Source organism: Lynx canadensis, chromosome D4 (genome assembly GCF_007474595.2).
Source record: "Lynx canadensis isolate LIC74 chromosome D4, mLynCan4.pri.v2, whole genome shotgun sequence".
NCBI classification, from domain to species: domain Eukaryota; kingdom Metazoa; phylum Chordata; class Mammalia; order Carnivora; family Felidae; genus Lynx; species Lynx canadensis.
In genome coordinates, this window is record NC_044315.2 from 28,307,443 (window position 1) to 28,451,621 (window position 144,179).

General features: G+C 41.5%; 3 protein-coding genes and 2 pseudogenes across 8 annotated transcripts; 2 read left to right on the forward strand and 3 right to left on the reverse strand.

Annotated features, from left to right (window-relative positions):
- Positions 1-16,752: 16,752 nt before the first annotated feature.
- Positions 16,753-20,106, forward strand: LOC115499763 (cathepsin L1-like). Of its 2 annotated transcripts, none has more exons than XM_030293924.1 (7): positions 16,753-16,882; positions 17,414-17,529; positions 17,628-17,762; positions 17,958-18,182; positions 18,626-18,788; positions 19,435-19,552; positions 20,007-20,106. In XM_030293924.1, exons 1-7 carry the CDS (start codon positions 16,753-16,755, stop codon positions 20,104-20,106), a joined length of 987 nt encoding a protein of 328 aa, XP_030149784.1. The 2 variants fall into 2 exon arrangements, with proteins under 2 accessions (XP_030149784.1, XP_030149783.1); XM_030293923.1 differs by having other exon boundaries at positions 16,753-16,878; positions 17,407-17,529; positions 17,628-17,774.
- A 6,040-nt stretch (positions 20,107-26,146) lies between these two features.
- Positions 26,147-30,441, forward strand: LOC115499070 (annotated as a pseudogene).
- Positions 30,442-34,700: 4,259 nt separating this feature from the next.
- On the reverse strand, positions 34,701-90,960 carry LOC115499503 (cathepsin L1-like). 5 transcript variants are annotated; one of them, XM_030293514.1, is made up of 8 exons: positions 90,835-90,960; positions 90,418-90,540; positions 90,167-90,315; positions 82,787-82,793; positions 37,149-37,373; positions 36,279-36,441; positions 35,278-35,395; positions 34,701-34,800 (listed from the first exon to the last, which is right to left on the reverse strand). In XM_030293514.1, the coding sequence occupies exons 1-8, from the start codon at positions 90,958-90,960 to the stop codon at positions 34,701-34,703; spliced, it is 1,011 nt and encodes a 336-aa protein (XP_030149374.1). The 5 variants fall into 5 exon arrangements, with proteins under 5 accessions (XP_030149374.1, XP_030149371.1, XP_030149372.1 ...); XM_030293511.1 differs by lacking the exons at positions 82,787-82,793; positions 90,167-90,315 and adding an exon at positions 37,572-37,706 and having other exon boundaries at positions 37,149-37,400; XM_030293512.1 differs by lacking the exon at positions 82,787-82,793 and having other exon boundaries at positions 37,149-37,377; positions 90,173-90,315.
- Positions 90,961-94,942: 3,982 nt separating this feature from the next.
- Positions 94,943-123,913, reverse strand: LOC115499071 (annotated as a pseudogene).
- Positions 123,914-126,297: 2,384 nt separating this feature from the next.
- LOC115499722 (cathepsin L1) lies at positions 126,298-129,569 on the reverse strand. The gene is made up of 6 exons (XM_032595570.1): positions 129,456-129,569; positions 129,132-129,278; positions 128,500-128,724; positions 127,877-128,039; positions 127,084-127,201; positions 126,298-126,595 (listed from the first exon to the last, which is right to left on the reverse strand). The coding sequence occupies exons 1-6, from the start codon at positions 129,537-129,539 to the stop codon at positions 126,496-126,498; spliced, it is 837 nt and encodes a 278-aa protein (XP_032451461.1). The 5' UTR covers positions 129,540-129,569; the 3' UTR covers positions 126,298-126,495.
- Between the last annotated feature and the right edge of the window lie 14,610 nt (positions 129,570-144,179).

Below are 144,179 nucleotides of genomic sequence, written 5' to 3' on the forward strand. Positions count from 1 at the left end.
GGCCATCACCCAAAGCAGAGTGTCTGTGACTATATTCAGTTGTCCACTGGCTTCAAGAGGCCACAAGAAAGTAGACTGGGAATTTGGATGCATATTTTTTTCCATTTTGCTTATTTTATTTGTCTTTTAACTTAAAAGAAAGAGAGGAAGGAAGGAAGGAAGGAAGGAAGGAAGGAAGGAAGGGAAAAAAAAGTAACAAAGAAACTCTGGAAGGACAAGGGTCAAGGTCTCTCTGAGAATCCTTCACAACAGCCACTGTCAGTTTGTTCATGAAGGTCTAATGGAAAGAGACAAGGCAGGGCAACCTTGCATTGCTGCCACTCCCCAGGGACATGACATAAGGAATGTGTGACATTGTTGCTCATGAGCCAGGTGACAGGTTTGGTTGATTGTTCCACTTGGTAATGAAACATTCACATACTCTTTACTTTTATGGCAAACCATTGCATTTCCATTAGATTATGGATACGTCCAGGACATAGAGACTAAAATTTTAAGGTAATTCTTCACTCATGTCTCCTGGCAAGTCCAGTTTGCCTGGACCGTTGTAGACTGACTATACTGGAAGCCTACAAAGTCATTTTCACTTGTTTTTCATTTTTCTGACAACACGCAAGAAAAGGGGGGGAGGAACACCGGCTTCCCAGATGGATCACTGATGAGCAAAGTTCACCAAGGCAAAGCCTGGACTCAGCATTGAATTTTGCCCAAAAATCTGCCCACAGGTGACCTATTTCAGTGCATCATGCACATTTGGGGGCTCAACAAGCAGGGAAATGCAGGGCAGAAAGCTTTGATGATGGAAGCCGGTTTGACTGAGAGACTCGAAGGGCACCTTAGTCCTTCACTCTCCATCCAACCTCGAGCACAGAGCACACCTGAGGCAGCGTGTTGGAATGGCCCCAGGTGAGTGTTTGTGGCCTCGTGTTGCTAATCCTCTGTCCATCTCTGCTGGTCCTATGACCTCAGGTGCTCTGCCCTCCCCGGACCTTAAATCTCTGTCACATGTTCTATTCTTTTTCTGTGTTGTCTGATAATTCTATAATCTTAAGTGATATATCTAAAAGCATGACCCCAACGAGGGTGTTTTGATGGTTTAAGGGCCCTAATAAATTCCAGAAAATCATTAAGAATAATAGTAGTAGCTACATGCTGGGGATTGTATGCTGACCACCATATAATGTATCCTCTATCATCCTTACAATATCAATCAGAGGTAGGCATTTTTAATCCCCTTTCACAGATGAGAAAATGGAGGCTCTTTAAGGTGAAGGGTCTTGCCAAGGTTATACATGACTAGTAAGAAGCAGAATCAAGATTTGAATCCAGAATTATTTAATTCCAAAACCAGTGGCCTGAATGACTACATATTTATTTGATTATTGTCTGCCTTTGCCTGTGAATCAATCATCACGTTCATGTAGGTCCTAAATAAGTATTTGTTGAATGAATGAACACTATCTCCCATCCACACCTAAGGAATGGAGGTATAATGGTGGAATGGCAGATTGTTATGACAGCTGAGCAAACAAAGAGAGGACCTACCCCTACTTCCCCTCTTTGCTCCAGCTAAACTGAGTTCTCACCAGGCCCCTACTCGTGAAGTATGAAGTATGGGGTTGCACTATACCCAAAGGAACTACTCGAGTTTTCTAACTTAAACAAACAGCTCTGGGGAACATGTATGAGAAAGGATAGTAAGAGAGTGAGGCAGTGGGGAGAAGAACATAAACTTTTACTAAGATGAATTTCTTGACATGGACTCCTCAAGAAGAGGTTCTACATTTAATGATGGAGCTTGGGGAGTCAGAAAGGGTCTAGCAGTTTCACATGGTTGTGAAACATGGACCAAAATGTGGCCCATAGTGACTGAGTGGAAATGCCAGACCTGCCCTGGTTTAATGTAGAAGAAGGGATACACGGGTGTAGAAAAATTGGAATGTTAGATAGGATTTGTCACTTAAGACATTCTTACCCACACTGGGAAGATGCAGAAGACATATTTTAGACAACTCTTGTGAGAAATGAATTTGTTATGAGCCCAGTGGCAGCACTCAACAGCCCAAGGCAGGGTTGGTGCCATCACTGTGATGGACAGCAAAGTCAGAGTAGCAATCAGAATTGTCTGCCTCACGCACACCTGTGACGTTGGCTAGTTGATCACAGTGTTCCTAGAGGTCAAACAAATATGAAGCTGCTAAATTCTTACTAAGCAGAAAAGTTCCAGATTAAGTGAACAAAAGTCTAACCTGAATCATAAATGAGAATCACATCCCTTAATCAATTCCCAGACTTGATCCAGTTTACAGACCCTGGACCATTGAATGAAGGGGAGTCCAGGACCCCTTGAGGAAGGACCCTGGTACACTAGCAAACATTTTTTCTTGTTAATCCCTCTCCAGCCTTTCCTCAAGGAACCTCTGGCTTTGACCAGAGTAAATACATTGGAAATAATCAGACATTTCAGGGACTACTACAGACTCACTCTGAATCAGCACTAATTCCAAGAGACCCAAAATGTCGCTATGGCCCACCAGTCAAAGTACAGGCTTATGGAAATAAGGTGATCACTGAAGTTTTAGTACAGATCCATCTCCCAGTTGTCCTAGTGGGTCTCCAAACCCATCCTGCAGTTATCTCCTCAGTTCTGGAATACATAATTAGGATAGATATTACTGAGCCCTGTGTTTTGCAGAATCCACATATTGGCTCCCTGACGTGTGAAGTGAGGGATATTAATGATGGAAAAGTCAAGTACAAGCCACTAGAACTTCCTCTACCTAGGAAAGTAAAACCAGAAGCAATACCACATCCCTGGAGAGGTTACAGAGGTTAGTGCCTCCATCAAGGCCTTGAAAGTCATAGGAGTGGTGATTGTCATTGCATCCCCATTCATCTCTCCTATGTGGCCTGTGCAGAAGACAGTTGGATCCTGGAGAATGACAGTGGATAATTGTAAGCTTAAGCAGTAGGTCACATCAATGACAGTGTTGGACCAGATGTGGATGCATGGCTTGAACAAATAGTGTGTGGCTTTGATTTGGTCAAATGCCCTTTTCTCCATCTCTGCCATAAGTCTAATCAGAAGCAGCTTGCTTTCAGCTGGCAAGGCCATCAATATACCTTCCAGGTTCTATGTCAGGGATATATGAACACCCCAGCCCTCTGTCATAATTTAGTTCACAAGGGTCATGATTGTCCCTCCTTCCAGAAGATATCACAGTGGTCTATTACATGACATTATGCTGATTGGACCTAATGAGCAAGAGAGCAATGACTCTAGAATTGTTGGTAAGACATTTTTTGTGTTAGAGGGTAAAAAAATAAATCAGACAAAAATTCAATGGTCTTCTATTTCTGTGAAATGCCTAGGCACCCAATGGTATGGGGCTGGTAGAGAGACCTCTTCTAAGGAGAAGGATATGTTATAGCATCTCCCCGCCGCTAACCAAAAATGAAGTACAAGGCTTCCTTTGGGTTTTGGCATCTTTGAATTAGGAAACAACATATTCCTCCTGTGGATGTCATGTCATGTCTATTTACTGAGTAACCAAACACACTGCTGGTTTTGAGTGAGGTTCAGAAACAAGAGAAAGCTCTGCACCAGGTACAATAGCTATGTGGCTGTTCTGCTGCTTGGGTCACGTTCAATGGTGTTTGAGGTCAGTGGCAGATAGGGGTGCTGTTTGGAGTCTTTGGCAGGCTCCTGTAGGTGAATCACAGCACAGACAGTGAGGATTTTGGAGGAAATCCATATTCTCCTTTTGAGAAAGAGGTCTTGGCCTGCTCCTGAGCCTTAGTAGAGACTGAATATTTAACCACGGGTCATCAGTTTACAGCATGACCTGGGCTGCCCAGCAAGCATGGATGTTATCTGATGAACAAAGCCATAAAGTTGGACATGCACATCAACACCCTTCATCAGATGGAAGTGATATATACACCATTAAGCCCAAGTCGGCCCTAAAAACATGAGTAATTTACCCTAGGGAGCAGCCCAAATTCCATGGCCCCAACCCTGCCTTCTTTTGCCCAGCCTGCACCTATGGCCTCCCTAGGAGTTCTCTACAGTCTATTGACAGAGAAAGATAAGATTCAGGCCAGGTTTACAGGTGGTTCTGCACAACGGGTAGCATTCACTTGGAAGTACACAGCTGCAGCACTACAGTGGTTCCAAGGAAATTTTTGGGGAAAGTATGTGAACAAACCTTTCTTAATGGGTAGAAAGATATTTGTGTCCTGTGTGAATGCTCACCAAAGGGTGAGCTCAGCAGAGGAGGATTTTAACAATCAAGTGGGTAGGGTGAGCTGTTCTGTGAATAGCAGTCAGCCTCTTTCCACAGTCACCCCACCATTGCCCAAAGGACTCACAGACAAAGTGGCAGGGATGGAGATTATGCATAGGCTCAGCAACATGGTCTGCTTTCACAAAGGCAACCTGGCAATGGCCACTGCTGAGTGCCCAATCTGCTGGAAGCAAAGACGAACACTGAGTCTCTGATATGACACCATTCTCCAGGGTGATCAGCTAGCTACCTGGTGGCAGGTTGATTACATTGGACCCCTTCCATCATGAAAGGGGCAGCCTTTTGTTCTTCATTGAACAGACAGTCTGGATACAAATTTGCCTTCCCCACATGCAATCCTTTTGCTGAAAGGATTCAATACAATTATGGTATCCCACACAGCATTACCATATTCCAGGACCTCACTTGACAGCCAGTGAACTGCAGCAATGGTCCCATGCCCATGGAATTCCCTGGTCTTCTCATGTTTCCTAACATCCAAAATGGCTGGCTTGATAGAATGGTGCGATGGCCTTTTGAGGACTCAGTTACAGCACCAGCTGCATGGCAATATCTTGCAGGACTGAGGCTCTTGCAAGGCTTTCTAGCAGGCTGCATGTGGTCTGAATCAGCATCCAATATGGTGCTATTTCCCCAATAGCCAGACCTCCAAGGTCTAAGATTCAAAGAGTGGATATGGGAGTGGCAGCTCTCACTATTACCCTTAGTGATCCAATAGTAAAACTTATGCTTCCTGTTCTTACCACCTTATTTTCCTCTGCTCTAGATGCCCTAGTTCCAGAGGGAGAAATGCTTCCACCAGAATATACACAATGATTCCACTGAACTGGAAGTTAAGACTGTTGCTTAGCCACTTAGGTTCATCACACCTTTGAGTCAACAGGTAAAAGAGGGAGCTATGGTACTGGCTGAGGTAAATAATTCTCACTACCAAGGAGAAATTGGACTGCTACTATACAATGGAGGTAAGGGAGACTGTGTCTGGAATACAGGAGATATCTTAGGTTGACCTGCGATTAAGGCCAATAGAAAATTACAGCAACCCAATCCAGCAGGCTAGTTTGGTCTAAGACCCTTCAAGGATGAAGGTTTGGGTCACTACACCAGGTAAAGTATCATAACCAGCTGAGGTGCTTGCTGAGGGCCAAGGGAATGTAGAATGGTTCATCTCCAGTACCAGGGAAAGGGACAGAGCCTGTGGAAGAAAGTAGTTATAAATACTAGATATGTAGTACTATGTGGCCACTTCCAGAATGAGGGTTGTCATTATCATGAACGTTTCCTTCTATTTTGTCATGAATACACATGTGTATGTATGTGCATAAAATATCTTTGTCTTTTTCCCCCTCTCTTATTCCTTTATTGAATTACATAAGATGTGCTGACTTTGTATCATAGTATTTAGTTATTGTTGATTTTACATCATAGTATTTTAGTTTTGGGGTATCAAGGACAAGAGTAAATAAGGAAACTTATTTCCTCTGTGGAGAAAGGCATTAGTTCATTTTTGGTCGTACAGTTTATTTGGATCATTTTAGGCAGAATTATGACCTTGTCATTGTCTTTATCTGGAGATGAAGTATGGTTTGAGAAGATGTGTGAGTATGCCAAGTGGACAAGGGCTTGAATTGTGAGAGTTAAATTTATGTGTCAACTTGACTAGTTCAGAGAATACTTGAACATCTGTTCAAACATTCTCAGTGTGTTTGTGAGAGTGATTTGGAATGAGAATAACATTGGATTGGTATACTAAGTAATGCAGACTGTCCTCCCTAATGTGGGCAACCCTCTTCCAATCAGTTGAAGGCCTAAACAGGTTTAAAAAAGAAACAACTGACCCTCTCCTGAGTAATGGGGAACTCCTCCTGCTGCCTGACTTCTAGCTGGGACATTGGTCTTTCCTGACCTTGGACTTGAAGTGAAAAACTGGCTCTCTTGGGCCTGGAGCCTGCCAGCATTTGGACTGGAACTTGAACCATTGGCTCTCTGGGTCTAACACCTGGTACTCAGGTCGTCCCAGTTGGACTGAACTACATCTTGGGATCTTTTGTGTCTCTGGCTTGTTGGCTGCAGATGTTGAGAACTGTAGCTTCCTAAGCATGTGGACCAATTCCTTATCATAAATCTCATTCTCTATATATACATCCTGTTGCTTCTGTTTCTCTGGAGAACCTTGACTAATAAAGACCACCTGAAGTCTGTCCATGAACCCAAGAGATCAATGGACATCAGATTGAGAAGCCTTGCCCTAGAGGACTTTCGGTCTCAGGATTTGTCTACAAGGCATAGTATACACAGGGCAAATCCAGAGCCCAGAACTGCAGAGCTGCAGAGACAGCCTCTCTGCAGCAGGAACAACCACAGTCCACACTGGTCTGACAAGCTAGTCAAAGTAGCCATGAGAGTCACAACCAAGGTTGTGTTAAGAGAAAGTAGACACTCTGCTGCACTCCTCTATCGGATGACACTGCTGAACACCCAGTACTCATCTGCAGACAGGATCAAGGAGCCATTTTCGGCACGGGTGCCTGTGGATGACCCTGGACAGAACACAGGCAACAACAGCAGCCCTTTTGTTTGGCTCTGAATGAGCTCCTGACATCTGCGCACTATGTGCACGAAGGAAGACTTCTTATCTTCACCAAGGAACATATGCAGATGGCCAATGAACACATGAGACAGTGTTCACTACTATCAGGCGTTGGAGAAATGCCAGTTTAAGCCAGGATGATCATCTTTACACACCTATTAGATTGGGTAAAATACAATAGAGGTAAAACCTAATACTGGTAAGAATGGGGAGAAACTGGACCACTTAGTCATTGCTGGTGGGAATGTAAAGTGGTACAGCCACTCTAGAATATAGTTTAGCATTTGCTGGTTTTCTCAGTTTTATTGACATGTAACTGAGATATAACATTGTATTAAAGTATACAACAAAGATTTGATATGTGTATAAATTGCAAAATGATCCACAATAACTTTAATTAACATCCATCACCCCCAAAGTAATAATTATTTTTCCTTGTGATGAGAACTTTTTTTTAACTTCATTTATTTAGAGAGAGACAGAGAGAGAGCTGGGGAAGGGCAGAGAGAGAGGAGACAGAATCTCAAGCAGGCTTCAAGCTGCCAGCACAGAGCCCCATGCAGGGCTCGAATTCACAAACTTGAGATCATAACCCGTGCCGAAATCAAGAGTCAGAGGGTTAACCAACTGAGCCACCCAGGCACCCCTGTGATGAGATCTTTAAATTTTACTCTCTCAGCAACTTTCAAATATACAGCACTGTTCACCATAGTCACCACACTGGACATTTCATGCCAAGAACTTATTTATCTAATAATTGGAAGCTTATACCTTTTGTCTTCCTGCCCCCATGTCCCCTACACCCAAACAGAGTCTTATAAAAGGAAACATTCTATTACCTTATGACCCAGCAATTGTACTCTTCCCCCCCTCCGACTTAATCACCCCCTCCTCCTTGAGAGTGTTTCAGGTGTCACTGACCAAACCTATCTCCAGGACCAAGCCCAATATCTCTTCCTTCATCTACAAGCCACAGAGATGTATTTATTTTAATTATTTTTAATATAATTTATTGTCAAATTGACTAACATACAGTGTGTCACAGATATGTATTTAAAATGAGCACCTGCTGCAGGCTCATTAGAGCCAGTGGAACAATTCCAAGACTGTCTATGCTATTCGACAAAATCCTTTCTCTTTTCTGAGGATGCCATCCTTAGAAATAGATAAGTCTGTAAAGGTCAAGAGTGATTATAAGAAGTCTGAGTGAAGCCAACAGCCACGAGTCAGAGTGGATGGATGGAAGGAACGCACACTGGGCGTGATTACATCATTCATGGAGGTTCGTCCCACACCTACTAAGCTTTTGAATCCAGCTGTGCTTGAAGAGAAACTACCCTGTTTCCCATGCAAAGGCAATATACTATTTTCAAGCCTATTGAGTTAGGTTTCTGTCATTTGAAACTGGAAGTGTGATGTCTAATAGAGAAACCGGTACTTGGAAATAGGGTCTTACAAATAAAAGTCTGTACAATGTGGATTGGCTGAGCTGTGATAGGGTGGATACAGTGAGGGTACGTCTCTCCTTACTAAGTAAGCTGAGAAGCTGGAAATGTCAGTTACAAGGTGGTTGACCTGTCACCTATTGTCCCTGGGGGTATGGACAACACCTAACCAGGCTGGAATATTAGGAAACTTGGCAGAAAAATGTGAGAATGTAGGGTGTAGTGGTTACTCCTTGTTCCCTGCACGAAGCTCCAGCAAGAAACACACTTCCTTTACAGAGAAACTTCTATGCACGCCTGCCATCAGGAAACAGAAAGAAGAAAAGAAAGCATTGTTAAGAGAGACTCTTTCTATGCACAATAATTGAAGGTGTTTTAGATTCTATGCATTGTTTTACCTGCAGGGTTAGAGGCAATAAATTCTCTGCCCTAGGCTAATGTTGGAAAGAAGGAACAGAAGGTAAGATATCAGGAGGAACCGACAACTTTTTTTTTCCCTCAGGCTTCTTTTTTTCTTTTTGTAATATCCTTTACTTTTTGACCCCCTTCCCATTTCTCCCACTCCACAGTCCCTGTGTCTGCCAACCACTAATCTACTTTCTGTATCTATTAGCTTACTTTGTTTTTTTTGTTTATTTGTTTTGCTTGATTTTTGTTTTTTTTTTTTTTGCTTTTTGTTTTGATTCCACATTTGACAGAGATTATATAGTATTTACCTTTCTTTGTCTGACTTATCGCACTTAGGATAATGACCCTCAAGGTCCATCCATATTGTCACAAATGGCAAAATTCCATTCTTTTTTATGGCTGAGCAGTATGTCAGTGTATATATATGCCACATCTTCTTTGTGCATTCATTCATTCATTGACTCTTAGGTTGTTTCTATATCTTGACTCTTTTATATATAATAGTCTTTTAAATAATACTGCAATGGATATGTAGTACATATATCATTTCCAGTTAGTATTTTCATTTTCTATGAATGAATACCCAGAAGTGGGAATTCTGGATATTATAGTAGTTCTGCATTTAATTTGGGGGAACCTCCATACTGTTTTCCACATGAGCTGCACCAGTTTACATTCCCACAGTGTATACAAAGGAGTCCTTTTCTCTACATCCTCACTATGCTTTTTATTTCTTGTCTTTTTGATAATAGTAACACTAACAGGTGTGAGGTAACATCTCAATGTGATTTTTATTTGCATTTCCTGGTGATTAACAATGATGAGCATCTTTTCATGTACTTTTTGGCCATCCATGTGTCTTCTTTGGAAAATATCTATTCACATTCTCTGTATATGTGTGAGTTTATTTCTGGACTTTCTATTCTATTCCATCCATCCATGTGTTTGTTTTCGTTTAATTAAGAAGGACATGGGTTTTCTCTGTATTATTTCTTACAATTGCATGTGACTACAATTATCTCAAAAGAAAACATTTAATAAAAAGAAAAAGCTTATCTGTATGTTGACAAGCTAAATGGGGGCTGCCATGTTGAACAAAGGCTATTTCTTAGCCACCAGCATCCATTTCCTCTTGTCTTGGTAGGAACAGCGTGCTCTCGTTTGTGGTTTCTTCTTCCCCATCACATGCAGTCTTGTGGGGGAGGGGGCTATATTAAGATGCCTTTCCCTCCCTTAGACACAGGATGAAATATTGACAGACATTGTCTTCCAGGTTTTTCAATCTGGAAGCAGAGTGGATGCAAGGATGGAGGAAACAATGTGAATTCTTTTATTATAGCAACTGAGCCCTGACCACATTGCTGACTAGTTCCTGCTGCTTAGATGCCAGATTTGCCCTGGATTCCAGGTGTTTTGGTCCTGACATATGTTTCTTAGCATTGCTATGAACTCTGTCAATATCCCAATATCTTCTCCAAAATTCTATTTAAAAAAAAAAAGAATAGGGCGCCTGGGTGGCGCAGTCGGTTAAGCGTCCGACTTCAGCCAGGTCACGATCTCGCGGTCCGTGAGTTCGAGCCCCGCGTCGGGCTCTGGGCTGATGGCTCAGAGCCTGGAGCCTGTTTCCGATTCTGTGTCCCCCTCTCTCTGCCCCTCGCCCGTTCATGCTCTGTCTCTCTCTGTCCCAAAAATAAATAAATAAAAAAATATATATATATAATTGGTTTGGATTACCTGTCTTTTGCTCTTCAAAGATATCTTAAAATAGCTGAGCTGTCAATTACCCTAGTTTCACATCATGTCAGTTTTCTTACTCTTTGCATATGGACTAACTTAGAGTTCACCAACTCCAAATTTTCATCATTGGGACGTGCAACAAGGATTCAAAGACTCTTTCAGGCAGAAGTCACTGTGAAAGGAAATGCAGTGATGTATTTAAACCATGTAACAATGCCTAACATATCACAAGCTGTTGACAACTACCACAAAGGTGATGATGACGATGATGGTGATGATGTTGGCTTCCTGGACTATAGAATGTCTGAAGCAAAAGTTGCAAGTAACTTGCTCTTGTTGTTGATAAAGTGAAACCAAGTAGACTGATGATCTTAATAAGTAGCTGATATACTTGTAATAATCTGGCCATCTGAATGCAGATAATAATAATACTAACCATGTTATAAGCATTTTTTTCTATTAAATAATTTAAAACATTTTCTGCACTTGCTTGAACATTAGTTTATTCATGATATTCTTTCTTAATATATAGTGTGGAAGGAAAATTCGCCTGCCTTGGGTGAATTATCACAGATTAAAGTTGGAAAAAGAAACAGAAAAATATGTAAACATAAATGTGAATATTTCAGCTCCATTTATTCATTTTTAATGTGACCAAAATGAGAGCAACTTTATGCATGGATGTACTTTGCAAATAAAAAAAAAAAGTCAAAATCTAAAGGAACTGAAAGTCATCATTTGGTTCTGCTGCCCATATTTTTAGTGCAGCATGCAACCTTTCTTATTAATCAAGCACCTGCTGACCCAATCATTGAGATACTGGGTTCAATGGTGTAATAGACATGAACATGACTTTGAGGAGCTCAGCCTAGCCAGGATTACCAAAAACTTATAAACACTGTAACAGGCACCCTGAAAGCTTTGAAGTCCAGAAGCTGTGGAAACACAAAGAAAAAATCCATTTACTGGCTTTTCATAGGAGACTGGAGGGAAGAGCAGGATTCCACCAGACATTTAAAGAGGTGGAATGGAAAGGAAAAACATTCCAGGGGGAAGACACAGCTTGGCAAAGACACTGAGGCACAGGAGAGCTCCTCAGAGTAACATCAGGTCATCAGAGTAGCACGCTGATGGACTGCACTGTTTATGGCATTGCGGCAGGGATGAGATACGAGCCTGGAAATGCCATTTAGGGTCAGCAATTAAAGAATGGCAGAAAACAAAGATTATGATGAGGGTGATGGTACTCCTTCAGAATGGGATAAAAGGACAATGAGCCCAGGGATAACACTGTGAAGGACTAAGTAGTCCAACAGTCACAATTAATCAGAAACCATTTGCTATGACTTTATACCATGTGAATCAAATATTTCCTGCTTGTATTGCATAAAGGTTGGGGGCACTTGGCCTGTTACAGTGACATCAAAAGTGCACACTGTGACCTTCTCTTCTACTTCCTGTTAAATTTCCCTGAAGCGATGTATTTCTTCTATGAATGGATCATTCTGGTGCTACCTGGAAGATGCAAAATATTTGGAAACTATAATGAATGTGATATAAAATATAAAAGTGTGAATTTTTAAAGGACTCATAGTCTCCATAATTTGGAGTACTGAACCAGAAAACTACCCTGAATAAATGTTGACTGAAGTAATATTTTTTAAAGAAAGATTTCCCCCAGAGCATAAACATATTGCAAATCTTTGAACACAAGCACTATTGTGCAGTTTTTATTTTGTATGAAATGACAGGAGCATATACTTCAGTAGAAATGAGGTCCTCACATAAAGAAACAGGCTTTACGAACAGAAAAGTCAAATACAGAAGTAAAACCAGCTTTTCTCCTGAAGCAAAGTCAGTTTCCACATCTCCCCCTCTTCTGCTCCTTCCCAACAGTTGCACACGTCTTTGCTTCCCTAGGAGATGTTCTAATGGTCTACTTTAGAAACACAGACTAAGAATCTGGAGGAAACTTTTATTGTTTTACAAATAAATGTGAAATCAGTAACTAATTGTTCTCTTGCTGCTTTAAAAGATTAAAAATGCCCCGAATATGTCCATCAACTAATGAATGGATAAAGAAGATGTCATACACACACACACACACACACACACACACACACAATGGAATACTACTCGGCAATGAAAAGAAATGAAATCTTGCCATTTGCAACAACGTGGATAGAACTGGAGGGTATTATGCTAAGTGAAATAAGTCAGTCAGAGAAAGACAGATATCATAGGTTTTCACTCATATGTGGAAGTTGAGAAACTTAACAGAAGACCATGGGGGAAGGGAAAGGAAAAAAATAGTTACAGAGAGCGAGGCAAACCATAATAGACTTTTAAATACAGAGAACAAACTGACAGTGGTACGGGGTGGGGGGCGGGAGGGCAGGGAAAATGGATGATAGGCACTGAGGAGGGCACTTGTTGGGATGAGCACTGGGTGTTTTATGTAAGTGATGGATCACAGGAATCTACTCCTGAAGCCAAGAGCACCCTGTATACACCTTATGTTAGCTAACTTGACAATGGAAATTGTCAGATGAGTCAGGAAATGAGTCAGGAAAAAAAAAATAAAGATTCAACATGTTATTTAAGTCCTGTGTCAGCTGAGTATTTTTAGAATAATTCACAGAGGAAGAGAATAAGGGCCTCATGGATGGACAAGCTTCCCAGGATCTCACCCTGAGTTCAGACCACTCTGTCCTCTGAGAGCTACCCTGTGGCTTCAGGTGAACCCAGGCTGCAGGCACTGGTGACCCAGAGAAGCTGGAGGTCAGGTTTTCCTTTCCCAGCTGCTTTTCCAAGGGAGGCTTACTGTCACTGCTTATTTCCACCACATTAACAAGCGCAGATAGTGGTCTTACTTGGGGCACAGCTCTAGGTCAATAGAAAGATTTGGCTACTTTCTACAAATTTTTTTTTTCAGGGAAAAGTCAGGAATTTGCTCAGTATCCTGACAAAACATCCATGTTTTACAATTTAACTTTGTGGGTTTTTTTTTTGCTTTGATCTCAAATTTTATCCTAAAAAAGTTTCTATTGAGGTAGAATTTTACATAAAATGAAATTAATAGATCTTAAGTGTATAGCTAAGTCTTGACAAATATACGCACCCATGGAACTATCCCCCAGATCAGGGTATAGAATTTCCCAACATTCTGGGGTACCTGGGTGGCTTAGTTGGTTAAAATCCAACTCTTGGTTTCAGCTCAGGTCATGATCTCACAGTTTATGCATCAAGCCCCACATCTGACAAGTGCAAAGTCTGCTGTGGATTCTCTCTCTCCCTCTCTTTGCTCCTCCCCTGCTCTCTCTTTCTCTCTCTCTCAAAATAAATAATAAAAGAAACTTAAAGAAAAAGAATTTCGCACATTTTAATGAGTTCTCTTTTGCCCCTTTCCAGTCAATAATTCCCCTGAAAGTAACTACTGTTATGAGATCTATCACCACAGATTAGTTTCACCTTTTGAACTTCATATAATACACGTAGATATGTACTTTTGAACATGTGCCTTCTTTTGCTTGACATACTGTTTTTAAGAATCATATACTGTTCAGGGGACGCCTGGGTGGCTCAGTCGGTTAAGCGGCCGACTTCGGCTCAGGTCATGATCTCACAGTCCATGAGTTCGAGCCCCGCATCAGGCTCTGTGCTGAAAGCTCAGAGCCTGGAGCCTGCTTCAGATTCTGTGTCTCCCTCTCTCTGGCCCTCCCCCATTCATGCTCTGTCTCTCTCTGTCTCAAAAATAAACATTTAAAAAAATTTTTTAAAAAGAATCATATATTGTTCTTTTTTAAATGTTGAGTAAGAATGTACTACAGTGTGTTTATTCATTCTCCTCTGGTTTCCAGTTAGAACTTCTTGTGAGTAAAGCTGATGTGAACATTCTCGCTTGGGTAGATCCTAACACTATAATTGCTGAGTTAATGGTCACGTGTGTAGTTACTGTTATAAGCAAGTGGTGAGCCACTGTCCAGAGTGGTTTACCATCTACATTCCCACTAGCAATGTACGAGAGTTTCAACAGTTCCACACCCTCACCCACATTTACTATTGCACCCTTGTCAATATTATCCATCCTGAGGAGTATGAAATATCATCTTGTTGTAATCTCAACAGCTTGTAGAAAAACTTGAGCCACCTTAGCACACTCAGATGACTGCCTAAATTCTAATAGGAAAGAAAAAAAGCTATCTGTAATTTAAAATGTGGTATCAGGGGCGCCTGGGTGGCGCAGTCGGTAAAGGGTCCGACTTCAGCCAGGTCGCGATTTCGCGGTCCGTGAGTTCGAGCCCCGCGTCGGGGTCTGGGCTGATGGCTCAGAGCCTGGAGCCTGTTTCCGATTCTGTGTCTCCCTCTCTCTCTGCCCCTCCCCCGTTCATGCTCTGTCTCTCTCTGTCCCAAAAATAAATAAACGTTGAAAAAAAAATTAAAAAAAAAAATAAAATGTGATATCATCTCTAGCATAATGGGTCAAAAGAGAGACAATAGATTGTATTTTAGGTTCCGTGGGTATAGTTAGGATATGTATGCCTCATTTATCAGTTTGGGAGTATAATTCAAGAATGTTAACCAGATGTAGCTTGGCTTTTTAATGTATAGGTTTACTTAACCACTATAATTTATGATTCATTTCACTAAACTGGTGACCTGGTTCACAGGAAGAAAAGAAGTCAGTAGGGATTGCCTATGTATCAAATTCTCAAATAAATACTTTCTGAATGAAGCAAGACCTTTGGAAGGATTTTCTGTGACCTCACAAGGAAGCAGTATTAAATTAGCCCTACTCTATGCTCGTGCCTCACATGTATTATCTCATTTAATCTTCACAAGAATTCTCTAAGGAAAACCAAATTATTGCCCTATGTCTTCACTGAGGAAACTGAGGTTAATAAATATCTTTTTGCTTGAAATAAATGTCTTTCTGAAACTTTTAAAATTAAATCTGAAGAAAAATATGTTGGATACTGAGAAACATACTAATCCATAAGACAGACAGTAGGCAGGAAAAGGGTGTTTCTACATTCTGCCTGTCCTCCTTTTATTAAACCATATTATTCTGGAAATAACACTTTTCTGTCAGTTTTGAGAAAGGCTTGAGAGGGAAGAAGAATCTCTACCTGGGGGAGGCAGGACAGGAGCATTACAAAATGCCACACCTTCTCCGGACATCCCTCCCTTCTGCCCCTTTCCCTGAAAAGACTTGAGCCTTGCCCAGCGCATACCCTATTTGGGGAACTGCCTGCCCTCTCCAGACTCTTCCATAACCCAGGGCCATCCCATCCTGACACAGTCATAACACCTCCCCCTGTGGGCTCTGCACCCTTCACCTGCTGCACCTTCGATCGGAATAAACAGGAACCACTAGACTAGATTATCCTGTTCTCATTCCTCCAGGAGATTTTAACCAAAAATTCTAGGACTAAAGGACAGGCAGGGTCCTTAAAAGCCAGTTGGGGTTCCCTGTAAGTTCTTTTCATGAACCATCCTCCAATGCATAAATTCATGGTAATTATTTGATGTGGGTCCCCAGGGAGGCGCTGGACCCCCCCCCCCTCCACAGGGCTGTCCCTGGTTCTTCAGCTCACCTCCCCCTGGGGCCACTAAAGCAGGCACAGATTCCCCTGGGATAATTAGGGACCCAGGCATCACATGCCCAGAGCTCCAGGGCATAGAGGCCCCGCCCACAGGATGGATCAGCCAATTGCAGGGCACGCAGGTGATGGGGGCAGGGCTGGTAGGGCCAATCTCAGACCTTAAATGGGCAGCCTCCCAACCATTGCCAGGCCTTCTGGGCATCCCCTGACCTGAAGGTGTGACTGAGCTGCACAACTGCACCTACCACAGGTGAGATCCCCAGAACTGGCATGAAGGGTGGGCCACCTCGGAAAACACTGGGGACAGCTGCCTTGGGGGTCGGGGGTTTGGGGCTTCCAGGAGGCACTCTTCGAGGACCTGACCCCTCCAGACATGGCAGCTTCCCCCCCCCCCCCCCCCACAGGACTCAGGGCTCCTCACTCCCTGCACTGCCATTTACATGCTTTGGAACCAGTAGGCAGGTCACGGGGCAGGGAGTGGGATCACTGCACGTCCCACATCCTCAGCCTTCCTCCACGCCCGTGTAAACACTCAGGAGGATAAATTCAATCGTTTTGCTCTACTTCAGTGGCTCTAACATCTCAGAAGGAAGAATGGCTTTTTAGGTGGTTTGATCTAATCAGACACTCATTTTTTTTCCTTTCCTAGGTTTTCAAACATGCATCCTTCCTTCTTCCTGGCTACCCTTTGCCTGGGAATAGCATCAGCTGCTCCACAACTCAATCAGAGCTTAGATGAACAATGGTCCCAGTGGAAGGCAACACACGGGAAACTATATAGCATGGTTGGTAACATTTAAACTTTCCAGAGGGACCCTTGCAGAGAACATTCCATGCTGGTGGGAGTTCATAGCAGGGAGTAGCTTCTTGAGGCTATTCTTACCTAGGCAGTAAGCAGGGCACTGGGACTGTGCACAACATGGGCATATGTCCTGCTGTGTGGTTGCTGGAGAACAGTTCCCAGAAGACTCAGGCCATCCCTGGTTGTGTGGGATATCCTCCTCTCTGTAAGCACATCCACTAGGTGTAGGTCATTAGGTTTTTTAATTTTTTTTCACATTTATTTATTTTTGAGACAAAGAGAAAGACAGAAATTGAGCTGAGGAGGAACAGAGAGAGAGGAAGACGCAGAAACCTAAACAGGCTCCAGGCTCTGAGCTGTCAGCACAGAGCCTGACACTGGGCTCAAACCCCAGACCACGAGATCATGTCCTGAGCCCAAGTTGGATGCTTAACTGACTGAGGAACCCACACGTCCCAGGGCAGTAGATTTTAAATAGGACAAAGATGGTAAGTTATATGTTTATCTCCAGGATGAAGAAGGACAGAGGAGAGCAGTGTGGGAGAGGAATATGCAAATGATTGAACAGCACAATCGGGAACACAGCCAAGGGAAACACAGCTTCACAATGGCAATGAATGGTTTTGGTGACATGGTGAGTGTGACACGGATTGCTGAATGTTTCATGCTTCCTCTAAGTACTTTTTCAAAACATCTCATGCTTGCCAACATTCTGTTTCCTTTTCCTTGAAGACCAGTGAAGAATTCAAGCAGGTGTTGAATGACCTTAAAATCCAGAAACACAAAAAGGGGAAAGTGTTCCAAGCACCTCTCTTTGCTGAGATCCCTTCATCTGTGGACTGGAGAGAGAAAGGCTATGTGACTCCCGTGAAGAATCAGGTGGGACAGTATTCAGCAGGTCCCTCTCAAGAGTAAAGCCAAAAGGAATCAGTGTTGTTGCTTTGGAAATTGAGGCATAATATGCAGTTTGTTATGTTTTAGAAGAGTTTTAAGATTTATGGGCTGTTGTCAAAGTCTTGCAATTTATTTTGTAGGCTCAGAGCATTTGCATTTTGTTTTCAGGGTGACTGTCATTCTTGTTGGGCTTTTAGTGCAACTGGTGCCCTTGAAGGACAGATGTTCCGGAAAACTGGCAAACTTGTTTCATTGAGTGAGCAGAACCTGGTGGACTGCTCTTGGTCTCAAGGCAATAAGGGCTGCCATGGTGGCCTAATGGATAAAGCCTTCCAGTATGTTAAGGACAATGGGGGACTGGACTCAGAGGAATCCTATCCATATCATGCACGGGTAAGTGGAGTTCCTTATCTTTTATCAAAGTTGAGCATTTCAGTAGAAACAGATCCTGTATTTAGAATTCTTGTATGTGATTGTAGACTCTATACCTGCAAATGGTCAGAACTGCCATTAAAATGTATTAGCCTAGCACAGCTCTCTGATCACCTCATTACCATATAGCTGTTCCTACAACTATGTTAAACGGTGTCACGAACACCATCTTATATACAGTACAGGTCTCCAGAGTGAAAACTTTATAAATGAGTAGACCCAAAGAGTGTCTCATTGGATAGACACTGCTAATTTTTCAACTTCAAAACAATCAATCCCATTTTGTGTCCTGAGATACTTTATAACAAACTTGACTTGGAAATCATTCAGCTAAACAGTCTTCACTCCTGTTCCCCTGGAGGTGGATGGTAGTGATCAAGCCTCTCCCCCTTTACCTTTGAAAGAATGAATCCTGCAAATACAAGCCTGAGAATTCTGTTGCCAACGTGACCGCCTTCTGGAGTGTCGTAAACAAGGAGGATGGCCTAATGACCACAGTGGCAACTGTGGGGCCTGTCTCTGCTGCTGTAGATGCAAGCCTGAATTCCTTCCAGTTCTATAAAAAAGGTCAGCATGTGTCTACATAGAAAAGTAGGCAGGACAAATGGGGAACCACCATCATATAAGGCAAGATAGACCCTTTGCTGTGTACAGATCAGGAGGGTATGGACTTCACGTAGTTGTTCCTTCAGCACATGTGATTTTGTGCCTGTTGTTCAGCATGTTGACATGACTTCACCCAAATTCCCCTGCTTTCAAGCACTTCATAAATATATTCAAATGGCTACATAATTTGATTGGTATAGTTTAACTTACTTTAGTTCTTCCCACCTGTTAGACCTGGAAGATTTCCAAAGAGTTTTACTAGTGAAATGGACACTGGAAAGAACCCCTTGGCTCAAGTGATTTTGTGTTTTTCTGCTGCTTCCCAATGCTGACATGGTAGAATAGAATGACAAAGTTTCAACGAGTGTTCTTCTATGCCTCTTGACTGTTCTTTACAAAAGAGATTGTGATGATGTGTGTGTGATGATGTGCATGAGAGCCTAAATCCCCAGCCTTGCTAAACAAAAAGAACTGATTTCTAAATCTTATTGGATTTATATTCCACCTGAATTTTGAGATGCCTCCTTTACTGCCGTGACTCGGTTATTGTTAGATGTTATCATGTTGCTTTGATGTCCCACCTTGGAATTGAAATTTACTTTTCCAGGCATTTATTATGATCCAAAGTGCAGCAATAAACACCTGAATCACGGTGTTCTGGTGGTTGGCTATGGCTTTGAAGGAGAAGAATCGGATAACAAAAAATACTGGATTGTCAAGAACAGGTATAAAAAGCCAAAAATATTTACCTTTGGAATTGAGAAGGAAATCCTTTTTGCAATCAGTGTTTGGATATAGATCATCAAACCCTTGAGCCCACTTCTGAGACCCCAGAAGTGTTTGCCCCACTTAGCGGGAACAGAGACATATTCATTTGATGACATTAAGCTACTGTTTCAAACTTGCAAGGGTCCTGCTATAGTTTGAGTAGTACTGCATCTGAAACACATCTGACCCAAGACTTTACTTTTCCTGTCTCTCATTTTGCAGTTTTGTGAAAGTTTTGGGGATAGATTTCTCTGCTGGGTTGGAACTCAACCATGAACAAGGATGACCTCTCTTGATTCATCCTGAATCTGTCCTGGCCTCTGGGGCACTGCTGAGTATCAGGTGTTATTGTCCATAAGAGAAATGTGTTTCTTCCTCTGTAATAAATGAAAAAACCCATTTTTTTTTCAGCTGGGGTGCAAAGTGGGGCAAACACGGCTACATACTCATGGCCAAGGACCGGGACAACCACTGTGGAATTGCCACCATGGCCAGCTTTCCTATCGTGTGAGATGATGGTATAAAGAAGACCTTGACTGGCAACAAATTATCCAGAAAATAGGTTTTATTTTCAAGCCTGCCACACCCTGCTGTGTGGGATGAAACACTTGAATCATTTAAAAACCAAGTTGTGATTTGATTGTGTGACATTTTACACTGTGAATATTACCACTTCACTCATTACTGCTGTAAATACTTTTGTATGAGTGACTAGTCTAGTAACCTTTGAATTTTCAAGTTTCTTTTAAAAATGTATGAAATTTTACTTTTTAAAAGTGAAACAACTGCAGGGGTGCCTGGGTGGCTCCGTTGGAGAGTGTCCAACTCTTGATTTCAACCGAGGTCATGATCTCATGGTTTGAGGGATTGAGCCCCTCATTGGGCTCTGTGAGCTGACAGTTTAGGATTTTAACTTCTTTAGAAAAACCCACAAACGTGGCCTAACTACCATTAATGTTTTCTTCCACCATAAAATGTTGGAACAAAAAAGAAGGACTTGAATAGTGTGTGATCTCTAACTAAGCTTTAGTGATAATGATTGAAATATATGCGCTGCTGGAATGGAGATTTCTTCACTCTTCTGAGTCCTTTGCTCCTAAAAGAACCAAGTGTTGTAGGTACACACACACTTGTCCAAATTCCACTTTCTAATTTCTGAATCATTTGCTTCCCTTGCAATTTGTTTTGATAGAAATTATAAAGGTCTATGGAATGTAGGAAACACTGGTAATTTACTTTATAATACATGCAAGACTTAGAGAGGAGTCAAAATTTGTTTTCTGCTTTATTTATTTCATGTCTATAAGCTTCTCTTAGAAATAGGATTTTTAAGTTTATTTATTTATTTTGAAAAACAGAAAGGACAAGCAATGGAAAACTCAGAGAAAGAGGGAGAGAGACAATCCCAAGCAGGCCTCACACTGTCAGTGCACAGCCTGACGTGAGACTCAATCTCATGAACTTGAAACCATGACCCGAGCCAAAATCAAGAGTCTATTTCTCAACCGACTGGGCCACCCAAGTGCTCCTCAAAATAGTTTTATGAAAGATCATTTGTGATTTTCCAATTTTTAAATAAATATGAATGGCTTGTAAATTACAGAAGCTTCTAATATCTGCTGAATTGTTCACACATCAGTCAGATCTACCCGCTTTCTGTCCCATCGGTACCTGCACATTTCTCAGAGTCTTGGGCTGAACTCCCAGGATGGTGTGGACAGCAGTCTGAGCGAGCCTGTCATGGTGAAGCAAGATGACTTTTACAAGGAGTCCTTTCTAGGGGATGTTCAGAGACTGACTATGGCAGACTGCATGTTCCAAATGGACCCAGCCTTGTCTTCCATCCCACACGCCCCTCTGCTCAGTGGCTTTTCCTCTCCCCATCATGAGGTGGGGTCTCAGCCCTTGCCTGGATCCCTGGGCATCCCTGGTGACAGGCTCCAAATACAGTACAGCAGCAGAGTCTCCCTGGGGACCAAGGCCAGATCATAAGAGCCTGGAGCTCCATGTGGGCATCCTGGCACACTTGTTATTAGGATGTTGCGCAAAGGTCTTTGTTTTCTTAGACTCTTTTCAGGAGTAAACTTTGGATCATGGGGACCTCTTCATCCATACCCTCTCCAGAAACATCCTTGCATCCATGGTAGAGACTTATTCTAATCCTGGAAAGTTGTCGCTGAGTCCTTTCATAAAGAGGCTTCTTGGATTGAGTCACGATTAGAATAAATATATTAATGGTGATCCCACTGGCCATTAGCAGACAGCAGATCTTTCAGATTAGAAAATGTTCTATATTTAGAACATTTCTTAGAGAGTTCTCCTTCCTAGCAGCTGCCTTCTTGGCATTCAGGGGAGGATCAAAATGAAAAGAAAACACATGGGAATGCAAGCTGGTGCAGCCACTCTGGAAAACAGTATGGAGGTTCCTCAAAAAACTGAAAAGAGAACTATGCTATGACCCAGCAATTGCGCTAGTAAGCATTTATCCACGGGATACACGTGTGCTGTTTCAAAGGGACACATGCACCCCCATGTTTATAGCAGTGCTGTTGACAATAGCCAAAGTATGGAAAGAGCCCAAATGTCCATCCATGGATGAATGGATAAAGAGGTGGTATATATATACAATGGAGTATTACTTGGTAATCAAAAAGAATGAAAATTTGCCATTTGCAACTATGTGGATGGAACTGGAGGGTATTATGCTAAGTGAAATTAGTCAGTCAGAGAAAGACAAAAATCATATGACTTCACTTATATGAGGACTTAAGAGACAAAAAGATGAACATAAGGGAAGGGAAACAAAAATAATATAAAAACAGGGAGGGGGACAAAACAGAAGAGACTCATAAATATGGAGACAAACTGAGGGTTACTGGAGGGGTTGTGGTAGGGGAGATGGGCTAAATGGGTAAGGGGCACTAAGGAATCTACTCCTGAAATCATTGTTGCACTATATGCTATTTGGATGTAAATTTTAAAAAAGAAGAAAGAAATAAGAAAAAGAAAAGAAAACACAAACCAGTATAAGGCTAGCCTTAGGGAGTCTCTTAATAAAAGAACAAAAATCAGAACAAGAATCAAAAACCAAATCTGACATCAATCCCCCTTCTTATATCCCCTTCATCCCAAGCCTCTGTCCCTGACCCTCCAGGAGATCTTTTGGATCTCTGGGCTCCTGGTCTAGAAACTTTCCCTTCAAAACCGAGCCCCAGCTCCTCAGCCAGTTCCCTTAAATACAAAAACTCCAACTCTCCCAGAAAAATCCTGAACGTCCAGCTCCTTATTTTAACTATTGTTTCTTTACAAGATTTATAGAGAGTACCTCGGCCTGGCCTCCTGGCCTGGGAAATACAGTTTGCTCCTGTAAGTGCTGAGTGTTGAGAAGTACATCTAGCAGGAGTGGCCAGGAAGGGCAGTAAAGCTCATGCTGTGGTCCGTACAATTGCTCAGAGTCTCCAGGGCTTCGTGATCAAGCTCTGCCAGTTCCAGGCATTCCTGAGCAATGTCCTCGAGGAGTGTTTCCTGCACCCCTGTCACAAAGAATTCATGTCCCCTGGACAGCAACAGACCTTTTCAATTATGAAGTCCCTTTATCTCTACACTCAGAAGATCCTACCAAAATGACAGAGAAATTTTAAAAATTAATACCTTTTTACAACCCAACTCACAGACACCTTCACTGGCTGCTAAAGGGAGTCCTTCCAGCCCATGAGTATACGGCTGTTACCAGGCAGCCAAACAGCCCCCCTCACAGGGGACACAGAGGGCCTCAGCCTCTCTCTGGCCCTCCTGGGAATGACCAGGAGAAGGCTCAATTGTTCAAGGGTTAATAGGAGCAACGGAAGAGGCCTGTTCCCCCAAAGTGAATTGGTCTACGGATGAAATATACACTCAAGAAGAAGAGCGTTTGTTAAGCATTTTATACAAACTTTAAAAAGTACACTGTATTCAATCCGGTAGCCCCAGAACATAAAATTCTTCTAATTTCTGCTTCTGTGGGAAACTTCCCCCCTGATGTTAAAAAACAGGGGCACCTGGATGGTCCAATCGGTTAAGCATCTAACTTGGGCTCATGACATGATCTCACCTTTTTTGCGTTCAGATCCCCCATTGGGCTCTATGCTGACAGCTCTGAGCTTGGAGCCTGCATCAGATTCTGTGCTTGTCTCCCTCTTCCCTGCTCGCACTCTCTCTCTCTCTCCCTCAAAAATATACAAATAAACATTTAAAATATGGTTAAAAAAAAACACCTGATAAGTCCACGATAGTGTGGTTGGTGGGAGAGGGCAAACACCAAACAAAATAATGGAGACAGCTACCTACATCTTTGAAAATAGCTCACAAGAAAGCCAACAGGAATAAAAGAAAGGAACAGAAAACAAGTCTTGCCTTACAACTTGAATCTTTGGAAAGGTGAAAGCATGATGGAGAATGACTCCAGCCCACTCTGACGTGTCCCCGTTTGCCTCCAGACAACTGCAGATGTTGCAAATAATACAGGACATTGGGGGAGAAATTGTCCTGCACTTAAGAAAAAGGAAAGTCTAAGAAACAATTTCCCCTAATCCCCGTAACCCTGAAAAAATTCATTTTTCTCCAGAGGGACAATTCCCCCTTTAAATGATGGGTCAGCCAGTACTCAGTCAATGCCAGGAACTTCCAGATAACTTTAAACAGAGACTCAGGAACTAGATTTCTTGAGTCGTAATGGTGTGACTTTCTCTCCCATCTGCTCAGAAGATTGATCTCTACCTGTCACCTGACTCTGTTCAGGCTCTCAGAGTCTCGGGGCGACCCATCTTACTGTCCGTGTCCCAGCCTAGCCCAGATTCTTCAGACCCTGTTCACACTCCCAGGCCCTGCTGCTTCCCAGATGTTAACTGGCAAACCTTCTTGGTAAAGATTTGTTATCTACATTTAATGCCAATATAAACTGCAATAAGAAAAGGCATTTTGTGTGTGTGTGGGGGGGGGGGGGGTGCCTGAGTGGCTCAATCGGTTGAGTTCCGAGTTTGGCTCACGTCATGATCTCGCGGTCTGTGAGTTCAAGCCCTGCGTCTGGCTCTGTGCTGACAGCTGGGAGCCTGGAGCCTGCTGCGGATTCTGTGTCTCCCTCTCTCTCTGCCCCTCCCCCACTCATGCTCTGTCTCTCTCTCTCTGTCAAAAATAAACATTAAAAAAAATAAAGGCATTTTTGTTTCCTCACCTTCAGGTCAAGCTCCAAGTGTCCTGCTGTCTTTACTGCAAGTTCATCCTGAGATAAATTCCTCTGAAGAGGATGGCTCTTTAAAAGATGCCCCGGGGGGGGCGCCTGGGTGGCGCAGTCGGTTAAGCGTCCGACTTCAGCCAGGTCACGATCTCGCGGTCCGTGAGTTCGAGCCCCGAGTCGGGGTCTGGGCTGATGGCTCAGAGCCTGGAGCCTGTTTCCGATTCTGTGTCTCACTCTCTCTCTGCCCCTCCCCCGTTCATGCTCTGTCTCTCTCTGTCCCAAAAGTAAATAAACGTTGAAAAAAAAAAATTAAAAGATGCCCGAGTCAGTCTTTGGGCTACACACACAGTTGAAGTTGAGTTGTTAGGAAGTGGGAGCCTGGGTGCATTTCTTGGGAGACGAACCCACCCTCGCCCTCGTGGCCCAACACCCTCCCTCTAGAGACTCAGAGCAAGTGATACCCCTGTAATAGAGTCTCTCTTGAACCACAGCATCCTTGTCTTTACCACCCGACCCTGTACCACCCCAATCTTGCCCATAAAGAAAGAAGGCAAATGCGACTCAGAGGGAAACCAAATCCATCAGTTTGTACAGGATCTAGAAGCCATAATCTCTTTCATAATTTCTCAGCACCCTGTGCCCTGCAATCCAGCTGATAATCTTCATCATTCCTGCTGATGCAACCTGGTTTACAGAAATGACCTGTGAGCAGCTTCCTTTTCAATTCCTCTGCACCCTGACTCCTGGTTTCTTGTGCCTTCACGGTTAAGGGAGACCATTCACCTGGTCTTGCATACCCCAAGGATATTTGGTGTATGCAATATTTTCCAAGTCCTTAAAGTCCAGCTAGACACTGTAACTTCTACCCAAGGCTCCCTGCTGGCACCTTTTACTCTGTAATCAAAGCAAGCCGGGAGCTCTTATGGACTTCCTCATTCTCTTAGGGGCACTAGCTGAACAAGGCAGACAGCTTATACAGCCCTACATCTAGACTCCAAGAGGTATGAACAACAGTTATCTCTTTAGTATGACATGACCTGTTTAGGACATGCCTCAGGGCATTCAAAATCTCACTCCAAATATTCTTGAATCAATTATGTTCATCCCTCTCTCCAAAATGAAAACACGGTTACATAAATCTTGAGGGGCAGCTGGCTACTGCCTCCAAAGGGTCCCTAATTTGCAATGTTTGATAAACCTTTGTATGCTCTTCTCGCAGATATCAATGGACTTTAGAGGCATTAACTTCCTTTGAAGCCTTAAAACTGGCTCTGTCCACACCCCAGCTCTTAGCTTACGTAACTTTGACAAGCCCTTTCATTTATACTGAATGAAAGGCATGGTGTTGCTGCATGCTTTCTGGGACAGCCTTTTGCCAATCAGATATAGCCAGGAGCACATTTCTCATGCCCATCAGACGCTGTGGCATCAGGTATGTCCCCATGCTTTTCTGCGGTGGCCACAGCTGCCGCCTGATGGACAAAGCCAGCACTCTGACGTTAAGCTCCCCTATTCACCTGTGTGTCCCCACGTGGTGCCTGCTGTCTTACAAGTTCATAAATCATAGCACCTCTCTACAACATGACAGACCCGTTACAAACAAGCGCTTTTAACTAACCCTCTGTCATCTTATTTCCGTTGCTAAAAGGCTTATAATTGCTGACATATTACAACTATTCACCCTCCTTCTAAAACCATCATTGTTCACTGTTCAGCGCATACTAAGACAGCTGATGTTGCATCTTTAGAAAATGATAGGGTTGGCAGAGCTGTAAGTATGCACCCCAAACAGGCCCCCTTGTTCTTTCTCCACCCAGTTGTGAACACTGCCTTTATCCCTAACTGACAGTATTCATTACCCGGCAAATGCCCCACAGTCTACAAAGGACAGTCAGATACAAAAAGGTGTCAAACAACTATCAGATGGATTATACAGTGGGCCAAATGGACTTCCTAGAGCACCCTTTCTTTTGACCCTGTGGCTTATCCTTACCACCCCCCAAATTGGACACAAAGATAATGAAGGACCAAAAAGACAGTTGGATTTGCCCAGGCATCCACAACATTCCTGACCAAATGATTTCCCAGTGAATGATTTGTAAATCCCGGGAAATCTCTGGAAGAAATCAGCACACCCCAGGAAGGCTTCCTAGGCCCACCTGCCCTCTGTGGTTGTATAGATGGATTTGATAGATTTGCCCCCAAGCCCTGTGCTATTCTCACTGTTTGGTCACTGTCTGCATGCTCAGCAGATGGGCTGATGCTCTCTGACTAGATGTGGCACTGCCACAGCAGGCAATAAAGAAACTAACACCTCCATTTCTCCTTATGGAGAAATGTCATTCCTTATGGTTTGAATCAGACAAGAAATTCTTTTTACAGAAGGTGTAATCCACCTGCTTGCAAAATCTCTGGGGGTACACATTAAAATTTCATACCATATATTATCTTCAATTATCAAGGCAAATGGAACATTAAAATCTAGACATAAGATGGATTGTAAGATAAACATCAAGAAATTAACCATGAAAGGCCAAACACTTTGCTCCTGAGCCTTATTAGGATCCAGAATACTTCAAACAGGGGACACGGACTGACCCCTTTTGAAAGAGTGTTTGGTTGTCAAAGCCTACTGGCATCTCTAAATCTTCCATCCATGGCTGGACAATGTGATGCTATGACTAACTCGAGATGAGGACTCTCTAGTACACCTAAAGCACCTTGCCAACAGAAAAAGAGGCACGGCCTCCACCAACTGGTGAGGCTGGCCACATCTGTCCACCAGAAGACCAGGTGGACCTCAAGATCTTTGGAAGAAGACATGTGCAGTCACCTCACTGGGAAGGACCTTATGAAGTGCTGCTCACCAGCTACACCACCATCTGAACAGAAGAAAAACCCTCCTGAATTCTTGGAAGCCATGTCAAAATCAATTTTATTTCAGAACGAGTTTTAATATCAGAAGTACACTGATGCAACATTAGAACTTAGGATTTCTCTGTTAAAAAGGACAAAACATTTTCTTAAGAGTGTTAGTTTGGGGCACCTGGGTGGCTCAGTCAGTTAAGCATACGACTTTGGCTCAGGTCACGATCTCATGGTTCGTGGGTTTGGGCCCCACGTCGGGTTCTGTGCTGACAGCTTAGAGCCTGGAGCCTGCCTCACATTCTGTGTCTCCCTCTCTCCCTGTCCCTTCCCTGCTCATGCTCTGCGTGTCTCTCCCTCTCTCTCAAAAATAAATAAACATTAAAAAAATGTTTTAAAAAGAGTCTCAGTTTGCTTCTTACAAAAAATTATAAACAAAGATTTTTCTTCTCTTTAATGGCCAATGGTCTAAAAATACAAATTTTCTATGCTTTGTCTTTATCAGATTATTCAAGAAAACTGAGTCTTAATATTAAAAGAGCTAAAGTTTGTTCACTATTGTATAACCTGCAGCATTTGCCTTTAAAATCTTTTATCCTTGGCCCTCCTATCTCAAGGCGTCATCATGAGAGTGACATCTTCCTTACACTCTGCATGGAATCATTGATATGCATCCCCATGATGCCCAGGGAAGACAAGGTGACCCGGAAGTCCAAGTACTTCTTTTTTTTTTTTTTTTTGGGTGGTTTTATTTTTTTTATTTTTTTTTTATATATATGAAATTTATTGACAAATTGGTTTCCATACAACACCCAGTGCTCATCCCAAAAGGTGCCCTCCTCAATACCCATCACCCACCCTCCCCTCCCTCCCACCCCCCATCAACCCTCAGTTTGTTCTCAGTTTTTAACAGTCTCTTATGCTTTGGCTCTCTCCCACTCTAACCTCTTTTTTTTTTTTTTCCTTCCCCTCCCCCATGGGTTTCTGTTAAGTTTCTCAGGATCCACATAAGAGTGAAACCATATGGTATCTGTCTTTCTCTGTATGGCTTATTTCACTTAGCATTACACTCTCCAGTTCCATCCACGTTGCTACAAAAGGCCATATTTCATTTTTTCTCATTGCCACGTAGTATTCCATTGTGTATATAAACCACAATTTCTTTATCCATTCATCAGTTGATGGACATTTAGGCTCTTTCCATAATTTGGCTATTGTTGAGAGTGCTGCTATGAACATTGGGGTACAAGTGCCCCTATGCATCAGTACTCTTGTATCCCTTGGATAAATTCCTAGCAGTGCTATTGCTGGGTCATAGGGTAGGTCTATTTTTAATTTTCTGAGGAACCTCCACACTGCTTTCCAGAGCGGCTGCACCAATTTGCATTCCCACCAACAGTGCAAGAGGGTTCCCGTTTCTCCACATCCTCTCCAGCATCTATAGTCTCCTGATTTGTTCATTTTGGCCACTCTGACTGGCGTGAGGTGATACCTGAGTGTGGTTTTGATTTGTATTTCCCTGATAAAGAGCGACGCTGAACATCTTTTCACGTGCCTGTTGGCCATCTGGATGTCTTCTTTAGAGAAGTGTCTATTCATGTTTTCTGCCCATTTCTTCACTGGGTTATTTGTTTTTCGGGTGTGGAGTTTGGTGAGCTCTTTATAGATTTTAGATACTAGCCCTTTGTCCGGTATGTCATTTGCTCCAAGTACTTCTTTAAGATCATCCATCTTTTGGACGATCATCCTTCATTGTGGGAGCAGACAACGTGGGTTCCAGGAAGACGCAGTAGGCCCGCATGTGTTTGCATGGGAACGCTGTGGTGCTGCTGTGGCATGATCCCCATGATGTATGAGGTCATCTGCGGGCATCTGGAGAACAACCAGCTCTGGAGAAACTGTTGCCTCATATCTGGGTGAATGTGGGCTTTGTGCTCACCAAGGAGGACCTCAGCGAGATCAGGGACATGCTTCTGGCTAAGGTGCCAGCTGCCGCCATGGTGGTGCCATAGCCCCATGTGAAGTCACTAGCCCAGAACACTTGTCTGGGACCAAAGAAGACCTTCTTCTCCCAGGCTTTAGCCATCACCACTAAAATGTCCAGGGGCACCACTGAAATCCTGAGTGATGTGCAGCTGATTAAGACTGGAGACAAAGCGTGGGCCAGCGAGGCCACACAGCTGAATGTGCTGAGAAACTCCCCCTTCTCCTTTGGGATGATCACCAGCAGGTGTTTGACAATGGCAGCATCTACAACCGTGAAGTGCTTGACATCACAGAGGAAACTACATTCTCACTTCCTGGAGGGCGTCCGCAGTGTTGCCAGTGTCTCTCTGCAGATAGGTCACCTGATTGTTGCCTCACTGCCCCATCCTACCATCAATGGACACAAGCAGGTTCTGGCTTTGTCTGCATGGACTGGTTACAGCTTCCCACTTGCTGAAGCCATCACCACCACTGCTGTACCTGCTGCTGCCCTCAGCCCTGGCCATAGTTGAAGCAAAGAAAGAGTCAGATGAGTTGCATGAGGATATGGGACTTGTCTCTTGATTAATCACCGAAAAGCAACCAATTCAGCCCATTTTATTTGTGGAACAAGGGAATAAAGGCTCACTTCTCTTCAAAAAGGAATCTTTTATTGTCACTTGGGTTGAATAGTTAAATATTGTTGCATAATGATCTGTGATCCTATTTAATCAAATGTTCAAATATTTTGATTTTTTGTAACACACACTTTCCAAAATCAAATTCTAAAATGAAGTATTTTGACCACAATGCAATTAAAATATTCCAGAGGATCCATGGAACGTTTTCAAGAGATTTGGTCTGTTTATAAAAGGAAGATATTACACAAATTAGGCTTATTTCTTATGTTAAATTACATAGGAAGCAATGTCAAATAACGGATACTAACACCCCTAGATTATATTTATGTAGAAATATGTTAGGAAAATAAGTGTTTTAGAAATTGTATGCAACTCCTAGAAATCTGATATGTCCTGAGATGTTTCTGTCGTGTGTCACAGAAACCACCAATTTTTTGTCAGCAGCCTTGTCATGATCTCTCATTAGATCTTTAACCTTGGACATTTTAAGTCTTTTATCATTTATAGACAGTTAGACTTTTACTCAAATGCTTTTATGAAAGCTTCTGCAAATGTGTTTCATCTGCAATGAGACCGATGGAAGGAACTCTTGCGTACAGATTTCTGATAACCTCAAGATCATAAAGCTGAACTGGGTAAGAATTTCCAGAATGAATGGAAGATATGGATTCAAGCAGAAGAAGAATTAATAACATGAGACTGGATGAACAGAGGATGATTATCATTTTTATATATATTTTTGAAGCATTTCTGATCTTTAAATGTTTTTTCCAGTATTAAAAAAACTGTTTTAGGCTAACTTGAAAAAAGCAGCCGTTTGATAAAACATGCCTTTGTGAAAAGACTGGGACACTTATCTTTTTCTCCCTACCTGATCTGTCCAGAATTCAAAAACTTTCAGTGAGTATTCTCATATGTTCATGACAATATGTTAATTTGCATAAGGTGAAAAAGGATCTGCTCTCCTTGTAACAGGACACATTTGGAAACTCTGGTTACATCACCAAGGCTTTGACAGAAATGTCATATTCAAGCGGGGACTTGCACAAACACAGATATGACCAGACTGCTTGAAGGAACTCAGGCAGACTTTATGGAGCCAATAAAGCCCATTGGAAAAACAGCCTGATACTTATATCTGAGTCTTTAAGCAAAGCAGGCAGTTTTTATACATTGTGACAAAGAGACAACAAATTCATGATGAATTAACAGGATGAAGAAAACAGATGTTTGGGACTGTTAATTAGTAAAAAATCCTAAGAAACTTTTTCTCATAAGCTATGCTTTACAGCAGTTTCATCATCAGGCCAAGTTAAAAAAAAAAAAAAAAAAGCAATGATTACACTTTGCAAACAAATTGGTCTTAATTTGGCTGTCCTTGGTAAAAATGAGGGTGATTATAGAAAGAAACATCATGTTTCAATAACACACCATTGTGGATATTACAGTCTAATAGAGTTCACTATGAACTGGACGAGATCCTAATTTCTTCTAGTTTCCTCTGAAGCCTGGCCACAATCTCCAAACTACTATTTTCCACTTTTTTTCTATCCTTTTGACTTGGAATCACTGGATACCCAAAACTCCCCTTTTCCTGAAGCCCTGCAAATGGAATATGAACAACTTGATGTAACCTTCTGAGAAATCACTGCAAAACTCATATGTAGACAATCTTCATGCCGGTTCCTCTATGAGCCTCTCAGAAAGTCTGTCAGCCTGCCACTACCTACCTACCTTATCTGCCTAAAGATGCTTTAAGCCCAGCATCTAGAGATTCTTTCAACTGGCTATCCTTGGAACTCAGAAACTGGTTTATAACTGGATCCTTTTATTAAGAAACATTATCTTTCTTGTACTGCCATAGAATTTCTTCTTCTTTATTACCTGATTGTTTGAAGCAGAGGCCTCCCTCTAGGAAGATACCTGCATTGCCTCTTCCCAAAATGAATTTGACTGAACTGACTCATTGTCAGAACAAAGAGACTGGATTAAGGAGATAAAACTATCAGCTCAACTTTGAATGCGTGAATCTTCCAAGAAAGTTGCAGAGGAAGGAACCACCTAAAAATGTGGACCAAAAATCTGGGCTTTCTTGGCTGAGTGACAAAACCAAGCTTTGTAGTTGCCAGAGCCAATCAGAAGACCCTGGAATCAGCTATTTTGAAACGTGTGCTGCTCTCAAAGACTGACAGGACTACAAGAAAAATGGAGATGTATGAACATTAACACTGTCAATTAACACTCCAGACTTTGAAAAGTACAGGTTTCAACCTCACCTTGTCTATAAACCATATTGTTTTTTTTTTTCTTTTTGAGAGACTGAGAGAGGGCCCAAGTGAATGAAGGGCAGAGATGGACAGAGAACGAGAGAGGGAGAGAGAGAGACAGGAGGCTAACTTGAAAGGGGCTCGAACTCACGTGATATGTGACTCAGCCTCATCAACTGTGAGGTCATGACCTGAGCTGAAGTCAGATGCTTAAGGACTGAGCCACCCAAGTGCCCTTCTCCTTTATTTCATGTGTCAACAAAGCATATAAAGGGCTCCCACCTAAATGGTCAGAACCATATGGACTTGGATACCTGGCTTTTCTGTCACTGTGCTTAGTGACAGCATTTGTTCATAAAATTGTGTCACACCCACATGCCTGTTGAGGAATCATAGAAAATCGGATGATACATCAGAATTCCAGGTTCTCTTCAGCATTAAAGATCTTATTCCCAAGTTTCAGAGATGGTGAATTAGAAAAGGCAATCCTAAATCTGTCTATGATAATGGAACAAGGAGGGTTCAATACCACTATGCATGCTTTGAAAACACTCCAGTCAGAAGGTAACAGCTTAGCCTCTGGGGGTCTCCAAAGTCATCATGTTCTAGATACCGTGACTGCCCAGCAGGGGGAGCTCGTGCAATCATCAGTGGAAAATGTTGCTTTTTATCTAACCCAAATGAGGCACATAATATCTAACTTAAATCTACTTTAAAAAAGGAATTAATATTTTCCACCAAATAAATGAAACACATTTATTTGAGCAGATCTATTTCCAGGATTGTGGGACTCATTTCATGAGGTGTGGGGAAATGCGTTCTCTTCTATTTATTCATCCTCTTGCCTTCTTTTTTCCAAATGTTTTGAGCATAAATGACACACGATGTTACCGTAGTTTCAGGTGTACAACATAGTAACTTGCCAACTGTATACATTATGTTGTGCTCACCACAAGTGTAGCTACCCCCACCCTACATTGCTATTAAAATACCGTTGACTATATTCCCTATGCTGTGCCCTTGATTCCTGTGACTGATTCATTCCATACTGGAAGCCTGTACCCCACACCCTCGTTCACCCATTCATTCATCCTCATGGTGATCTATGCTTTTCTTATTCTTTGTAGATTTCTTACTGCTCAATCCAAACTGGACTTCTCTCTCCACAGTCATCTGCTCAGCTATTTATTATATAAACTTCCAGAGGAGTTTCAGAGGAAGAAACTCTGAGCCCCAGGGAGGCCACCCCAAAATGTGCCACCATGGCATATTGACTATCTTGAGTTGAAGCTACTTGGGATGCAACCAGTGCAAGAACACCCAGGCTGTCACATGCCCCTCCTGAAAGCAGGAAATGAGTGGCCCATATGAAAGGTCCCCTCCATGTGCTACGAGGTAGAGACATCCTTATCAGCAGAGATGGGGCTTCCAAGCTGAGAAAGCTTGTAGAAACCAACCTTGTTACTTTTTTACTCATCTACAACCTCAGCCCAGATTCCACTTAGAATTCCTGCAATTTAAAACTCCCACACACCTTTTTTCTTTTTCCTGTCAATTCCTCACAAATTATTGTCTTTGTCTAAAATATATAAGACTGCCAAAAACAAAAAACAAAAAAAACCCTGCCCAACTTGATCATTTTTGGGGCGGGGGGGGGGCGGGGGGGGTTGGTGTTCAAACTCATTACTGGGCCTCCCTGCCTAGTAATAAAATTTTGAGGCTTTTTTTCTCCCATTGACCCATTTCATCTCAATTAAATTCTTAAACCACTTGGAAATCAGGAAGGAAATTAGGAGGAATACTGGAGGAAATAAACCTTTGCATTTTTTACTATAAAGTAGTTTATGTATTAAAAACAGAATCACACCTCAGCATATGACAGTAAATTTTATTTTAAAAGGTAAAACTTTCATGCAACCTTTTAAAACATGAAATTCAAAAGTTATTAAGCAAGTTAACCAAACACCACTGATTAGAGCAGGGATTAAAGAAGTAGTTTCGTCACTAGTGTGAACGGTCACAGAAACCAATCACAACTTGGATCTTCGGTGATTCAAGTGTTTTATCCCGCACAATAAGATGTGATCGACTTTAAAATAAAATCCATTTTCTGTATATTCTGTTGCCAATCAAGGCTTTCTTTATCACCATGATCTTACACGATAGGAAAGCTAGCCATGGTGGCGATTCCACAGTGGTTGTCCCGGTCTTTGGCCATTTTTATGTAGCCGTCCATGCCCCAGTCAGCGCCCCAGCTGAAAAAAGACAGGGTTTTCCAATTGTTACAAATGGTAAAACACGTTTATCTTTATGAATAATAACACTCGATACTGAGCAGTGCAGCAGAGACCAGGACAGATTCAGGAAGAATCGGGAGAGGCCGTTCTTGTTCATGGTTGAGTTCTAACCCAGCACAGAATTCTATCTCCAGACCTTTCACAAAACTGCAATGTGAGCAGGAAAATTTTGGGACCCAGATGTGTTATAGAAATTTTTTAAAATTCCAATTTAGAAATACAGTGGTACCAAAACTATATCAGGACCCTAGCAAGCTTGAGACAGTATCTTAATGTCGTCATCATATGACTATGTCTGTGCTCCCCCCTTGATGGGGTAAACGCTGCTGGGATTTCAGAAGTGTGCTCAAGGGTTGGGGGACCTGCGTCCAAACACTGGTTCCAAAAAACATTCCCTTTTCAAATTCAAAAGTACGTATTCCTCGATTTTCATACCTGTTCTTGACAAACCAATATTTTTGGTTATCGGATTCTTTTCCTTGAAAGCCATAGCCAACCACCAGAACACCGTGATTCAGGTCTTCACTGCTGCACTTTGGATCATAATAAATGCCTGGGGAGTAATATTCAGTGCTGAGGTGAGGATTCCCACGTGACATGTGATAGTAACCCAGCCTATCAACCACAGTAGGGGAGGCATTTCAAAATTCAGTTGTGATATTGATATGAATTCAGATGAGATTTAAAAGTCATATATTTTTGTTTAGCAGGAAGGGGTGGGGATTTAGGCCCTCATCTCACACCAGGAGAAATACTAACTGTCACAATCCCTTTTGAAAATAATAGTCAAGGGGCATTAAAAAAATCACCCGCCAAAACCTTATTATTCTACTTGTAGGATGTCAACCTAGGGAAACAGCAGAGAACATAAAATTACTTGAGCCAAGAGCTACTTTCCACTGTTAATTTCAGTAGCAAAATTCTTTAAAAGTTATCAAGGTCTAATATTTAGAAAAAAGTATGGGGCGCCTGGGTGGCTTGGTCGGTTAAGTGTCCGACTTCGGCTCAGGTCATGATCTCACGGTCCGTGAGTTCAAGCCCCACGTCGGGCTCTGTGCTGACAGCTCAGAGCCTGGAGCCTGTTTCAGATTCTGTGTCCCCCTCCCCTGTTCATGCTCTGTCTCTCTCTGTCTCAAAAATAAATAAACGTTAAAAAAAAATTTAATATTTAGAAAAAAGTAAAGTAAGCCATACCAATCAAATTATGTAGCCATTTAAATATATTTATGATATACTTATCCTCATGGGGATATGTCAAGTCATGGCATATGGAAAGAGCAGGCATAAATATTACATGTACAAAATGAGCGACTATGTTATGTCCACACACCCCTAAATTCTACATTGAGTTGTACATACCAAAGTGTCACTCTTGCTGTTTCTTAGGGTGGTTTTCCAATTTTTCTACCTAAATTTCTACTTCGACAAATGCTTACCTTCTTTATAGAAGCGGAAGGTATCCAGGCTAGCATCTATAGCAGCCGAGATGGGCCCCATATTTGCCACTGCCATCATAAGGGCCTCCTCCTGCTGAGGGATGTTCTCGAAGGCGGTGACATTGGCAGCAGAATGCTCAGGCCTGTATTTGCAGGGTCCATCCTTTGAATGGTAAGGGAAAAGAAACTTGATTACAACCATCCACTTCCTGGGGAACACGACTTCAAGGCAGCTTACAGGTAAAAGATTTCCAAGTCAAGTTTTTTGTGAAGCAACCCAGGAGGTGAAAGGGCATTTATTGTTTTGAAATTGAAAAACTAACTGGTGTGAGGGGCCCTGGGTGGCTCAGTCGGTTAAGTATCCAACTCTTGATTTCGGCTCAGGTCATGATCTCACAGTTGTGAGATGAAGTCCCGTGCTCTGCATGGAGCATGGAGCCTGCTTGGGATTCTCTCCCTCTCCCTCTCTCTCTCTCTGTACCCCTTCCCCTTTCATGCTCTGTCTTTCTCGCTCTCAAAATTAATTAATAAATAAACTTAAAAAAAAAAAAGCAAAGCTAATTGGTCTGGATTCAGTGAAACACTCGTGGTCTACCTGTCCATAAGAAGTTTTTCACCTTGGAGAAATCTGTACCCTATATAGAAAGGTATGCATATCTCCATGTGATGTAGAAATAAAAACAGCTATGTGGTAACCATCTAAGCAGAGAACTATGCCAGGCTAATACCGTTTAATGACAGTCCTGACAGGCTGCAGATAGAGAGTCTACAATTGGAAATGTGAATGTTAAACATGGTGTCTGTTTTCTTCAAAAGCATTCAGCTCTAAGGGCAGAGCTGGAATGGTGACAAGTGAGGAGCTCCACTCACTCTTGCAACATATGGATAGGATTCCTCTGTGTCCAGGCCTCCATTGTTCTTAACATACTGGAAGGCATTGCTCATTAGACCACCATTGCAGCCTTCATTGCCTTGAGGCCAAGAGCAGTCCAGGAGGTTCTGCACACTCAAGGAAACACGTTTGCCAGTTTTCCGGAACATCTGTCCTTCAAGGGCACCAGTTGCACTAAAAGCCCAGCCAGAAGCACACCGACCCTGGAAACAAATTATAAAGGTCTCAGTCTACAAAACCAATAGCAAGACTGACAACAGTCTATTGATCTGAAGACTCTTTTAAAATATAGCAAAAATGGTATATGGTTTCCACAGCAGGAAACCATAGCAAGGGGGACACTTTCTTTTTGGCTTTCATCTTGGAGAGAGACCTGATGATTAGTCATCCTTGATACTCACAGGACTTATAGCAGGTGTCTGTCTCCTGTCCACAGGTACATAGATATCAGCAAAGAAAGGTATTTTAAACATTTTCCCTTTCTCATCCTTCTCGATTTTAAGGCCATTCATCATGTGTCTGAATTCTTCATTGGTCTTCAAGGAAAAGAAAGTAGAATGTTGACAAGCATAAGATTTTTTTGGCAAAGTACTGAGGAGAGAGAGAACAAAACATTCAGCAATCCGTGCCACACTCACCATGTCACCAAAGCCATTCATTGCCATCGTGAAGCTGTGTTTCCCTTGGCTTTGTTCTCGATTGTGCTGTTCAATCATTTTCATATTCTTCTCCCACACTGCTTTCCTCCAGCCCTCATTCTAGAGGCAAACATATGACTTATCATCTTTATTTCTATTTAAAACCTACTGACCTGCACCTGACCACCTGACCACCTGACCTGTGGATGTGCTCACAGAGGGGAGGAGAAATCACAGCCAGGGATGGCTTGATGCTTCTGGGAGCTGTTCTCCAGCAACCACACAGCAAGACATATGCCCACACTGCGCACAGTCACGGTGCCCTGCTTACTGCCTTAGGAAGAGCAGCCTCAAGATGCTACTCTGTGCTACGAACTACCACCAGCACGGACATTCTCTTTGGGTCCCCTGGATAGTTTGGATGTTACCAACCATTCCATATTGCTTCCCATGTGTTGCCTTCCAGTGAATCCATTGTGCATCTAAACTTTGATCAAGCTCTATAGTAGCTGAGGCTATTCCCAAGCAAAGGGCGATCAGGAAGACAAAAGGATACATGTTTCAAAACCTAGGAAGGAAAAAGAAATAAGTATCTGATTAGACTTATCTGTCTAAAAATCCATCCTCCTTTCTTCTAGATGTTAAAATCACTATGATGGAGTAAAATCATTGAATTTATTCTCCCAAGTACTTACCCAAAGATTATACCAGCCCCACCAGGTTGCTCACCTGATCATGTAGCTGTGCAGATGCCGTCAGAAGGTGTAGTCCCAGGGATCTCTGATGTTGGGCAGTGGCTTTAAGGCCACCCATCTAAAGCCCTGGGGTTTGGCCTCACTGGCCCTGCCCACACCAGCCGGGCACACTGTGATCTTGTTTGTTTTGCTTTTGTTTTCCAAGCTGATGGCTTCTATTCTGAAGTTTTCTTGATGATTATATCTTGTTTTTAGCAGAACAAAAACTTCTAGACAATCATGTGGACTCATGTCCCCCCTCAAATCATCCTTAATTGGTTTGACTAAAACAATGAGCTCACAGTGGTCCAGCTGACAAAAACAAGTATACGCATATTCAGCAAGGAAAAAGATGTCCACCTCCAGTTAATTGATGTCATTATAAGATGGGGAGGACATGTGTCATAAAGGCACATTGGAATACAGTTAGTGATCAGATGCTATCAACTGTGGGTCTAACATTGTGATAACTATATTTTTTAGACGTTTTTCTCACAACTCAGGTCAGATAAGTGTATTTTCATTTTATAGATAAAGAAGAGAGACAAGAGAAATTTTGTCACCCATTCAAAAGAATAAAGCCAAAGTCAGCTCACTGACGAGTTTTAACTGTAAAAGTATGTTGAAGGTGGCCATTCTGAATGGAGGCAAAAGACAGCAGCACAGGCATCCACAGAGATACTGCCACTTCAGTTCCAGACCACTGCAATAAGGCAATATCACAATGAAGTGAGTCAAATGAACTTTTTGGTTTCCCAGTGCATATAAAAGTCATGTTGACACTACACTATATAGTCTATTAAATGTGCAATAGTATTTATGATCTTTTTTTTTTTTCAACGTTTATTTATTTTTGGGACAGAGAGAGACAGAGCATGAACGGGGGAGGGGCAGAGAGAGAGGGAGACACAGAATCGGAAACAGGCTCCAGGCTCCGAGCCATCAGCCCAGAGCCTGACGCGGGGCTCGAACTCCCGGACCGCGAGATCGTGACCTGGCTGAAGTCGGACGCTTAACCGACTGCGCCACCCAGGCGCCCCTTTATGATCTTTAAAAAAATGTACAGATGTTAATTAAAAAATACTTCATTGCTACAAAGTGCTACCCATCATCTGAGCTTTCAGCAAGTGTGACCTTTCTGCTGGTGGAGGGTCTTGTTTCAATGTTGATGGCTGCTGACTGGTCAGGGTGGTGGATGCTAAAGGTTGGGGTGGCAGAGGCAGTTTCTTAAAATAAGATGACAATGAAGTTTGCTGCAATTGACTCTTTTCTCACGAATGACTCCTCTGCCACACGCAATGCTGTTTGTTAGCACTTTACCCACTGTAAAACTTCTTTCAATTTTAGAGTCAGTCCTCTCAAACCCTATCTCTGCTTTATCAACTCAAGATATGTAATATCCTAAATCTTGTGTTGCCATTTCAACAATCTTTACAGCATCTTCACCAGGAGGTCAAGATGCTTTTCCATCTCAAGAAACCATGTTCTTTGTTCATCTATAAGAAGCAACTCCTCATCCGTTCAAGTTCTACCATGAGACTGAAGCCTTTGAGTCCCATTTCCAGGCTCCACTTCTAATCCTAGTTCCCTTGCTCATTCCACTCCGCCTGCAGTGTCTTCCTCCCACTGGAGCCTTGAGCCCCTCAAAGTCATCCATGAGTGTTGGAATCCTCTTCTTCCAAACTCCTGCTCATGTTGGTATTTTCACCTCTTCCCAGGAATCATGATGATGTATACCTACATCTGTTTTGAGCTCAAATATTTCCACATTTACATATGAAAGAATAAAATGCAGACCATCCTGCATTTAGCAGAATTTGCTCTGAGCACACATCCCTCAGCACTCGTAGACAGAATATTTCCCCATATATTTTCTCCAATATTGTGTTTTTCATGGAAATGTCAATTGGGAGTACCAAGAATTTCAAATTTATTGACTACAAAATGTAAATTTTGAGAAATATTCTAGGCAGTCTGATGAAAAATTAAAACAAAGTCAATATTGAGAAAAAACATATTCCTTAGAAATAATAGCAGTGATAAGCTATGAGATAAGATAGCTAAGGAAGTGCGAAATTATGTGAATATATAACAGAAATAATTGCTGTGTTTATATTATTTTTAATGCTTGGGTAACCATTATAAGTGTTTCATTTTCCTTTAAAGCATATATATATATATATATATACACACACACACACACACATATATATTAAAATATATAAAATAATTCTATTTTTATAAGTATTTTGTATGAAATATTATATTTTCTATGTATACCATAATAATTGAAACTAGTGTTAGTGAATATTTCAAAATTTATATTATTGGAATTATTTTCATGTCTTTTTCCACTCCCAAAACTATACCAATTTGAACTAAAGTTGATTTGGACAAAATAATTCAACAGGTGACAGCATTATTTTTTTTCTTTTTTCCTTTTAATACCCTTCACCCATTTCTCCCACACCCCACTCCTCACTTCTAGCAACCACCGGTCTGTTCTTTGTACCTATGAGCTTGCTGAAGTCCATGTGCCCAAAGTACAATGAAAACCAGTGAATGGTCCCACCTTCCCTGTGCTTTGGGGGATGCTAGAAAATGGAAAGAACTCCTGGACTCCCCCTCAGACAGACCCAAGCATTTACCCTGGGAAGCTGATCAGGAAGAAATGAGAAACCAAGAAGAAAGGGGTTCTCTGATCACAGGCTAGAGATCCCAAAAGTTCTTCCATCCCCTGCCTATGGAAGGACGGTCACTCAGGCACCATTCCACCAATGTCCTCAAATCTTTGATATGTGGCCTCTGAGAATGGAGTGGGGGAGTCCCAAGCTCTTCCCAGCTCCCTGTTTTGGGATTTCACTTGAAGGGACCCAGGGTCTCAGCTTGAGGAAAGAGGCATATGGATGGTGTATGGGTCTTCCCCTGAGTGTTCACCACATTCATCAAAGCAACACACACCATGACCGAAGCAAAACCTTCGGTCTCTCACTTCTGTTTCCAGCAAAACCTTCTCCTCATGGCTGTGCAGTCTTTAGACCAAGTGCTGTACACTCACTAAATCAAGGTATTCCTAAGAAATTTTGAAGATTTCAGTTGGAATCTTTGAGGTGCACATTTCAGATAACATCTCTAATAAAGCATTAATAGCCCATTGGTTAAAATCAGAATGTTTCTAGAAAAAGAAAATTGATGTTTCCTTTTGGAAGACTGAAAATGTCAAGTACATATTAAAATTCTGCTGCTTCTATTACTGCTACCAAGCCACAGTTAGCTGAGGAACAATCCTGGGTCCTGAATTATACTCACCCTGAACTCTGCATTGGGTTGTACTAGCCACCCTGCCCAAGGCTGCAGTAAGAAAGGAGAGCATGGCATCCTCTGATGGCACATTCTAGCCCCTACATCCCCACCATTGTTGCCTTACTCTAATGCAAGACTTCAGTGGACTGTCTGATGTTGAGTCACTTTGAATCCCTGGGTTAAGCCTGATGTTGTCCTGGTGCATCTTTGATTTAGATATTTTGGGGTTTGATTTGAAAGTATGAGCTCTAGGTGTTTATTCCTTGTTGGTTCAGTGATGAGGCAAGCTGACTCTCAGGTCTGGTCAGGAGCCTCTGTATGTGAATGAAGCCTTGTGGTTAGCGGCGGGGGGGGGGGGGGGGCGGGAGTCCAGCTTAGATTGGATGGAAGGTCACCCAGAGAGTGCTAGATGGCCTCTCAGGGTACCTTCAGTGTTCAGCATCATGGTAAGGAACCCACATCTCAAGCATCAACTTGACTAGATAGTTTGCTGGTGTTTAAATGACCTTTCCTCTTGGCCCTGAGACTGAGTTAACTCCCATTGTTTGCATCCCCATAGCATCCTGCACTGCCATTGAGATAGGAAAGACAGGAGTTTGTAAAAGCAAATGAGAAGGCACATGTAGACACTTAGAAAGAAGGCCATGAAAGGCTCCTGGACACAATTTCAATGTCTTACACAGCACCAATCCATTCTCAGACCCCAGTGGGGTATCCAAAAATTCAACTCAATTAAAGACACCCTATGCAGAGATAGCATTAGACCCCCCAGGTTAGTGCTCAGTTCTACAAGACTGCCCTTCCTGCCCACTTCAGATGCCAGTCACAAGCCCTGACTCTTGTCTGGGCTTCTGACCCACTGACTATGAGTCAAAGATTCCCAAGATGCCCTCTTTGGGTTCAATTAATTTGCTAGGGCAGCTTCCAGTTTTAGTTACTGACTAGACCACAGTTTTTTAATAAAGAATATAACTCTGAAATAGGCATATGGAAGGGTTGCACAGGGCAAGCTATGGGAAAGGGCACACAGCTCCCCTGCCCTCTCTAGTCCTGCCAGCTTTCCCCAAATCTCCACATGCTAATCAACCTGGAAAACTCTTTTAGGGGCTTTAAGGAGGTTTCATTACATAAATACAATTGACTAAATCATTGGCCATTGGCAAGTGATTCAACATCCAGCCCTTCACCTCTCCCCTTCTGGTCAGAGGGCGAGGCTGAAAGTTCCAACCCTCTAAACAGATGGCTGACTCTATTGGCAACTAGCCTCCATCCTTAGGCTCCTTCCAAAAGTCACCTTATTAACATAACAAAAGACACATTGATCACTCTCAACACATAGGAAATCCTATGTTTTAGGGGGTTGTAAGCCAGAAATCCTATGTTTTAGGGGGTTGTAAGCCAGAAATTGTGGACAAGGACCAAACAAATATTAGAAATATATTTTGGTCATTGAATGAGCAAATACATATTTCTTATAAATCACAATATCACAGGTCAGAAAAGAAGTGGACATATGCTCAGGAGAGACCCATGCCAAGAAGGAGACAGTAGCCAAGGGACCCAACACTGCCCAGGGATAGGGTCAGAAGAACTGGACAGTGTGCTCCTGATAGAGTGGATGGAGTCATATCTGGCAGCCTGAGGTGGTAGCAGGAGATGAAAGACAGTCACTGTAGACAGGCATCCTAGACTCCAGGATCTACATGAAGACAGAGATAGGGCAGTGGCTGGAGGAAAGTTTTGGGATTTATAAAGTAATTTTGGTTATTTCTTAAGACCAGAGAGTTCTACCTGTTATCAAAAGCCAGTGAAGCCAGGGGGAAGGATTGCTTCTCCTCCAGCCATGGGCCAGAGGCCACAGGGCCATGGAGCAGGTGCCACCCTGTGCAGAGACTTCAGGATCATAGCTCAGAGGAAGGACAGAACTCCGGTCAAGGAGAAATCAGTGGGAAGGAACCCTGGTTTCATACACAGAAAATGTGGTCTTTCTGATGGTTGAATGGAGCTGTTTCAGAAGCATTAATGGTGAAGACTAAAGATTTTAATTAAAAACCTTCCAGTTATGGGGCGCCTGGGTGGCGCAGTCGGTTAAGCATCGACTTCAGCCAGGTCACGATCTCGCGGTCCGTGAGTTCAAGCCCCGCGTCAGGCTCTGGGCTGATGGCTCAGAGCCTGGAGCCTGTTTCCGATTCTGTGTCTCCCTCTCTCTCTGCCCCTCCCCCGTTCATGCTCTGTCTCTCTCTGTCCCAAAAATAAATAAACGTTGAAAAAAAAATTTATAAAAAAAAAAAAAAAAACCTTCCAGTTTTCTGGGGCACCTGGGTGGCTCAGTCGGTTAGGCATCTGACTTCAGCTCAGGTAATGATCTCACGGTTCGTGAGTTCGAGCCCCGTATCGGGCTCTGTTCTGACAGACCAGAGCCTGGAGCCTACTTTGGATTCTGTGTCTCCCTCTCTCTCTTCCCCTCCCCTGCTCACGCTCTGTCTCTCTCTGTTTCTCAATAATAAATAAACGTTAAAAAATTTTTTTAAAAAACACCTTCCACTTTTCTAAAGAGTCTTTCAAGCTCATGCTTTAGAGCTGTGGTTCCCACAGTAGCATGTCTTAGAATCACCTGGAATCCTGACTCTGGAGGCCCAGAGTTTCTGATTCTGTAGGCCTGGCCAGATGGGGGCGGGGGGGGGACAAGTATTTGTGCCCCTGACAAGATTCCTGGGAATACTGATGCTGCTGGTCCACTTTAAGAATCTGCTCTGGGCCTGGTTCTTCAGAAATCTGAAAATAAAGCCAATTTTTTGAATACATCCAAGTCAGATAAAAATGTAATTAGTTCCACCAAAAAAAAACCTATTAGAAAGAATGCAACATTGTGAAAATAACAGATTATTAAAGGGAACATGCCACTTAAAGAAAGGTAAGATTAGGTTTTACAATGAACTTTTTAGGGTATTGCTAGCAGAGAGTAGACTGGCCCCTTATTCCATGACATTATTGAGAAGGGCATTGTTCTGTTTCCTATTTACATAATCACCAGTGTGTCTTCAAAATTTTAAAGGTATTTTGTTACCTCCATCATTTTGTAATTCTCTGGAATTTTCTGCTCAGCAGGAAATCAGAACAGAGATCTAATTAAACAGCTGAGGTAGCTGTGCTAGCAAACAAGACACAGGAACTTGAATGACTCAGAAGCAGTGAGGCCAGCAGTTTGTATTTAACCCTTGCACATGGAGCACTACACTCCTTGGGTATGGTGGGCTAAGAAGCGTGAGCTTGGAGCCTCAACTTGTCACAGATGTCATAGCCATGGGCTCTGGTCTGTGAAGCTGAATCCATTTTCATTTTCTGATTTGAAAACTTGACTGAAGTCTGCTCGTTCACCTCTCCTTTCAAAGCTCCCTCACATCTGCCATATAAGGGTACAGAGCCTTCCCGAATGTTTGTCCAGAATTCTCCCCCATCCCTGAAGGCTTTGCTGTGTAGTCAGAAGCCCAGATGAAGGTGGGGAAAGAACTCCTCTCCACCCCAACCCCAACTCAGCTCCTGACAGCCAAGGCCAGAAGTTTGCTACTCATTTTTCCAGACTCATAAGTTTTGATTTACTTGCCTTTTAGAGCACAAGGAGGTAGGGAGGGAAAGGAACCTTCAAGAGGTATTGGGGAAAATGAGTTTTGAAATAGAGTGTCAGTTGCAGCTCTGTCCCTCCATTGACAATATTCGCTGCTCCTTCCTCAGCATCCCCACCTGTCCTGTCTCTCTGAATTCTCACTCATACCTGCACTGCTGCCATGGCGAAGGGAGAGGCTTTCTGAAGAAAACGTTCCAAACTGTAGACATGGGCTCAGTGTGGGGGGGTATGAAGATGGAGGTGAGGGGCAGGCAAGGACTAAGGTGTTCAAGGTACAGCATGTGGAACAGGGAAGAGCCCTGGGCCAGGCTGCCTGGGCTTGACTCCACCTCTGAGGCCTCTTGATGTTGGGTGAGTTATCTAAACATTCAGACTCTGAGTGTTTCATCTACACAATGGAGATGATAAAGATATTTCCCTGGAGGGCTGGTGAGTACGTACAATGAGATACGGCACAAAATCAGAGCTTAATGACCTTGGTTGTTATAACAGTTAAGGATCATGGCTTACAACTATGAAGAGAGGCTATGGTTTTAGCATCTTAGGTGATTTCTTGGCAGGATGCAGACGAATGTGTTCAGAAACCAGGGAGAAGTCCAAGAATGGCCTTTGCAAAATGGCTCAGGTAGAACCATTTGTTAACATGGCAGCTCATTCCCTCCAGATGCATGAGCTTCAGCTCAAAATCCTGAGAACTGCACTTCCTTCAGTGGTTCAAGTAGATCTGAAGCCTACGCCTCTGGCAAAGGGTTCTGTCCAGAGACAATAACACACCATGTTCCTCTTTCCTCTTCTGCAGACCTCAGAGGATGAGCCTTTGAAAAAAAAATGTCCTGTAGCCAGGATGCAATATCAGTCAATGGGCTATGCCCTCTGTGTAGTACAACCTGGTGGCTCTTTCCACTGGACAAGGAAAGGCTCTCATCATGCTTGACCCGGGGGTACCCAATATGGCAGAATGAACACTTGGGACTCCATTGAACTCTATGCTTTAGTTCCAGTCCCCTAGAATGATTTCCTGGTCATTCCTAATACTTGAATTGGGGCCAGAGAGTCTACTTTGGGGAGCCAACACCATCATCAAAAAACATTAAAGACTTTGCAGAAGGTAGGGCATTTAGGGGTTCTATAAGGTCATTCTCAGCAACCCAGGCCCTGTCCTTAAAGAGTTTGTTATCCAAAAATGCATTTGACCTCTTTGGTTTATGGGAATACAGTGATTTAAGAATCCTACTGCTGCCAATTTTTAGACAGAAACAGATTTTTTAGAGCAGGACCATCCAATAGAACTTCCTGTGATGATGGGTATGTTTTGTAGTCTGTGGTGTAAGACAGTAGCTACTACCTCATGTGACTAACGAACACCTGCAATGTAGTTAATGTCAAAGAAGATTCAAAATGGAGTCTTCTTAGCTAGGCTAGAAGACTAGCTTTCAAATGGAACAGGAGCCATAAGGAAACTGACTGTCTTCTGACTCAAATTCTCAGAATTGTTGCTGACCTCAGCTAAAAGACAAAGCACCTGCTGCCTGTGAGAATGGACATAAATGGACTTTTTGCCTAGTTCTAACCCTACCAACCAATCCCATATGCAGTAATGTAAACAAAGACAATAAATCTGTCAGGATAAAAATACAGGATAAAAAATAAAAAACTTAACTCTGGGAGCTTCAATTAGTAGGGAATTCTGAAAAAAATTGGGGCTGGTGGTAAATTGGCAAAAAGTAACAGGGCTATTTATAACAGCCTTCTTGGCTCTAAATTTCCCATCTCTGGTCATCTCTGTCTACCTCTTGGTACAGGGAAGGCACTTTTTACATGACCGATATATTTACTGCCTTTAGGGGAACAGAGGGGGAAGTGAGTGCCCTTCCTTGCATAGGCTGTCTGTTAAATAACTTTATTTAAAATAATCAATATGCCAAAGTGGCCCATCTTGGGGCAGCCTGCCTTGACCCCTACAGTTCCCCCTCTGAAACTTCCCTAGAAGTTTTACACATGCAAAGTTGAGCTGGTGTCATTCCTTCTTTAAATCTTTTTTAACGTTTACTTATTTTTGAGAGGGGGAGAGGCAGAGAGAGAGGGAGACAGAGAATTGGAAGCAGGTACGAGCTCCAAACTGTCAGCACAGACTCCTGAGGCAGGTCTTGAACCCATGGACAGTGAGATCATGCCCTGAGCCAAAGTTGGATGCTTAACAGACTGAGCCACCCAGGTGCCCCTCATTCCTTTTCATTGACCCAGCCTCTTAAGTCAGTTATGATAGAAGGTCAATTTAGTTCAATATTTTAGGCAGTGAGGCAGGTATTTTCAAAGTTAGGGCTATGGTTTAAGCAATCAGGTACTAAATCAGAGGCATCACTATAGAAACAAAAGAAAAACAGTGGTTAATTACTGGATCAAAGTATAAACCAGTTTCTGAGTTCTTAGACCCAGCCAGTCAAAAAGTCTACATGTCAGGGAGGAAACACCATCAGATACGGTGAGGACAGGCAGTGGCAGTCTGACAGATTTTACTTGGTAGCAGTTCAAATGTCTGGCCCACAGAGCGACAGGCATGGAATGTGTCTATACATGAGCTGTTGTGATTTCTCTGAAGTTTATATCTAGTTATTTGTATTAGTTTTCTGGGCTTCAAGAAAAAGGGCAGCTTTGGTTTCAAATGATTCCAAGTTAGAAAACAGGGAGAATAATCAAAAAGTAGTTTGAGAGCTGCTTCCAGAAACTGGAGGTAGCAGGATTGGGGCACCTGGGTGGCTCAGTCAGCCAAGTATCTGACTCTTGATTTTGGCTCAGGGCATGATCTCAGGGTTTCTTGAGTTCCAGCCCTGCTTGGACCCTGTGCTAACAGTGCAGAAGTTGTTTAGGATTCGCCCTCTTTCTCTGCCCCTTCCCAGCTTGCTCTCTCTCTGTCTCTCTCAAAATAAATAAATAAACTTAAAAAGCGAGAGAGAGAGAAATCAGGATCAACTCTAGTTTGGAATCTAATATTTACCCAGGTGTGTTATTGGAACTTAATTTTTCTTTCTATAATCACCCTCATTTTTTTTAACCAAAGATAGCCAAATTGAGACTAATTTGTTTGCAAAGTGAGTCTAGTTTCAGTAAACTTGGCCTGATCGTTTATATAAGTATGGCAAAAGAGCAATGGATCCTCTAGGTTCCTTTAAATCTGCTTTGTTGGAATTTTTTTATAAGGAATTTCTAGATTAGACTTTCAAAAGCCTCTTGAAGCAGAAGCCAAGCCAAATACTTTCTATCAGAGTTCACCTGCAATACCTATAGATTTGGATAAATGCCTCTCTTCTCCAGGTGCCCAAAATATCCTGCAATTCCTGCACTTGCCAGGAAGTGACCTTCTATAAGGTCAATAACAAGGACAAATAAGCCTAATTAGGGTAATGTCTTCTTTTATAAGGACATCAAAATCTTCTGGCATGTTCCATAGGCCCTCTGGACCTGATAAGGCTTCTGGGAAATCTGTAAGCAAGGTACTGGGCTGACATCTTCAAGGGGCTTTATAGGCTCCATAAAGTCAACCGTACTTATTTAAAGAAGTCTGGTTATACCTGAGTGGGTGCATGTCTCGCAAATACAGATTTTAGTAAAAGCCTTGGTGATATAACCAGTGTTTTCAATGGTGTCCTGTTACAAAGAGAAAACATTCTTATCGAACTTATGCAAGTAAATACATTGCCATGAAAATATAAGAAGACTCACTTTGACTCTCTGAGTCCTGGAGGGAGAAAAAGAAACATTTTAATTTGTTCACAAAGTATATTTTGTCAAACTGCTGTCAGCCTAAAAGAAAAAGTTTTCTTAAATTTGGAAAAACAAGACATTTTTAAAATCAGCAATGTTTCAAACATTAATGTCATAAAAATTATAATTTTCCTCCATTCATTCAGTCCCATGTTATTAATTCTTGTTCTGCTTGAATCCAGTTTTTCCATTAGTTATGGAAATTCTTACCCAGTTCAGTTTTATGATCTTAAGGTTATCAGAAGCCTGTATTTGTCAAAAATTCTTTTCATGAATTTCTCTGAAGATGAAGAATATTTGCAGGAAGCTTTTGTAAAAGCATCTGAGTAAAAGTATAACTGTTTATAAATGACAAGAGACTTAAAAATGGCCCTGGCTAAAGATCTGATGAGAGATCACTACAACGGAGTTGACAAGAAAATTTGGCTATTTGTGTAATACACAACACTTTTAGGTAAAAACATACCAAGACATACCAGATTCCAAGGAGTTTTACACAATTTCTAGAACACTCATTTTAATAAGTTGTATCTACACAAATGTAATTTGAGTGTTAGTATCACTTATTTGACAATGTTTCTCATATAATTTAGCATAACAAATAAGCCTAATTAGGGTAATATCTTCTTTTATAAGGACACCCAAATCTTCTGGAATGTTCTATAGGCCCTCTGGACTATTTCAGTTAAATCGTGGTTAAAAGACTTTATTTTTAGAATTTGACTTTAGGAAGTATGTCAAAAAATATCAAAAGGTTTGACATTTCATTAAATTGGATCACAGATCATTATGAAACAATATTTATTTAACTTGTGACAATAAAAGATTTTTTTTTTTTTTTTAGCGTTTATTTATTTTTGAGACAGAGAGAGACAAAGCATGAACGGGAGAGGCTCAGAGAGAGGGAGACACAGAATCTGAAAACAGGCTCCAGGCTCTGAGCTGTCAGCACAGAGCCCGACGCGGGGCTCAAACTCACGGACCGCGAGATCATGACCTGGGCCAAAGTCGGCCGCTTAACCAACTGAGCCACCCAGGCGCCCCCCCACTTTTTTTTTTATTTTTTTTGAGAATCTTTGTTTTTCTAAGCTGATTAAAGGTAAAAACAGCAACTTTGTTCACAATTTCTAATAAAAACCTGAGCCCATAATCTAAGAAAACTTTTTTTCTTTTAACAGAGAGAAAAAACAAATTCTAATTTTGCTTCAGGGTTTTTGTTGTTAAAACACATTTTGAATAAATTTATTCTAATCTTAGCTACTACTGATCACTCATAAAATCATTTTCCAAAGGTTTTTTTTCCATAAAATTTTACAACTTTTTAAAAATTTTTGTAAACATTTATTAATTATTGAGAGACAAAGAGATACAGCACGAGCAGAGGAGGGGCAGAGAGAGGGGAAGACAGAATCTGAAGCAGGCTCTAGGCTGTCAACAGAGAGTTCGATGTGGGGCTCGAAGTCACAAACCGGGAGATCATGACCAGAGCCGAAGTCAGGCGCTTAACCAACTGAGCCACCCAGGCACCCCAACTTTCTTTTTTACCTTTAAATTTTGTCCTTAGCTTTCCCTCTGTAAATAATTAGCTTCACTTTAGGGCAAAATTGTTTTCTTTTCCCTCAACAAAAATGTGGTTTTATTCCTTAAAGCTTTTTCTTACCAAAAACACATCTTCATTTCTTTGCATACTGCTGTTTCCCTTGTTACTTTTAGTAGTCCTAATTACATTTATTAGAATTCTTAACTCTTAGAAAATTCAGTTTCTGGTGAAAACTAAATAGTAAGCAATTGTGAACTGTTACACTGAAATTCCTTAAATTGGCAAATACATTTTATAATACATTTTCTAATTTAGAAAGATGTTTCTTCATAGTACTACCTTTTCATAAAGCACAAAACATGTTTTGCTGACAGACCCAAGTTTATCATTAATTTCTCAGTAATAAGACAAAAGTATATAATCCTATGTTCAATGCTTAATGGTTTGTTATTTTATCTTATTTGGAAATAATCTAGATATTCAATAAATTCAACCTAACTCGTTACTTAGCCAAATGTGGTTTAGGTTACCAAAAGGATTTGAGGAAACTATTTGTAAAATTTACCTAAACACTTCTTTTTTTATTCACATCTTTTCAACTTACTTATTCTTAACAATTGTTTAGACTACCCTAAAACTTCATGAGACATTAGACAAAGTCAATCATTGTTCTAAGTAGGTTTGTTTCTGATAAATTTGGCAACAGAGATAGCATGAACTTATTTGAACTCTCAGTGAACACAGGCAGAATAAAAGTTTTAATTTTAATGGCCATAACTTTGAAGACATGTCTACGTTATTTATACCAACAACCTTAAGTTAGCCTTAATATCAAATAATTTTTCAGATCACACAAACTTGGAAAACATTTGGATTAGTTTCTAGCTTTCTGAGTTTTTAGATTGCCCAGTCTTTACAGTGCTTGCCTTTAAACCAACTAAATAGAGCTCTTTTACAAATTAATTTCAGCAATACCATCTGGAGGTAGAGCAAATATCTCACATTTACAACACACATATGGACACAGATATGTACACATAGATATAACCAAATATATTATAGTATTTTTACTAATATTTATGGAAAGGACATTATAGGCCCAGTTTCCAAATACCTCCCCCTGTTTTTTTTCTCCTCTGATGAGAAACTTTTTCCTAAAATTTGCATTTTATTTATTTTTTATTTTTTTAAATGTTTATTTATTTTTAAGAAAGAGAGAGAGCAAGCAGAGGAGGGGCAGAGAGAGAGGCAGACACAAAATCCAAAGCAGTCTCCTTGGGCTCTCAAAGCAGGACTCCAACTCACTCAAGAGCTATGAGATCATGATCTGAGCTCCACCAACTGAGCCATCCAGGCACCCCCTAAAATTTGCATTTTACAGAATGGCTCTTGGGTTCTAGAGAAGAAGTAGAAAATTTGCATCACAAAGGCATAGAGAAAGTTTTTTTGTCCCCAAGATGGACTTCTTAGGACATAGTGGCTTCTTCTCAGAGGTGTTAGAGCCTGGGCCCAAGAGCCCGCAGGGGCTGAGGGCAGGTTGCCCCAAATGAGCCATTTCTGCCTGTGAATTATTTTGAGCTGAAGGCAACTGAGACCCTGTGGGTTCAAGAGAAACTTTTGCCTCTCCCTTAACTACATAGAGGAATCTAAATTGTAGGATCTTTCCAGAATAAAGGTTATTACCAGAAACAAATTTTATCTAAGTAACCCATCTATATGGCAGGGCACACATTTCTTTACCAAATACTTACTCTTTGTTTTCTTGTGAAGTGCATTCCTTCCCTTTGAAGTCCCAGTCCCCTACCTCCTTCTTATGCCTTATTTTGTCTGTCTTTGGAATTTTCGTATCTGTGTGTATCCCCATACTTACGCTATTCTACTTGATTTTCTTCTGTTGAACTGTTCCATGTCAATTTGACTCATAGTCCAATTAGAAGGACCTTTGAGGAAAAAGGAATTCTTGCTCCCAGACAAGCCCTTTTGAAGTTTGTATTATAAAAAGGCCTCTTCCCCCCCTCCCCCGCTTTTTCCCCTTCAGGCTCAGGTGATTATGGGCTGCATTTTGAAGGTAATAAGAGTTATAACTTTAAGGGACAGAGAAAGAATGTAATTTTTTTTTCCTTTCTATAAGGTTTCAGGGTAATTGTGATTTCAATTTTACCTTTTTTTTTCTTAAGTACAGGACAATTTGGTTCCAATATCCTGAACTTTTGTAATATCCAGAAACATTCTGAGAAGTAGAGGACAGGTCTGGGGATTGATGAAGAAGGTGGGGTTTGACTTGTTTCTAGAGTGTGTCAGTGAGGGAGCCCTTGCTCTGTCCTATGGTCCCAAGAATTTTGAGGCTGCCACTTCAAAGTATGTGCAGAAAAAAAAAATTCCCGAGGTGAGTGAAGGAAGCCTAAGGCAAGAACCAGTACAATGCTGCCTCACTGGGTCTCTGTTTGGGTCGTGGCTTTGGGGGCCTGGCTGACAGAGGTAGGTGCCACTTGGCTCTGGTTGGTATGAGAGTGTGGACTCTGCCCATTCTTCATAAACAGGCAACATCTTTTACAGCTAAAACTTACTTGCTTAAGATAATATTCCTGGGGCACCTGGATGGCTCAGTCACTTAAGTGGCTGACTTCAACTCAGATCATGATCTCACTGGTTCGTGAGTTCGAGGCAGGTGTCAGGCTCTGTGCTGACGGCTCGGAGCCCAGAGCCTGTTTCAGAATCTGTGTCTCCTTCTCTCTGCCCCTCCCCGACTCACACTCTGTCTCTCTCAAAAGTAAACATTTAAAAAAAATTTTTTTAAAGATAATATTCCCCAGCTAGTTTTTCCCAGGAAAAATTGTTTGTTAAAAAAACAGATCACATTTTCAAAATTCAGAAGTTCAGGCCTGAATCTCTGAGAGTCATTTGTTTGCTGAGCTACCACCTATGTAGATTCTGGTCACTCACTTACATTTGCTTTTAGATGGAATAATTCTATTTGAAAGTCCCATTTGTATGCCCTAATATCAGGGCCTTGTGTTTACCCCAAGCTTTAGGACATTCTTCGTCTCTCAACAGGATTACCATGTTCTGGACTTCATGTGGCTATTAATACAGTCCAAACACTCCAGTCAGTAGAGTCAAAGAATTTCCAGATCAAGTTTGTAAACTCTGGTAAGCTGGAAGAGGAGCACAAGCTTGTTTGCAAGTGGGACCCTCTCTCACCAAATTCTGGGGGTGTCATTATTGACACCATTATCCTGTGATGGATAATGTGGTGTGGTGTGGTGTGGTGCCAGCTTGGCCATCCCCAGAAGTCCTCATCACCTCCAAGGAGAAAGAGCTCATGATTCCATGTGACCGAGTGGCAGTCAATGAACAGGATCCAGGGAACTGCCTTTACTGCCCCAAACTGAAACTTCAGACAGGTTTCTTCTTTCTTTCATTTGTTTCCTAAATGAAATTCTCAAAAGTGCAGTTTCCTGTACCTCTCCGAGGGTTGCATTTTGTCATCCCACACAAACCATCTGACGTCTTGAGGGCAAAAGTCACAGGATGTGAATTGTGAGGTTGATAAAGTTAAAATTATGTACATGCTCCCAAGCTTGGAGATGTTTCATAGTGGCTCCATTGTACGCTTAAAAAGTCCTTCTGGAGAGCCCATGAAGGAAGATATTTATGTTACCACTAATAAATAAATAAACAAATAAATAATAAATAAATAAATAAATAAATACATAAAACTCCTACATGAAAAATACCATAAATCTCTTTGAAAGAGAGGTTTCCAAGGAGGAAAAAGTCATCAGCCCTGAATGACCAGCAGCAGGTGAACAGGCTTGACCACACGAGGACCCCTTGTCAATCTTACCACAGGATGAGCTCCCAAATGGAAAACCAGTGAAGGGAATGACCACACAAGCCAGGGAAGAAACACAAGTGTCCAGCCAGCAAATGGGAAAATGTTAATAGAAAGGGAACACAAATTAGAATGCATAAGAGATCGGCAAAGTTTAAAAGATGAATATGCTTGATGATGGGGAAGGGGGGAAATAAGCACTCTCATGAAACGTTAATGGAAATATAAATGTCACAACCTTTCCAGGGGACAATCTAGCAACATGATTTCAAATATTAGATACCCACAGCTTTTGACTTAGCAGTTTATCCTGAATTCCCCTAGGAATTTATCCTAAGGCAATAATAGTTCAACTAAAAGAAAGATAAATGCACAAAGATATGTCGTTGCAGAATTGTTTATAACAAGAAGAACAACTGAAGTATCCATCCATAGGGGCTGGTTTATGTCTTCTGGGATATCCACGATACTCTGGGTACATATTGTGCTGCACAGCTGTTCATTCATTAGAAAGATTATCCTTCTTGGGGTGCCTGGGTGGCTCAGTTGGTTGGACGTCCAACTTCGGCTCAGATCATGATCTCATAGTTCGTGAGTTCGAGCCCCACGTTGGACTCTGTGCTGATAGTTCAGAGCCTGAAGCCTGCTTTGGATTCTGTGTCTCTCTCTCTTTCTCTGTCCCTCCCCCACTCACACTCTGTCTCTGTCTCTGTCTCTCTCTCTCTCTCTTTCAAAAATAAGCACTGAAAACATTTTAAAAAAAGAAAGTTTATCCTTCTTCACACATCAATAGCAAAACATGGCCACAAAATATTGAGTGAAATAAAAGCGTTCCAGAATGAGTATATTCTCATATATACAAGCATAGACATGTGACTATTTATGAACACAAATATGTATATGCATATATTAATATATACATATATAAACATACATTCAAGTATATATACTACATGCAAATATGTGTGTATGTATACATACACTATATATATGTAGTATATATATGCATAAAGCATCTTCTAGGAATGTGTCATCTTGATAGAGATTTCTAGAAGTTGAGATTATAGGGTTGTTCACATCCTTGCATTGTGTGAATATGTGCAATGACCATGTGTTATTGAAAATGGATCATTCCAATTCTCTCTATAGAAAGTATTACAAAAGCATTGTCATTTTCAGACACAGAGAGTATGCAACCAAATAAATTAACAAGAGAAAATCTGTCAGGTAGTTGATTAACAAAAATAGTGTACTCTTTTTCTAGATTTTATAATGTTTAATATTGCATTAGCTTTTTAAAAATTATAAAATGTTGTGATTTCTTTTTCTGCTTTAAATAAATATTCACCTTTGCACCAAAAGTAAAAAGAAAGAAAATAGATCATTCTGTTTTGAAAAAGAAGTCTCCTTTCTCCCTTCACCTGAAAGGGCGGGCCTACGCCGGCGGACTCCATCTTGTTCTGTGTCCTTCACCTAGACCATGCCTCCTCCCCTTGAGTAACCTCCCTCTCACCCATTCAAACTTCCTGATCAAAACACGCCCAGCGACCTGCATAACAGGACTCTGACCCTTCCCCAGCCAATCGGCTGCCCCTAGACCCCTATAAAACCTTTGTGCTTTTGAAACTTGCTCTCTCTCCCCGGTATCTCACCGCTGCGTCGGTGCAGGTAGGGGATTGAGCTCGAGCTAGCTCGAATAAAGGCTCTTTTGCTTTTGCATCAGACTCGGCTCCCTGGTGGTCTTTGGGGATCACGAATTCTGGGCATAACACACCCTCTCCTCCCCTCCTGTTTCTGGATAGCACAGACCCCGGGGGTTGGGAGTAAGGGAGGTCCTCCTGGCTCAGTGTCACCCAGAGAGAGGGTTCCAGCTGGAAGAGTCAGGTCTATGTTCTAGTCTCACTGGGAATCGGGCAGGTGACACTGTGCAGTCCCTTCACCTCTCAGTGAAACTGGAACTCTTACAAGATATTTAAGGTCTTTCCCAATTCCATTTTAACTTTCTCTCCTCCTAAATAATACTCTCTGATCTTAAAAATATATATATATTTTTCTCATATCCTTTCTCACAGCCCAGCTTCTCTGGCTAGAAGAAAGACACTTATTCTAAGGTAAAACTACACTTTGTAACTTTACAAAGCAGAGCAGAAGCAGAAGTTTACGGGATCTACACAGTTTCCCAAGAATAAGAAAGATCCATTAGGCTAGTATTTGGAAGAATTTTGACTGTGGCTATTAATTACAGATGCTTTTTATATCTAATTCAGAGCATATGTGCACAAGCACGCACACACACACACACACACACACACACACACATACACATGCACAAGCCCCACCAAAACAAAAATCAACTGCCTGTCTACTGTGTTCTAAGATATATTTTTCATTCTTTTCTGTTCAAATCTATTCTGTTCTGTTCTGATCTGATCTAATTCATTCTGTTCTGTCCCATTCCATTTATTTAGATGCATTTCATTAGAAAAACAAAAAAAGCATATTAGTAATGACCCATTAAATGGATTTTATGGCCCATTAAAGGATTTCTATCCACCCTTTGAAAAAGTGCTGCACTGGGCAGCTTCATAGACATTTCACTAGTTCATAAAATTAATCTATGGGTTCAGAATGGAGACAGTGAAATAAAAATAAAGGGAAGTGTATATGTTAGATACAGAATAGGTTAACGTTACTCAAATACCCCTTAAATGGCTGCCTCAATTTTGCACCCAATACATGGAACAGGTGGGATGTGTGTGGTATGGTCTAGACAGCAGGTTATTCTGATCTCTCCTCACCCTGTAACATTTGGTCGGTGGACTAGTCCCTCTTAAAAATAGAAAGTCGGTGTTCTCTTATCATAGAAATGTTGGAATACCGAGTCCAACATATTAATCAATATTCCAATACTGATTCAAAAGTGAGACGCTTCTTTTTTCCTCTTTTTAAAAATTAAGAATTCTCAACAACAAAGGAAAGTACATATTCCCCAACATAAAGCATTTCTCCAGAATTCACCAGTCGTTTTTTGACATGAAACTTGAGATTTAATATGCATCTGTTCCTAGAATAGGAGTTGTTTTGTCTTTTGGAGGTTTTTGTTTTGCTTGCTTCTTTTACATAAAATCCCTTATAAGTTTCATAAATTGAAGACTAGGGATTAGTCAGTCTGGCCCCAGAAACTTTAGTCTACATTTAACAAGAGGAAACCAGGGTGAATGCTTGATAATTTTCTCAGGAAATGCTTGAGAGTCCAGGGAGAGACTTTTTTTTTTTTTTTTGATGTAAAAACAACGATTATTTTGACTAAAATTCTGGATGGTGTTAGGAGTATCCAATTCTGACTGATAAGACAAACAGAGATACAATGAAACCCAAAATTGGTTTCTAGAATTTCCACCTATATACAAAAGGATTTTGATTTTGTACAAATGGGGATACCCTCCACAGGGGGGTGGGCATCCTCCTGGCTGTGGTGGAAATTTGCAGTGATCTCTTAAAAAGACTAAAAGGAAACTAGGGAAAATAATCTGCGCCCCCTTCCACAGAAAATCTCTGTGAAGAGACAGCGGCAGAAATGAAAGCAGGAGAGGCTGGCCTGGTGGGTGTTGGCGTGAAACTGTTGCTTTCTTTTATTAAGTACTCTTAATTGCTATTTTTTAATACAGAAAGAAAGAGGAAGACACTAAAGAGTCTATAATGTTTCTAACTGATTAAAACTGTAATTTCCATTCTTGTTAACAAAAATTTTAAGGTAATATATCTCAAAAAATTAAACAGAATTACCATATGACCAAGCAATTCCACTCCTCAGTATATACCTCAAATAATGGAAAACAGATATACAGAAAAAACTTGCACACAAATGTTCATAGCAACATTATTTGCAATAGCCAAAGGTGGAAACAAGTGAAATGTCCAACAACTGAAGAATGGATGAATAAAAGGTGGTACATCCATACACAGGAGTATTATTCAGCCATAAAAGGAATCCGGTACTGATGCATACCACAACATGGATAGATCTCAGAAACATTTATGCTGAGTGACAGGAGCCAGATGCAAGGACAAGGTCAACGTATAAATACAGAAGGCAGATCACTGGTTGCCAGGGCCTGCTGGGAGAGGGGAGGGCAAGGACAACTTAATGGGTGTAGGGTTTTCCTTTGGGTGACGGAAATGTTCTGTAATCTGACAGTCATTGTTGCACAGCATTATGAACGTGTACTAAATGCCACTGAATTTTGCACTTTAAAATTGTTAATTTTATCTGATGTGCATTTTACTTCAATTTTAAAATGTGATCTAAGATGAGGAAATGTAAAACATACAGAAATATACAAAATTAAAAGCAAAAGCCTCCCCCCCTCCCATACCCCCAGTCACGTTGCTCTTTCCAGGGATGACCACTGCTCGGTGTTGCTTCTATTCTTTGAGCTGGGACGGCAGGAGGGATTATGCACATCCATCTCCATATCTACCCCTCATCCCCTTCAGCAGATCAGGTAGAGCATATTAGTCTCACCTGATTTTCTCTTTCATGACTTGAAGATTGTTCTACATAAGCACAGACAGATTTGTGGCATTGACTGAAGGTGCTGCCCAGCCTTAGTGTTGAGAGGACAGAATGAGCTAATTCCTTATGGAGAAAAGTTTTGCTTGCCTCTGATTTTCCACCAGGAGACCCAGAGCTGCAATGGAGATGCCCAAATGTGTCCACTCATGACCTTGTGCAAGTAGATGTGCACAGCACATTGCTTACTGGGGTTACTGGATCAAAGTATATGAGCACTTAACATTTGTGTTACCCAATATTCTCCCAGAAAAGTTGCATCAATTTATAGTCTCCAGGACCATAAGTACCCATTTCCCTACATCCCTGACAGTGTTAGATGTGGTGAATCTTTTTACATTTCTGGCCATCTGATGGTAAAAGATGAACCTCATGGTTTGATTTGCACTTGTTCAATTATGATTTATGTTGTACAGTTTACCTTGTATTTATTGAACACCTACTTTCGTCTTGATAAATTTCTGTCCTTGCACGTATTTAATTAGCATTATTTATCTTTTTCTTGTTGCCTTGTATAAGCTTTTAGTAAATGAAGGAAGCTGACCTTTTGTTGTTGTTCATTTAGAAATATGTGTGGGCTTTCAACTTTTTTTAATGTTTATTTATTTTTGAGACAGAGAGAGAGAGAGAGAGACGGAGCATGAGCAGGGGAGGGGCAGAGAGAGAGGGACACACAGCATCCAAAGCAGGCTCCAGGCTCTGAGCTGTCAGCACAGAGCCTGCTGACATGGGGTCAAACTCACAATCTGTAAGATCATGACCTAGGCCAGAGTTGAACGCTTAACCAACTGAGCCACCCAGGTGCCCCTCAACTTTTTATGCCGTAGAGATGTTTACAATTTTATGTTAATAGATTTATCTTCCTTAATATCTAATGGGTTTTGTGTACCAAATTAAAAATTAATGTATTCATGTTTCCTTCTTCTGTGTTGTCCAATTCAATAGCTGCTAACCACATGCAGCTGTTTAAATTTAAATTAATTAACATTAAATAACATGTAAAATTCCATTTTCATTTACACTTGTCTCATTGCCAGAGCTCAACAATCACATGTGGTTAGTGGCTGCCGTGTTGGATAGTCACGATAAAAAATGTTGCTATCATCACAGAGATTTTCATTGGACAGCCTTATTCTAATTTTTTTTTATTTTCTCCTTTTAAGTCTCTCTCCATCTTGAAGTAATTTGGTTAGCAAGAATGAGGTAGGGATCTTACACACACCTCTTTTCTAAGCAGCTAGCCCAGTGCTGTTCTCTAAATAATCCTCTCCCATGCTGATTGAAAAGTCCTGTTCACCATAAATGCATTTCTCATCTATCTTTAGGCCCAGGGCCAGGCTCTATTCTCATCTACTGGTCGGTGTTTACATTTCTTCTTCAATTTGAATATGTAAATATTGTTAGTTCATGATATGTTTTGATATGGTAGAGTTGGGCTTCCTTTGTTCTTCATTTTCACAAATGTTCAGATTTACTTCACCAGATAAATTTAACATCCTTTCTTTCAAGTTTCTTCCCAAAAAGTGTATTGATATTTTCATAAATTGCCAGAATTTATGAATTGATTTAGGAAGAATTAGTATCTCTAAAATAACGTTTCTTCCTATACAGTGGATGAGGTTAACAAGGGCTCCAATTTCTCCACATCCTCATTAACCCTCATTACTATCTGTCTTTTTACTATAGCTTTCCTAATAGGTATAAAATGAAATCTCATTGTGGTTCTAATTTGCATTTCTCTGATAGCTAATGATGTTGAACATCTTTTCATGTACCTACTGGCCATCTCTATAACTTCTTTGGGGAAATGTCTATTCAAATCCTTTTCCTATTTCATAATTGGGTTCTTTGTTATTGTTGTTGAGTTGTAGGAATTATTTTGTATATTCTGGCTATTAATCCTTATCAGATATAATTTGCAGTTATTTCCCCCATTCTGTAGGTTGGTTTTGTACTCTGCTGATAGTAGTGTTCTTTGATGCACAAAAGTTTCAAACGTTGATGGAGGCAATTTATCAGTATTTTCTTTGTTGTCTGTGATTTTGGTGTCATATCAAAGAAACCATTGCCAAATCCCAAATCATCAAGATTTTCTTTTACATTTCCTAAGAGTGTTATAGTCTTATCTCTTATGTTTACCTCTTCCATCCACTGTAAGTTAATCTATTACATGATGTAAGGTAAGTCCTTTATCTGTTTATTTTAATTGGGATATTTGTCTTTTATTATAGAATTATAAATTCATGTATTTTTATGCATTTATATATGCTAGTCTCCTGCTTCAGTTGGTGAATTCCTTAGGACAGAGACTGTCTTCCTGATTTTGGTATCCTCATGGTAACAGACATGGATAAGAAGCTGAAAAATTGAGCTGAGCTTACACAGAATTTCTGAAGAGTACTACTCATGTTCTTACCTAGAAGGGTATATTGCAGATTTTGCATGCCATCTAATGATATTCAGTGTTTGGAATCCCCTACAGTGCTTGCTTTTTTATTGCATTTCGGTCTCTTTTGTTGGATGAATTTCTCTTATTGGTCTCATCCAAGCCTAAATGCTGCGGGTTTCTCCTTCTTTCCTTAGAAGACTCTAGTAGTCACTTTCCTATGCTTTGCAAACCTCCTAAACCAGAATGTGTGGGTCAGAGAGTATCTAATTCAAGTGAGGCCAACCCCAAATATACAGAGATGGCAGTTCCCATGACAACCTGGAGGACATCTTATCTGATGGACAGCCACTGCTGTGGCCACACAAACTCAACATTTCCTGATCTTTCAAATTGGTTTATGTTATGTTATGTTATTTGTTTATGAAAGATTGTCCAAGTTTTAAATATTACCAACTAATTTTTTTTGAGCAACCAGATTTCTAAATCTCAGGAGAACAGCAGCTTGTGTCTTTGATCTTGTTGGTATTTACTCAGCTCTGATCCATTACTCACTCTAGCTTGGGTTCCATTCTTTACAACTTATACATTTGTTTTGTCAAACAAAGTACTTATTGTGAAGCTTGCCTTAGCTTGTCACTAGTCATTATTTATACCATGCTGAATTAATCCTAAACGCTGTCCAAACACAAAACACTAGATGCCTGCCCTGAGTAGTTTCTGTCTTCCCTTGCACTGTTAGAGAATTATTAGATTAGACAAAGAAATCTTAGATGGGGTACTAAATGGGGAAAAACAAACCTGCCCAAAGGAGCATTTTAAGCAGATTCATGCCTTACCCTCTATGCCCAACACTGAGGAAAATCATGACCTTTGACTTATTTCTTTCTGAACAAATACCTTTTCCATTATGGGACTAATGAAATTGAGGTTTACAGTATATTGATCTATTGCTTCGAATGATTTCTAAGTTGTTTTCAAGTTTGCCAGCAGATAAACACTGCTTACAGTAAGTGCAAAGGTTGCTATTGTTCAAGAAGTCCTGGTGCTTGGGAAACATAAAAGGGCCATGAACCATAGTAAGCCAAGAAGAAGCTTCAAGGAGCTACTAAACAATTGTTTGTACTGTAGGGCAAGAACATTTGTCCTTTCTTTCTAGGTACTTTGGCAGGCCTAATAAGTAAATGTAAGACAGATTAAGAGGAGAAAATCAAATTTAATTTTCTGTGCACAGGAGACTCAAAGAAGTTATCAAAGCAGGCAGCTCTTATACCTCTTAGACAAAGAAACAATAAATTTGTGAAGAATTAACAAGACAAAGAAGTTTGGGCTTGGGGTAGCAAATTAGTGAAGCAGCAAGTTCTGTTTATACAGCCTTCTTGGCCCTGAAGTCCCTATCTCTGGCATTAAAGATGTTTCTCTTCTTCCTGGTACACAGACAGTATCTTTCACATGGGAGATTTATTTCCTGCTTTCTGGGGGACAAAGGAGGGTCAAAACATCCTTGTACTGACTGTTTCTCAAGTAACTTGAATTCAAAGTAATCAGTATGAAAAGGGGTAATATGGGAGGGGAAGAGAGAAAGGAGGGAGGGGAGACGGAGAAGACAGAGAAAAAGGAGGAAAAGGAAAGGAAAAGGAAAAAGGGAAGAAGGCGAAGGCGAAGACGAAGAGAGGGAGGGGGGGGAGGAGGAGGAGGAGGCGGAGGAGGAGGAGGGGAGGGGAGGGAGGAGAGGAACGGAAAAGAAGAAGAAGGGAAAAGGGGAGAAAGGAGGAGAAGAGAAAGAGGAGGAAGGAGAAGGAGAAAAGGGACAGGAGAGGAGGAGGAGGGGGAGGAGGAGGAGGAGGAGGAGAGGAGAAGAAGGGGAAGAAAGCCTCCTATATCCTCCCCGGCTCCTACCGGCCTCCATCCCCGCCTTCTCCCACTCCTTCTTCTTCTTCTTCTCCTCCTCCTCCTCCTCCTCCTCCACCTCCTCCTTTTTCTCTTAAGTTCGTTACAGAATGCTATCTCTTACTTTAATTAGTTTTGCATTAAATGAGTTCAATCACTGGGTCAAGATTTGGGGGATCTTGTGAAAGAAATGTTCACTTACATAATCTTTCAATTCCTAAGCTAGTTGCTGGAGCATACAGGACCCTAAGTTAATGATAAATGGAAACAGTGGTGATGAGTAACAAACAGCAAAGCCCCTGAATCACACCCATGAACAGCAGCAGCGAACTGCTCATCACAGGTCCAGAAGCCAGAGGCAATTTTGTGCTCAGTGTGAAAGGCTCAAAATAAAAATCCACATGTGAAAAGAACAACTTTGACTTGTCTTCTCTCATGAACAGTACATAATAGGGATGCAATTCCAAGTCTGTCAGCCAGGGAGTTGGCAGCTACCTACTTGGGGGCAAAAATTCCAGAGATTAGTTAAGAATTTGTCTTAGTTTGCCTAAAATTTGAAACTATTGTCTTATCCTGTAGTGATTCATTTCCTTTCCCATGAAATGGACACATATATTTAATATATATGTTTTCAGTGTATTTAAATATATATGGTTAACTGACAGTTACTTTCAGAGAGCTTTTGTTTTATTTTGGATAAATTTTGAATTGGAAATATCATGGCTATAAAATTCTAAAATTTTGGGTTGAGCCTTTTTTTGGAAGCAGTAACTTGGCAGACCAATGACTATTTGAAAGCGGAAATGTGGTCACCTACTGACAGAGTCAAATACTAAACAGAGTTCACATTAAAAATCAATACCTACTTTTTTCAACCCCTTCACTTTGCATTAAAGCTAAAGCTGTTGGCTTAATTAAACTAGACATGTCTTTAAAGTTATCAGCATTAAAAATAAATCTTTTGGGGCGCCTGGGTGGCGCAGTCGGTTAAGCGTCCGACTTCAGCCAGGTCATGATCTCGAGGTCCGTGAGTTCGAGCCCCGCGTCGGGCTCTGGGCTGATGGCTCAGAGCCTGGAGCCTGTTTCCGATTCTGTGTCTCCCTCTCTCTCTGCCCCTCCCCCGTTCATGCTCTGTCTCTCTCTGTCCCAAAAATAAATAAACGTTGAAAAAATAAATTAATTAAAAAAAATAAATCTTTTGTCAGGGCGCCTGGGTGGCTTAGTCAGTTGAGCATCTGACCTCGGCTCAGGTCACGATCTCATTGTTCATGAGTTTGAGCCCCATGTAGGGCTATGTGCTGACATCTCAGAACCTGGAGCCTACTTCAGATTCTGTGTCTCCTTCTCTCTCTGCCCCTTCCCTGCTCATGCTCTGTCTCTATCTCTCAAAAATAAATAAACATTTAAAAAATAAAATAAAATAAAATAAAATAAAATAAATCTTTTATCCTGTTTGGGTTTACTTAAAGTCAAATAAATGGATGTCATCTCCATTACAAAAGTTTATAATAATAAACAAACAGAAACAAAAGCATAGGAGGATGAGTGACTTCCTGTGGTGTCTCTTGAAGTTGTTATTGGTGATCTGAGCACAATTGTTGAAAAGAAGTAATGAATAGATGTCAATTTTGAAAAAAGGTTGTAGGTAAACTTTTGAAAATAGTTTCTCAAAATATTTTTGATAACCTTGGGGTTTTGCTATGTTGTGTGGTTAATTCATGAAACATCTAGGTCATTTGCAGATAAGATAAAATAACAAGTATTAAGTATCAAACATAGGTTTATTAACTTTTGTTTTCCTTATTGTAGAGAAACTAAAAATAAATTTGGTTTTGTTAGCAAACATGTTTTGTGCTTTATTGAAAGATTCTACTGTGAGGAAGCACAAGTTTCTAGAAATAATGAAATATATTGATAAATTTACCAATCTACAAAAATACTGGTGACACAGTTCACAAGAGCTTACTACTTATTTTTCACTAGAAACTAAAGTCTCTGAGAATTAAGAATTCTAAATTCATATATAGGGTTAAATCTACTAAAATAATAAGAGAGACAACTCTGTATGCAAGGAAAGAAAGATGTACATTTTTGGTAAGACAGTACGGGAAATAAACATACATTTTTGTTGAGACAAAAGAAAATAGTTTTGCCCTAAAGTAAGTCTGGTTATTTAAAGAGGAAAAAAACATAAAATCTGAGTGCAAAAAAGAGTAAGTTATAAAGGTTTATTTAAAAAGAACTTTTGAAAGGAACTTTATGTGTGGTCACTTGTGATAAAAATTATAATGAATGTATTTAAAAATAAGTATTAGTTTCAAAAGTACACTGGTGCAAAACTAGAACTTGGTTTTTCTTTCTGTTAAAAGGAGAAAGCATTGCTTTAGATTATTGGTTTGCTTTTGATAAAAAGTTGTGAACAAATTTTCTCTTTACCTTTAATGTAATCTACCTAGAAAAACAAAGTATCTATGTTTTGACTTCATCACACCTTTAATTATTCAAGAAAACTGAGTCTTGCTAATACTAAAATAACTACGTTTTGTTCACAATCATGTAACCTGTATTTGCCTTTAAAATATTTTATTGTCACTTGGGTTAAGTATTATTTCATAATCATCTGTGATCCTATTTAATGAGATGTTCAACTCTTTTCATATTTTTTGACATACTTCCCAAAATCAAATTCTAAAATAAAGTCTTTTGATGACAGTCTAACTGAAATTGTCCAGAAAGCTCTGGAGCATTTCAAAGATTTTGTGAGAAATTAAACTAATTAGGCTTATTTGGGAAGGATTGTCAAATAAATGATTATATTTGTGTAGATACAATTTATTAAAATAAGTGTTCTAAGAATTATGTAAAACTCCTTGAAATCTGATATGTCCTTCTATGTTATTATCTTGAAATATTGTGTGCCAAAGAAATTTCCAAATGTCCTTGTCAATTGCATTGTCATGAACTCTCATCAGATCTCTAAACATGGCCATTTTTAAGTCTTTCACATTTTACAAACAGTTATACTTGTATTCAGATGCTTTTACAAGATTCCTGCAAATGTGTTTCATCTTCAGAGAAATTCATGAAAAGGACATTTGACAAATACAGATTTCCGATTACCTTAAGATCATAAAACTGAACTGGGTGAGAATTTCTGGAACTGGTGGAAAAACTGGACTCAAGTAGAACTGAATTCATAGCATGGGACTGAATGAACAGTGAGGGATGATTATAGTTTTTATGACATTTGTGTTAGAAACAACACTGATTTTTAAAGTTTTCCCCGTTCATGCTCTGTCTCTCTCTGTCCCAAAAATAAATAAACGTTGAAAAAAAAATTAAAAAAAAAAAGGGGGGCGCCTGGGTGGCGCAGTCGGTTAAGCGTCCGACTTCAGCCAGGTCATGATCTCGCGGTCCGTGAGTTCGAGCCCCGCGTCAGGCTCTGGGCTGATGGCTCGGAGCCTGGAGCCTGTTTCCGATTCTGTGTCTCCCTCTCTCTCTGCCCCTCCCCCGTTCATGCTCTGTCTCTCTCTGTCCCAAAAATAAATAAATGTTGAAAAAAAAATTTAAAGTTTTATTTTTCCACATTTAACAAAACTTCTTCTCTTACACTAAGTATGACTTACAACAATTTGATAAAATGTACTTTTACACCTTTGTGAACAAATTGAAACATATCTTTTTCTCCCTGCCTGATCCCTTCAGAAGTGAAAAATTCTCCTTGAGTATCCTTATATTTTATGACAATATATTCATTTGAATAAGCGCAATAAGAATCTTTTCTCCTTGGAACAGGACACGATTGAAAGCACCAATGACATTACCAAGGCTTTGGCTGGGATGTCATATTTCACAGAGACATGCATATATTGATAGGTGGCCACACAGCTTTCAGGAACAAAGATTGACTTCATAGAGCCAATAAAGCCCCTTAACAAAAATTTAAAACAATAACAACAAAAACTCAAAAAACAAAAATCTAAAACCAGAAGCTTGATAACCATACTAGGTGAGTAAAGAAGTTCACTTCCTGACAGGTATAGGAACCTCAGGATATTTGGGGAACCTCAAGAAGACAAGAATTCACCCAAATCTGTAGGTATTGCAGGCAAAATCTGATGGCAAGTATTTGGCATGGCTTCTGGCCTTGAGAGGCTGTTAAAAGTTCAATCTAGAGATTCTTTATGATCACTGTGATCAATCACTATTGATCAATCGCTATGCAATCAATCATTATTCTTACTGCACTTACGTAAATAATCAGATCAAGTTTTTGGAAACTAGAATTATTTTGCAAATTCCTCTTAATTTGGATATTTTGGTAAAATGAGGGTAGGGTAATTATAGAGAGAAAAAATATGTTCAATAACATACTTTTATAGATATTATATTCTAAAAGTTTATTATGAACTGGACTAGATCCTGATTTCCTGAGGTTTCTGCCAAATTTTTGGCAAAATTTGGTTACACATCTCCAAACTAACATTTTCCATTTTTTTCCCATCCTTTTGACTTGGAAATATTTGATAACTAAAACTGCTCCTTTTCCTGAAGCCCCACAAACTGAATAAAAACAACTTAACATAAAAGTTGTTTCTTCAGAGAAATTAACACAAGAGCTCCTATATAAGACCATGTTTCTCTGGAGGCCACTCGAAAGGATCATCAGAGACATTCAAACCATAAGCCAGATCTGTCAGATCGCCACTGTCTGCATTCTATGAAGGTTGCTTCAAGCCTGGTATCTAGACATCTTCTTGATGGTCGATCCTCAGAAACTGGGGTTTTGTTTGGTTGGTTGGTTGGTTAGTTTTGTTTTTTTGTTTTTGGGGTTTTCTGTTTGTTTTTTAAGTTTATTTATTTATTTTGAGAGAGAGAGAGCATAAGTGGGGGAGGGCAGAGAGAGAGGGAGAGAGAGAGAATCCCAAGCACGGACAGCATGGAGCCCAATTTGGGGCTCAAACTTATGAGCAGAGCTACCCAGGCACCCCCAGAAACTTGTTTATAATCTGATTCAATTATTAACCACTGGTTTTCTTTTGCTTTCCTACAAATGCCTCTTATTTATAACCTGATTATTTAGACCATACGCCTAACTTTGAGAACACGCCTGCATCACTACCTCCTGAAATGAGTTTAACTGAACTGACCTATTGTCAGAACAAAGAGACTGGTTCAAGGAGAGGGAACAATACCAGCTCAATTTTGAATGTGTGAAATTGTAGCAGAATTCTGGCACAGAGAGTCATGACACTGAGGCTTTTCTTTCTTTCTTTATTCCTGCCGGCACCCCTCAAGTTGGGTTCGTACCCAAAGAACAGAGCCCCGAACACCACATGGCATAGCTTTTTATATATGTTTTTTATTTCTTTGTCTCCCATATATGGTAACATACAGACATGTAGTCTGATTAAGTGGTCTCATGTAACAAGGTCATGAGGGATGTTGTCATGTATGCATATAACCAGGTTGCCTTGAAGGTTGTCTTTTTTTTTTCCTTAAAGAGGGACCCTACCACATTCCCCCCTTTGATGCCCAAAGGGGGGAAATTTGGGTCAAAGAGCATCATTTTGGTTTAGAGGCTTATATTTTTATAACATTATTACATGAGTGGTCATCCTTTTTAAGCCATGGCCTCGATCAGACTGGAGACAGATCAGGGGAGTTAAGCAAGGTAGGATTAAGCAACCTCCCACAATTAGGAGGAAATTTTTATAAGAGTTTTGAATCCCCTGAAAGTTGAAAAATATTTTCTAAATAACTCCCTGCGTTTTTAACCATTCCAGGTCTGGATGGGGACATGAGCAGTCTTTTTCATTTGATTTGTATCTCTTTTATGACTTTTTTTCTTATCTATCTGTAGGCAGCAGTTGCTTAGATTAAACTTTTTACAAACTTTTTCCTCAGAAGCAAGTAGGTAATCTAAGGCCAAGTGATTTTGATAGAAAGCATTGTGCATTTTGGTTTGTTGCTTGGCTAGTAAGTTAAGAGCTCTGGCAGTTTTATTGGTTATAATTTTTATAACTGCTTGTAGTCTTATTATGCGATTTAGCATGTAAATGGGAGTGCAGTAGCCCCAGGTGGCAGGGCCATAATATTGGATTACATTGGAGACCATTTATCATCTTTTTAATTGTCAATTTGTAAGGCACACAGCTTTTTTTTTTTGGGGGGGTCCCCTGTCCCCATACACTTGGTATCCCAAATGTTTCCCTCTGGCAAGTGGGAGCGGGAAGAAAGTTTGATGAATAGTTTCCAGCACATATGACCCTGACCAGACTGAGGAAAGTCCTATAGAGGCTGTCCTTCCACATATCTAGTATAGTCCACCTAGGGCTCGCCAATTGATGGCGGTGTTGACATTGTACCAGGCCTCTCAGAGATGAGAGAAGTTAGACAAGGGGTGGGGATCTGACTCAGGGTGATCTGGGGCCCCCACCATTGGATTTTTCAGACAATTGAGTTATAAAATCTTTGGCCTAGGCATGTTAAGTTTTTAACAAAGACGATGATGAACTTTTTCCCCACTAAGCAAGATAGTTTTTCCCAATAATTGAGTTTTTGAGAAGCCAAACCCTGGTAGTAGTACTGGGGTATTTTGTTTTACTATAGGTTTGTGGGGATCTAATTTTCTAGTCTCTTATCGCCATTGTTTCCCCATGTTGGTACCAACAAAGTATCCTATCCACAAAAGGAAGATGAGTGTTAACAGAACCCTGTCACCACATTTCCAGCTGGCCAGGGTGGCCTTGGCCAAACCTATGGCAAAGAGTAGACCAAGAATCACAATAATAGTGAGAAAAAGGGTGTGACATTGCATCAAAGTAAGGAAACAGATCTAGAAAATAAGGAACAGTCTTTTGTTTCAAAAGACCACCGATTTCTCAAGCTTCTGCCATGCATAGATTAGTCAGCTTCCAGAGTGACTAAAGCAGAGCTACAGTCTCCTGGAGCCTCTGGAGCTGCAGGTTGCTTTTCCCATATGGTAAGCTTGCATGGCATTGATGGATGAGGAATGCACTCCCAGTTTCAACATGCCGGCCTCACTCTGCTGTAGTGAATCCAGGGACCCACTTAGGCTACTGCAATTGAGGTGGACAAAATGACAATGAACAGGCCCCTCCAGAGGGATTTTAGGAGTTGGACATTTCACTCCTTTATCCATATTGCATCTCCTGGTTTAAAGGGGTGAGCGTCTGTGGTCAGATTGGCAGGTAATCATTCCCTGATCCAGTAGTGTAAGGGGGTTAGGGTAGAGCGAGGGCCCGCATCTGTTCCCTTAGAGTTAGATTGTCTATCTCATTTATATCCCCTGTTTATACCCTTGATAATGGGGGAAGAACCCCATCTGCTCCTTTAGCCTCCCACTTGTAGCTGCAGTCTGCCTCCCTGAAGGTCCCTTATCTCTTCCTGCCTAATGTTAACCCTTTCCTATTTATTTCTCCCCTGGAATCGGGCTTGTAACTGCTGTTAGGGAACAGGGACAATGACCATTCTGGCTTCTTCAAGCTGATAAGGGATGGTGTGGGGGTACAGCAGTTAGAGTCTACCCAAGGGTCGGTCAAGTGGCCCAAGGTATATAGTTCTATAGGAAGGCTGGCAGGCATGAACAGACACAAAGAGAAAAACAAAGTAAAGATTATATTGATCAACAAAAGGGTATCTAAAGATAATGTCCCCAGTTTTCAAACCTGTCAAACAACCCAGGAGAGACCCTGACCTTGTAAACAACATATGTCAGAGAATCTCTCATAACCCAGGTGATGGAGGAGCAGGAGCAGTAAGTAATCCGTGGTTGCTCTATTTCCAAGAGTTTGGCCCTAACTGAATTAAAAAAAATTTTTAAGCATCTAATGCTTGTAAGGTGTTATTTAGAGTTTTGCTGAGTATAAGCAGACAGTCTGCTTTATTTTGAGGTGTAAAACTTTTCCAAGAGCCAGGGGTTCTAGTAGAGAAAGAGTCAAGGCAGCCATTTACCATTATTAATTTGTAAATTTTTAGGTAAGCCAAACCTGGGTATTATTTTATAAAGCTGAACTTTTATTAATTTTTGTGCCTTTTCTGTCTTGCAGGAGAAGACCTTTACTCGATTAGTAAAAATATTAATTCATACCAACAGATGTTGGAATTCCTTTGACATATGAGTGAAACCTAATTGTTAGTCTTTCCTGGATAGTTTCCAGTTCCTTGACTGTCTAGGAGAGCAAGTTTGTAGTTGAAAGGATTGTTTCTAAGACATACTTTACAGGCTGATACTACTTGCAGAACTGTCCTTGGCAATTTTTTTTCCAGTAAACATCCTTTGGGCCATTTAATAAGTTTTGTCCCTCCCTAAATGAAAGGTCTGATGCTGTGTTTTAATGATGTTTTAGCTCTGTGAGTTGGTAATAGTAATTGTCCTGCTCTGTTTGTAACCATTCCAAGGTCTGGAGCTTATTTATTTTTTTGTTGGGAGGGGGAGTAAGTGGGATTGAGTCTCCTTTAATAGCTGATATAGCAGGCAAACTATTTTCCTGAATCCTTGTATCTATAGCCTACAATATCCAGTAATTTCCCAAAACTCACATAATTGTTTATCTGTCCTGGAGGTAGTGGCACCATAGTCTCTAACTTAGTTATAATGTCCCTTTCTAGCAAGGGAGTAAGGCTCTATGGCATTATCAGGAAAGACTGAGAAAAAATTAGGTTTCCCCTGGTTTCTCCCAGGGGCTGAGAGAAAAATTTAGTTAGAAGTTTTCCGAAGATGACTCTAATCGTCATACTGTGTTTGGATAGTTGGCCTGGAGTGGAAAGGAGGACAGAAAACGTAGCTCTGGTGCTAAGAAGTAAATCAACCAGTTTTCCTTCTATATTTAGAGTACCCGAGGCTCCAGGTCTCTGATAGTTGGTTTAGGGGAGCCACCGTGAAGAGTCCAGGCCCTGGTTAGTCCCTTCCAGGGACATTGGTTATCTGAGCCCTCACAGATAGAGGTCCCCAAGGGCATTCAGATCTCCAGTGATTGTCTCTACATAACGGGCATGGCTTATGGGGTTTTCATTTTGGTTGTCCCCTCTGAGGACATGCTCATTTTAGTGCTCTGAAAGGCCATATAAATGGCATTTGGTGCTAGGACCTCAGGAAGTCCGGTCTGACATAATACGCAAGGCCACACTAAGGCCTCAGATTTTTTTTTTCTTTAAAGCCTCCTTTTTTGTTTGTTTGTTTGTTTGTTTGTTTGTTTTCTTCTTGATCTTGGTTGTAATATACCCAATTGGCAGCTCGTAAAGGCTCCTCCAGGGTCCCTTCAAGGCCAACAGCCAATTTTTGCATTTTCTCTGAATATCTAGGGCTGATTCAGTGACAGATTTGTCCTTTAAAATCATCTCAGCCTTAAGACTGATAGCTATATATAGGGAGATAGCTATATATTTAATGAGAGCCTCCCTCAACCTCTCCAGGAAGGCCATTGAGCTCTCATTTCGTGTTTGTAAAATAGTGGCTAATTTAGCATAATTTAAGGGCTAAATCTTAGATTTCCCTAATTTTTTCAAAACATCTGTCTCATTAAGAGTCTGATTTAACAAAAGCATTATATCTTTCCAAGTCAACTCAAAAACATACGTAACCTTTATATACTTATCTGATCAGAAAATTTACCCAGATCTCCTTTTATCTGTCTTAAATCTTGTAATGTAAAGGTTTTTTCTTCTAGCATTCTAGCTTCTTGTAAGGGAAACATGCCTGTTACATTACAGGAAGGGTCTGGATAAGGTGAGTAGCAAGGAGCTGAACTGTAATTTTTTTTTATATATATAGATTGAGAATCCGAGGAGGAGGAGGAGGTTGAGGAGAAAGACTTCCCTTCCTCCTTCTCTAGGTCTGTTTTGGGTACAGGTAAGGGGCCCTTAATTGTTTTCCCTCCTGATTGCTGGACTTTAGAAAGGGTTGCTATTAAATTAGGATCCACCTTACATTGCTTACATATATCTCAAATTTTTTTCTTAAGGTACAGTAACAATGAACATAGGGGAATTCTCCCCATTTCCCTTCACATTTGTAAAACAAATCCAATTGTAGGATAGTTTTGTCATTGATATTTCCCACTGGCGGTCAGGTTCCCTCTTCCAATTTGTGTTGGGGCCAAGCCTTTGTGCAAAAGAAAATGAATCATAATTCATTCCAAAGGAGTAATGGCCCTGGTTGGGGAATTACCCATCTATAGGAAAAAGGAAGAAAGTTGTCCCTTACCCCAATTTCCTAGAGCTGGCCAAGAGATGAGATTTCTCCTGGCTGTCTATGCAACTGGCAACCAAAAGCCCTGTCAATCTCGGAGGTGCTAGGAGTAGTCATTCTTACCCAAGCTTGACCCCACCTCCGAGAGTTGACCTGGTCTTTCCTTTTTTTTCTTACTCCTCCATTTCTCGCCTGCAGGACCGTGGGAGTATGGACTGTGACCAAACAAGACTTTTCTGGTTGTTGTAGGATGTACTAATTTTATTTTGGCCCAACAGTAACTTACATATTGATCATTGGCCATTGAGGGAGGGGGTTAAAGGGCCAAAGTCAAGGTCTATTCCCCTGTCTTTTTCAACAATGCCCACATAAACATGTTTTAGCCATGTGGATATCCATTTTTGGCATGCAATGGGATAAGTGTAGTAAAATGGCTCCCATGTATCTTAGTAAAAGCCCTTCACAGATCATACGGCAGAGGTATGCAGTCCTCTGGAGTGTCCCTCATACGGCAGAGGTATCCAGTCCTCTGCTGAACAGAAACAACACAACTGTGGAGGATTTGGAGGCCAGCACCAAGGTAAAAATCCATTTATTTTAACCTTAGTCCATCCTGACCACACATAAAATTTCTTTTTTAAGAATTTCCTTCACAAATCTTCTACAACTTTTCTTTGCTTTTAGATTTTGTCCCAAGCCATTTCTCTCCAACCAATTTCATTTGGGACAAAATTACTTTCTTTTACCTTTAACAAAAATATATTTCTATTTTTTATATCTTTCTTTTATTTCTCTTACTTTTCTACATACAGAGTTGCTTTTCTTATCAGTTTTAACTACATTTAGCAGAATTTTAAGCCTTAGAAACCTTAGTCTTCAGTGAAAACTAAGTAGTAACAAATTGTGAACTCTGTTATGTCAGAATTTATTTATTTTTTTTAATATGAAATTTATTGTCAAATTGGTTTCCATACAACACCCAGTGCTCATCCCAACAGGTGCCCGCCTCAATACCCATCACCCACATGCCCTCCCTCCCACACCCCCACCAACCCTCAGTTTGTTCTCAGTTTTTAAGAGTCTCTTATGTTTTGGCTCCCTCCCTAACTTTTTTTTTCCTTCCCCTCCCCCATGGGTTTCTGTCAAGTTTCTCAGGATCCACATAAGAATGAAAACATATGGTATCTGTCTTTCTCTGTATGACTTATTTCACTTAGCATAACACTCTCCAGTTCCGTCCACGTTGCTACAAAAGGCCATATTTCATTCTTTCTCATTGCCACATATTATTCCATTGTGTATATAAACCACAATTTCTTTATCCATTCATCAGTTGATGGACATTTAGGCTCTTTCCATAATTTGGCTATTGTTGAGAGTGCTGCTATAAACATTGGGGTACAAGTGCCCCTATGCATCAGCACTCCTGTATTCCTTGGGTAAATTCCTAGCAGTGCTATTGCTGGGTCATAGGGTAGATCTAGTTTTAATTTTTTGAGGAACCTCCACACTGTTTTCCAAAGTGGCTGCACCAGTTTGCATTCCCACCAACAGTGCAAGAGGGTTCCCATTTCTCCACATCCTCTCCAGCAACTATAGTCTCCTGATTTGTTCATTTTGGCCACTCTCACTGGCGTGAGGTGGTATCTGAGTGTGGTTTTGGTCTGTATTTCCCTGATGAGGAACGACGTTGAGCATCTTTTCATGTGCCTGTTGGCCATCTAGATGTCTTCTTTAGAGAAGGGTCTGCTCATGTTTTCTGCCCATTTCTTCACTGGATTATTGGTTTTCGGGTGTGGAGTTTGGTGAGTTCTTTTTTTTTTTTTTTTTTTAATATATGAAATTTATTGACAAATTGGTTTCCATACAACACCCAGTGCTCATCCCAAAGGATGCCCTCCTCAATGCCCATCACCTACCCTTCCCTCCCTCCCATCCCCCCCCCATCAACCCTCAGTTTGTTCTCAGTTTTCAAGAGTCTCTTATGCTTTGGCTCTCTCCCACTCTAACCTCATTTTTTTTCCTTCCCCTCCCCATGGGTTTCTGTCAAGTTTCTCAGGATCCACATAAGAGTGAAAACATATGGTATCTGTCTTTCTCTATATGGCTTATTTCACTTAGCATCACACTCTCCAGTTCCATCCATGTTGCTACAAAGGGCCATATTTCATTCTTTCTCATTGCCACGTAGTACTCCATTGTGTGTATAAACCACAATTTCTTTATCCATTCATCAGTTGATGGACATTTAGGCTCTTTCCATAATTTGGCTATTGTTGAGAGTGCTGCTATGAACATTGGGGTACAAGTGCCCCTATGCATCAGTACTCCTGTATCCCTTGGGTAAATTCCTAGCAGTGCTACTGCTGGATCATAGGGTAGGTCTATTTTTAATTCTTTGAGGAACCTCCACACTGTTTTCCAGAGTGGCTGCACCAGTTTACATTCCCACCAACAGTGCAAGAGGGTTCCCATTTCTCCACATCCTCTCCAGCATCTATAGTCTCCTGATTTGTTCATTTTGGCCACTCTGACTGGCGTGAGGTGATATCTGAGTGTGGTTTTGGTCTGTATTTCCCTGATGAGGAGCGACATTCAGCATCTTTTCATGTGCCTGTTGGCCATCTGGATGTCTTCTTTAGAGAAGTGTCTATTCATGTTTTCTGCCCATTTCTTCACTGGATTATTTGTTTTTTGGGTGTGGAGTTTGGTGAGCTCTTTATAGATTTTGGATACTAGCCCTTTGTCCGATATGTCATTTGCAAATATCTTTTCCCATTCCGTTGGTTGCCTTTTACTTTTGTTGATTGTTTCCTTTGCAGTGCAGATGCTTTTTATCTTCATGAGGTCCCAATAGTTTGTTTTTGCTTTTAATTCCCTTGCCTTTGGGGATGTGTCAAGTAAGAAATTGCTGCGGCTGAGGTCAAAGAGGTTTTTTTTCCTGCTTTCTCCTCTAGGGTTTTGATGGTTTCCTGTCTCACATTCAGGTCTTTTATCCATTTTGAGTTTATTTTTGTGAATGGTGTAAGAAAGTGGTCTAGTTTCATTCTTCTGCATGTTGCTGTCCAGTTCTCCCAGCACCATTTGTTAAAGAGACTGTCTTTTTTCCATTGGATGTTCTTTCCTGCTTTGTCAAAGATTACTTGGCCATACTTTTGTGGGTCCAATTCTGTAGTCTCTATTCTATTCCATTGGTCTATGTGTCTGTTTTTGTGCCAATACCATGCTTTCTTGATGATTACAGCTTTGTAGTAGAGACTAAAGTCTGGGATTGTGATGTCTACCGCTTTGGTCTTCTTCTTCAATATTACTTTGGACATTCGGGGTCTTTTGTGGTTCTATACAAATTTTAGGATTGCTTGTTCTAGCTTCAAGAAGAATGCTGGTGCAATTTTGATTAGGATTGCATTGAATGTGTAAATAGCTTTGGGTAGTATTGACATTTTAACAATATTTATTCTTCCAATCCATGAGCATGGAATGTTTTTCCATTTCTTTATATCTTCTTCAATTTCCTTCATAAGCTTTCTATAGTTTTCAGCATACAGATCTTTTACATCTTTGGGTAGGTTTATTCCTAGGTATTTTATGATTCTTGGTGCACTTGTGAATGGAATCAGTTTCTTTATTTGTCTTTCTGTTGCTTCATTATTAGTGTATAAGAATGCAACTGATTTCTGTAAATGGATTTTTTATCCTGCGACTTTGCTGAATTCATGTATCAGTTCTAGCAGACTTTTGGTGGAGTCTATCGGGTTTTCCATGTATAATGTCATCTCATCTGCAAAAAATGAAAGCTTGACTTCATCTTTGCCAATTTTGATGTCTTTGATTTCCTTTTGTTGTCTGATTGCTGATGTTAACAGCAGTGAGAGTGGGCATCCCTGTCGTGTTCCTGATCTCAGGGGGAAAGCTCTCAAATTTTCCCCATTGAGGATGATATTAGCTGTGGGCTTCTCATAAATGGCTTTTATGATGTTTAAGTGTGTTCCTTCTATCCCGACTTTCTTGAGGGTTTTTATTAAGAAAGATGCTGAATTTTGTCAAATGCTTTTTCTGCATCGATTGACAGGATCATATGGTTCTTATCTTTTCTTTTATTAATGTGATGAATCACACTGATTAATTTGCAAATGTTGAACCAGCCCTGCAGCCCAGGAATGAATCCCACTTGATCATAGTGAATAATTCTTTTTATATGCTGTTGAATTCGATTTGCTAGTATCTTATTGAGAATTTTTGCATCCATATTCATCAGGGATATTGGCCTGTAGTTCTCTTTTTTTGCTCTGTCTCTGGTTTAGGAATCAAAGTAATGCTGGCTTCATAAAATGAGTCTGGAAGTTTTCCTTCCCTTTCTATTTCTTGGAATAGCTTGAGAAGGATAGGTATTATCTCTGCTTTAAGTGTGTGGTAGAATTCCCCAGCGAAGCCATCTGGTCCTGGACTCTTACTTGCTGGGAGATTTTTGATGACTGATTCAATTTCTTCGCTGGTTATGGGTCTGTTCAAGTTTTCTATTTCTTACTGTTTGAGATTTGGAAGTGTGTGGGTGCTTAGGAATTTGTCCATTTCTTCCAGGGTGTCCAGTTTGTTGGCATATAATTTTTTATACTATTCCCTGATAATTGCTTGTATTTCTGAGGGATTGGTTGTAATAATTCCATTTTCCTTCATGATTTTATCTATTTGGGTCATCTCCCTTTTCTTTTTGAGAAACCTGGCTAGAGGTTTATCAATTTTGTTTATTTTTTCAAAAAACCAACTCTTGGTTTCATTGATCTTCTCTACCATTTTTTTAGATTCTATATTGTTTATTTCTGCTCCGATTTTATTGTTTCTCTTCTTCTGCTGGGTTTGGGGTGTCTCTGCTGTTCTGCTTCTATTTCCTTTAGGTGTGCTGATAGATTTTGTATTGGGGATTTTTCTTGTTTCTTGAGATAGGCCTGGATTGCAATGTATTTTCCTCTCAGGACTGCCTTCACTGCATCCCAAAGCATTTGGATTGTTGTATTTTCATTTTCATTTGTTTCCATATATTTCTTAATTTCTTCTCTAATTGCCTGGTTGACCCATCCATTCTTTAGTAGGGTGTTCTTTAACCTCCATGCTTTTGAAAGTTTTCCAGACTTTTTCCTGTGGTTGATTTCAAGTTTCATAGCATTGTGATCTGAAAGTGTGCATAGTATGATCTCAATTCTTTTATATTTATTAAAGGCTGTTTTGTGACCCAGTATGTGATCTATCTTGGAGAATGTTCCATGTGCACTCAAGAAGAAGGTACATTCTGTTGCTTTGGGATGCAGAGTTCTAAATATATCTGCCAAGTCCATCTGAGCCAATGTGTCATTCAGGGCCCTTGTTTCTTTATTGATCCTGTCTCTAGATGATCTTTCCATTGTTATAAGTGGAGTATTAAAGTCCCCTGCAATTACCACATTCTTATCAATAGGTTGCTTATGTTTGTAATTAATTATTTTATATATTTGGGGGTTCCCGTATTCGGCACATAGACATTTATAATTGTTAGCTCTTCCTGATGGATAGACCCTGTAATTATTATATAATGCCCTTCTTCATCTCTTGTTACAGCCTTTAATTTAAAGTCTAGTTTGTCTATGTAAGTATGGCTACTCCAGCTTTCTTTTGACTTCCAGTAGCATGATAGATAGTTCTCCATCCCCTCACTTTCAATCTGAAGGTGTCCTCAGGTCTAAAATGAGTGTCTTGTAGACAGCAAATAGATGGGTCTTGTTTTTATCCATTCTGATACCCTATGTCTTTTGGTTGGAGCATTTAGTCCATTTACATTCAGTGTTATTATTGAAAGATATGGGTTTAGAGTCATCGTGTTATCTGTAGGTTTAATGCTTGTAGTGATGTCTCTGGTACTTTGTGGTCCTTGCAACATTTCACTCACAGAATCCCCCTTAGCATCTCTTGTAGGGCTGGTTTAGTGGTGATGAATTCCTTCAGTTTTTGTTTGTTTGGGAAGACCTTTATCTCTCCTTCTATTCTGAATGACAGACTTGCTGGATAAAGGATTTTCAACTGCATATTTTTTCTTCATCACATTGAAGATTTCCTGCCATTCCTTTCTGGCCTGGCAAGTTTCAGTAGATAGGTCTGCCACTAGTCTTACAGGTCTCCCTTTATAAGTTAGAGCCTGTTTATCCCTAGCTGCTTTCAGAATATTCTCTTTATCCTTGAATTTTGTCAGTTTCACTATGATATGTTGTGCAGAAGATTGATTCAAGTTACGTCTCCATGCCTCTTGGATTTCAATGCCTTTTACCTTCCCCAGATCAAGGAAGTTCTCAGCTATGATTTGTTCCAATACACCTTCACCCCCTTTCTCTCTCTTCCTCTTCTGGAATTCCTATTATATGGATATCATTCCATTTCATTGCATCACTTAGTTCTCTAATTCTCCCCTCATACTCGTGGATTTTTTTTTATCTCTCTTTTTCTCAGCTTCTTCGTTTTCCATAATTTTATCTTCTAACTCACCTATTCTCTCCTCTGCCTCTTCAATCTGTGCTATGGCCACCTCCATTTTATTTTGCACCGCATTTATAGCATTTTTTAGCCCCTCATGACTATTTCTTAGTCCCTTGATCTCTGTAGCAATAGATTCTCTGCTGTCCTCTATGCTTTTTCAAGCCCAGCAATTAATTTTATGACTATTATTCTAAATTATTGTTCCGTTATATTGCTTAAATCATTTTTGATCAATTCGTTAGCTGTTGCTACTTCCTGGAGTTTCTTTTGAGGAGAATTCTTCCATTTCGTCATTTTGGGTAATCCCTGGGGTGGCGCGGAACTGCAGGACACTTACTCTGTGCTGTCTGGAGTAACTTCTGTTGGTGGGCAGGGCCACAGTCAGACCTGATGTCTGTCCCCAGCCCACCGCTGGGGCCACAGTCAGACTGGTGTGTACCTTATCTTCCCCTCTCCCAGAGGCAGGACTCACTGTGGAGTGGTGTGACCCCTGTCTGGGCTACTTCCACACTGCCAGGCTTGTGGTGCTGCTTTGATGTGATCTGATGTATTAGCCGGGGTGGATCTGCAAGTGCACAGGGGCAGGAGGGGCAGACTTAGCTCGCTTTGCCATTGATGGTCCCCTGTGGGAGGGGCCCTGCAGCACCGGGAGGGAGGCAGGCAGACCCATGGAGGGATGGATCCACAGAGGCACAACATTGGGTGTTTGCCCAGTGCAAGCAAGTTCGGTGACGAGAACTGGTTCCCTTTGGGATTTCAGCTGGGGGATGGGAGAGGGAGATGGCACTGGCCAGTGCCTTTGTTCCCCGCCCAGCTGAGCTCTGTCTTCCCGGGCTCAACACCTCTCCCTCCCAGTGTCCTCTGGCCCTCCTGCTTTCTGAGCAGAGCTGTTGACTTTTAACATTCCAGATGTTAAGTCCCCCTGGCTTTCAGAACTCATGCAGTCTGGCCCCTCCACTCTTGCAAGGGGCTCTGCCTTGCCCAGTGGGCTGCCCCTCCACCGCCCTGGCTCCCTCCTGCCAGTCCATGAAGCATGCACTGCCTCTCCAACCTTCCTACCCTCTTCTGTGGGCCTCTTGTCTACACTTGGCTCTGGAGAGTCCATTCTGCTGGTCTTCTGGTGGATTTCTGGGTTATTTAGGCAGATGTGGGTGGAATCTAAGTGATCAGCAGGACAAGGTGAGCCCAGCATCCTCCTACACCACCATCTTTATGTTTATGCCCATCAGAATTTTTTTTAGATGGCAAACTTATGAATCCATTAAGCACAGAACATGTTTGTCAACAGATCCAAATAGCCTTAGTTTTTTGCAACGAGTCAAATGCACAGATTTACATCTAGTAATTAGTGCTTTAGCCTCTTATCTCACTCATTAGATATCCAATGAATTTAATCCCAATTTATTATGCAAGCAAAAACTTTAACATTTTAGGTTACCAAAGACTTTGAAAGCTATCTTGACAATTATCCATGAAAGCTTGAGACAGACAAAGTTAACCATTACTTTAAGTCATCCACGCTTGTGGATAATCCTGCCACCCTGGGCCACATTTTATTAAGACGCCACTTCCAGTTTCCTAGATGTGGAAGATGAATGGAGACATTACTTCTGTGGGGTAAGGGTTGAGCAGAAAATAGAATGTATCCCTTCCATGTAACCCACATATCACTTGACATGTGGCTGGTTCAGTGTAGCTCCTGGGCTCCTGGGGCATAATCTTCATACCCAATGAAGACTTGTAAAAATTCCAGAACACAGATCTGAATAGATCTCTCTCTGTCTCGTTCTCTCATTCTCTGTCTCTCTCTCTCCCCTCTCCAAATGTCTCCCTGTCTGTCTCTGTCTCTGTCTTCCTTTCTCTCATTCTATCTCTCTCTCTCACACACACACACACACACACACACACCATCTCATTCCACCACTTTCCCTCCCTTAGTGCTTGAGACTGGAGTGACCCTGACCCACAGCAGAAGAGAGCTCACTCCCTCCAGCGGTGACACCAAAAACTGCCTGCAAAACCGACCTTGCTGAACCTAATCATCACATGCGGAAAACAATTGGCTTCAGAGAAGCTGTAACCTATCTTACATGCCCAAATTGATCAAAATCACAGTGGAAAATGGAAAATATGTGCATGAGAATACCCTTACTCAGACAGAGTTAAGACTCTTCAATAAGCCCTGGCTCGGGAGCCAGACACATCATGAAACACCAGCTGTGTGACGTCAGGCAGCCGACTGGACCCCTACGGCTTCAGTAAAAGGGTGATGAAGATACTCTTTAAGGCTGTAGTGTGGTTTAAATTAGGTGTCACACGTACCATATGGTCCCGGGCTCCTGGCACACAGCTAGTGCTCAGTAAGTATTTGAGATATGTGTTAGCAATATTATAATCATTCTATTTGTAAATTCATGTTGGTTCATACTTCTTCCCCAAGCTTCCATTGTACTCCTGTATTCAGAGAAATTTTGAAATGAGCATGTTAATCTCTGTCAACTATCCCCCCACATCCCAACACAACCAATTTGGATGTATAAGTATAAGTAAGTTCTGAAGTCTCTCCCGGACTGCAGGTGGGTGGCGCGTTTTCTCTTGTCACCGCTGGGTGGCAGCACAGGGACTGGTGGGGCCCAGAACAGTGTCCCAGGGAAGACAGCTGCCATCACCAGACAGGCGTGCTCTCCAAGGCTGACTGTGGTTCTGACGCAGAGAGGGCCTGAGGAAGACAGTGAGTTTGCCCTCCCTCCCCCCGCCCCACAGCTCTGAAGGTGGGAGAACACCGATTTCTTTGGAGGGAGCTCACAAGTCCCCTCTGTGGTCTCTACCTACCAGGAGCCCCAAGACCACCTGTGCCCTGGTGGCCACAAAGCCCTGCCTTTTCAGACATTCCTGCAGTAAACCCAGAGAGTGAGGAGCTGGGACTATGGTGCTTCCTAAATTCTGGCTCCTGCTCGGGAATATCCTCTTGTGTGTCCCCCCTGCCCTCCCCAGGCAGGTAGTTGTGGTTAGTGCAGAGGTGAGGCCTGGGGTGTCCATGGCTGTGGGCCTCTAGCAGATGAGGCTGCCTGTCTTATGAAGAGGAGGGGAAAGCAGCAGGGAATCCAAGAATCAAAATTCTAAACCAGTCCTGCCTTCCAGGTGGTCAGAAGGTGTATTTGTGTAAGTGGGAGGCAGGACATGTGCTATTTTCCTGTTTGTTCACTCTAACCTTATACTTTAAATGTTTACCCAGGGATGGGCACCTCCATCTGCACTCCTGCCCACGGCTCACAAAGTGAGCCTGGAAAACCCCACCCAAGTGCCATCATATCTCACCTGGCCACCAAGATCACCTGGTCTCTCTGTCTGGGCAGCCTGGGGTGGGAAGGGGCTTCCTAAAACCAGAGTCAGATCTTGCTCCCACCTGCAGGACACCCATGGACCAAATCCAGTCTCCTGACCTGGCCAAGCAGCCAAGTCTGTGATCAGATCCCTCAGGCACCATTCTCCCCCAAACCACCATGCCCAAGCCCTGGTGCCAGGCCCCATCAACCCTCCTTTTGATCTGTTTCCTGGGAAACCTAACTCTCTACTGCCCCAGGCCCTTTGCACTCACTATTCCCTCTGCCTTCCACCAGCTGCCACTGTTTGAATCCCTGCACTTACAGCAGGTGCAGCAAACCTTTTGTAAAGTGACCGGTGGTCTCTATTGTGACTGCCACGTATACCACACCACGCATAGACAGTAGGAAGTCAAGGGGTGATTATGTTCCAATAAAAGTTTATTCACAAAAAAAGGTGGTGGGCTAGCTTTAGCTCCTAATCCATTGTTTGCCAACCCCTGACTTACCCCATCTGGCATTTTTCTTATTTGTTTATAAGCAATCTTGCCTCTTTTGTTCACTGTGGTCTCTCCTGTGCCTAGAACAGGTCTTGGCATATCTAGACACTGTGAATATCTTTTAAGTGAATATTGTTTGGTAACTGCATTGCCTTAGAAGCCGTGGTGAATCCTGGTTACTAGTTTCTTTTCTTTCTGCACCTTTTAGGAATTTAGCTCCACTTTCTCATCAGCAAAGATGACTGAACGTCAACAGATTGGCAGGAAAGACAATCAGTATCTGGGAAAGGCAGATAAGAGAGTGGGGAGGGCTCATTGCTTTCCACAAGTGGTGGGATGCAGTTAGACTCTGCCCTAAAGGAGCAGCAAGTCTTAATTATGCAAATGCAGCTTATTTGTGCTGAATTTTAAATTTGGGGAAACTCCCAACTGTATCTCACTTTCCAAAATATTCCTGGGCACCTTTCTTTACTATCTTCATCTTCAGATTAGGACAAGTAACTACTTTTAATATCAGTTTATGGAATATTTAATTAGAGGGACAATCACACAAAATAAAAATTAGCCAAATCCTCATCCTCCTCCCTCAAACTAGGATGCTAAAATCAGATCGGAAGGATACGTGCAGTGATAGTAAAACTAGATGCACACGTGACATCTACCTGTACCCACTCCCCAACATCCTAATAAGCACCCCTCATCTTCCTGGGAGGCAGAATTGGTCTGACTAAGCAACAGCACACTTCTGGGCAGGTCTGGGCAGCTGCACTCGCCTGTTCACTGGGGGGTGGGGGGTGGGGTGGTTGGGAGGGGGGCCACAGGGCAGAGTCAGAAGGGCCGCTCCTTTTGTAAGAAGGTGGTTCCCACAACCCAAGGTGTGGCTGTGGGGCTCCTGAGCCCCCAGAGCAGCGGTGGGCTGCTTCGCCAGCTCGCCGGGGGTGAACAAGCCTTGATTTGCAACACCGGCTGCTTCCTGTGATGTAAATACTGCCACCACGGCTGATTCCAAGCCCCCAGTGTGAGGGCACTGAACACGCAGGTGGGAAGAGACACGTGTCGTGGGCTCTGCGGGGGGCACCAGAGGCTCCAGCACACGGCTGCCCCCCAATCACTTCGTGGTGAACTGGGTCACAGCACACCTCGCCCAGCTCAGGCCTGTCCCGGCTTCTTCCTTTCCCCACAAGCTCTGGCCTGGCCACCCCCACCCCCACCCTGCCCAGATGCACTGGCTGCAAGGTCTCATCTCTCCAGGGTCAGCCCCCCTGAGCTAAGGACCCAAGTAGCCTCTCGCTGTGCTCTGGCCAGTCCTCTGCTGCCCCCTGCAGGTCAACAACATGACTTAGGTTGTATTTCTGGAACAGGAAGCCCATGGCTTCTTTAACCATGTTTTTACAAGATACAATCCTGGCTCTTCTACGTGATTAGAGGCGAAAACAAGGTGTTTCTGTTGCTAATTTGGCCCACTGGGAAACCTATGGAATGGTCAGGCAATTTAAGGCCACCCCCCCCCCCACACACACACACCCGCTGGGCAGATACAAACTTCTCCCCATGAATATGTTTAGGATCCAGGGGAGGGGGTCTTACAGAGGGTAAGGAGATGTGTAAAATCAGTTTTTGAGTTCAATGAATGGGGGGAGACCATAACTGGAGCTGCTTGGGGTCCTCATGTGTTACAACGACAGGAAATCCCACTCACCCCAAAATGCCCACTGCACCCTGGTGAGAAAGACTGGGAACATCAAGAAGAAATGACATGGAAAGGAAATTGGTGACATGATGCTCCTATGTACAGACTGCCCTCTTCCTTTCCCTTATCCGCGAATCCTGGTGTGATCACTCTCCTCCAAGAACCCGACTTATAACTGCAAATACATCTACTGTCTTGGCTTCTCTGTAAGTATCACCTGCTCCTCTTGACAACCTACCACAAGTCCTTGCTGACATATTCTCCAGGGTCGCTCCTGTGACGCCTCAACCACTTTCAAGAACCAGATTCCAGGACCGGGTGTCCCCAACTCCAGGCAGTTACTTATTTGAGAATATATTTATTTTATTAAAAAAATTTTTTTAATGTTTTTATTTATTTTTGAGACAGAGAGAGACAGAGCATGAGCAAGGGAGGGGCAGAGAGAGAGGGAGACACAGAATCCGAAGCAGGCTCCAGGCCCTGAGCTGTCAGCACAGAGCCTGACGCGGGGCTCGAACTCATGGACCGTGAGATCATGACCTGAGCTGAAGTCAGACGCTTAACCGGCTGAGCCACCCAGGCACCCTTTGAATGTATTTATTTTTAAAAACACGAATGTGGTTAGAAATACATGGCAGCCAACTTCTCCCTTTCTGCTTCATCAGGAAGCTGAGTCTAGAGCCTTCTGAGGGAATGACTGCGGCAAACAAATCATGGGTCTCAGTGAACACGGAGTCCAGGAGACTCCGCTGAAGGGAGCAGGCCGTGGGGACCCCTGGAAGGAGATCGGGGCTCACCGCACAGCAGGTGAGCTCAACACGGGGAAAGACCCCCATCCCGCGGCTGGTGAGGAGTTGGCACTGAAGCCCGGAGCCCACTGAAGGCCACGGGACATTCTTATTTCAGGACTGACTCTGGGTGCTGCACTGATGAGCGTGTGTGTAGCCTCACTGAGCCCCGCTTTCCTGCAGGAACGTCTCCATCTTTGGGATGTTGTAAAATCACAGCACCTGCCACACATGGACGGTTGAATGATGGCTGTTGTAACGCTGGCTCTCAAGGGGGCCCACTTGCCTTGTTGACACTCCCACATCTGCTCCTGGGTGCTGGGTCACAGGAGGGGCCACCACAGGGAAATCCTTATGTTTCTCCGGGACTCAGAGAGTGGTTTGCAGGCTACCAGCAACAACAGCAAACACATGGCATTAGGCAGGTAACTTATCTGATGCACAAAGCCATGAAGTTGGATACACACAGCAGCACTCCAGCATCAGCTGGAGGTGGTATGTGCACCATCCAATCCCTGTAACCCCTGAAGGCAAAGGTAAGTTACCTTAGGAAGGGGCCCCCACCCCACCCCCACCCTGGACTTCTCTCTCCCAACCTGCTCCTATGGCCTGATAGGGAATCAATACAGTCTATCGACAGAGAAAAGAGAAGACTCGGGCCTGGCTTACAGTTGGTTCTCCATGATGGGCAGATGCCCCCTAAAAGTGGACGAGTGTGGCACTGATGTCCCTCTGGGTCGTCTCTGAAGGACAGTGAAAAATGGAGATCCTAACCAGGGGCAGAACTTCTAGCTGTGTACTTAGCTGTTCACTTGGCTTAGAAGGAGAAATGGCCAGACATGAGATCATATTCTGATTCGTGAGCTTGGCCAATGGTTTAGCAGGATGACCAGGGACTTAGGACAATGATTGGGTAATAGGCTCCAAGGAAATTTTGGGGGAAGTATGTGGATAAACATCTCTAAATGGGTGAAATGTGAAGATATTTGTGTCCCGAGAGAATGTCACCAAGGGGTGAGCTCAGCAGAAGAGGACAAGTGAGTAGCGTGACCCATTCTGTGAATAGCGTCAGCCTGTTTACACAGACACCACTGCCATCGCCCAATGGGCCCATGGACAAAGTGGCCATGGTGGCAGGGATGGAGGTTAGTCATGGGCTCAGCAACATGGACTTCTGTTCACAAGGACAACCTAGCAATGGCCACTGCTGAGTGCATGGAGACCTCCCCGATGTCTAAACGATTAAGCAGAAGTTAGAAGTTCTTGCATTTTTCAAAGACATTTATATTTATTTAAACTTGTGAAAAGTCTCAGAGGCCATCATGCATAGAAGCACATTGAAAAGAAGCCAATTGCCATGAAATAACACTGAAAACAAATTTCAATTTTAAAAGTCTTGTCTGAAACCTAACAATAAACTTACTATCAGAGCTGAAGAGGCAAAGATACCCCTGAAGCTCTCAGAGGGTCTATAGCCCTGCAGACACTTTGGTTTGGATTCTGGCCTCCAGACTGTGAGAAAACACATTTCCTTTACTTTAAGCCACTGGGTTTGTGGTCATTTGTTTCATCAGCCCCAGGAAACGACCATACCTGGTCTACACAGGGAGCCTTGTGCTCTTATCAGCAACCCAGGAACACAACTGGACTCATGCAGTCAAGATCAGCCTGGACAAGTAGACTCACTGAACATCCAGGTGGGAAGAGTAAGACACCTGTCAGCTCACAGTGGTTCTCAGCCACCCATCGGGGACGCAAGACCATGTTATATCCCCACAGTCACAGTGGTTCTCGGCCACCCATCAGGGCCGCAAGGTTGTGTTATACCCCCACAGTGTCCACCTAGATCTCAGGAGTCCACAAGCTCAACAGGATGCTGGGCTCCCAGGGAAATCAGCAGGCCAAGGTAAGAGAAGTTTAAGAAACCCACATGGCTACCAGAGGTGTCACCAGAGCAGTGGATTTAAGGATTTGCCAAGCAGAAAAGGGAACTCCAGAAGGTTTGCTACCATTTCCCTCTCTTGCCAGTCCTCTGCCATGTCAGTGAGGCCCCAGCCAGGGTCCCACACCAGAGACAAGGGACACCTGACAGAGAAGCATTCCCTCACACACAAACATGCACTCCAAACATGTTTTGCTTCCTTCTCTTTTTATTTAACTTGTGATTATTCACATGTTCTTTACTCTTCAGTGCCACTTTCACTCGATGACATCAAGTGTCCCCTGTTTTTCCCTGTGAGGGAGAAAAGAGCATGAGAAAAAGATGGGGGGAGACCCGGGAGACCATGGAGGTCTTGGTTGTGGCACCAGACCCCTCCTCATACTGGGGATACTGGTGGCCTTTTGTCACTGACATCCTGACTTCTGACAAGTCCTCTTGCCACAGGGCTGGCCCCCAGAGTCAGGTCTCCTGGGCAGCTTGGCTCTCCTTTGGTCACTCAAGTGCAGGAAGGTAATCCTGGCCTGTACTTCCTGGACCACCATCCACATTGTCCCAGGAAGTCTGGGATCCTTTGTCACATGATCATCACACTGCCCTGGGTGTCAACCTAACTTGCAGGACAAATGAAGCTTCCAGGGACATGAGCTGCATTTGCAAACAAAAAGCCCTCTTGTGCTTGAGAAGCTCTTTTGTTGGGGAACAGGCCAGAAAACAGTCTCAGGTGGGGCCAGCCATTCACCAGAGAGGGGGGCAGCCCCCCTTATCTTTTCCTGCCCACCTCTCCAGTGTGAGTCAGACCATTCCTAGAGGTGGCGAGAGTGAGATCCTAGAAAAGGATGCTTGATATCTTGTATATAGTATTTTTTAATATTTAGAAACATTCTTTTAGTTTAAATGCCCTTTTTATGTATTTTCTGTTGCTTCCCTGTCAAGATGTATACAAGGCTTCACCCCTCCGTCTGACCTTGGCTGCAATGTTACCCTCTCCAAGAAGTGTGTCTTTTCCCAGAATTAAAATTAACACAACCTGTCCTGGTACTGCTCTCCCGTTCCCCGATTTGTTTTTCCCATAGCATGGCCGCCATCTGACATAGTGTTCCATTATGTTTGTTCAGGCTGCTATTGTGTCTCTCCACACAGTAGCACTGAATCTATCGTGAATCAGATCATGAATCTTTGTTTTGTTCACCTCTCCGTCCTTAGCACTCGGACAGGACCTGGCACAGGGTAGGCACATCATAAAATCTGCTGCCCAACTGAATTAATAAATGATGTACACAACTTATATGTGAACACATTCTCATAGTTTTAAGAGTCAAGCAGCAAAGATAAAGTAAGGATCCCTTTCTTTTATTCTATCCGCACCCCTCCAAAAAACTATTAATTATCCTTTTTCTTTATCTATGCATGTACTTAATTATGTGTTGTTTTTTTTTTTTTTACTTTTACAAAAGTGGTGCCACATCATCTATTTGTAAAATGCCTTTTTCATGGCTCACTCATTGCAACACGTTTGCCAATTTTCTGGAACTTCTGTCCTGCAAGGGCACCCGTTGCACTAAAAGCCCAAGAAGAACCATGCTGACCCTCTAAAGCTCTCAGTCTACAAACCAAATAGCAAGACTTTGACAACAGCCCATTGATCTGATAACTCTTTTAAAACAGCAAACTGCATACTGCACCACAGTGTGCCATAGCAGAGGCCACTTTCTTTCTGGCTTCACTGTTGAAGAGAGACCTGATCAGTTGTTACCCCCAATTCTTCATAGGACTTACATCGGCCATCTCTCTCCTGTCCACAGGTACAGAGATACCAACAAACGAAGGTATTTGAAACACTTTTCCATTCTTGCCCTTCTGGATTTTAAGACCATTCATTGTGTGCCTGAATTCGTCATTGGTCTTCTAGGAAAAGAAAGAACAATGTTGACAAGCATGAGATTTTTTTGGCAAAGTACTGAAAAGAGAAAGAACAAAACGTTCAGCAATCCATGCCACACTCACCATGTCACCGAAGCCATTCATTGCCATTGTGAAGCTGTGTTTCCCTTGATTGTATTCCCGATTGTGCTGTTCAATCATCTTCAGATTCGTCTCCCACACTGCTCTCCTCCATCCTTCTTCATCCTAAAGGCAAACATATAACTTACCATCTTTATGTCTTTTTAAAATCAGCTCACCTGTGCCAAGTAAATGTGCTGACAGAAAGGGGGAGAAACCACAGCCAGGGATGGCCTGATGCTTCTGGGAGCTGTTCTCCAGCAACCACACAGCAGGACATATGCCCACGTTGTGCGCAGTCACGGGGCCCTGCTTACTGCCTTCCTAAGAGCGGCCTCAAGAAGCTGCTTTCTGCTACGAACTGCCACCAGCACAGATTGTCCTCTGTTGGTCCCCCTGGACAGGTTAGATGTTACCAACCACATTATATATTTTCCCATGTGCCGCTTTCCACTGGAACCATTGTGCATCTAAATTTGGATCGACTTGTGGAGCAGCTGAAGCTATTCCCAGGCAAAGGGCGGCCAGGAAGAGTGAAGGATGCATGTTTCAAAAACCTAGGCAGCGAAAAGAAATGAGTTTCCTATTAGACCAAACCATCTAAAAAGCCATACTCTTTTCTTCTGAGATGTTAGAGCCTCTAAAGTGGAACTGCATTTATCCTCCCAAGTGCCTTACAGAGGGCTGTGGAGGAAGGCTGGGGGTTTGGGATGTTCTGGGGGCCTGCTGCCCTCCTCCCCACCTGTCACCTTCCCTCAGCTTTCAGGGTACTTGGATCTTGACGCAGGGAGGGGTGGGCCCCGCAGCCAGTACTGTGGGGATCAGGCTACGGCGTCTGGTGGTGCCAGTCCAGGAGACAGTGCCTCCTGGGAGCCCCCGAACCCCCGACCCTCAAGGCTGGCCGCCATGCTGGTTCCCAGAGTGGCCCCTCTGCTCAGGCCCGGCGTGGGAAGATCACCTGTGGCAGCTGCAACTGGACAGGCACAATCACAGGCTCAGATCCGAGGGTCTCACAGCCTGATGGTGGGTCCTAAACCTCCCATTTAACGCCCGGAATTCTACCCTGCTGGCCCCGCCTCCACCACATTCCTTCGCCACGATTGGCTGAGCTGGCATGTGGGCGGGGCCTCTGTGCCCTGGAATTCAGATCAAAGGACCAACATACTGGATTCCACCTGGTCCCCGAGCAGCCTGAGCCTGCCTCAGGGCACTCAGGGGAGTCGAGCTGGGGGACCAAGGACAGCACTGAGGCGGTGGAACAGAGGGTCCAGAATTCATGGGATCTGCCGGTGGTTCACCGAAAAGAAGCTTGCAAGAAGTCCGAAGTGGGTTTTCAGCGTCACTCTGCGTGTCCTTTAGTCCTAGAGTTTGGAATGAAGATCTCTAGGAAGGCTGAGAACAGGATAATCTAGTCTAGTGGTTTCTGTTTATTCCACGCAAAGGTGGGGCAGGGAGAGGAATGCAGCGCCCACCAGAGGGAGATGTTATCAAATGTCTCAGGATGAATGCCTCTGGGTTATGGAAGAATCTGGAGTGGAGTGGAAGTCCCCAAAATACAGGACGCCAGGGGCAAGACCTAATCTTCGGAAGGAAAGTGGTTGGGCAGAAGGGGTGTCCAAGAAAGGCGTGGCATTTTGTTATGCTTCTGTCTGCCTCGCCCAGTCACGGATTCTTCCCTCTCAAGCCTTTCTCAAAACCGACAGAAACAAGTTATTTACAGAAAAATCTGCTTAATAAAAGGAGGAAAGGCAGAATGTAGAAACTGCTTTTTCCTCCCAACTCTGTGTTATGTTCCTCAGTATCCAATGTATTTTTTCAAAGATTTAATTTAAGAACTTTGCTTTAATGACTTCGACTTCAATGATTTTTACTCTAATTTACAATTAATGTCAGGATTTATTTATTTTTTACAATTTTATTGTGAAGAAATATACATAACGCTTATCCTTGTAATATTTGCAAGCATATACTCAGTGGCATTAATTACATTCAAAATTCTTTTTTTTTTTTTAGATAGCAAGGCTTTATTTATTAGATATGAATTTTTACAATCACACAAAAACAGTTCTACCCATCGTTGATATAGTACTATGTGGACACATTTTGATTAATGTCAAGATTTAAATGACAATCTGTGAAAACGTTTTAGATGGAGGGAAAACACATACATTAAATATTAATTTATATAATTAAGAATTTAAGGAACAAAACCAGAAACATATATGTTTGTCCTTTTTTATTACTTAAAAGATGGATTTATTATATAAAATACCCATAAGAAAAAGAATCATCATGACCTCCTATCCCTTCCCACATCACTTTTTTCTCTGTGCAAATTTTGAAATCTTCTGATAAAAATGGAGTCATAGTTTATGTGGATTAGGAATCTAATTTCTGTTTAAGATTAAATTAACAAACCTTTTAGAAGTATAATCATACATATTTTTTTACTGGGGTAATATGTACATAACATTAAAATATCCATTTTAATTATTTTCAAGTGTACATTTCGATGGCACCATGTACACTCACATTACTGTGCAACCATCCCCACCATCCATCTTTAGATCTTTTTTATCTCACCAAACTGAAAGTGTACCAGTTAAACAATAACTCTCCATTCACCAGTCCCTGGCACCCCCATGGCATTTTCCATCTCTATGAACTTGACACATGTACCTCACACTTAAGTGGAATCTTGTACTATTTGTCCTTGCCTGAGTTTTTCACTTAACACAATATCTTCAGAGTTCATCCATGTTGTCACGTGTCTAAATTTCTTTTATTTTCGAGGTGAGTAATATTCCATTATGTGAATGTGCCCTGTTTAGTTTCTCTAGTCATTGCTGCGTGAACACAGAGGTTATTTCCACATCTGGCTATTTTGAATAACGTGCTGTCAATGTTGTGGTACAAACATTTGAGTTCATGTGTTGAATTCTTTGGGGTATAAATCCAGAAGTAGCTTTCCTGGATCGGATAACTCTGTGTTTCATTTTTTTTCCTGTGTTCCACAGTGGATGCACCCTTTGGTACTTCTATCAGCATTGGACAGGGCTCCAGTCTGCTGTCATTTGCAAGGATAGTCTCAAATTCTGTGAATTCCCTTTTTCATCAAGTTGGTAGTGTCCCTGGATGCACAAAAGTTTTTAATTTTGATGAAGTACAACTTCTCTATTTTTTCTTTGGTTGTCTGTGCTTTTGAGTGATGTCCAAAAAATTAATACTAAATCCAAAATCATGAAGCTCATCCTCTATGTCTGTGTCATAGTTTTTTATCATTTTCCCTCTCACATTTGGGTCTTTGGTCAATTTTGTATCAATTTCTGCAGTGGTGTAAAGTAGGGGTTCCAACTTCATTCTTTGGTATGTGGATATTCGATTTCCCCAGCATTAGTTGTTGAAAAGAGCATTCTTTCCCTACTGAAATGTGCTGGCAACCCCATGTGATTTTTTAAAAATCGATTCATTAAAAATTTCATTTTAAGATCTCTGAGGAAACAGAAGCTCTTCTTCCTCAAACATACTTGAGGCTGAAGTTCTTTTTATTTTTTTAAGTTCATTCATTTATTTTGAGAGAGAGAGGGAACGTGAGTGGGGGAGGGGCAGAAAGAGAGGGAAAGAGAGAAACTCCCAAGTAGGCTCCACGCTGCCAGTGCAGAGCCCGACATGGGGCTCAAACCCACAAACTATGAGATCATGACCTGAGCTGAAATTAAGAGTTAGACGTTTAACCAGCTGAACCACCAGGTGCCCCAAGGCTGAAGTTCTTATGTGATTACAAAAGTACATTGCATTGAAATGACTAGAGGCTCAAAAATGTTTTTTCTGTTTAATAAAAGTACTTAATGCTGCCCCAAAGTATAAAAATACAGTAGGAATGGCAATACAGTACAAAGTAGTCTCTCCTGATTTATTTCTTTTACATCTTTCTACATTTCATACACACATTAAAAAACTTACCAGTACATCCACTTAGAGGGCTCTGCAAAGTCTTCTGCTGGTGGTGTTCTTCATTCCCTGGATGTAAAGTTTACTTTGAAAACAGGCAAATGGGAGGCAATCTACAGGTAGGTTCTGGAGTCTGTTTCTGGTCTTTGCACATCAATCGTTCAAAATTCATAGCTGCAGAATATACTCAAGTAACGACCATTTAAGTGTCTATCCGTCTTAGCCTGACCATGTCCAAGTAAGTAGAATAAGGAGAATTTTCTCCAAGTAGGGAGAATTTTCCTTCAAATATATTTTTAGGGAAAACTTCTGTTTCTTTGTTTTTCTTTTTAAAATTGGGAAAAATTTTTCCTTTACATTCGGTCTCATTAGCCTCTGTTTCATCTGCTGCACCTTTGGAGCCATGTTAGTTTTTTGGTCCTCTTGACTGTGTTTCTGTGGAACACTCGTGCTGTTCTCCTCTGTAGTATCCTGCATTTTAGAGTTTAGTCCTGTATACCTGTTACCTGTCAGTTTTTCTTCTAGGCCTATCCTATTCCCTCTGTATTTTTCAGTCATTATTTTGGTCGGTGAATGATCAAAAGCAGGACATGTCTTCCTTAGAAAGTTCTTTCTACCGCTTCTGTACATTTGAATCTCCCTTTATAAATTTTGCTCCTTCTATGATAGTCACATATGGAAATCTGAGTTGATCTGGTGGCTGAATAAGTCCCACTGAATATTTTCTCACATTTAGTGACAATTATTTCTGGTAACATCATCTCCTTTTTCCATCAGAACAAGACAAGCATCTACCAGAGAAAAGGTGCCTGACTGCCCAGCGCCTGCACCACAGTGGATTACTGCAGGCTTGTGTTCAGGATTCAAGGAACCACATTCTCTCACTTTAAATATGAAATTGAGAGATGAGGCTGGTGATTAAGGGACTCCAAAATCTGGCCAGGTAGTATAATGACAATGAGGTATTGCTCTGGTTTCACCGCTATTGATAATTTCCAGTTGCAGTAGCTGTACTGCATAACAGGACTTCACATCTTCTGACTAGAACTTCACACTGAAGCCTGTTTCTTTAAACAACATCTCTCGGTTGTCTTTCGGGGACAATACCTCCATCTTGCCATTTTGGCTAAGTTTCTGTCTCTTGCGTGTTTTAAAAACTCTTGACGCTTCCTGCACCTGAAAGTAATGCTACATTAAAAGGGGTCATAGGGGCGCCTGGGTGGCTTGGTTGGTTAAGCGTCCGACTTGGGCTCAGGTCATGATCTCACAGTCCGTGAGTTCGAGCCCCACGGGGGGCTCTGTGCTGACAGCTCAGAGCCTGGAGCCTGTTTCGGATTCTGTGTCTCCCTCTCTCTCTGCTCCTCCCCTGTTCATGCTCTGTCTCTCTCTGTCTCAAAAATAAATAAACGCTAAAAAAATTTTTTTAAAAAGAGGTCATACACTGTCCAGGGCCTGGCACTTCAGGAAGTGTTTCTGGCGTATGCTGTGTGCACTCTGCTGTTGTGTTTTGGCTGCTCTATCCCACTGGTCAGTCCTCTGCAGAGCTCTTCCTTGCTTGCAGTGGAGAGTGTTTGGACCTTTAATAGGTGTGTTTTGATTTGTTTGTCGAAGTAAGCCTGGAAAAAAGCGGGGGGAGGGAGCCTGACGCCCAAAAACAAGAAAGAAAAGGAAAGAGAACAAAAAATACCAAGCAAAGAATCAAAAAACTAAAAAGCTGATTCCAAAGAAAAAGAAAGGGAAAAGAAGAAGGAGGAGGAGGGAGGGAGGGGAAGTGGAAGGAAAAGGAGAAGAGAAAAAAGAAAGAAAAAGAAAAGAATAAAAAAGCTGATCAAAAAAAAAAAGAGAGAGAGAGAGAGAGAGAGAGAGAGAGAGAAAAGGAAATGAAAAAACCAAACAAGAAACTATTTGCCTGGGGTGCCTGGGTGGCTCAGTCAGTTGAACGTCGGACTTCGGCTCAGCTCATGATCTCGCAGATTGTGAGTTCGAGCCCCGCATCGGCCCTGTGCTGACAGCTCAGAGCCTGGAGCCTGCTTCAGATTCTGTGTCTCCTTCTCTTTCTGCCCCTCCCCTGCTCATGCTCTGTCTCTCTCTCTCTCTGTCAAAAATAAATAAACATTAAAAAATTAAAAAAAAAAGAAAGTAAGAAACTATTTGCCTGATTCCAAAGGAAAAAAAAAAAAAGAAATAATAAAAAGTAAGCCTGGTCCTATTTCCACCAGAAGTGCGGGTATCATTTTGAGACACTTGATTTTCTGCACAGTTGGGGCATGCGCGGTGCTGGCTGTGCTGGTCTGGAGGAGAGATCCGCTGTGTTGCTGCCTCCGCTCAGAGCAGTCTTGCCCCAGTAACTAAGCAGTTGCCAGGCACGGGGTGGGGGGCAGGGTTTGGTGTAAGCAGATCCCCCCTGCACTGGGGGTTCCTGCCTGCACTGGGGGCCTCCGTGTCGCTCTCTGAAGTTCCACCATGCTGATATTGGGGGGGGGGGGGGGGAGGAAATGGCACCACCCCAATCTCTCCTCCCAGGACCAGGGATCTTGACACCCACCCCCCAGCTGTTCAGGCAGCCCTCACAGACCACAACTCTCCTGCATTTTTTCTTGGGCCCACAGCTGGAATTCAAAACCTGAAGTCTTAAAGAACTTGGCATGGTGTGGATCCACTCCCCTCCTCCAGAGTAGAGCCTCTCCACGCTGTCCCCACACCTGCACAGTGTGCAGAAACTATGGTGTAGCACTGCTGAAAGCAGCAAAGGTTGTATTCCCTCTGGGTGCTAATGAAAGTCCTTTGGCTGGCGCCTGCGGGGTCTTTTGTCCCTGGGGAGGCAATAACCCCTCTTCTAAAAGCACTCCAGGAAGGGGACTGTTCTCTCCCAGTGCACCCCGGAGATTTCTAGATTTCTAGATTTCTACACTCCAGGGCTGGCTCCCTCCTCCCCAGAAGCGCATGCCACAATCCCCTCCAGAGAAAGTCATGCTCCAAAACCTCAGAGTTTGAGCTCCAAATGCTGTGTGAAAAAAACAAAAAACAACAAACAGTAAACAAAAACAAAACAACACCAAAAAAACCCTGCAGACACTCCGTACTTCTTGCTCCCCATTCTATGGCCCAGAGAGATTTTCCTCTTGCGCAAACTTGGCGCCACACTTTCTCAACTCTTCTCTTTCTCTCCCTTTTGTCTCTCCACAGAAAGGCTTTCCTCCCTCCACGGCACCACTGTTTTTCTCTCCCCCAATGCACATCCACACACCTTGCATCTGCCACACTGTCTCCCTCCAACTGTGGAGATCCTTCTGCTGCTCCACAGATATATTTCCCGGGTGTTCCATGGGATCTGACCTCAATATAGCTATGTTTGGGGGATGAGGAAAGCCCAGGGTCTCCCTACTACTGCACCATGTAAACTCTGTCTTTCGGTTGTCTTTTTTTGGCCAGTACCATGCACCTTTCACCAATTCCTTCTGCACAACTCAGTTTAGCATGACAACTGCTTTAGTGCTACCAAACCATGAGCCAGAAGTGGATCTTGTATTAGGAAGTGAACCCTATGTGGAGATGTAAGTCCTTCGCACCTCTTCTATGTCAACTAATCTGCCATAAATATAATCATTTTCAGAATTTTGCAGCTTAACACGACTGTGATCATATGCACTTACATCTCTGCATATGTTTCAATTTCTGTGTTCTGGAAACATGGCCACTCTATGAGGATAGTCATGGGACTCATCACCAATTTCCAGATACAGATGCTGCCAGCAATTTGGAGCATCCAACTCCTCAAACTCCCACTCAATGGAGGCAGACACAGAGGCAGGAGCGAGCTGGCATGAACAGACCTGTGCCCCTGAAGTTCAGGCCCCACATAATCCCAGAAGCATAAACATTTTTAATGTACCATGGACTTCAACACATTCAGTCATTCAAGATCTCTAAGTACATGTGCTGATACATGGGTTTTACAGTTGTCCTTATAGCCCAGCTCCATAAGATTGTGCAGGGGGACTAAGCTGCCACTGTATGAACACCTGCATGCCTAGGCAACAGCCAAACAAGAGGCTGGGTGGCAGGGGCTGCTCCAAAGAATGGCCTTCCTTCTTTCTTGGAATGTGATACAAATGCAGTGGAGACAGTATGGCCTCTTTTTAAATTTTTTTTTTTTAACGTTTATTTATTTTTGGGACAGAGAGAGACAGAGCATGAACGGGGAGGGGCAGAGAGAGAGGGAGACACAGAATCGGAAACAGGCTCCAGGCTCTGAGCCAACAGCCCAGAGCCTGACGCGGGGCTCGAACTCACGGACCGCGAGATCGTGACCTGACTGAAGTCGGACGCTTAACCGACTGCGCCACCCAGGCGCCCCAGTATGGCCTCTTTTTATACCAAATGTGCCCCACATCTAAAATTAGGCCAAGAAGTATCGAATCACTCCTCTGGAAGCTGGTGGGACAGGAAAATGTGGAGGTCCAGCTGAGGGCACCAGCATGGCTCACCTGTCTTCTCCTTTCAGCCTGATGATGCCAGGTGCGCAAGCATCAAAGTCCAAGTGGAGAGCCTGGCTCTGGGGAGTTCGGTGTTTTATCTCATTATGACCTCAGTGCTCACCTGAACCTGTAAATGGATTTGAAATCCCCCCAAAAAGGTGACAGAATTGTAAAACATGTTTCCATTCCATCCCAGAGAAAGTGGTAGGTGTGAGACAAGGATCTTGAGGAGTTGAGGCTTAGTTTACACAGCAGGGGTCAAGAGTGCCAGGCCTGACCTCAGAGTGACATAAACAACTGGCCCTTGCTCTTGCCAATAGCTCTCTAGCCAGATCAGCAGGACTGGGGGTCCTCTCCATCTCTTCCTTTGCAAATGACCTGCACTCTGTTCCTCCTGGGGATATTGCGTAAAGTGTTGGAGAAGGAAGGGCAGGAGCTCAGGATAATGACAGTACAATGACTGGGTGCAGGAAATGATGTTTTGCCATTCATTCATTCTATGAATCCTTATTGAGTCCCTTTTATGTCTAGCCCTGCACTAAGGAATCAAAGAAGAACAAACACTGATACACTCCCTGCACTGGGGGAGCTTGCATCCAGTGAAGCAGCAGGCAAACATTCCCTTTAGATAATATATAGCTCTACACTTTCTTTCCACAGCATTGACCTAAAATTTTGGCAGTTTCTCACTTTGTGGGTCCCCAGGTTTCAATGTAGCCATCCCATCCCCCTGGTAGGGTGATAGGGGGAGCCTGAGAAAGGCTCCAGATTTTATCATAAAAAAGAGAAGTCCTGAACCACGTGAAATAGAAGACATTCCAACCAAGGCTATGTAATGCCCTCCCTCGTGGATCAAATGTGCCACAGGACCCAGTGTCTGCCACCTGGTTCAGCTCTAGCCCATTCATTTGTTACCTGCTGTGTGGTCTTAATTTTCAAGTGAAGGGACTCCTTGACCCCCTCACCCACCCAGTGAGTCCCTGTGGTGACCTCACTATTCACCTTTTGCAGGTCCCTCTGTGTTCACAGAGAAAACAGAGGCTGATATTCTGATCCTAGAGGACACGCAGTGGCATTTGGTGCACGCTTTGAGGTCCTTTTTAAGATTTTATTTTTAAGGAATCTCTACACCCAACATGGGGCTCACACTCAACCCCAAGATCAAGAGTCGCATGCTCCACCAACTGAACCAGCCACGTGCCCCTCAGTCATTGAAGGTTTAGTCAAACGCCATCACCACCTTAGAGTTCTTTCTCAGGGGGAAAAAATGTTCTTTTGAACATAATGGGTACAGAATCCATCTCCCACCCACAACTGAAGGAATTAGCAAAATGTCTAGGATCATAAATGGTATCAATTCTACAAACTCTTCCGTTTCAGATCCAGTACTGTAGCATGGACATCCTTCCTGGTCCATGCTCTCTCTCCATCAGCTCAATACAGAGAGCATTCCTTTAACATTCTCCTTTTCACCTCCTGATGAGCATTTAGATCATCTTTGTTCTTCCTTTGCAACACTATAATGAATATCTTGCACATGTATCTTTGTAGATGTGCACAAATATCATTTAAAAACAATTTTAAAACGGAACTACTTGCTGAAAGTATTTATTCCAATGTGCACTCCCAACTGTAGTAATTGAGAATGTCCATTTCCTCACAACTTGTAAACCAGTTCATTTGCATATCTTCGGAAAGTGTTCTAATTTCAACTTTACTATCATAAAATCCAAGTATTATTACGTCCACCATAGTGTTCACAATTATCATGTTCATTACCGTAAATGTTGCTGTTAACATCATTTATGGTATAGTGAGAACTCATGCGCCAGGCACTCCACATACAGGGTTGATTTAATTTAATTCACTCCTTGCAACAACCATATGAGGTAAGAATTACTCATCCATCGTACAATTGAAAATCGAAGTGTGACTAACTTGTGTGCCCTCAGGCATGTAAGTTGAGCTCTCTGTGCTTCTACTCTTCCAATAGAAAAATGGAAATAATACTATATAATAATACTATCTTCCTCTTCTGCTATACATCAAACATTAAGGACTATGTATCTGCCAGATATTTTATGGTGCCTGTGACTTGTTTGGGTGACAATGTGAGACATGACATGCTCACAGTTTACATGTGAAGGGAAGGATGGCAGAAGAGAAAGGCTAATAAGACACAAGGTCTGGGGAATCCAGATGTGGCTTGACCACCAGCAGGACATGTGATCTTAAGTCACGTCTTCTCTCTCTGGACCTCCATACCCACATTCATAAACTACAGAATATAACAGGAAGGACTTGGACTAGAAGTCAGATCTTTTCAAAGGGTTAAAATGTCTAAAATAATGAGTTTGCTTAAATTAAAAATCTTTTCTTTTTCAATGTCAGCTTTACTGAAATATTATGTACAAAGAGTAAAATTCACCAAATTTTAATGTAGCATTTGAAGAGTTTTAACAAATGTGTCCAGTGATATATGCACCACATCCATCCCTCCACAGAGTTCCCTCCTATCCCTTGTCACCCAGCCACAAACCGCAAGCCTGGCCCCTGGCAATCACAGATTTGCCTTCTGTCACTATGGTTTTGCCATTATTAGAATTGTATATTAAATGGACTCATATGGTCTGTTTTCTTTTGTACCTGGCTTCTTCCACTTAATGCAACACTTTTGAGGTTCGCATCTTTGATTATTAGTGCATTCTGTTATAATTTCATATTGGTCATTGGCATTTCTTTAAAGTTAGTGAATAATTTAGAGGTTGACTTTATTTTTTCTAAAGCTGCTTGAGTGTCTTTTTCCACCAAAGGGCCCATTTGGAGCCACCGATGACCACTGATGCTGCCATTCTTTCTCTGCCTCCCCACAGGTGCTCATCTTTTCTACCTGCCAGCTTGCCGAGGACATGCACAGGCTGTCCCTTTTCTCAGGGTGCCCAGTGGGAAGGTGGGGCCTTGGGAGGGAAAGGAGAGGACAGAGCACCTCTTCTACCCTTGCTCCTTGGCATCCATCTGGGGGTGGGTGGTTCCCAGCTACAGAGGGACAGCCCCAGCCATGTTCATGGTCCCTGAGCCTGTGCGCTCAGCCCTGGGACAAGAGACTCTGAATAATCAAAGCCTGTGTTTGATCAGACGTGCAGCCAAACCTCCTTTTAGTCCTGTGCACTAGGATGTACCTAGTGGTGGGGGAGGGACTGTCACCTTTATCCCCTTCTGCCTCATTACCCGCCACAAACATTCAGGAAACCTCCATACGACAGGATGTTCTCCTCCACAGTGGCCACTTCCAAATCCTTTATGAAAGGGGAACCCTGTGCAGGTCTGTGGGACTTGGGAAACAAAGGGTGATGGGAAATCTAGACAAGGTCACTGCAGGCCCAGAGGCCACCTGGATGCAACCCTCATTTCTCTTTCCCAGACTACCCCATCTTTTTGGGGTGTTAGGCAGAGCCCACATCTCCCACTGCCCCACTCTGGGCAACTATAAGAAGGGAAAGCTTTGATCAACTGCACTGGGATGGATGTGTGCCTGGCTTCAAGGATGATCTTGTAGCCCACAGGGGTCAGGTTCTATTGGGTGACATAATGTGGCATCACTTCAGGTACACCACCCGGTAAGTGGGCTGTCCTGTACCAGCCTCACAGCAGCTTTATTCTTAATAGCTCCCAATTAGAAACACACGGAGAGGTGTCCATCCACAGAAGAATGAAGGAACACACTATAGTACATTCATATTCAAACATTAAAAAGAACAAACTATCAGGGAGCCTTGGTGGTTGAGTTGGCTAAGCATCCCATTCTTGATTTTGGCTCAGGTCATGATCTCACAGTTTGTGGGTTCAAGCCTGGCATTAGGCTTCATGCTGACAGCGCAGAGCCCGCTTGAGATCCAATCTCTCCCTCTCTCTCTGTGCCCCTCCCCTCTCACACACTCACTCTGGCTCTCTTTCAAAACAAAAAATAAATAAATAAATAAATAAATAAATAAATAAATAAATGTTAAAATATAAAATAAAAATAAAAAGAACAAACTATCTCTATATGCAAAAACACAGAAGAATCTTAAAAATACTATATCAAGAAAAAGAAAGCACATACGAGAAAAAACATACTATAGAAGTCTCTTAAATGGAATTTAAACAGGCAAAATTAATCTATGGTGATAGATATCAGAGCAGCAGTTACTTACAGGGGAAGTATTGGCTGGAAATGAGCACAACAGAACTTTCTAGAATGATGGGGATTTTTATACCTTGATGTGGAAGATACAGGTCCATGGGTGTTATACATTTATCAAAACTTAACAACCTATACATTTAAGCTCTGTTGATTTTACTCTATGCAAATGATAGTTACATCAATAAAAACTTTGTTAGCACAAAATTGTGAAGATCAAGTCAAAAAATGAAAGTTACATTGTAAAAATTGGAAATCTGTATCAAGATATTGAGCAGACACCTGCCTTTTCTATGAAAAAAAAAAAAAATCTTTAGAAAGTAGCCAAGAATCTATTGTCCCTAGAGCTGTGCTCCAAATAGACTACTATCTGTGTTTGATGATGTGGTAGAAATAAGAGGCAACAGTAAGCTTCCCTCTGAAAAGCACCTGGGAAAGGAAAGCCTGACCTCCAGCTTCTCTGGTCACCAGTGCCTGCAGCCTGGGTTCACCTGAAACCACAGGGCAGCCATTAGCAGACAGAGCGGTCCAAACTCAGGATGAGCTCCTGTGAAGCTCAGGATCTTCCTTACTTTCTTCTGCAAATTATTATAAAATACTCAGCTGACACAGGATTTAAATAACATTTTTTCATATTTAAAGCTGTAGGAGAACCATTCGTTACTGATTTCACATTTTATTCGTAAGCCAATAAAAAATTCCCCTAGATCCTTAGTCTGTGTTTCTGAAGTGGAGTGTTAGACCATCTCCCAGGGAAGCTAAGATGTGTGCACCTGCTGGGAAGGAGCAAAAGCAGGGGAGACCCAGGAACAGACATTCCTTCAGGGGAAAAGCTGTTTTTTCTTCTGTATTTGACTTTTCTGTTTGGAAAGCCCGTTTCTCTCCTCTGCTGTGAGGGACCTCATCTCTACTGAACTATATGACCGAAGTCTTTCCCATACAAAATAAAAACTGCACAATAGTGCTGGCTTTCAAGGATTTATAATGTTTATGCATCTTGGGGAAATTTTTCTTTAAAATGTTTACCACTTATTTAGATTACTTGTATGGTCCAGGACACCAAATTATTGGAGATAGTGAATCCTTTAAGTAAAATCTTGTTTCTCAGAATATTTTAGAATTTTTAAAAAATGGTAAGTGTTCAGAAATCTGGTATTTGAAGCTGTTTCCTTCATTTATACAACTAGTGCATAGTTAAATTCACATTTGTTGGTGTGAGTTGTAAGTAGGTTAGAGATTTTTTTAATTTTTAAAGTTTATTTATTCATTTACTTTGAGAGAGAAAGAGACCAGAGGCAGAGAGAGAGGGAGAGAGAATTCCAAGTAGTTTCCAAGCTAACAAAGTGCAGAGCCTGATGTGAGATTCAAATTCACGAGATCATGACCTGAGCTGAAATCAAGAGTCAGATGCTTAACAGAATGAGCCACCCAGGTACCCCTATCCCAGTGCATTCTGAAGGCAGCACTGTGATTACAATTCTATGCTATGGTGTCTGTAATCCTTCTACCCTCCATTCCCTGTATCTCCCACACCACCTTTATAGATTTGCCAGACAAATGAGGCTTAGCAAATGCTGTCATCTGGCCACTCGATGGGGGTCTTATAATCCTTGATCACTTTCTTTGTAATTTATTCCCTATCCTAAAGCAATGTCTAGTGAGATGGAAATGCCAGCCACACGGCTTTTCTCTTTATGGCTCATTCACTGAGAAAGTACAGCAAAATTGCTGGATTCCATCATTTGGAATGAAGGGTACATGATCAGGACAATCAATTCTTGCTGAGCAGCAGAGAAGAGATCAAGTACCCTGAAGGGAACACCTTAGCAAAATTTAAATTAAATCTCAATTTGACCACCTAAGAAAGTTGAAGGTAGCTGTGACTCAAAGACTTCACCTCAAATTAATCTATTCTCAGTTTTGTCCCAATGCTTCCATCAAGCAGAGACCATTTCTGTGGTACACTGTTCACTGGTGTTTATGTGCCTGCTTCATGATGGCTGACATACTTGTGTAGGTGTCTTACAACACAATCAGCAGGGTTGCTGGATAATTCTGCTCCAAGTGCTCAGTTGTTAATTTTGAGTTGTGGTCAATTATATAAATGCCTTTCAATATTTAATTCCAGAAAACTCAAACACTAACAAAACCTGCAGACTTTAAGTAAATTTGGGTGGACACTTAGTCCAAATCTGAAAGGAATGTAATTTCCATGATAGACACTTCCTTCGGGCCACTCGGCACAAATGTGTTTCCCCAGGTGACGGAACTTCAGGTTTTGTCTGCCTCTCAATGACTGCCTTCATCTCAAACTTTCAGCTTCTAGAACTTTGAGAAAGAAAGTCTGTTCTTTATAAGCCCCCTAGCCAATGGTACTCTGCCAACAGCCCACTTGCACAAACTAAGACAGACTTTATGCATGGCTAAGAGATGAGTCCTGATTTCCACATATGGGTGCAAGCCTCCATAGGGCTGGATGGACAGACAACACTACTCTTCTGGGCTTCCCTTTTGAGACCCAAGAACAGGATTGTTTGGCGTGAGAGGTGAAGATGGCTGCTCTTCTCCACCGGACAGGATAGAAGCTGAAAAAACTTGAAGGGATTCTGGACATCAAAGCTTAACTTGGAGCAGCAGAGGGATTAGTGGAAATAAAAAAAAAAAAAAAGCCTGTACAATGTTTATCAGGCTTTTTTTCTATGTAATCCATTGCCTAAGGAAGGAATAAATTAAACTGTGTGATTTCTTTTTTCATGTATATCAGATTAAAACTTATATGCCACTTTCTTTCACTCAATCATATAGCATGTTCATCTTTTATGTCAGTACATGTAGATCTATGTGGTTCTTTTACATGGTTATGTGGAATTCTACCACGGGGACATATCTGGTGGGGGATGTTGACCTGTCCTCAGATTGATATTTTTCCAATATAAGTGTTGTACAAATATTCTTGTACATGTGTGTGGATACTTCTTTAGATTCTTGGGGAACATACTAAATCAATTAGTATTCCCATTAAAATTTTGCAGATATCTTCTAATTGCCCTCTAAAAATCCTAAGCCAATTTATACCTTCACACAGTGTGTGAGAGTTCTCCCCCACACACCCATCCTAGCTCACACTGGATGTGTTAGTTGGGAATCTACAGATTCAAATTGTTCTGAGGACTTCTCTATGGTAGAACTCAATTCATTATGAGTGTTTTTGCTTTGTCTTTAATATTTAAAAAAAAACAACAACAGATCAGTACTGTCTATAATGATCTGTAGTGGGTAATCAATTCTTAAAATAGAATCATGTGGCATGTCACTTTTTGCCACAAGTGGCCATGTACAAACCAGTCTAAGTGAATAGAAAACATATAGTCTTCCTCTTTTCTTCCTTATCTCTATTTTAGATGTATACAGGTTCAATGAAGAACAACTCTCTAGCAGTCTCAGGAAAATATGAACTGGTGTCATTCTTCCTTCACATCCCAATCACATGATTTTTTTCTGAGCACAAATGTATTATTGCTTATTTATTATTAACTGTGAGCACAAATGTATTATTGCTTATTTATTATTAACCCCCCAGTGAGGTATCCAGAAATCAGACTGTTAGCAATATCTCCACATCTGCAGACAGCAATGATAGTCACATGAAGACTGTCATTGCCATGGGCCTGTCACAAGGCTCTGTCCCCTTAACCAATACTGAGAGGAGCCTGCAGTGAAGGAGGGGGCCTGTAGGCAGTCATCTGGGTCATCAAGATGGCAGGGGCTAGAATGGCAGCAGCACAGAGTGAGATGGTCCCCAAAGCCAGTTTCTCCTGCAGGTTTGTAATATCATAAGCGTCTGTCTACCACAAATGAGCATAAGGTTTGTAAGGTCATGTGGCCCTGACCTCAAATCTGTGCCCTGGGGCAGGAAAGCTTCCTGGAATATGAGGCATAATTCTGCCTAACATGGCTCAACTAAGCTGATGCAACGAAAATGCACTAATTCCTTTCCCCAAAGAGGAGATAAGGTTCTGGAATGATATGTATTTATCTCCTTGATAAGTAAATAGTAAAATGAAAATCAACAAAAAATACCATGATATATGATATGTTCAAAGTGCTGAAAGGAAAAAATCTATAGTCAAGAATATTCTATCCAGCAAGGCTATCATTCAGAATAGAAGAAAGATAAAAAGTTTCCCAGACAAACGAAAGTTAAAGGAATCCATAACCACTAAGCTAGACTTACATGAAATGTTAAAGGTGACTCTTTGAGTGAAAAGGAAAGACCATAAGTAAAAGTAAGAGTAGTGGAAAGCACAAAAGCAGTAAAAAATTAGTATATCTGTAAAAATCAGTTAAGAAATTCACAAAATAAAAGGGTGTAAAGTATGACACCATATACCTAAAATGTGTGTGGAGGGAGAGGAGTCAAGAATGGGTTCAAATTTGAGCAACCATCAACTTAATATGAACTTCTATATGCAGAATAAAGGTAACTACAAATTAATAACCAGTAATAGATAAGCAAAAATAAAGAGAAAGGAATCTGAGTATATCACTAAAGAAAGCCAAATACTCATGAGAGCAGAGAGCAAGGGAAGAAAAGAACAGAGAAAAACAGCAACAACAAAACATAAAATAAGTAACAAAATACTAATAAGTACATATCTATCAATAATTACTTTGAATTTAAATGGACTAAACACTCCAATCAAAAGACATAGTGGATAAAAGAACAAGATCCTTCTACATACTGCCTGCAAGAGACTCATTTCAGACATGAAGTCACCTGCGGATTGAAAGTGAAAGGATAGAGAAACAATTATCATGCAGATGGATATAAAAAGAAAGCCAGACAAAATAGACTTTAAAACAAAGACTGTAACAAGAGACAAAGAAGGATACTATATAATCATAAACAGAATAATCCAATAAGAATATATTAACAATTATAAATGTGTATGAACCCCACAGGGAAGCACCCAAATACCTAAAGCAGTTAATAACAAACATAAAGGAACTAATTGATAGTAATCTAATAATAGTAGGGGACTTTAACACCCCACTTACATCAATGGACAGATCGTCCAAAGAGAAAAATCAACAAGGAAACAGTGGCATTAAGTAACACCTTGGACCAGATGAATTTAACAGATATATTCAGAACATTCCATCCTAAAACAGCAGAATACACATTCTTCTCAAGTACACATAGAATATTCTCCAGAATAGATCACAAAATATGTCTCAACGAATTCAAAAACGTCAAAGTCATACCATGCATCTTCTCTGAAAACAATGCTATGAAACTAGAAATCGATCACAAAAAAAAAAAAAAAAAAAAAACAACAACCCTGGAAAGACCACAAATACATGGAGTTTACATAACATGCTACTAAACAATGAACAGGTTCACCAAGAAATAAAGGAGGAAATTTAAAAATACATAGAGAAAATGAAAATGAAAATACAACATTCCAAAATCTCTGGGATGCAGCAAAAGCTGCTCTAAGATGGAAGTTTACAGCAGTACAGGCCTACATCAAGAAGGAAGAAAAATTCCAAGTAAATAATCTAAACTTACACCTAAAGGATCTACAAAAAGAAGAACAAACAAAACCCCAAACCAGTAGAAAGAAGTAAAAAAATAAAGATTAGAGCAGAAACAAACAAAATAGAAACTAAAAACAAGGAAACAATAGAATAGATAAATGAAACCAGGAACTGGTTCATTTAAGAACATCAACAAAATTGATAAACCTTTAGCCAAACTCATCACAGAGAGAAAGAGAGAGAGCTCAAATAAACAAAATCAGAAATGAAAGAGGAGAAATAACCACTGATCCCACAGAAATAGAAAAGATTGTAAGAGAATATTACAAAAAATTATATGCCAACAAACTAAACAACCTAGAAGAAATGGATAAATTCCTAGGAACACATAACCTCCCAAAGATGAATCAGAAAGAAATAGAAAATTTGAACAGCCCAATTACCAATAATGAAATTGGATCAATAATCAAAAACTCCCAACAAAAAAAAGTCCAGGACCAGACAGTGAATTCTACTGAACATTGAAAGAAGAGTTAAAACCTATTCTTCTCAAATTATCCCAAAAATAGAAAAGAAAAGAAAACTTCCAAATTCATTCTATGAGGCCAGTATTACCCTGATACCAAAACAAAAGACACCACACACATAAAAAAAAGAACTACAGATCAATATCTATTATAAACATATGCAAAAATCCTCAACAAAATACTAGCAAACCAAATCCAACAATACATAAAAACTCATTCACCATGGTCAAGTGGGATTTAATCCTGGGATGCAAAGATGGTTCAATATTCACAAATCAATGAATGTGATACATCACATCAAGAAGAGAAAGGGTAAAAGCCATATGATCATTTCAGTAGATGCAGGAAAATCTTTGACAAAGTAAATCTATTCATGATTTAAAAAAAAGAAACCTCAACAAAGTAGGTTTAGAGGGAATATATCTCAACATAATAAAGGTCATGTACAAAAACCCACAGCTAATAGCATTCTTAATGGTGAAAAACTGAGAGCTTTTCCCTTAAGGTCAGGAACAAGACAAGGATGTTCACTCTCACTACTTTTATTCAACATAGTACTGGAAGTCCTAGTCACACCAACCGGACAAGAAAAAGAAATAAATCAGTAAGGAAAAAGTAAAACTTTAACTATTTGCAGATGACATAATAAAATCCTAAAGACTCCACCAAAAATTACTAGAGAAATGATAGATGAATTCAGTAAATTCACAGGATACAAAATCAATGTACAGAAATCTGTCATATTTCTATACACTGACAATGAAGCAGCAGAAAAAGAAATTATGGAAACAAATTCATTTACAATTGCACCAAAAACAATAAAATACCTAGGAATAAACTTAAGCAGGAGATGAAAGACCTCTACTTTGAAAACTATAAAACATTGATGAAAGAAATTGAAGATGACATAAACAAATGGAAGATATTCCATGGATCAGAAGAACAAATATTGTTTGAATGTCCATATTGCAGAAAGCAATCTACATATTTAATGCAATCCCATCAAAATACCAACAGTATTTTTCACGGAGCTAGAACAAACAATCCTAACATTTGTATGGAACCACAAAAGACCTTGAATAGCCAAACAAATCTTGAAAAGGAAAATTAAAGCTGGAAGTATCACAACTCCAGATTTCAAGTTATACTACAAAGCTGTAGTTATCAAAACAGTATGGTAATCAAAACAGTATGGTACTGGCACAAAAATAGACACATAGATCAATAGAACAAGAAAGAAAGTCCAGAAACAAACCCACGATTATATGGTCAGTTAATCTTTGACAAAGGCAAGAACTTGCAATGAGAAAAACAATCTCTTACAAATGGTGTTGGGAAAACTGGACAGCAATATGCAAAAGAATGAAACTGGAACACTTACTTACACCATATACAAAAATAAACTCAAAATGGATTAAGGTCCTGAATGGATACCAGACCTGGAACCATAAAAATCTTAGAAGAGAGCACAGGCAGTAATTTCACTGACATTTTTACATATGACACCTGAGGCAAGGGAAACAAAAGCAAGAATAAACTATTGGGACTACATCAAAATAAAATCTTCTGCACAGCAAAGCAAACAATCAACAAAACTAATAGGCAATCTATGGAATTGGAGAAGATATTTGCAAATGACATATCCAGTAAAGGCTTAGTATCCAAAATATATAAAAAACCTACAGAACTCAACACCCAAATAACAAATAATCTGATTTAAAAAATGGGCAGAAGACATGAACAGACATTTCTCCAAAGAAGACATTCAACTGGTCAACAGACATGGAAAAATGCTCAACATCTCTCATCATCAGGGAAATGCAAATCAAAGCTACAAGGAGATATCACCTCACAACTTACCAGAATGACTGAAATCAAAAACACAAGAAACCACCAGCGTTAATGAGGATGTGGAGGAAAAAAAACACTCATGCACTGTTGTGTACTGCATCTTCTTTATCCGTTCACCTATCAGTGGACACTGGGCTGCTTCTATTTTATATATATATTTATAATATGTATATAAATATATACATACATAATATGTATAAATACAAACTTATATATATGGATGTGTGTATATATATATATATACATATATGACTCAAGATATGTATATATTAAGTCATAATATATTGAGCCATTAAAAAAGAATGAAATCTTGTCATTTACAACAACATGGATAGAGCTATAGAGTATAATGCTAAGCAAAATAAGACAGTCAGAGAAAGACAAATACTACATGATTTCACTCATATGTGGAATTTAAGAAACCAAACAAATGAACAAAGGGGGAAAAAAGAGGCAACCCCCCCAAAAAGATTCTTAACTATAAAGAACAAAGAGATGTTGCCAGAGGGGAGGTGGGTGGGGGGGTTGGGTCAAATAGGTAAATGGGATTAAGAGTACACTCATCTTGATGAGCACTGAGTAATATACAGAATTGTTGAATCTCTATATTGTACTCCTGAAACTAATATAACACTGTATGCTAATTATACTGGAATTAAAATAAAAATTAAAGAGGTGGCTGGGTGAGTCGAGTGACCGACTCTCGATTTCAGTTCAGGTCATGATCCCAGGGTTGTGGGATTCTCTCTCTCTCTCTTCTTCTGCCCCACTCCCACACTTGCTCCCTTGCTCTCTCTCTAAAAAATTAAATTAAATTAAATTTTAATATTCTATGTTCACGCACATATACACAAACAGAAATGTATTCATAACAAAATAGAAAGGAAATCCTCATGACGATTACAGTCTCCATCACTGGCACTGGTCACATGGTCCTACATAGCTGGTATTTATAACTACTTTCTTTCTTCCATTAGGCATTCTGTATTTCCTTAACCTTCAGTTTGCACCTGAGCTAGTTGTGGTTCTTTACACGATATGGTGACCCTAACCTTCATCTCTTATGGGTCCAGGCCATTATTAGTCCTGCCTAGATTGGACTGTTGTAATTTTCCATTGACCTTAATCATAGGCCACCCAGAGAGATCTCTTGTATTCCAGACATACCCTTCCTTACCCCCACTGCGGAGTAGCAAGTAAGGAACATTCACACGAATGAGCTCCTTCTTTACCTGTTGACTCAGAGGCATGAGGAACCCAAAGTGGCTGGGAGGTAGTATTAACTTCCACACCAATAGCTTCACTGTTGTGTGGCTTCACTATTTTCTTCTTAAACTAAGATATCTAGGCCAGAAGAGCATAAAGTTATAAGAACAATAAACAAAAATTTACTAGTAGGTCACTAGAGGTAATAGTGAGTGGTGCCATTTCCATTTCCACCCCTTAATTCTCAGACCTTTTTATCTTGTTTGTTGGGGGAAAAGCACCATATTGGATGCTGATTCACACCACATACAAACTCCTAGAGAACCTTACCTTAGCTTTAAATGTATTGCCACCATGTTGGCACTGTAATTGAGCCTTCAAAAGGTCATTCCACCACTCTATCAAGCCAGCTGTTCTGGATGGCAGGGAACATAATACCAATGAGTTCCATGAGCATGGGACCATACTGCACTTCATTGGCTGCAAAGTGTGGTCCTTGAACACAGAAATGCTGTGTGTAATACCATGACTGTGGATAAGGCATTCTACAAATCCATGGATGGTAGTTTTGGCAGAAGCATTTTGTGCAAGGAAGGCAAATCTGCTGTATTCAGACTGTTCCAGGAAGAACAGAAGACTGCCCATTCCATGACAGATGTGGTCCAATGTAATCAACCTGCCACCATGTAGCTGGCTGATCACCCTGGAGAATGGTGTCATATCAGGGACTCAGTGTTGGTCTCTGCTGCCAGCAGATTGGGCACTCAGCAGTGGCCATGGCCAGGTTACCTTTGTGAGTAGAAGTCCATGTTGCTGAACCCATGCACAACCTCCATCCCTGCCACCATGGCCACTTTGTTCATGGGCCTGTTGGGCAATGAATGGGGTAGCTGGGGAAAGAAGCTGAATGCTATTCATAGAACAGGTCATCTTACCCACTCCTCCTATTAAAATCCTCCTCTGCTGAGTTCACCCTTTGGTAAGCATTCACACGAGACACAGATATCTTCATATTTTCTACCCATTAAGAGAGGTTTACCCACATACCTTTTCCCTAAATTTCCTTGGGGCCATTTATCCAATCATGGTCCTTCCAAGTCTCTGGTCATCCTACTAAACCATCAGCCAAGCTCATGAGTCAGAATATAATCCCATGTCTGGCCATTTCTCCTTCCAAGCAAAGGGAAAAACTACATGCACCACTAGAAGTTCGGTCCACAGATAGGATCTCCCTTCCCCACTGTTCAAATATGCCCCAAAGGAGCTTCAGTGCTACAGTTGTCTATTTTCGGGTGGTGCTTGTCCATCATAGAGAACCAACTGTAAACTAAGCCCCAGTCTTCTCTTTCTCTATCAACAGACTATAGAGAGATCTCAGTGAGGCCATAAGTGCAGGTTGGAAAGAGAAGGCAGAGGTTGGGTACATGGGCATTTGGGCCCCTTCCTAAGGTAAATAACCTACTTGTGCCTTCAGGGCCTACTTAGGCCTGATTGTGCACATACCGCTTCCATCTGATGAAGGAGTGTTGATGTGCATGTCCAACTTTATGGCTTGGTGCATCAGATAACATCCATGAATGATAGGCATCCCAGGTCCCACTGTAATCTAATGACCTGTGGTTAAACTTTCAGTCTCTACTAAGGCATGATAAGGTAGACCAAGACCTACTTATCAAAAGGAGAGTAGGGCTCTCCTCTAAAATCCTCAGGGTCTGTGCTGTGATTCACCTATAGGGGACTGGCAAAAGTTCCAAAGAGCACCCCTATCTGCCACTGATGCTTCAAGCACCATTGGATGCGACCCAAGTGGCCAAGTGGCCTGAATAGAAACTGAACCTTATTCTTACCTCACTCACAGAAGCAGTATTTTGGGTCACTCAGCAAATAGGCTGGAGTAACATATCCAAATGAGGAATATGTTGCCTCTAAAATCCAAAGGTAACCTTGTACCTCTGTTTTGGTTGTAAAAAAAAGCAACAACTTATCCTTCCCCTTAGGTGTGATATCTCACCCTGCCCCATACCACTGGACACCCAGAAATTTCACTGAAGTAGAGTTTCTTGATTTTTTGTCTGATTTATTTCCCATCCTCTAACACATAAAAGTCTTATGAATATGTCTGGAGAAGTTGCTACTTCTTGCTCAGAGGTCCAATCAACATAATGTCACAGGTGTAATGGATCACAGCAGTATCTTCTGGAAAGGAGGGGTAATCATGATCCAAGGAAACTAAACTATGACATAGGACTGGAAAGTGTATACATCCCTTAGGTAGGACACGCTTAGTGTATTGCTGACCTTTCTAGCTAAAAGCAAGCTGCTTCTGGTTGGTCTTATGACAGGGATTAGAAAAAGGGCATTTGGCCAGATCAAAGATGCTCACCAATACCAGGAGTAGCGTTAATCTGCTCAACTAATGCAAGTACATTTGGTTTTCATTGCAACTAAAGCCACCACCTAGTTAAGCTTATGATAACCCATGTTCTCCAAAATACATCTGTCTTCTCCACAGGCCAAATAGGAGAGGCATATAGGGACGTGGTGGGAATTACCACACCTGCACCCTTAAATTACTTGATGGTGGCACTAATCGCTGCAACCTCTCCAGGAATGTGATGTTGCTTTTGGTTGTTTTCTCAGGTAGAGGCAGTTCTGGTGGCTTCCACTTGACTCTCCCACCATAATCATCCTCACTTCCTGTCAGGGAACCAATGTGGGGATTCTGCCAGATATATGGCTATATATATCTATTTCAGTTATGCATTCTAGCACCAGGGAAATAACCACAGGATGGTTTCAAGACCTATCAGGCCCAATGGGAAATGGAACTGTGCAAAACCCCATTGATTGCCTGACTTCCATGGGCCTATACTCTATTGGACCATGGTGATATTTGAGGTCTGGAATTAGTGCCAATTCAGAGTGTCTAGTAGTCCCTAGAAGGTCTAATTATTTCCAATGTAGAGTTATCCTGGTAAAATGTCATAGGTACATTGAGGATAGCTGGTAGAAAGATAAACAGGATAATTTTTGGTAGTGTACCAGTGTCCTTCCTTAGGGGGACCTAGACTCCCCTTCATTCAAGGGTTCTGGGTCTATAAACTGACTCAAGTCTGGAAATGATTGAGAGGTATTATCTTCTGTTTTGTGATTCAGGGTAGCTTCTTGTTCACTTGACTTGGAATTTTTCTGCTTCATTAAAATTTAGCAGTCAGTCTTTTTATCTATTTTAGTTCTAGGAACACTGTGATCAACCAGCCAACACCACAGGTGTGCATGAGGCAGACAATTCTGATTGCTGCTATGACTCTACTGTCCATCACAGTGATGGCACCGGCCCTGCCTTGGGCTGCTGAGTGTTGCCACTGGGCCTGTCACAAATTCATTTCTCACAAGGTGGTAAAAATACGTCTTCTGCATCCTCCCAGTGTGGGTGTGAATGTCTTAAGTGATAAATCCAATCTAACATTCCAACCTTCCTATACCTGTGAATCCCTGCCTCTACATTAAACCAGGGCAGGTCCGGCATTTCCAACTCACTCACTATGGACCTTTTGGTCTGTGTATCACAACCAACCAAACAAACTGCTAGATCCAAGCTGCAACATTAAATGCAGAACCTCTTCTTAGGGAGAAGAGATATGAATTCACATCAATGAATTCATTCTTATCCAAGTATATGTTCTTCTCCCCACTGCCTCACTCACTTAAGATCCATTCTTATACATGTTCCCCAGAGTTGGTTACATAAGTTAGAAAACTTGAGTAGTTCCTTTGGAGTATAGTGCACCTCCTCATGGGTCACACTTCATACCTCACCTTTAGGGGCCTGTTGGGACTAGACTCTATTTACAGGTCTAGAAGCAAAGAGGGGAGATAGGGGTGGGTCCTTTCTTAGTCTTAGCCTGTCTTAAACTGTCTTTGGCTAGCCAGGCTACCATAACAAAATATCACAGACTGGGTGGCTGAAATAATAGAAATTTATTTCTCACAGTTCTGGAGGCTTGAAAGTTCAAGCTTAATGTGATAGAGGATTGGCTTTATGGTAAGAGCTCTCTTACTGTCTTGTACATGGCCAGCTTCTTGTGGTGTTCTCAAATGGCCTTTCCTTGCTATGTGAGCTAGGAAGACACAGACTGAGAGAGAAAGAGAGATCTGTTTCTGTTCATGTTCTTACAAAGTTACCAACCTATCATATTAGGACCTGACCCTATGGCCTCATTTGACATCAATTACATCTTAAAATGCTTTATATACAAACAAGGTCACATTGGGCATTAGACTTTAGCATATGAATTTGGGGCAGAATACAATTCATGACAAAGGCCATGAATTGTAGGGAAGAAATGATTCTTTTTACTGTTCTTGACTAAAAATTAGCATTCCCTTCAACTATATATGTCACCAACAAATCAGAGTAATATTTACAGTACCCATGACTTTGTCATCATAGGAAATCAGATATTTCATATCAATTATGGTTGGTCTAGATATCTTATAAAAGTATTTACTCTTGTCACTATTTTGAAGTTAGAACACTTAGAAGATCCCCCACTGGAGGTACACATATTATCATGTTACCCAATTTGATTGATATATTTTGATAAATATATTTCAATATTCAGTTACCTTGTTAGTACATGTATTTTATTTCAAACATTTGAGAGCATTATTGTGAAACAGGACCCATGGGTATCATCTGATTGCCAGAGGTGCCAGGGCTGAGAGGCCCCCATTATGGTTGTTGGATTTGGGGTCACACTCTGCTGGTTAACAACTATCAGGATCACCCAGGATTGTCTCAGAAGTGATGTGTGGAAAAGTGAGCCACATTTAGCCATGAAGTCCCACTGAAGACAAAGAAGTTTAATGATCAAGGCCTCTAAATTCAAACTTGAGAGCATAATATTTGATAGCCAGTACAGCACAATCATGGTCAAGAACTCTGGAGCTAAGTGAAGGAGTCCTGAAGCCTTGAAAACAAAGATAAAAATTACCATCATGTTGATAGAATATTAGCAACCTACCTTCTCTCATAGAATTAATTCTGCACTAGCCAGCACATAGCACATAGCACCACACGGTAGTACCAGCCCCGGGATTGAAGGCTGGCAGTCATTAAAGATAATCAAAGATGCATAGGGGCACTTGTACCCCAATGTTCATAGCAGCACTCTCAACAATAGCCAAATTATGGAAAAGCCTAAATGTCCATCAACTGATGAATGGATAAAGAAATTGTGGTATATATACACAATGGAATACTACGTGGCAATGAGAAAAAATGAAATATGGCCTTTTGTAGCAACGTGGATGGAACTGGAGAGTGTAATGCTAAGTGAAAGAAGCCATACAGAGAAAGACAGATACCATATGGTTTCACTCTTATGTGGATCCTGAGAAACTTAGCAGGAACCCATGGGGGAGGGGAAGGAAAAAAAAAAAAAAAGAGGTTAGAGTGGGAGAGAGCCAAAGCATAAGAGACTGTTGAAAACTGAGAACAAACTGAGGGTTGATGGGGGGTGGGAGGGAGGGGAGGGTGGGTGATGGGTATTGAGGAGGGCACCTTTTGGGATGAGCACTGGGTGTTGTATGGAAACCAATTTGTCAGTAAATTTCATATATATAAAAAAAAATAAATAAACATTATAAACATTTAAAAAAATAAATAATTTAAAATAAAATAATTACGTATTTGGAAAAAAAAAATAAATAAATAAAATAAAGATAATCAAAGAGAATGCAGAGGACAACAGCTAATGCTCTATGCTGCAATCCTGGGGACAGCAACCAAGGGACCACAGTCTTCCCTGGGGCCCCATGTCATTACCCCAGGCACAGTCTCTAACCCTCTGCCATTGTGTCCATTCAACATTTCTGGAAAGTGCCTCCTTTGTGACTTGCACTGATTCATGGGGAGATCCTCCCTTCTCCCCCCAGGAGCCACAACTCTCTTCTCCTAGCAGAAAACTCCTCCACCCCTGAGTTATTTCTTCTAGAGTAGGTCCTGAGGTGTGGTTGTCAGGGCTGAGGGGAGACTGTATCAGATGTTGAGAGAGGCCCTGTAGCGGCCTGCAGACCTATGTCATACATGACAGTGATACTTTCAGAAATGTCAGTGTTCTTTTCAGGTTTATGTTTCTTTTCTGGGGACATGACCCCTCTACAGTCAGGGACATCTTTGTCCCACAGAAGATCAGGATTTGAATAGCAGGAACAAAAAGAGGGAAGAGTCACTGTTCAGCATTTGACATCCTGAATACAATTCCTGAGTCCACAAGAGTCTTGAGCACCAAGCTTTGAAGAGAGAAAAAGGGTGTCCTAATCCCAGGGCCCAAAAGGAAATTGTCCTTTAAGGTCACTGTCATCAAGGTATGAAGTGTCCATTGTCTATGGACGAGAAGGGAGAAGTGTCTCCCCAATACTGGGAAAGGGCAGGGGGTTCTCAAAGGCCAAGGGCAGGAGTCTGCTTGCATTCAGGCTGTGCATGGCTTGGGCCTAGAACGGGTGGCTCTGGAAGATTCCCAGTCACTGCCTTTGGCCACAAAATGATCAGGTCACACATCCTGGGATGACAAAGGGCAGCAAATACAGTTGTCCCTAAGACCCCAGGACACTTGTACAGGCATGGGGAGGAGAAGCTCCTTAAAGAAACAAAGAGACTAGATTTTACTTGAGTACTTACAAGTCACATTTTATTTTAAGAAGAATAGTGAAATATGATAGTTCTCTTCTAGTTCTACTCAGCCATTAACAAGGATAAAGGTTTACAAACAATTAAAGAAAATGTCAGACTCTCTAATGGGTTAAGACATTTTTGTCATACCAGCCACGTGCGCTCAGCTTTGGGTTCCTGTGTCTGGACTACTTCCCCACCCTCTAGTCTCCTCCACCTGACTTCCATGCTTTCCTGTTGCAAAGGGAACTGTTCTCAGTTGATGCCCCCTGATTCACATAGTGGAGGCTCAATGAGTTCAGAGGAATCCCAGCAGCCTGGGCAATATCCAATCCAAGCTGTGCCAAATGGTGTTACTAGAAACGTCAGGCTTGGTGCCTATAATCACCTGTACAGGAGAAGATCCCGCCCCAGGCACACAGGGCTTGGGTTGAACACAGGTGAAATGTGGGCCCACAGCAGCCTTTTCCAGGCACCATAGGGCAATCTACACACCACACATGCATTTCCAGGGGCCGGACAGGAAATATGCTGTTGCAGGGAAGATACACAGCCTGCTGCACCCCTGCTTGCTCAGAGCTTGTGATCCAGACAGGTGAGGCAGCAGAAGGTCCCAGCTGGCTGGTCACCCTCACAGGACTGCACCAGGGAGCTGGACCCCAGGAGGTCAGCACTGCCCTCCTGAGACCACATGCCACCGTCGTGCCCGACTTGTTGCTTGTTCTTTTTCCAGGAGAGAGGGAAACCACTTCCCACACTCACCTGCTCACTGGGAAGCAAGTTGAATTGCTTTTTACTGTGATGAAATACGCATAACAAAATTGACCCCTTTTAACCATTTTCATTTAGTGCAGCCACATTGTTGCAACCCTCACCACCATCCATTTCCAGAACATTCCTCATCTCAAACTGAACTCTGCCCCCATGAAACACTAACTCCCCACTCCCCTTTCCTCCCAGCCCTCCAATTTCAACTGTGATGAGGGTAACATTTTTGGAAGGCTTATGTTCATTTTTATTGACTTTATTTTATGCAACCCACCCTTGAGTCACCAGAAGCATCCATTGCCTTGGGAAGTGTAGTAAAGGAGAGATGAAAATAAGAGTCAAATATTTAGGCTTTGAGCTCTTGCCTTTCAATAAAAAGCCAGGCTTTATGGAAGGACAAACCATCCTTCCAAATGCCAGAAGCTCAGGAGAAGCTGGGTGGGACCTAGGCCATCCCGACTCACAATCGTTTTGTCTCCCACTGTGCTCGTCTTCAGGAAATGAAAGATGTCAGCAAGCAGCATGATAACTGTGTTAACAAATGTTTACGTGGCTATCACGGATGAGGATTCCAGGCTTCTATGTAATGTGGAAGGAAGGACAGGGATGGGAAGTTTAGACGGCAAGTGTCAGGATACTCAGGGATTAAAACCTGTTCTTCCCATTCTCCATCCCCGTGTCTATGGAACAGAGACGCACTGACCCCTGTGTTTCATGACAGGGCTGTGGTCTGACATGTGCATGACTCCAGGTTTCCTACTAACGCTGAGATCTGTGAGCGTGTTTCAAGAGCAGCCAGAATCACTGTGCTTCCCAAAGCGAGGTCCAGCCTGTGGGACAGGAGGTGAGTTTTATAGCATCAGGTGATGGAACCCACATGGCCTCTAAATATTCCATGGGAATGGGCCTGTGGGGCTTTCTTTGTACTTCTATACACCGCTTTTTCTGGAAAAAGCCTAACAATGAAGTTTAAAACCACACTGCCCAGAACAAACTGGTCACAAATCTAGAAAACAGAAATAAGAGCCACTGGATTATTTTTTCGCCCACGATTAAATTATTCAATTTAAAGAAATAGCCAAGTATTCCCAGACTCTAACTTTCCTCATTTTTTCAATCTATTCGTCTTTTTTAAAGTGACATTATAAATAATTAAATAATTAACTAAAATTAATTACTTTAAGTAATTAAAATTAAACATGCTTTGTGATGACAAAAGAAATAGGAATTGTTGCTCTTCTTTTTTTTTAAATGTTTATTTATTTATATTGAAAGAGAGAGAGAGAGAGAGAGAGGGAGCAGGGGAGGGGCAGAGAGAAAAGGAAACAGAGAATCCCAAGCAGGCTCTGCACTGTCAGCACAGAGCCCGACACAGAGCTGGACACGGGATTCAATTGCAGAAACCTTGAGATCAAGAGCTGAGCTGAAATCGAGTCAGACACTTAACCGACTGAGCCCTCCACACACCCTGGTACCCGTTGCTCTTTGTAAGCAGTCTTACTTTGCAAAACGAAGTCTCAGTCTCCATGTTCTTCATGAAATTTTACTATTCCATGAAAATCCCAAAGTATGGGAACCTCTGACACACAGGAGAGCTGCTCAGGGTTCCAGAGTCAGTAAATGAGAAGCTCATCTTCATTGGAAAACAGACTCAAACTACACACTTTGGGAATTGAGGTAGTAAAATTTATTTGTATTTATCTTCAGGACAGCATTTTGCCAAAATGATGAATGACACCTAATCAAGTTGTAAGTGCACTTTGTCCAGTTTATGGGGCGTAAGTTAGATGTCACCTAGAGAAACAATTGGAACATTCTAGAAGATAACCAGTTACATGTTTTCTAGAAGATAACCAGTTGCATGTTTGTCCTAGGACTGTGTGTTCTCTATACGGAAGGGTCTTTCGTGGGGTCCTCACTATTCACTGCCCCTGTTGACCAATAAAGTCTTGCAGTCATTTCCCAATGGGAGTGCAGGCAGGGCCCAGCTGGATGGCAGGCTCCCAGGTGCAGAGACATGAGGAGGCTGGAGAAACGGGGACCTGAGCCAGGTGGCAAGGGAGTCTCATATGGAGAAGAGCCCAGAGCACTAGTGAAAATGCATCCCCAGCAAGGGGAGCCCGCAAAGGATCTCAGCCCCTCAAACCAGATGAAGGACGCAAACCCCCATAAGAGTGGTTAATGAGAGTCAACAATCAATGAACACTCAAAATAGGTCACTAGATGAGAAATCTTCACATGTCTGAAGATTCTAAAGCTTACATATGAAAAAAATATCTAACTTGATAGAAGTTTTCCAGATTTGAAAAAAATCTTCAAAATTCTTACAGTATTACCAATAGTGAGTTTTGAAGCTGGAGGTTTTCAAAAATATCAACAACTATAATATTGACTAATCATTTTTGTCTTTCATCATGGTAGGAAGATTGAATTTTCTTTCCATTCCTACTAAAACTTCACATTATAAAAGCTGTTATATGGTAAGATAATGTAGCAAAAAAGCATTATAAAGTGTGTCAACAGTTAATTAACAAATTCATATATTTTTAGAAAAAGTTCTCGGGGTGTTCTATTAGTCACCCTGACTGTGGGAAATGGGCACTCATGGATAAATCAGTGAGGGTCACAGCTCTTGGCCATGAGAACAGGTCTTTAGAGGCCAGAAAAACCCTTGACTCATGAAACACAGACACAAAATACACACACACACAACACACACATGCACACACATTTATAGACAAATGCACACGTATGCATACACACTTTCACAGTATTCACATATAAGTGTACACTCAACACACACACACACACACTACATTACCATATAAATACTTAGCACAGGAGAATAGCAGGCCCCCAGGTGTGGGAAGATGGCCTGACACTTAGTCTGAGTTGTTAGTAATTGATGGCACAATTTTGTCTAAATCTCTTAAACCCTTTGTCTCCAGATCCCAAGACTGAGTTGAAGCAAACCATCTGTAAGTCTCTTTCAGTTGTAAATTCTGTGATTTCAGGAGGACAAGGAACATCATCTACCCAGAGGTGGCCTTAGGCCCTTCTCTGTGCCCCTGACAGGAGCCCTGCAGGCTGGAGTCACAGCCTTGGGCACCCGGCCAGGCCCCCTCACCAAACATCAGTCCCTAGAGGCAGGGCACATCAGAGCCCCATCTGTGGGGAAACTCTGCTCTAGAAACTTGTGGAAATTCTTTCCTGCCCCTCCTCCCTACGCCCACAGTCTTCTTCATTCCTTAGGAGCAAAGACTTGGCCCTGTCAGCAACAGTAATGATCAGCAAGCAACTGAGGCTGGGGTTTGGGGAGATTAGCAGCTGTCCCCTGGTTCATTTCCTGCTCCTGCCACACACATTTCCAGAGGTGCCCATGACAGGGGCCTCACCATTCCTTAAAATCCCCTTTTAGGGGCTCCTCCCTCTCCCTCCTCCAGGGTATTCATCCGGGACCGTGCTCCCGTCCCTGTCCTGGCCTGTGTCTGGAAGCTGCTGAGTCCCAGGCCTCAGGGGATTGAGGGCCCAGCCTCGCAGCAGCACATGACCTTTGGCTGCAAACATCAAGTCTGATCTTGCTTTCAGGTGGCTACCCAAAATACAGCTCCAATCCCTGAAAATAACCCCCCAGGGCCAGTTTTTCAGGCAGCTGTGGAGTTGAGCCCCATGACTGGCTCTGTGAGCAGGTACATTGTCATCCACCTTGTGCCCCTGTCATGAGCCCGGGGCTGGTGCCCATGATAGGTGCTCAGCAAATGTCTAGGGACCATGAATCAGACAACCTCATAAGCAATTGGGCCTGATTAAGTCCTCAAGAATCCAAAGTCCTTATGGCCTTTATCCCGTGTATGCATTCAAACGGGGGGGGGGGGGGGAGATTCACAGCAAACAAAAGATAAAGAGGCCAAACAAAATTCTTACCTTCTTTTCCTACAGAACCACTTTAAAGGTTGTTTCTGAAATACCAAGTTCTTCCAAAACAGCAATCTATCATTTTTTCTATCCCCATCCCCTTCTTTGGGGGCCCTGCTTTGCTGTATTCTCTAAACACAACTGGCAACGTTGCATATTCCTCCGCAAGCTAAAATATTCCCGGATACTTTTAGGTTTCAGCTTTATCTTTTTTGACTTCATTTTGTAAAAACTGTGGTAAAAGAAGCATGAAATAAGATTGTTCATTTTAGTCATATGTACCTGCGCGGCCCAGAGGCAGCCGGTACGTGGGCATTGCTGTGCACCACCACCACCAGCCATCTCCAGAACGTTTCTCATCTTGCGCAACTGGAAACGTCGTCGTTGTATCCTTCAAGGAAGGCATTCCACTTTGAGGCTCACTTCCCCTGACATCCCTCCGGGTTTTACAGCCTGGCTGTCATCTAGCGGCTGCTGATGCAGGAACAGCCAGGCCGGCCCTTCATGTTGGAGGGGCTTTTCCAGGGTCACGCCGTGAAGGTGTAGGGGCCAAGGGCAGCTGCCAGAAATGTGCCACTTTGGCATTTTGATTATTATAAATAAAAATTACTTAAGACACTCAGACCCTCCCCCATTCCCCTGAAAGCAGGAAAGAACTCTCCCTGTGGCAGGCGCCCTCCCTGCGCCAGGAGACAGAGACGTTCTGGTCACCAGAGAAGGGGATTCAGAGCCCAGAAGGCTGTATAACAACCCTGTTACTTATTCCTAATTTCGCACCCAGTCCAAATCCTGTTCAGAATTACCTACTGATTGAATCTCCTGGAGTTAAATTTTCCTGATTTTTTTCAGTTCTTCAAAGATCCATTGTCTCTCTGGGAGAAGACATTTATAAATGACATATCCAATAAAGGGTTAATATCTAAAATATATACGGAACTGATACAACTCAACACCCAAAAAACAAATTATCCACTTAAAAAACGGGCAGAAGACATGAACAGACCTTTCTCCAAAGAAGACATCCAGATGGCCAACAGACACATGAAAAGATGCTCAACATCACTGATCATTAATGAAATGCAAGTCAAATCTACAATGAGGTATCACCTCACTCCTGTCAGAATGGCTAAAATCAAAAACACAAGAAACAACAAGTGTTGGAGAGGATGTGGGAAAAAAGGAACCCTCGTGCATTGTTGGTGGGAATGTAAAGTGGTGCAGCCACTGTGAATGTTACTCAAAAAGTTAAATCCAGCAATCACACAACTGAGTATTTACCCCAAGAATACAAAAACACCAATTCAAAGGGATACATGCACCCCTGTGTTTATAGCAGCATTATTTACAGTGGTCAAATTAAAGAAGCACCCCAAGTGTCTATCGACAGACGAATGAGTAAAGAAGATGTGGTATATATACAATGGAATATTATTCAGGCACAAAAAAGAATGAAATCTTGCCATTTGCAACCACATAGATGGAGCTAGAGACTATCATGCTAAGCAAAATAAGTCAGTCAGAGAAAGACCATATGATTTCACTCCTATGTGGAATTTAAGAAACTAAACAAAGGAAAAAAAGAGATACAGGGAGGGAGTGAGACAGAGAGAGAGAGAGAGAGAGGAATCAAGAAACAGGGGGCCTTGTAGGCTTGAGACCGTCCTCCACCTCACGCACTCCTGAGGGCTTACGGGGTCTCTTAACTTCCACCTTCTCCTTATACTTCCTGAGTGGGAACTTGACACTTTTGAACACTCAGAGAGCAAATCAAACTATGTGCTTCTTTAGCCTGCAGACTGTAAGCAATTTGTCTTCTTTTAATAAATTCTGAGGTTAGGTAAATTCAACCTCAGATGATCACTTTGGATGCCGTCACCTTTCTGCCACCTCTGAAACACCAGCAATATTTCTGAATCCACCCCTTATGTCTAGGGGCTTACCCTCAATCCTTGTGGACCCACAACACAAATTCCTGGCAATCCGCTGTGTTCGGTCCTTCCTCACCTGCAAAGTACTGACGTAGTCTTCACTAGCAAGTGGGGACAATGTACCCAAAACTGACTCTATGACATCCGTCCTGTAACTTAGCTGGGTTGTAACCATCTAAGGTCAAATGACCATGATATCTAGTGCACTTTTTTATTTTGGAAATCCTATGTGTGTATTTACTTTTCTAAAATGTGAAGTTTTTTCCTTATTAAAATAGTGTACCTTTGTCTTTATAGATCATTGGTCACATTTTGTTCCATTTAAGGGTTGAGTCAGAGCAGCTGACATGAGATGTGCATATTTACAACTGTAAGAGCCAGAGGCCACCCAGCCTTTCCCCTAATGGACCCCTGGCACGTTCAGTTATATCCCTAGAGCCCAATCACATTTTTGACTTTACAAAAAGTTATTAGAAACTTCCCCACTACCACTTTATTTTTAATTTTGCCTCAAAAGGTGACATTTATTCAAAGGAAAAGAAAAAAGAAGAAATGATAAGATGTCCATCACTTGGCTCCCTTCCCTCCCCCTCCCCCCCCCCCTCCTCACTACTACTCAAGTGTCTGACTTCAGCTCCGGTCATGATCCTAAAGTTCGTGAGTTCGAGCCCCTTGTCAGGCTCTGTGCTAACACCTGCTTCCGTTTTGTGTCTCCCTCTCTCTCTGCCCCTCCCCCACCCTTGCTCACTCTCTCTTTCTCTCTCTCTCAAAAATAAATAAAGAAAAATTTTAATTGCTTTATTTTAAAAGGTAAAACTTCATACATCCTTTTAAAACAATAAAATTTCAACATATTAGACGAGTCAATCATACAAAGCTGTTTACGGCAGTAATAAGCAAAGTAGTAACATTTTACCAGTATAAAATACCCCAGAATCAAATCACAACTTGTATCCTCAAAGGTTCAAGTGTTTTATCCCACATAATAAAGTGTGGTCAGCTTTAAAATTCATTTTCTGGATGTCTTGTTGCCAATCAAGGTCTTCTTCCCACCATCATCTCACACGGTAGGAAAGCTGGCCAAAGAGGCGATTCCACAATGGTTGTCCCGGTCTTTGGCCATCTTTATGTAGCCATCCATGCCCCAGTCTGTACCCCAGCTGAAAGAAGACAGCATTTGCCATTTCATTCAAATAAATCAAATACATTTGTCTTTATTAACAATGGGACTTGATACTGAGCAGTGCACCAGAGGCCAAGACAGATTCAGAAAGTATCAGGAGAGGCTGTTCTTGTTCATGGTTTACGTTCCAAACCTGCACAGAAAGCTATTCCCCCAACCTTTCACGAAACTGCAAAATGAGAGACAGGAAAAAGAAACTCTCAGGGCAAGATGTATTTCAGAAATAAGAAAATTTTCAAGTTTAGAAATGCAGTGGTACCAAAACTATAGCAAGGACCTTAGCAAACTTGAGACAGTACCTTATTAGTATCATCCAATGAATATGTCTGTGTTCCCCCCACGTGGGGTAAAGACTTCTGCGACTTCAGCAGCGTGCTCAAGGGTTTGAGGACCTGCATCCAGACACTAATTCCAAAAAGGATTCCCTTTCCAATTTCAAAGATAAGTATTTTTGGCTTTTTATACCTGTTTTTGATAATCCAGTATTTTTTGTTCTCTGTCTCTGTTCCGTCAGCACCATAGCCAACCACCAGAACACCGTGATCCACGTCTTCACTGCTACAGCTTGGATCATAATAAATGCCTGGAAAAGTAAAATTCAATGCTGGGGTGACATGTGGCTTATCAAACATGCTGGTAGGCATATCAAACTTCATTAAATACTTAATGAATATTTAAATTACATATTACATAAATTACATTAAATATTGAAATAACATAAATCCAGAGAGATTTTAAAAACAAGATTTTTTAATATGCTAGAGATTTAGGCCCTCATCTAATGCCACCAGAAATACAAGTTGGCACAAACTCTTTTCCAAATAACTTGCCAAGAAGCATAAATGACCGCTTATTGATGCCTGGTCATTCTACTTTTAGGATGTCAGCCTGGGGATACAGCACAAAATACAAAATTATGTGAGCCAAGAGGTTTTTTTTTTTCTAGTTTCAATTATATTAATACAATTCCTTAGAAATTTCGAAAGGTCTGATAATTAAAAAAACGTAAATTGAGCTATACCAAATCAAATTCTGTAGCCATTTAAATATATTTATGACAAGCTTAAAATCATGAAGATATGATTCAAGTAATGTCACACAGAAACAACAGGCACAAATACTACATGTACAGAATGAACAACCATGTTAATCAACACACTCAAAATTCTACATTGTATTCTAAATACCTACTAGTCAATTATATGGTACGTCATGGTACCATTTTTCTACCTAAATTTCCATATGAACAAATGCTTACCTTCTTTATAGAAGCGGAAGGTATCCAGGCTTGCATCTATAGCAGCAGAGATGGGCCCCACAGCTGCCAATGTGATCATAAGTTCATTCTCCTTACTAGGGACGTCCCAGTAGTCAGTGACATTGGCAACAGAGTTCTCAGGCCTGTATTTGCAGGAGTCTCCCTTTCAAAGGTAAAGGGGAAGAGACTTGATTACTACCATCCACCTCCTGGGGAACATGAGTTCAAAACAGTTTGGAACTTACTGAATTCAAGACAAATTTGCTATAATGCACCCCAGGAGCTGAAATGCTATTTATTGGTTGTTTTGAAATTGAAAAATCAGCAGGTGTCTATTCAATGACACACTCTCCGTCTCCTTGTCCATAAGAAATTTTTCAATCTGGAGAAATCCATACCAGTATACAGAATGGTATACTGTACTTACCTCCACATAACATAGAAGTAGGAGCAACTATATGGTAACCATCAAGGCAGAGAACTATGCCGGATTAATAAATTTTAATGACAGTTCTGACAGTCTGCAGATACAAAGTCTACAATCTAAAATGTGAATATAAATATGGTAGCTGTTGTCTTTGAACCTGTTCAACTTGGATAACAAGACAAGAAGCTCTCTTTACCTGTGCATGATATGGATAGGATTCCTCTGAGTCCAGGCCGCCGTTGTCCTTAACATACTGGAAAGCATCATCAATTAGGCCGCCACTGTAGCCCTCATTGCCTTCAGTCTGAGAGCAGTCCACCAGGTTCTGCTCACTCAGTGAAACAAGTTTGCCAGTTTTCCGGAACATCTGTCCTTCAAGGGCACCAGTTGCACTAAAAGCCCAACAACAAAGACAATAACCCTGAAAACAAAATTGAAAAGCTCTTAGTCTACAAAATAAATAGTAAGAGTTTGACAACAGCCCATAGATCTAAAACTTCCTAAAACAACAAACTGCATATTCTTCCTCAACATCCATAGCAAGGACACTAATTCCTTTTGTCTTCTATTCTTTTTTTTTTAATGTTGTATTTAATTTTTGAGAGCGAGAGAGACAGAGACAGAGTACAAGCAGGGGAGGGGCAGAGAAAGAGGGAGACATAGAATCTGAAGCAAACTCCAGGCTCTGATCTGTCAGCCCCATTGTGGGCCTCAAACTCACAAACCACGAGATCATGATCTCAGTCGAAGTTGGACGCTTAACCAACCGAGCCACCCAGGTGCCCCTGTCTTCTATTCTTGAGAGGGACCTGCTGAATATTGTCACACCTGATCCTTCACAGGAGTTACATAGCCTTTCTCTCTCCAGTCCACAGATGAGGGGATCTCAACAAAGAAAGGTGCTTGGAACACTTTCCACTTCTTGCGCTTCTGGATTTTAAGGCCATTCATCACCTGCCTGAATTCTTCATTGGTCTTCAAGAAAAAGGAAATAGAATGTTGACAAGCGTGAGATTTTTTTTATAAGTACTGTGAGGAAAATAAAATAAAAAAAAATAAATAAACAAACAAATAAATAAATAAATAAATAAATAAATAAATGATATTGTGAGGATGACACACATAACATTCAGCAATCCATGCCACACTCACCATGTCACCAAAGGCATTCATTGCCATTGTGAAGGTGTGTTTCCCTTGACTGTGTTCCCGATTGTGCTGTTCAATCATTTTCATATTCCTCTCCCACACTGCTCTCCTCCATACTTCATCCTGCAGAAAAACAAGTATCTTATCATCTTGACTTCTATTTGAAAGCAAATCACCTGCACCAAGTGGATGTGCTCCCAGCAAGGAGGAGAAACCACAGCCAGGGATGGCCTGATGCTTCTGTGAGCTGTTCTCCAGCAGCCACACAGCAGGACATATGCCCACGTTGTGTACAGTCAAGGTGCCCTGCTTACTGCCTTGGTAAGAGCTGGTAAGAGCAGACTCAAGCTACTCTGTGTTATGAACTCCCACCAGCGTGGAACATTCTCTGCAACTTTCACTGGGCAGTTTAGATGTTACCAACCATGCCATATAGTTTCCCATGTGTTGCCTTCCACTGGGACCATCGTGCATCTAAGCTCTGATAGAGCTGTGGAGCAGCTGAGGCTACCCCCAAGCAAAGGCCAGCCAGGAAGAGTAAAGGATGCATGTTTCAAAAACCTGGGAAGGGAAAAGAAATGAGTATCTGATCAGGCCAAGCTGTCTGAAAAACCAACCTCCTTTTTTCTGAAATGTAAAAGCCACCCCGGTGAAGTAAAAACATTGAATTTATCCTCCCGAGTATTTCCACAGAGCTGTGGAAGGAGGAAGTCTGAGGATGTGGGATGTGCGGGACACTGCCCTGCGACCTCCGCTTCTTCCGGGGGACTTGGATCTCAGGGCAGGGAGGGAGGGGGGAGGGCCCCGCAGCAAAACCTGCGGGGATCAGGGGGCCGCGGCTGGAAGGGCCAGACCTGCAGATAGAGCTTCCTGGGAGCCCCAAACTCCCGACTCCCAAGGCTGGAGGCCGCGCTGGTTCCGAGAGTGTCCCTCCCGACCCCCTGCTCAGGTCTTGCGCTGGAAAATCACCCGTGACAGGTGCAACTGTGCAGGTGCAGTCACAGGTGTGGGTTCCGGGGGCTTCCCACTCTCCCCAGGGAGAAGAGTGCATCCTAGGTGCATTTAAGGCCTGGGACTCTGCCTGGAGGGCCCCGCCCCCACCACCTGCTCCCACCGCGATTGGTTGAGCCGATATGTGGGCGGGACCTCCGTGCTCTGGGACTCCAGTCTTGCTACGTGGCTGGGTTCATGCTTGACCTGCCTAGGGAGGTCTTAACCGTCTCAGTGGTATCCTGGCCAGGAGAGCTGGGGGACCAGGAACAGGACTGAGGAGGGAGGGCGCAGTGGTGGTGTATGGCGCCTGCCTGGGGACCCGAATGAACTAATTACCCTGAATCCATGAGCTGGCTAGTGGCTCACGAAAAGTAGTTCATAAGGAAGCCTAAATGGGTTTTCAGCGTCACCCTGCATGTCCTTTAGTCACCGAATTTTTGGTAAAAATCTCCCAGAGGACTGAGAACAGGATAATCTAGTCTAGTGGTTCCTGTTTACTCCAGGCAAATGTGGGGCAGGTAGACGAAGTGGCTAATGCCCACTTTCGGATGTGTTATCACTGTTACAGGAAGGGATGCTCTGAGTTTGGGAAGACTCTGGAGTGGACTGGAAATGAAAACTCGGGACGCAATTGGACAAGGCTCAAATCCTTGGACGAAAAAGGGGCAGACGGGAGGGGTGTCCAGGGAAGGCATGGCATTTTGTAATGCTCCTGTCCTACCTCTGACTGTCAAGAATTCTTCTTCCCTCTCAAACCTTTCTCCAAACCGACAGTAACGTAATGGGGGGGGAAATGGTTTAAAGAAATGGAGGAAAAGTAGAATCTAGAAACTACATTTACCTCTTCAGTATCCAACCTGGTTTCTTGAGATTTAAGAACTTTAAGAAAAATTAGCAAAACAGCGTTTATCAGGAAACCATGAATTTGCTGTCTGACGACCGGTTTTGCTCTCCTTAGAAACACGCTTCCATAGGTCTACACCACCTACTTCTCTGGACCTATGTCAATGATACACCCTAGTGACCTTCCTCACACATCTTCAGGACTTCTCTGCTCCCGGACAGCCATGGTCAAAGGGATTCTGAACACCACCTGGAGTCAGGGTTGGGCCAGCATGGCCATTCTGCAGCTCTCTCCGTGTGGGCCCCTCAGGCCCTGCAACACCCTCAGCCTGTTTCTTCAGTGAGGACATGAGGCAATAACTACATTTTACTCAGAGGATTAAATGAGACAATACATGTCAGGCATGAGCATAGAGTAGGGCTAATTTAATACTGCTTCCTTGTGAAGGCTGTTGAACAGAAATCCACAGGCCCAAAATGGTGTCACTTAGGTTAAGGGCCCAAGTCAGGAAACCAAGACTTAATACCTAACCCAACTGCAGGTTCAACCCCTAGCAAGGAAACCCTGAAAGAGTCAATTTCCTGGTCCACACTGGGGAATTTACTGAGAGCCTTTCTGCTCTCATTAGCAGAGCTACCTTGTCCAAACAATGCATTCTTTGCTAATAAATTCCATTCTTCTCTTTTGGCTATTCCCCTGCTTCTTATTTATTTTTAAGATTTTATTCTTAAGTAATCTCTGCACCCAACGTGGGCTCGAACTCACAACCTCGAGATCAAGAGTGGCATACTCTACTGACTGAGCCAGCCAGACTCCCCTGCCCTGTCTTTTAAAATCTTTCTTTGGTTTAGCTCAGCTGAGTTCCCTTCTACTTGCCAGATGGGATACTGCCTGATTCATGGGTTGTCTAATAAAGCCAATTACTTCTTCAAGTTTACTTGGCTGAATTGTACAATTTAACAGATTTGGTGGCAAGAACAAGCTCTGGATTAAACTTCTAGCAGCATTCAGGACAAGGAGAAATACGAGGCATGGTTTCAAGGTCTTCCTTCTTTCCTAACACTACGGGTAAGCTCCTCTGGGTCAAAGGTCCATTCTGTTTGTCTCTAACTTTGCCTTGAAGCTCCTGATCCCATTAACCATCCATTACAGGTCAGGCCAGCTTGAGCTGCAGATGGTTATGCCAGGAGCCCAGTGGTGCTGGTGTGTTTGCCAGGACTTCCACTGAGCTGACAGAAGGGTCTCCCTGAGGCAACCCCTGCCTTTCATGCCACATTCCTCAGCAAGAGGTTCCCAAGGGAATGGATGGTGGTGCTCATAGGGCCTTCCTAGTGATGAGACACAGTGCTGCTGATATATGAAGGAACATGTTTGTCCTGTTTGTGTAAATAAAGGCTATTGCTAGCAAGATCTTGGAGGCCAAAAAGCCACAAACATTGGTAGGCAAGGGTCTAGCATTTAAAGGCTGCTAGAGCTCTGGCCACCTCAAGAAGTCTGCCATGATAGAATAAGTTGGTCATAGAATAGGTTAGATGGACACTAGGCCACCCTCCAGCTCAAGAAAACTTCCATGCAATAAAAATACACTGTAAAACACACACTATCCCCAGTCCTGTGGCACTTCCCTCTTAGGTATTAGTTCCCCTCTGAGAAAGCCAAATTGAAGGGATCCTTCAATTCTAAAGAGTCAGGTGTGCTAGCTTCCAGCACACCTGCTTATTTTGTGCCTAAAAACTATGGTCCCAGAAGTTATATCAGCAAGATATATAGCTTTCTAGATATCAGTAGATAGCAACAGATATCTAACAAAATGGAAAAAAATTCTTAAAAATAACCTAGAATTACAGTGGCCACCATGAGGAACCTTCCAGTTAGGCCAGATTGTTCATTTAAGAAGTGTACATGAAAGTCAGGCATCCCAATCTAAATAAACAGAGTGGGGTGCCTACTTTAATTCATATGCAGAAGCCTCCAAAAGGCTTCAAGATTATAAAATAGTTCCAGTGAAAGATTCACTACAAAAGGCTACCAAACAATTAGAAACACGAGAGGTGCTTAAGACCAAAGACTGTAAAACTGACTTATGTCCTCCACCTCCTCAGCCCTCCTTTCCCTGAACTCTGTGTCTGCCATTTTCCCATCCCAGGTGCCTTTCCACCTGAAGAGACACCCACCTTTTTTACAGGACACCACCTGAGGTTACAGGTGGTCCTCCTGAGAAGCCTTTCATCCTTGGTCAAAGACTGAACTAAGGCCCACAGTAAAACTTTTCATAAACACAGCCAGGGTCCTCAAGAGTTTTCATTTGTTTGTTTATTTGTTTTATTCTTAAATAGATTCCCCCTGAGCCCAGGTGAGAGAAGGAAATAAAAATTCACATCATCCCTTCCTTTCCAACTCCAGACCTGTTGGCTATGAATCCTTCTTTCCTGGGAAAAACTATTTCCTTATTGTTCCTTTTGTTTTACATCCTAAGAACATGGTTTGGCTTTCCACTTGCCTCAGCTCTCTCTTTGGCCGTCTTTGGGAGTGGGTCTAGATTTTGTAAAAATAGTATCTTTTACACCCTCTTTAAGGATACCTCTTGGCTCCATGAAATCATTTAATACAATCAGAAATCTTTACTGTGTTTTGGCTAAAACCCAACAAAATATTTATTTTTAATTTAATAGCTTTATAATCAGAAATCTGGCCCAATTAAAAGCTGGTATTCAGAGTCTGATAGATTTTTGTTTTTTAGCTTCTCCCTTAAGCAAAATGCACTCAGAGGAAAAAGAAGGCTTTCTACAGGCAGATGGGTGTGTCAGTCCTTTGATATTATTTAGGCAACAACCAATTGTTTGAGAAACTAAACACTGCTGTCCCTGTGAAACTGGGAAAAATACTAGCAGAGAATGGAACAGAAGGCAGATTTGTTAAGCTACACGTAAGTCACTATTGATCACTGTGGCAGAATTTTAGCTATGTGTTGTTTAAAATAATTGTAGTTATAAATAGAGAACACTTCCACAATCACGTAAGGTAACAAAATACTATCGATAAGATCACAGGACATATTGCCCCAGTACACTACATTTTATTAACTCACTGACGTACAATAGAGACGTTTTGCAGAGTTACAGTCTTTGAAGTAGAACAGACCCCCTCCCGATCAGACAGGTAAGCAAAGGATAGAAGACAGCATCTTAAGAATGTGACTTCATTCTCCAACAGTCCTTGAATGCCACTCCACCCGGAGACCCTGGCTATAATTCTTGCCCTTAAAAATCCTCATTTGTAAGCCAGGGGACAATTTGAGACCTTGAGCATTAGCTCCCTGCTCTCCTGGGTGACAACACACCAATAAATAGCCTATCTTTCTTCACTGCAACAGCTGGGTGTTCGTTTCTTTACTGGCTTGCAGTGCATTAGGCGGACAAACACTCTTTAGTTCCATTATACTTCTTTTATGAACCCAGGCTTTACAGGACCAGAGGTGTGCTTTCAAAAACAATTCAAAGACCACCAATCCTTTTTACCAATCCCAACACCTCCCTTATTTATTTTAAAAGGCTTATAAGTACTGTAAAGAAGAAACGTCCTTCTAGAAAGTGTTTGTATTTTTTTCCCAGTGCCTTTACAATGTAAATACTTAGCTTTCAGCCAGGTCTTCTCCAGGAACTCCTTATGGCCCATCTCTTTAAGATAAAAATTCCAAGAAGATATTTCTTCTCAAGTAAAAACAAGGAGGAAAGGCCAATGAAAATTTGACCCTCCAAATAGAAATACAATTTTAAGTTTCTTCTCCACAAATTTTTTTCAAAAAATAGCTTTAGCCATCTAGACCAATAACCTTAACTTATTCCATCCACTAAAAAACCCAAACCCAGATCCAGCTTTTATAACTAGTAAATTTTGTACCTATTTTATGGCAGTAATTTTAAAACAGAAGGTGTAAGGTCTGTGTCTATATATTCAAGAAGCTGAGTGAAACTCAGACAAGATGAACTCTCTGTGCTCAGAGACTCACTCTCAGCCTCCCAGAATGACAATGCATACCTACACGTCACCTCTTCTTGATGTATTCATCTACCAATTGACACTTGGGCTGCTTCCATAATTTGGCTACTGTAAATAATGCTGCAATAAACACAGAGGTGAATATATCCTTTTGAATTAGTGTTTTTGTACGCTTTGGGTAAATACCGAGTAGTGCAGTCACTTGGTCATATGGCAGTTTTATTTTAAATTTTTTGAGGAACCTCCATACTATTTTTCACAGTGGCTATACCAGTTTGTATTCCCACCAACAGTGCATGCACTAGACTTCCTTTTTCTTCACATCTTCATCAATGCTTATCATTTTTTGTATTTTTTATTTTAGCCATTATGACAAGTGTGAATATTTAGCCAATATGACAAGAAGTGATATCTCATTGTAGTTTTGATTTGCATTTCCTCCATGATGACTGATGTTAAGCATCTTTTCATGTGTCTGTTGGCAATCTGAATGTCCTTTTTGGAAAAATGTCTCTTTGTGTCTTCTTCCCTTCTCCCCGGCCCCCCTTTTTTAATTGGATTATTTGGGTTTCTAGGTGCTAAGTTTATCAGTTCTTTTTACATTTTGGATATTAACGTTTTATTGGATATGTCATTTACAAATATCTTCTCCTATTCAGTAGATTGTCTTTTAATTTTGTTGATTGTTTCTTTTTTTTATTTCTTTTTTTTAATATCTTCTCTCTGCCTTTTAAAATGTTTCTTTTGCTTAGTTCAGTGGAATTTCCCTCTATTTGCTAAGTGGAATGCTGCCCAATTCATGAATCATTTAATAAAGCCAATATAGATCTTCCAATTTACTTGGTTGAATTGTTATTTAAGAGGTCAAAGACAAAATCTTTCCAGAGGCCTTGCTTATTTCAGAAAACAGTTATTCAAGAATTTCATACACAGGCAATTCCTACTTACTTTTTACTTTCCACGAGCCAGGTCACAAGATTGGTGAAATGAACCATAAAGTATAGTGGTGAGCAAGCTTATATGTTACAAGCCAAGATACAGGTAGTAATATTCTTAAATTTGGCTTCCGCAATGATATATTACTCATACATGTCTTAGGACTACACTCACAGAACCTAAAATAAAATTCATTGTCTTCTGTTTTACCCATCATGCTAGAGATAATGTTCTATTGTAAATTACAGGTAGCTTTTCTTGACTATTTGAATTTAGGAGGTCATTTGAAGGTGCTTAGGTGGCTCAAGTTTCCTTAAAAATGATGAGATTACAAGGAGATGACATTTCATACCCAGCAGAATGGATGAAATTGACAAGGGTGCAATACTAAGTGTGGGTGGAGATGTGGGACTGTAACTGAAATAACATGAGTTTGCTCCCTAGTGAATTACAAGTGGAGTTGTTACCACAAAGAAAACTGTGTTTGCATCAAATACAGAGATCATAGGAAGTCTTTTTGTGAAGCCATGAGTCCCTAGGTGGGGATAAAAGGGTTTCTTTTATGTAGGGTTAGGATGAGCATTCAGAAAAGGGAGTTTTGTTTTCCATGTAAAGGCAGGCAGATGGTTGCACAGACGTACTTAAAATACCTATACATGTTATGTTAATGAAGCTTGGGTGGATATTTTATTTATTTTTATTTTTATTTTTTATATATATATATGAAATTTATTGACAAATTGGTTTCCATACAACACCCAGTGCTCATCCCAAAAGGTGCCCTCCTCAATACCCATCACCCACCCTCCCCTCCCTCCCACCCCCCATCAACCCTCAGTTTGTTCTCAGTTTTTAACAGTCTCTTATGCTTTGGCTCTCTCCCACTCTAACCTCTTTTTTTTTTTTTTCCTTCCCCTCCCCCATGGGTTCCTGTTGAGTTTCTCAGGATCCACATAAGAGTGAAACCATATGGTATCTGTCTTTCTCTGTATGGCTTCTTTCACTTAGCATTACACTCTCCAGTTCCATCCACGTTGCTACAAAAGGCCATATTTCATTTTTTTCTCATTGCTACGTAGTATTCCATTGTGTATATAAACCACAATTTCTTTATCCATTCATCAGTTGATGGACATTTAGGCTCTTTCCATAATTTGGCTATTGTTGAGAGTGCTGCTATGAACATTGGGGTACAAGTGCCCCTATGCATCAGTACTCCTGTATCCCTTGGGTAAATTCCTAGCAGTGCTATTGCTGGGTCATAGGGTAGGTCTATTTTTAATTTTCTGAGGAACCTCCACACTGCTTTCCAGAGCGGCTGCACCAATTTGCATTCCCACCAACAGTGCAAGAGGGTTCCCGTTTCTCCACATCCTCTCCAGCATCTATAGTCTCCTGATTTGTTCGTTTTGGCCACTCTGACTGGCGTGAGGTGATACCTGAGTGTGGTTTTGATTTGTATTTCCCTGATAAGGAGCAACGCTGAACATCTTTTCATGTGCCTGTTGGCCATTCGGATGTCTTCTTTAGAGAAGTGTCTATTCATGTTTTCTGCCCATTTCTTCACTGGGTTATTTGTTTTTCGGGTGTGGAGTTTGGTGAGCTCTTTATACATTTTAGATACTAGCCCTTTGTCCGATATGTCATTTGCAAATATCTTTTCCCATTCCGTTGGTTGCCTTTTAGTTTTGTTGGTTGTTTCCTTTGCTGTGCAGAAGCTTTTTATCTTCACAAGGTCCCAGTAATTCACTTTTGCTTTTAATTCCCTTGCCTTTGGGGATGTGTCGAGTAAGAGATTGCTACGGCTAAGGTCAGAGAGGTCTTTTCCTGCTTTCTCCTCTAAGGTTTTGATGGTTTCCTGTCTCACATTTAGGTCCTTTATCCATTTTGAGTTTATTTTTGTAAATGGTGTGAGAAAGTGGTCTAGTTTCAACCTTCTGCATGTTGTTGTCCAGTTCTCCCAGCACCATTTGTTAAAGAGGCTGTCTTTTTTCCATTGGATGTTCTTTCCTGCTTTGTCAAAGACGAGTTGGCCATACGTTTGTGGGTCTAGTTCTGGGGTTTCTATTCTATTCCATTGGTCTGTGTGTCTGTTTTTGTGCCATGGATATTTTAACATTATAATGAGGCAGAGGTAACTGCTGGACACCCCAAGTTCCATCCACACAGATATGAGTCTGCCATTGATCAAGCCCAAAGTGGTCTAGGCCAGCTAAAGCTCTTTCTGTTGTTTGCCTATAAAAGATTAACATGCCTGTGAAGAATGAGGGTGAGTGGGTGCCTGCAGGTGACAGTTTTAACTTTATAAATACTATGGGGCACAGTTTCAGAACCACAGGAACTCTCAGACATTACTAGTGAGTGTAAAAGGTAAACCACTCTGGACAGGGGCTCATCAGCTTCTTATAAGGGTAATTATACACCTGCCCACCGGCTCAACAATTCCAGTGTTAGGATCTGCCCAAGTGAGAATGTTCACAGAAGCTTTACTCATAATAACTTCCAACTGGAAACACATGGAGAGGTGTCCATCCAAGGAGAGTGGGTAAACACATGGTAGTATATTAATACTAAACAATTTAAAAAGAACAAAGTATCTCTATGTGCAGCAGCAAACATGAATCTCAAAAATACTATGTCAAGTAAAAGAAGGCACATATGAAAAGAACATAGTATATGAAGTTTGAGCAGGCAAAACCAATCTATGGTGATAGATATCAGAACAACAGTTACCTGCAAGGGAAATATTGACTGGAAAGGGGCACAAGAGAACTTTCTAGAAGGATGGAGATTTCTATATTGTGATCCTGGGGATAGTTACATGGGTGTAGATACTGGTCAAGATTGACCAGGCAATTCACTTAAGATATGTTAATTTTAATCTGTGTTAAATTCTACCTCAATAGAAACTGCATTACCATAAAATTCGTGAGATCAGGGCAAAAAAGGAAAGTTACATTGTAAAAAATAGAAATCTCTATCAGGATATTGAGCAGATTCCCACCTTTTCTATGAAAAGAAAAAAAACTATAAAAAAGTAGCCAAGATCTTTCTATTGGCCTTAGAGCTATGCCCCAAGTAAGATTACTGTGCTTGTTGATGTGGTAGAAATAAGAGGTGACAGTAAGCCTCCCTCGGAAAAGCAGTTGGGAAAGGAAAGCCTGACCTCCAGCCTCTCTGGTCACCAGTGCCTGCAGCCTGGGTTCACCAGAAGCCACAGGGCAGCTGTCAGCAGACCCAGTGGTCCAAACTCAGGGTGAGCTCCTGGGAAGTCTGTCCACCCATCCAGGCCTTACTCTCTTCTTCTGTAAATTATTCTAAAATACTCAGCTGACACAGGATTTAAATACCATTCTTTCATCTTTAAAGCTGCAAGAGAACAATTAGTTACTGATTTCACATTTATTTGTAAAACAATAAAAATGTCCTCCAGATCCTTAGTCTGTGTTTCTAAAGTAGAGCATTAGAACATTTCCCAGGGAGGGATGCCTGGGTGGCTCAGTCAGTTGCGTGTCTGACTTTGGCTCAGGTCATGATCTCGCAGTTTGTGGGTTCAAGCCCTGCATTGGGCTTTGTGCTGCCAGCTCAGAGCCTGGAGCCTGCTTTGTTTTCTGTGTCTCCCTCTCTCTCTGCCCCTCCCCTGTTCATGCTCTGTCTCTCAATAATAAATGAATGTTAAAATTTAAAAAAAAAAAGAAAAAAAAGAACATCTCCCAGGGAAACTAAGATGTGTGCACCTGCTGGGAAAGAGCAGAAGAGGGGGAGACACGGGAACTGACTTTCCTTCAGAGGGAAAGCTGTTTTTTCTTCTGTATTTGACTTTTCTGTTTGAAAAGTTTGTTTTTCTGCTCTGCTATGAGGGACCTCATCTCTACTAAGCTATATGCTCTAAATCATTCTATAGAAAATAAAAACTCTGCAATAGTGCTTGCTTTCAAAGATTTACAATATGTTTATGCATCTTGGGAAAAAATGTATTAGTCTAGCCAACCATTTATTGAGGGTAGTTGTCCAGTTCACTATTCCAAATTATTGGAAATTACAAGGCCTTTAAGAATTCACACTATTATTTTATATCACATCCATTATAGTTTCCAAATATTTCACATCTTTCTAGTAGCACCAAAATGATCCATTAATAGGGGGAAAATATCACTTCCAGACAATTTAACAGTAACTGAAAAAGATATTCACAGTGAGCATTTGTGACTTTAGCAGGTGACTTCCCCCCAACCTCGGTAAGATATGGGCAGGAAATGTATTTTGACTGGTGTAAAGTCATAGCAGCTGGTTTTTCATTAATTGTTACTACCTGCATTCCAATGACCAGAAAATTACAAGTGTATCATTGACTTACTAAAATAACCACTTCACTTTGATTTCACTTTATCAGCAACAAGAACAAGTTACTTGCAAATTTTAATTCAGATATTCTACAATCATCATTATCATCACCACCTTGGTAGCATTCGTCAACACTTATGATATGCTAAGTATTGTTAAATAGTTAAAATATATCACTGCATTTGTTTCCATAGTAACTTCTCTGTGAGAGAGCCTCTGAACACTTGCTCCCTTTCCCAATAATCTAAATTTGGAGGGTGGTGGGGGGTATTCTAATTTAGTGTATGCAAAGAACAAAAAATCTTTGAGTTTGAGTTAGTGCTGAGTGAAACCTGAGTAACAGCTCAAGTGGTTGTGAGATCTCCTTGAAGACCACATGAAAGGTAAGCCGAACCAATTGAACTTCTTCTAAAAGGCATTTGGGAAGAGATATTGGGATGTTCACAGAATTGACCTCAGGCTAGAAAAACAGATGTCAGGACCAAAACAACCAGAATCCAGGGCAACAATGGCATCTGAGTTGCAGGAAATATTCAGCAGCGTTGTTGGGGCTCAGCTGTTGGAATGAATAGATTCACACTGTTTCTTCCATCCTGCATAACTCTGCTCAAGATTCAAGATCTGGAAGACAACATCTGTTAATATCCCATCTGCGTCTAGAGAAAGGCATGCCACCTTGATTATAGCCCCAGCAAGACTGCTTATAATGGAGAAATCATATAATGATTTCTCAAAAAGAAATTAGAAGAAGAAAGAAGAGGAGAGGAGAGGAGAGGAGAGGAGAGGAGAGGAGAGGAGAGGAGAGAAGAGAAGAGAAGAGAAGAGAAGAGAAGAGAAGAGAAGAGAAGAGAAGAGAAGAGAAGAAATTGCATTGCTCCTACCAGGACAAGAGGAAATGGATGCTGGTGCCTAAGAAATAGCCTTTGTTCAACACAGCAACTGCTCCTTAGTTTTCCCAACATACAGAGAAGCTTTTTCTTTCATTAAACTTTTTCTTTTGAGATAATTATAGAGTCACATGCACTTGTAAAAATAATATAGAGAAATCCCATGTCCCTTTTGTTGGCATAAAAATAGACACAGATCAATGGAACAGAATAGAAAGCCTAGAAATAAACCCATGAATGTATGGCCAATTAATTTACAACAAAGAAGGTGAGAATATACAATGGGGAAAGAATAATCTCCTCATAAATGCTGTTGGGAAAACTGGGCCACCACACCAGAAGAATGAAATTGAACCACTTTCTTATACCATTAAAAATATCTAACTCGAATGTAAGACCTAAGAGCATAAAACTTCCAGAAGAAAGCAGAGGCAGCAAGCTCTTTGACATAGGTGTCGGTGATGATTTTTTGAATCTGACTCCAAAAGCAGCAAAAGCAAAAACAAACAAGTGGGAAAACTATAGAAAACTAAAAAGCTTCTGCTCAGCAGAGAAAACCATTAACAAAATGAAAAGCCAGCCTACCGAATGGGAGAAAATATTTGCAAACCACACATCTGATAAGGGTTTAATATCCAAAATATATAGAGAACACATACAATTTAATAGCAAAAAAAAAAAAAAAGGTTAAAAAATGGTCAGAAGATATGGACAGACATTTTTCCAAAGAAGACACACAGATGGCCAATAGGCACATGAAAAGATGCTCATAATCATTAATTATCAGGAAATGCAAATGAAAACCACAATGAGCTATCACCTACACCTGTTAGAACAACTATTTTCAAAAGGACAATAATTAAGAATCGTGGCAAGGATGTTGAGAAAAGGTAACTCTTGTGCATTGTTGGTGGCAAAGTAAACTGGTGCAGCCACTTTGGACCTGTGGAACACAGGGTGAGTTTTATAGTGTCAGGGGATAGAATCCACACGACCATGAAATATTTCATGGGAAGGGGCCTGTGGGGCTTTCTCCACACTTCTATACACAGTATAGAGCTTTGCCAGGACAAACAAAACAATAATAAACTTGAAAGCCATACTGCCCACAACTAAGTGGTCATTACTGCAGTGAAATATAGAAATAAGGACAAATGGATAGGTTTTTTTCTGAGATTAAATTATTCCTTTGAAAGAAATGTCCATTATCCTAAGACTCTAACTTTTCTATTTTTTCTTTTAAACTTTCTTTCTTCCTTCCTTCCTTCCTTCCTTCCTTTTTCTTTCTTTCTTTCTTTTTCTTTTCTTTTCTTTTCTTTATATTTAGAAAGAACATACCTCAATATAATAAAGGCCATATATGACATACCCACAGCTAACATCACACTCAATGGTGAAAAACTGAGAGCTTGTGCCTGGAGGTCATGAACAAGACAAGTATGTCCAATCTTGCCACTTTTATTCAGCATAGTTCTAGAAGTCTTAGCCACAGCAATCAGAGAAGAAAAATAAAAGACATTCAAATTGGAAAAGAAGAAATAAAACTCACTATTTTCAGATGACATGATATTATATATAGGTAACTCTAAAGACTCCACCAAAAAAACCATTAGAACTAATAAACAGATTCAGTTAAATTTCAAGATACAAAATTAATATACAGAAATCTGTTGCATTTCTATACACTAATAATGAAGTAGCAGGAAAATTTTTAAGAAAAAAATTCTATTTATAATTACACTCCCCAAAAAATAAAATAAAATAAAATAAAATAAAATAAAATAAAATAAATAAAATAAAATAAAATAAAATAAAATACCTAGGAATAAATTTAACCAAGGAGGTAAAAGACCTATACTCTAAAAACTATAAGACATTGATAAAGAAATTGAAGACAATACAAACAAATGGAAAGATATTCCATGCTCATGGGTTGGAAGAACAAATATTATTTAAATGTCCCTATTACCCAAACAAATCTACAGATTTAATACAATCCTTATCAAAATCTCAATAGTATTTTTCACAGAACTAGAACAAATAATCCTAAACTTTATATGGAACCACAAGAACCTTAAATAGCCAAAGCAATATTGTGAAACAACAGAGCTAGAGGCATCATAATCCCAGATTTCAAGATACACTACAAATGTAGAGTAATGAGAACAATATGGTACTGGCACAAATATAGACACAGAATTCAGTGGAACTGGATAGAAAGCCCAGAAATGCTTATATGGTCAATTAATCTATGACAAAAAAAGGCAAGAATATGCAATGAAGAAAGACAATCTCTTCAATAAATGGTGCTGGGAAAACTGGATAGCTACCTGCAAAAGAATGAAACTAGACCACTTTCATACACCATACACAAAAATAAACTCAAAATGAATTAAAGAACTAAATAGCTTTAAAGACATGAAATCATAAAACTCCTGAAAGAAAACATAGGCAGAATCTCTTGGACATCAGCCTTAGCAACACATCTCTGGATATGTCTTTTCAGGCAAGGAAAACAAAACCAAAAAGAAATTATTGTGACCACACCAAAATAAAAAGCTTTTTCACAGTGAATGAAACCATAAATAAAATGAAAAGGCAACCTATTTAATGTGAAAAAAAAGATTTGCAAATTAGATATCTGGTAAGAAGTTGGTACCCAAAACATGTAATGAATTCATACAACTGAACATCAAAAAACACACAAATAATCAGAATTAAAAA

Bases quoted from the DNA above. Each gene is read 5' to 3' on its own strand.
- LOC115499503 (XM_030293511.1), bottom strand. From the start codon at position 90,960: ATGCATCCTTCACTCTTCCTGGCCGCCCTTTGCCTGGGAATAGCTTCA. The intron at 37,707-90,417 runs GTGAGTGTGGCA...TTTTCCTTGAAG, and splicing joins TGAATGGCTTCGGTGACATG to ACCAATGAAGAATTCAGACA. The intron at 37,401-37,571 runs GTGAGTATCAAG...TTGGTTTTGTAG, and splicing joins AGACACCTGCTATAAGTCCT to ACTGAGACCTTTATAATTTG.
- LOC115499763 (XM_030293923.1), top strand. From the start codon at position 16,753: ATGCATCCTTCCTTCTTCCTGGCTACCCTTTGCCTGGGAATAGCATCA. The intron at 17,775-17,957 runs GTGGGACAGTAT...TTTTGTTTTCAG, and splicing joins TGACTCCCGTGAAGAATCAG to GGTGACTGTCATTCTTGTTG. The intron at 18,789-19,434 runs GTCAGCATGTGT...TTACTTTTCCAG, and splicing joins CTTCCAGTTCTATAAAAAAG to GCATTTATTATGATCCAAAG.
- LOC115499722 (XM_032595570.1), bottom strand. From the start codon at position 129,539: ATGAAAATGATTGAACAGCACAATCGGGAACACAGTCAAGGGAAACAC. The intron at 128,725-129,131 runs GTGTGACAATAT...TTTTGTTTTCAG, and splicing joins TAACTCCTGTGAAGGATCAG to GGTTATTGTCTTTGTTGTTG. The intron at 126,596-127,083 runs GTATAAAAAGCC...GTCTTCTTTCAG, and splicing joins TACTGGATTATCAAAAACAG to CTGGGGTACAGACTGGGGCA.